The sequence below is a fragment of the Physella acuta genome, unplaced genomic scaffold (genome assembly GCF_028476545.2).
Source record: "Physella acuta isolate Inbredline_101_S28 unplaced genomic scaffold, ASM2847654v3 ptg000063l, whole genome shotgun sequence".
NCBI lineage: Eukaryota > Metazoa > Mollusca > Gastropoda > Physidae > Physella > Physella acuta.
Genome location: NW_026731583.1, coordinates 107,503 through 251,681, shown reverse-complemented (window position 1 = coordinate 251,681; position 144,179 = coordinate 107,503). Strand labels below are relative to the sequence as shown.

The 144,179-nt window shown below is 35.6% G+C and overlaps 19 protein-coding genes and 1 long non-coding RNA gene across 21 annotated transcripts; 7 read left to right on the top strand and 13 right to left on the bottom strand.

Moving 5' to 3' along the window:
• The first annotated feature begins 2,300 nt into the window (after positions 1–2,300).
• Positions 2,301–3,350, top strand: LOC131950453 (type-1 angiotensin II receptor B-like). Its single transcript, XM_059312622.1, has one exon. It carries the CDS (start codon positions 2,301–2,303, stop codon positions 3,348–3,350), a length of 1,050 nt encoding a protein of 349 aa, XP_059168605.1.
• Positions 3,351–5,566: 2,216 nt separating this feature from the next.
• LOC131949726 (interferon alpha-inducible protein 27-like protein 2B) lies at positions 5,567–6,850 on the top strand. Its single transcript, XM_059311596.1, has 2 exons — positions 5,567–5,772; positions 6,480–6,850. Exons 1-2 carry the CDS (start codon positions 5,679–5,681, stop codon positions 6,656–6,658), a joined length of 273 nt encoding a protein of 90 aa, XP_059167579.1. The 5' UTR covers positions 5,567–5,678; the 3' UTR covers positions 6,659–6,850.
• Positions 6,851–16,598: 9,748 nt separating this feature from the next.
• On the top strand, positions 16,599–18,650 carry LOC131950449 (uncharacterized). Its single transcript, XM_059312607.1, has 5 exons — positions 16,599–16,644; positions 16,753–16,899; positions 17,165–17,382; positions 17,519–17,584; positions 18,644–18,650. The coding sequence occupies exons 1-5, from the start codon at positions 16,624–16,626 to the stop codon at positions 18,648–18,650; spliced, it is 459 nt and encodes a 152-aa protein (XP_059168590.1). The 5' UTR covers positions 16,599–16,623.
• Positions 18,651–20,202: 1,552 nt separating this feature from the next.
• On the bottom strand, positions 20,203–23,359 carry LOC131950942 (uncharacterized). The gene is made up of 3 exons (XM_059313157.1): positions 23,277–23,359; positions 22,419–22,497; positions 20,203–21,372 (listed from the first exon to the last, which is right to left on the bottom strand). The coding sequence occupies exons 2-3, from the start codon at positions 22,480–22,482 to the stop codon at positions 20,450–20,452; spliced, it is 987 nt and encodes a 328-aa protein (XP_059169140.1). The 5' UTR covers positions 22,483–22,497; positions 23,277–23,359; the 3' UTR covers positions 20,203–20,449.
• Positions 23,360–24,693: 1,334 nt separating this feature from the next.
• LOC131950444 (FMRFamide receptor-like) lies at positions 24,694–25,710 on the bottom strand. Its single transcript, XM_059312593.1, has one exon. It carries the CDS (start codon positions 25,708–25,710, stop codon positions 24,694–24,696), a length of 1,017 nt encoding a protein of 338 aa, XP_059168576.1.
• A 2,893-nt stretch (positions 25,711–28,603) lies between these two features.
• Positions 28,604–31,004, top strand: LOC131949751 (uncharacterized). 2 transcript variants are annotated; one of them, XR_009388194.1, is made up of 3 exons: positions 28,604–28,707; positions 29,266–29,328; positions 30,526–31,004. It is a non-coding gene; the product is annotated as an uncharacterized LOC131949751 (long non-coding RNA). The 2 variants fall into 2 exon arrangements; XR_009388195.1 differs by having other exon boundaries at positions 28,627–28,695.
• Positions 31,005–41,595: 10,591 nt separating this feature from the next.
• On the top strand, positions 41,596–43,845 carry LOC131950434 (uncharacterized). The gene is made up of 3 exons (XM_059312581.1): positions 41,596–41,805; positions 42,618–42,774; positions 43,160–43,845. The coding sequence occupies exons 1-3, from the start codon at positions 41,596–41,598 to the stop codon at positions 43,843–43,845; spliced, it is 1,053 nt and encodes a 350-aa protein (XP_059168564.1).
• A 6,172-nt stretch (positions 43,846–50,017) lies between these two features.
• On the top strand, positions 50,018–51,046 carry LOC131950427 (uncharacterized). The gene has a single exon (XM_059312569.1). It carries the CDS (start codon positions 50,018–50,020, stop codon positions 51,044–51,046), a length of 1,029 nt encoding a protein of 342 aa, XP_059168552.1.
• Positions 51,047–57,481: 6,435 nt separating this feature from the next.
• On the bottom strand, positions 57,482–58,561 carry LOC131950416 (neuropeptides capa receptor-like). Its single transcript, XM_059312558.1, has one exon. The coding sequence runs from the start codon at positions 58,559–58,561 to the stop codon at positions 57,482–57,484; it is 1,080 nt and encodes a 359-aa protein (XP_059168541.1).
• A 6,714-nt stretch (positions 58,562–65,275) lies between these two features.
• Positions 65,276–66,316, bottom strand: LOC131950411 (neuropeptides capa receptor-like). The gene has a single exon (XM_059312546.1). It carries the CDS (start codon positions 66,314–66,316, stop codon positions 65,276–65,278), a length of 1,041 nt encoding a protein of 346 aa, XP_059168529.1.
• Positions 66,317–69,780: 3,464 nt separating this feature from the next.
• On the bottom strand, positions 69,781–70,542 carry LOC131950404 (uncharacterized). The gene has a single exon (XM_059312532.1). The coding sequence runs from the start codon at positions 70,540–70,542 to the stop codon at positions 69,781–69,783; it is 762 nt and encodes a 253-aa protein (XP_059168515.1).
• Positions 70,543–73,412: 2,870 nt separating this feature from the next.
• LOC131950399 (uncharacterized) lies at positions 73,413–74,426 on the bottom strand. The gene has a single exon (XM_059312519.1). The coding sequence runs from the start codon at positions 74,424–74,426 to the stop codon at positions 73,413–73,415; it is 1,014 nt and encodes a 337-aa protein (XP_059168502.1).
• Positions 74,427–77,922: 3,496 nt separating this feature from the next.
• On the bottom strand, positions 77,923–82,396 carry LOC131950391 (ficolin-2-like). Its single transcript, XM_059312506.1, has 2 exons — positions 82,377–82,396; positions 77,923–78,524 (listed from the first exon to the last, which is right to left on the bottom strand). The coding sequence occupies exons 1-2, from the start codon at positions 82,393–82,395 to the stop codon at positions 77,923–77,925; spliced, it is 621 nt and encodes a 206-aa protein (XP_059168489.1). The 5' UTR covers position 82,396.
• Positions 82,397–90,252: 7,856 nt separating this feature from the next.
• LOC131950382 (ficolin-2-like) lies at positions 90,253–90,633 on the bottom strand. Its single transcript, XM_059312493.1, has one exon. The coding sequence runs from the start codon at positions 90,631–90,633 to the stop codon at positions 90,253–90,255; it is 381 nt and encodes a 126-aa protein (XP_059168476.1).
• A 7,119-nt stretch (positions 90,634–97,752) lies between these two features.
• LOC131950374 (galanin receptor 2b-like) lies at positions 97,753–98,838 on the top strand. The gene has a single exon (XM_059312481.1). It carries the CDS (start codon positions 97,753–97,755, stop codon positions 98,836–98,838), a length of 1,086 nt encoding a protein of 361 aa, XP_059168464.1.
• A 3,632-nt stretch (positions 98,839–102,470) lies between these two features.
• Positions 102,471–103,535, bottom strand: LOC131950365 (FMRFamide receptor-like). The gene has a single exon (XM_059312470.1). The coding sequence runs from the start codon at positions 103,533–103,535 to the stop codon at positions 102,471–102,473; it is 1,065 nt and encodes a 354-aa protein (XP_059168453.1).
• Positions 103,536–111,168: 7,633 nt separating this feature from the next.
• On the bottom strand, positions 111,169–112,188 carry LOC131950354 (uncharacterized). Its single transcript, XM_059312459.1, has 2 exons — positions 111,978–112,188; positions 111,169–111,479 (listed from the first exon to the last, which is right to left on the bottom strand). The coding sequence occupies exons 1-2, from the start codon at positions 112,186–112,188 to the stop codon at positions 111,169–111,171; spliced, it is 522 nt and encodes a 173-aa protein (XP_059168442.1).
• A 2,887-nt stretch (positions 112,189–115,075) lies between these two features.
• Positions 115,076–116,143, bottom strand: LOC131950342 (putative G-protein coupled receptor frpr-1). Its single transcript, XM_059312448.1, has one exon. It carries the CDS (start codon positions 116,141–116,143, stop codon positions 115,076–115,078), a length of 1,068 nt encoding a protein of 355 aa, XP_059168431.1.
• A 3,219-nt stretch (positions 116,144–119,362) lies between these two features.
• Positions 119,363–120,436, bottom strand: LOC131950331 (FMRFamide receptor-like). The gene has a single exon (XM_059312438.1). The coding sequence runs from the start codon at positions 120,434–120,436 to the stop codon at positions 119,363–119,365; it is 1,074 nt and encodes a 357-aa protein (XP_059168421.1).
• A 3,330-nt stretch (positions 120,437–123,766) lies between these two features.
• LOC131950320 (uncharacterized) lies at positions 123,767–129,435 on the bottom strand. The gene is made up of 4 exons (XM_059312430.1): positions 129,175–129,435; positions 128,414–128,667; positions 124,577–124,823; positions 123,767–124,105 (listed from the first exon to the last, which is right to left on the bottom strand). The coding sequence occupies exons 1-4, from the start codon at positions 129,433–129,435 to the stop codon at positions 123,767–123,769; spliced, it is 1,101 nt and encodes a 366-aa protein (XP_059168413.1).
• Between the last annotated feature and the right edge of the window lie 14,744 nt (positions 129,436–144,179).

The window sequence follows — 144,179 nt, the reverse complement described above, 5'->3', positions numbered from 1 at the left end:
TTAAAAATTATTTTGTTTTAAAATTATGATACTTATTTTCGCTTTACGTACACTGTTTCCCAGATTTCAAACAGATTTTTCTGAAAATCGTCATAATTTTGACTGACAGTATTATCTATACCCTGAACATAGGTAGACGCATTTAGATTTAGATGGAAAAATAAAATTATGAAAGCATTGTTAAGCGCAAAATTAATAACTAACGTTACAGTTTTTTAAAAATAAGAATGGTTTTGTTTTAGTTCCAACTACTGGTGTTGTTGTTTTGAATGTTTACACCAAATTTAAAGTTAATTCACTAATGGTTAAAAAATTTGTTTACAAAAGAGTAACTAATATATACGGTTACAATGTTTTAGCAGAAATAACGCTGATGAATCATAATTACTACTGTAAAAGTTTGACAGCTGTATGACTAATAGTTTTTTAGGCGATTTTTTTTGTTACTCTCCCTTAGTCTGGGGTGATACTGTGCAGTTAAACCATTTTTATGGCACACCGCTAGTGTCTTTTATTAAACCATTATTATGGCACACCGCTGGAATCTGTTTTTAAACAATTATTATGATACACCGCTGGCGTCTTTCATTAAACCATTATTATGGCACATAGCTGGCGTCTTTCATTTTAACTAAACAATTATTATGGCACACCGCTAGTGTCTTTTATTAAACCATTATTATGGCACACCACTGGCGTCTTTTATAAAACAATTACAAGCCTCGCTTACGGTGCATAAGGTTCAGAAGCGTTAACAGCACGACAAAACGTTTTCTAATTGCCAACGTACATAGCCTATAGACGGAACAAAAATCAAGCTTTGACCTATAACCCCCTATTAATCTGTCTGAAATGTGCTACGTTGAGTGGTGGGGTGGGATCCATTCAGGCTAAAACCTACTGTCTTTACTAGGACTCTGTTCCAGTGTTTCTTCCAGACTTTTTTATCCGGGGGGGGGGGGGGGGGGGGCGGGGTGCACTCGATATTTTCGGGGAGGCGGTCAACATTTTTCGGGGGGCGGACACTAGTAAAAGTGTATGTTTACAATATAAATTCCATCTCGTTCGGGGGGCGGGGGGGGGGGGGGGGGCGAAGAGATGCCTGGAAGACACTCTGCTCTGTTCTGTACCCGAATTTACCTTTTGAATTGAAAATAGTTTATGTAAACAATGCTTTAACAGGAGACGTTTCTTACAGAAGAAACTGGATTGGAAACAACAACGTATTAAAGTAATGTAAACATTATTTAGATTTGCCTAAAATGCTCCATTTTTTGCTTAGTCTAAATAGAATAAACATCGACCTACCATGGTCAGATAAATCATTGTATGAACATCAATCCTATATAGAGAAATTATATATAGAAAAATATTTATACTTAACCAATGATGTGTGTGTTCGGTATCTAAACCCCAAATAAAATAAATTCAAATTAAAAATGCATATGTGGGTACACTATGGATTTTTTTTTTTCAAAACAGAAAAGATAATTAATAGATTGTCATTTTAGTTGACACGACAAGGCTAGATGATTTTACTTGAATAGGCAAAACAAAAGCTAAATAGTTGTTAGACTTAGTAGAAAATGAAATTAAATGTCGTTGGATACACTGGCGATGAAAAATCAACAAATCGTAATTAAACTACTATTCTAATTGGGTGTGTACTTATTAGCTTATTGAGATGTAATTTGATGATTAGAAAAATCAATTTTTAAACCAACGTAATGGTATGTATACTATTGACAGACTTAATATATCTACATTGAGGTAAATTGACGGCTATAGTTAGGTAAAACTAGCAACTGTCTACTACTCAAATTACCGCTGATTATTTACATTTTTAACAATCGGTTTTATAATTAGTTTTTTTAAAGAGGTGATAATTTAATTAGTGTAATTATTCTGCAATTTTAGGAAAATTTTAATAAGCTATTAATAAGTTTTAATTGCCCGTAATTTTAATTTTTTTTTTTAAATTGATGCGAAAACTGTACAGCTACACGTTGAGTAGAATATAATTCAAATTATACACGAGAAAATCATACATAAAATGTTCCAGGTAATGAACCTTAAATATGTAAAAATATAAACTTTTTTGGACATCTTCAGAAAAAAAAAATTCAAAGTAGTTAACGCAGTTATTTTAAAAAAAAATTGTTTGTCTTTAAAAAAATGTTAGTTTATCGATTGGACCATCGCACCTAAAAACACCAGACGCGTCTATCAGAGCAGTGTTTCTCCATCAACTTCCAGTTTTCCTGTACCTACACAGCTGGTAGATAAAAAGACGGAATAACATGACGTCAGCCACTGCCAACACCAGTTATGTCCAGGTCCCCACCCCCACAGGACTGCTACATCCGGTGCTGTTAGACTTCTTCCTGGCATTCAACCTCGCAATCTGTTCTGAGATTTTAGGAATATTCGGCATCATCTCCAACATCATCAACATCATCATCTTCACCAAACAAGGATTTGACGACACCGTTAACATCACTCTGGTTGCCATGGCGATCAGCAACATCGGGGCGTTGGTCACTCTACAGGTTTTTAACATTATGGTCAACCCGTGGTTTATGAAAGCTGATTTGTCTTTCATCGCTACAGACATAGCCTCATTCGTCTCCTTCTACCCCCACAACTACTTCATCCGTGTGTGTGGGTTCATCACGGCCTTCGCCAGTCTAGAAAGGTGTCTGTGTGTGGTGTTTCCCTTCACGTTTAAACGCTTCATCACCAAACACGTCGTCCTTGGCTTCAACATCTCCATATATTTTATTTCAATATTAAATGTTTTCCCTGTCTACTACATGGCTTACCTCGACTGGAGATTTGTAGTTACCTTAAATAAAACACTGTTAGGCGTCAACTTCAGGAGTAACCCTGACAGTGTGTTTGGAATTTCGTATTTTATCACCGACCTATTCGTGCCGTATTTTACTTTTTTCGTCATTATCACATGTACTTTGATAACTGGAATAAAACTAAAAGGAAGTGCCAAATGGAAAAAGTCGGCTACAAGGATAGCCAATATACATACAAGAGACGTTAGTAAAAAAGAAACAAAGATTGTCCGAATGCTTTCAACTGTCTCCGCTATATTTGTCGTTTGTTTAATCCCGCAGTCGGCCATCTTGACAGCCGTTGGGTTAGTCCGTGGCCTGAGTATCCGAGGCACGTATTTCGATGTGGCTCTGTTAATCTACAGCATAGCTTTCGTCATGGAGACCTTCAACTCAAGCATCAACATTTTTATCTATTACAACATGAGCACGAAATACAAAACAACGTTCTTGGAAACAATAAAAACAGTCAAGCTGAAATGGGCATACAGCGATCAGATTTAATTAATTTTTTTTATGTTGGCTACTAATTAACATAATATTTAACGTTACTAGATCGTTAAAGCTCAATAAAATAAAGCAATACACAATTTAATATCGATGTAGACTTGCATTATTTTTTTTTAGTTTACTTAACATGTACAATCTTAATCTTACATAAACTGCATACAATCCGAGATTAAGTAATCTTAAGGTGACATCAAAAGGCAAGTAGGCTATTGGTCAAATAACATGTATCGAAAGTAGTGCAAATCGTATTAGATTGTCGGCTGACAATCAGTAATTTACCGAATAAATTATTCTGATCAACCATTGTGGACTTAACAAAACAACACATTTCCTTTAACAATGAAGGTCATGGTGACACTACAATGACCTCTGCAGAGCCTCTCCATCCGGTTCTAAGCCCCCATTATTTTTGTTACTATTTTTAACGTATGCCTTCTCTACTACTATGTTGCCAAACCTAGGCTGGCGGTTTGTTGTGACTTAAATTAAACACTCATAGGCGTCAATTAAAATAAATAACACTGACAGCGTCTTCTATAGCAAACAATTATTGGCCGGCCATTTCACTTAGTCACTTTTTGCTACCAGAGGTTGTTTCAGACGACATCTATTCAGGTCAGCCGCACCAACCCCCCCCCCTTCACAATATTGGGGTGACGCAAAATCGAAATATCTTTCAATTTACTGTTTTAAAAAAGTTCTATACATTTAAAATAATTAAAACGTAAGGTTGGAAGGTGGTACCGTAATGGGATTGCAAGATAGTTGGAAGGGTTGAGGTACCCTGAACCCGTGACACCTTTTCTAGTGACGCCACTGAATATACATGGTTTTATATTACAGGCTCAAGCATGACTTTATATTACAACCACCAAACACAAAGAGCGATGTTTAAAGAAACACAAACCTGTTAGTCTCAGTTTTCAATAAAGCCAATATACCTAAAACCTGTCTCGTATTTGTGTGTGTAATTTAAAAAATAATTTGCTGTACAACAACTAGATACTTTTGACATGTAGGAGCTCGTAGTAGATGTAAATTATTTATTTAATACACCGCTGGGGTACTATTGTGTGATAACTAATATTGATCAACGTTTTTCTACACAGAGTAGTTCAATATAAAAAAAAAATCCCTACTGTACTATTACATAACAACTTATGGTGATCGTTTTGTATTAAAAAAAGAGTAGTTTGATATATTTTTTCGCGCCTGATGTAACTTTTTTTCTTATTTATCTTTAATCTATAATTAGTTTTTTTCGATACTTTAATGTTTTTATAGTGTACTAGCCGTACCGGCCAGTCCCTGCACTGGCATTTGAGGTAAAATTTATTTGTAAAGGGCGCGACGTATGTGCTAATTCAGCATCACATACCGTGCGCTGCCCGCTGTAAATATTATCCTTGCCCCGAACTCTTCCGCTAGTGCATGACTATGCTCATCATTCGACATAAAGGACTCTTGTAGATTTACATTAGTAACTATTTCTTTTCACTCTAAAGATGTGAACATATTATACAGGATTTTTACAAAGAATGAGCTCCATATCTGAAAAAAAAGAAAGATTATAAGTCGGGAATAGAGAGAGAGAGAGAGAGAGAGAGAGAGAGAGAGAGAGAGAGTTGGGTATGAGCACCAATAAGGGGAGGGGGGGGGACGGATAATTCAGTTGTCCGTCTTAGTGTACAAAAAATGTCAGTTTGATCATAGTGGTGGTGATACAATTTTACCTGATGTCGGAACATGTACATGATATGATAGGTGAATGCTTTTTATTGCATTTTTTTCTGGGTGGGTGTGGGTATGTGTGTGGGTATGTGTGTGTGTGTGTGTGTGTGCGTGCGTGTGTGTGTGTGTGTGCGTGCGTGTGTGTGTGTGTGCGTGCGTGTGTGTGTGTGTGTGAGGGAGAACAACATCGGAAACTACAGTAAGTCTTTACATGCAGTGTTGGGCCTAATCGATAAAGACCTCAGTCCCGTAGCCTTTCAGTAGAGCCACTTTACATTCTCACGTTTTGTTTTAGTTTTATTTTTAGATTTCTGGAAACGGCGCTGTTAAAAGAGTACACTAGAAGTCATTTTGGTAAGCAGGTAATAGCGCCACGTCGGTGTTTACCAGAGGTGCCACGTCACAACAAGAAAAACAATTAAGCCGTTCTGATTGGTCGAGCGATGATTTCCTAACGTGGTCAGATATATAAGTCGTGCTGTGTACCGTCGTTAGGGCACACAGCTAGCAAACGTTTGCTAGAAAGGAAATAGAGCTCATAACATCAGGCAACGAACTAAGACAGTGTTGAAAGAAAAGACCAAACATAACATGGTACTGACGGAAGCAGCAGCTGCTGCTGCGGCTATGGCTGCTGTTGGGTTTGGTGTGCCAGCTCTTTTACCTATTATTGGTTTCACAGCAGGTGAGTTTGTCGTAATCGGTGATTACATAGTTAGTGATGTTGTTAGTGCTAGTTGTTGATGCTGTTATTTTATATGTTTTTGCTGTTCTCAGTGCTGGTGTTTGCGTTCATTAGGTTTATGTTGTTTTTGGTATGGTGTTTGCGCCGTTCTTGTGTGATGTTAATGATGCTGTTGTTTGTGGATGTGTTGGTGAAGTCATTCTGCTGTTTTAAGCTTTTGTGGTTACTTTAGTCTCCGAGAGTCTTGCAGTTTCATATCTAAAGTAGTAACGTTTCCCTTCCAAACCTGACGGTCTATGGGGTAAATGAAGTAGAGTACACCTGTTTCTGTGACCTCGGCATTTGAAGGAATAGTGTGTTCGGCACAATGCCCAGCCGCCTTAACTTTCCCTATCGTGAGTTAGGTACCCATCAGAGCTGGGTGGACTCAGGGACATTCTATTGACTTGAACCCTGTTTCGAACTCCTACATATTCATATTTTCTTCGTTCTTAATTGTAAAGTTGGACGGGATTTCCCCCAACACAATTAAGTTAGATAGCCGTTGATTCCAATTTCATTCTGCTCTTCTTTCTGGATTTGCTTTCATAGCCTTTATCGACCAAAGAACATTTTCATTGAATTTTCAACAATTTATTTTTTAAATCCAACACAGACTGTATTGTCTTTACCAGCAGACAAACAGAGTATATTTTTTTATATTACAGCTGGAATTAAAGCAGGCTCTATCGCAGCTGGTGCTATGGCATTCGTGTACACTCACGGCTTTGTCGGACTAACGGCTTTAAGTGCTGCACAGTCTGCTGGAGCTGTAGGAGCCGTAGGAGCAGGAACACTGGCAGCTACAGGAGCTGCGACATTTGCAGCTATTGTTGCCCTGTTTTAACCAGCACATATTCCAGACATCAATATGAGCTGTTTGATAAAATAACACTTTTTTAAACAACTCTTTTTTACCTGTGATATTCAAATAATTTTAAATTGCATCAACATTTTTTTTTAAATTTTTGAATTATTCTTAGAGTTAAAGTGTAAAATTTTGTTTTTACTTTTCTTATCAGACAGTTAATGATAACTTTATGATTAATGATTAAACAAACAAATTTATGATTAATATTTTATTGTTGATCTTTTAATACATGTTTTGTTTTGTTGTTGGAATTATTTTATTTAAAACAAAAAAAATGGGTTAATCAGTGACCTCCCGTGAAAATAGTTGCATGATTTGTTTAATGTTTTTATCATCATCATCTCAATCTTCTCACTTGAACCTACAAGTCAAATTTTCAAGGAATCAAATAATACAATTCCTCTAGCAATAAAATATCACATTTCTTGTCACTTTTTTGGGGAAACACATCAAAATAAAGAATGTGACATTTATTAGACACTTTACTCTTAGGTGGTAACCAGTAGCAAAAGCCTGCTCCACGCCCTCCCCACCCCCAACACCAATACACCCTGTGAACCCTCCCCCCCCCGAAGTAAGTCTATCACCCACCCCGAACGAAATTGATTTTATAAAGAAAATATGTACTTCTACCAGTTCCACCATACCCACCTCCACCGAAAAAATGTTAGACCCCCGGAAATATAAAGTGCCCATCCCCCCCCCCCCTTAGAGTAAAAAAGTAAAAAGTTGAAAGAAACACTGCCAATGTGCTTGACCTCATTTGTTGAACAACCATTTTGTATTGCCGCTCAGTGCCATGAGTGTGTAACACAAAGCAAAATTGATTAAATAGTTACTTAAACACAAATTAAATAATCGATAAATACATTTTGACTGGCCTTATTTGAATATATATAGGCGGCCGTGAAAAATCTCGACATTGTGTATAAACATTTTTTTATCTGGTGCAAAATATGGTTAGAACAAACTATTTGATGTTTTAATAATTTCGGAAAATGAACACAATTAAAAATAAAATAAGCCAGTAACAAATATTTGTTTTTTTTAATATACGCTCAGAGATCCGACCAGAATTATTAAAAAAAAAATTATGTACTAAATCAGGGGTCTCCAAACTTTTCAGTCCGAGGGCCGCATTAACTATAAAATTTCAGTTCGAGGGCCAATGTCTTCCAGGCATGTCTTTGATTTTTGTGGGCAAAGTTCCTCAGCTATCTTCAACAAATGTTTTTTCCGTGGACAAAAAGATCTCCGCGGGCCGGATGAGAGGACCTCGCGGCCCGCGGGCCGTAGTTTGGAGACCCCTGTACTAAATCATTAAAAAAATAAGACTACATATTATATATAGTACAAATATTACAAATCTAAAACATTTTATAATTTATAATTTATTTTTTAAAATTTGGAAGGTGGAGGTGGGGGTGGGGGTGGGAATGCAAATTAGGCTGATTGAATCACAAACATTAATAAGTGCTAGGTCAAGGTAAGGTAAAATTAATCAACTTACAATTTACACAAGACTTTGTAAAAAATAAACCGGGAGTGATCTCCCCTAAACTTTCTCGAATATTCTTATACTAGCCATTGGTACCAGTTTCACGTAAATTATAGGCCTATATATTTAAAAATGTTGTAATTGTTTGATAAAAATAATTTATGAAATAGTTATTGGTCAAAATGCAATGTGCTTTACAACACGCTGAACGATATTAGTGACAAAGCAAAGAAAAACTAATTAGCTAAAAATCCTACACACTTAACATAACACAGCCACACACTGATTCAGTGTTTCTTCTAGACTTTTTTCTCCGGGGGGGGGGGGGGTGTAAACTTTCTTCGGGGGAAGGGGGGGGGGGGCGGACACTGTTAAAAGTATATATTTTCTATATAAATTTCATTTCGCTCCGAAGAGATGCCTGGAAGAAACTGCACTGATTAAGTGATTTAAATGATTCCGTTAAAAATCTGGCTATATGTTGTTTTTAAGTAGTTTGTATTAGTTTGACAGGTAAAATTGTATATATTTCATAGCGTACGTTTTGATGAGTAGATCTATAGATCTAGATCTAAATCACATTTCAATGAAGTTGTTTCTTTCTTTATAGTCTAAAATCGGAAGATTCACATTAAAAAAAAAAATAAAGTTTGACTTGGTGTGTCTCGTGCCCGCACAACCTGCGTGGTATTAAGTACACTATCATCTATAAGTTTCGGCCGGAAAAATCGAATTGTATACATTTCATAGCGTACGTAGATCTTAATCAAATTTGAATGAAATAGTTCATTTCTTTTTATTCTAAACACGGCAGATGACGTCATTAGTTAATGTATAAGCATTAGTGACGTCTCAGTTTTATGCGGTATTTTTCACAACTATAAACGCTTTTCTTGTAGCATAATTATAACTGTTTTTCTACATTCGAATACGCCTTTATTTTTTATTTTTCTTCTTTAAATAAAATGTTGGTTATACATTTAAAACATCTAACATATTATTTTCAACAAACGTCCGTATCAAGTTCTTCATATATCGCTGCATTCTGACGTGATATCCGGCGAAAATGTTTTGCGGACAGACAGAGAGAGAGAAGTGTGCACATGGGCTATTATATATTAGGATAAAACAACAGGGTATGGGAACTCGGGATATAGTTATGATTTTTAATCCATTTTAAATACTTAAACTTTTTAAAGTAGAATAGAATCGCATAGAAAAAGGAATTGCGCGCCATCGAACGCCAAAATAAAATGTGCATAATAGTCGAAATATTATTAGTACTTAATAAATTTATATGCGTTTTTTTTGAGAAATCGGAAATAGTGTAAATTACTACTTCGGGTCAACGGAAATAACTCAGAATTCGACAGAAGGTAGAGATTTAGATCTTTTACTTACGTGTGAAATTTCATTTATCTATCTGAAATAGTTCTCAAGTTATATGCTTTTGAAAAATTCAAAGTGAAAAAAGTACCAGTTGCGGTTATCGGAAAGCGCTCAAAAGTTGATACGGATCAACGATTTTAATAAAACACTTATATATGAAATGTCATTAACCTAGCTGTAACGGTACTCAAGTTATCGTGTTTCTACACACACACAAAGACACACAGACACACAGACAGACACACAGACATACGGACAAGATTGCAAAATTATGTTTTTCCGTATCAGTGAGGTGTAAAACGACGAGATTTGTAAAAATCTTAATTTTTTTTGCACGATTACAAGACTTTCTCTATACTTCGTATATACGATAAAGTAAAAATATGCAAATGTCTGACGACCACTTTTTAAAACATATCTCTTTTACCCTAAGCCACATACCAGCTGGTATTAGCACGGACTTGCCCCTTTAAAGTGTGACATTATTTATGGACGACACACACACACAACACGCACATACACACATACACACATACACACTCTAAACACACACATACACACATACATACTCGCGTGACGTACACTTATCTTCATCTCTCAAAATGAAATCCGTTCCTTTATCTCGAGTTTATCGCTCACCTAATTTCACCGACCTGATTTACTGCATTCCATGACGTCATCTTTCGGTTTCCGTGGAACCGTTGAAAACGAAACTACTTGACTAGTTTCCAGGTAGCGAGGGCACGTAGCAGCTGGATGCAGGGTATTTAAATGCGCGCTGGCTGTAAATTATCGACCCTGGCGTGTCTGGTGTGTTGCGTGAGGTAATAACACTGAATAACAGGTCAGCAGGTTTCAGTCTTTGGTAAGTAGAAGATCTGGTTTTACGTACATTGTAATTTGGTTATTATAAATGTGATTGTTATACTGTTGATTATTATACTAATACGTATATATATACATATAAATATAAATATAAATATATATATATATATATATATATATATATATATATAAATAAATAAATAAATAAATAAATAAATATACATATATATATATATATATATATATATATATATATATATATATATATATATATATATATATATATATATACTTTCATTTGTATTTACAGAAACGTGAACAATGGATTTGTTAAAGTTGGCGGTCCCAGCTGTCGCAGCTACAGCTGGTACTGTTTTAGCCGTTGGTGTAGGTGTGCCAACAGTGTTACCTGCTGTAGGATTTGCAGCCGGTAAGTGTTGCTAGCTGAATGTATCATGTAGTGTTAGGTTATATCTTCTTATTGCTTTAAAACTGTTCAATATATCCAACTTTTTACCCTGTAGGCCTACATTTGTATATCGAAGCTATAAAAATAGACTAAAGCTTGTAGCCATATAGTAAAGCCATAATATTCTATTTTGTATCCTGTAGCCATAGCACTCAGAGGCGTAGCGAGGGGGTGGGGCGGGGGTGCGGTCCGCACCGGGTGACACCATTTAGGGGGGTGACACCAAGTCAAAAATATAACAAAATATATAGAGAAAAAGGATAATTCCACTTAATTGATTAATTCGAGTGTTTAATAGTCTTTTAAGCGGAGCAAATCGAAAGTTTCAGGGGGGGGGGGGGGGAAATGAGGGGGTTTAAGGGGGGGGTGCAAATCGAAATGCTACGCCACTAATAGCTCTCATTATGTATACATTAGCCATGGCTCTCATTGTGTATACATCAGCCATAGCTTTAGGAAGTCATTTAAATATTAGCCTTTAGACAATGCAGCTAGTAGTCATAGAACCAATGACTAAGCTTTACGCTACTGCATATGTTGGGATAGTGTGGTCAGCACTACATCCAGCCGCCTTCACTTTCTCTAACGTCAGCTAGGTACCCATCACAGCTGGGTGGACTCAGGGACGTTCTACGTACTTGAACATGGATTCGAACTAGATACTTTCGGGTTAGCAATCGTAAGTTCTACCATTCGACTACTCCGCCTCATATAAAAATATATCGTAGAACAAAAAGTAAAATAAATAAGTAGTCTAATATTTTTTTTTACAGGTGGTATCAAAGCTGGTTCACTGGCAGCAAGCGCCATGTCTTTTGTCTACACACACGGTTTCTTCGGGTTGTCGGTCCTGAGTGCTGCTCAGTCAGTGGGAGCTGTGGGAGCCGTGGGAGCCGGAGCACTGGCCAAAACAGGAGCTGTTGTGTTTGCTTCTGTCAGTGTCCTGAGAACATTCTTCTAACGGTCGTTTGATCTTCATCGAGCATTTTGTTGATTGCTAGACATTTTTTCTTCTACTGTTAAAATAAAAAAAAAAGAACTTTTCAATGATATACACATCATATTTAAGAGAGTAAATTTTGAAAATTATAATAAGGTACATGTTTTTGTTAAAAGTTATAATCTACATTTAATGATGAAATTAAAAAGAAGATAACTCATATCTGTTTCTGTCGTCCATGTGTATTCAATATATATATATATATATATATATATATATATATATATATATATATATATATATATATATATATATCTATATCTATCTATATATATATATATATATATATATATAGAGAGAGAGAGAGAGAGAGAGAGAGATGTATAAAGAGATATATATAAAGAGATTGATAATTAAATCAGTTATCTGCAAATCTTTATCGATCCGCCTGCAACAAAAGCAATATTATCTTTCACAATCACTCTTTCCTTATCGATCCATTGTTAAAACACAGATATCGTCTGAACCGTTCACTTATCTGTGGATTGTTATCCTTGTTATCTGAATCCTAGTATTTATGGTAATGTGTTCATGTTCTAATCCCCACACTGTTGTTTATAGTATAGTAACGGGTAATACTACTAAATACATTGTATAAAGATTAGTAATTTAATATTAGCAGTTTAGTTGGGTGTATGACTTGATCTAAAAAAAATCAAGATGTGGTCTGGAAAGGTGTAGCAAAATAACGGATAAAACTGAATACAGTGTATAAACATTACCAGTGTAAAGGTTTTGTTGGGTGTATGACGCCATCTATAACAGTTTAAGATGCGGTCAAAGAAAGTAACACACTAGGGTTAATGAGGGAGGGGTTAGGACTTTTGAGGAGAGGATAGGGGGGAGGCGGATGTGTCAGCCATGCATTTCACAATTAGTATTAGTATACAATTAAAGTACTTTAAATACTTTATTTAAAGTTTTGGCTTATGGTTATTGCAAAGACCATTGTTCGATGAAGGTAAAATTAACGCGGACTTGTTAGAATTACCTGTACTAAATATAGTTGACAAATTTATCGGATGATCAGTATAAGCTCACGGAGAGCTGTAGCTAAATAACATTATGTAGCTCATATTATATTTTGTGATGAATAAACATTGGTTGTTTCCCATTAACCAAGGGAGGCCACTCACATAATAGTTATCCACAGAAATAATTTGTTGATAAGCATTAAAATATGCCTTCATTTTACGGCACGGGTTAAGATTACCTAGAGATATAATTAACAGTTATAGTAAACTAAAGTTCTTTTATGTATTTAGTTCATTAATGACATTTTTGTGCACATTGCGTTACTGCGACGACCAATAATTCATTTTTTAAAAAAAATATTTATATTTGTCATGCTACTTACTTTATCAATCACAAGAGACCAGGGGTCGGCAACCTTTTGAGACAAAAGAGCCAAAAGTTACAATTTACAACATTACCCGGTTTTTAAAGAGCCACTAACATTTTTATGTCAATAGTATATTTGTTTAGGATTTTATATATATATATATAAATATATATATATATATAAACCTAAACAAATATATTATATTTGTAATTTTAAATAAATAGCTATAAACAATGAAATAATCTCATTTGAATTTGTGTTGAGAGGATCTACTATGTAAGTCAGAGCAGTGGCGTAGCGAGGTCGGGTGTCACCCGGTGCGGCACTTAATGGTGTCACCCCCCACCCCCCACCCCCCAGAGGTATAGAGACCCTTCCCAGGGGCAAACTTTCAAATTTTCGATTTTGCACCCCCCCCTTCAAACTTTCGATTTGCACCCCCCCCCCTCAAGTTGTCGATTTGCATCCCCCCTCAAACTTTCGATTTGCACCCCCCCTTCGAGTTTTTCTCTCTATATTTTGCTATTTTTTGCCTTGGTGTCAACCCCCTAAATGGTGTCACCCGGTACGGTCCGCCCCCCCCCCCCCCCTCGCTACGCCCCTGAGTCAGAGTACTTGCATTTGTTTTGAATTTCTCAAATCTCTCAGTGAAAACATTCTTCATTTTGTTTATTTTAATGCTGAAGTGATTGAGTAGTAGCATTGGTTTCATAACGATATTTTTTCAGATTTTTCGTAATTTAGTAATTTATCGCTCACCATGTATTCAACAAAAAAGTATTTTTTTTCGAAACAAATCACTTCTTCAAGCAAGACATAGTCCGGGTTTTCCTTTCAGTTTTACACTAATTATTAGCTGGTTTAGTTTCTTTGTGATATCCACTATGAAGATACATGTTTCAATTCGGAATGGACAATGTAATAGGAAGTACATTGAGATTGGGAGTAACTAAATATTATAATACAATAGTGAATGTTTATTGTTTATATCTATTGTTATATCGTTTATTACCGAGTTTTGCTGACCAATATTTTTTATGAGTTTTGAAAATAAAATAAAATAATTATTAATATTTGTGCATGGAGTTGAAGAGCCGCAACTGGACACCAAAAGAGCCGCATGCGGCTCGCGAGCCGCAGGTTGCCGACCCCTGCAAGAGACGGTTAACAGTGTTAAATCCGATCCTTCGGTCAATCATTACAGACAAAAAGAGCCAAAAGATACTGTTTTCTAAATTTCCCAGGTGGAAAGCATGGAATTGTTTGCTACGTGTCTGTCCCAATCACGGATGTCGCGTATTATCAAAGTTCACTGATGAGTTTTTATATTGTTTAAACTTTTTTTGCGTTTCCTTACAGTATAATATTTGTGATGAGTTAATGAAATAATAATATAATTATTAATAATTGTACGTGGATCGCGAGTCGCAGGTTGCCGACCCTCGTCCCGGGTACATTGACCCCTTTTTTTACCTGCGACCAAAATGTTTTTAGCGTAATATACAAACACGTGACGGTGTGGTGGAATGGTAGAGCGTTCTCTGCTAGTCCGAAAGTCTTAAGGTTCAGATCTGTGTTTGGAATCTGAATAGCCTCTGTCTCTGTGTATACTCAGTTCAGATAAGAACCTCAATCAAATTTTAAGGAAACCAATGGGTCTGGTCATAGTGTTGACCACCATATTCCGTCATACGCCGAAGACATTGAAACAGATTAACTCTACTTCATCTGCACATTGTGTCTTGGGCACGAACTGGCAAAGATGTAGTTGAGGATGATGATGATGATGATGATGATGATGACGATGACGATGACGATGATGATGATGATGGTGATGATGATGATGGTGATGATGATGATGGTGATGATGATGATGATGGTGATGATGATGATGGTGATGATGAGGATGTTGATGATGGTGATGATGATGATGTTGATGATGGTGAGGATGATGATGATGGTGATGATGATGATGGTAATGATGATGATGGTAATGATGATGGTGATGATGATGATGGTGATGATGATGATAGTGATGATGATGACGATGATGATGATGATGATGATGATGATGATGATGATCTTGCTTAAGTGATCAAAAGCTAGAAGTGAAGGGTTGGCTGACGAACCGAGGATTTTCTATTTTATATGTCGGGTATGAAATGATTTTATTTCGCATTTAGGCATTGACATTAAGAGAATGCTAAAAGTTGTGTATTTCTACATTAGACATCTAGAATAAAAAAAATTATTGAGCACATCTTATTGTAAAAAAATTATATTTCGCAATTCATAACACACCATCCTACTGAATATAATTATTTAAACATATACAAATTCAAAAAGACATTACTTGAAATTCCCGTAACAGTTGTGTTAGCGATGCCAAGATATCATAATTACAAAATAAATGAGTAATTAAATTTTTATTTAATGAATTGTTTAGGCAGAACATGAATAATGATGATTAGAAAACACTGACGACATCAAGCATGCATAGGCGTGACCTGTAATCAGGGTTCTTGGTTAATGTGGGTGGTTAATTGGTTTATTGGGTAGTTAAATTAACCTATTTCACTTGGTAAGACGCTGAATAGAGAGCGCATATACTAATTCTACCGTCAATATTACAATGTAAAATTATAAGCGTATATTTTTTGATGTCTCTTTTTAAAATTTTGGAATATTTTGTAAAAAAAATGATCTGAATACATGTCATATGAAAAGTTGACATTTAGACATGACTATTTAAATTATGCTATATATGTTATACATATGTACTCTGATGGGTACCTAGCTCACGTTAGGGAAAGTAGTGCTGACCACACTATCTCTTCATATGCTGAGGTCACAGAAACAAGTGAACTCTACTTCACTTGCCCCATAGACCGTCAGGTTTGAAAGGGAATCTTTACTTTTTACTTTATGTTATATATATATATATATATATATATATATATATATATATATATATATATATATATATATATATATATATATATATATATATATATATATCCTTCTGTTTATTTTATATATATGAACTGTGTAACTAAAGTTTATCCTGTGAAGCCCGCTGAGTAACAAAGTTCTGTAGCTAAACATCTCCACCCACCCAACTTACTTTTGATGAGCTCTCATTAGATTAGCCCATACAAGCACCGCTGCCCATGAGCTTGCTCCCACAGATCTTCGCGTGGGCTTCCATTGTCTACACACTTTTCTTTATATTTAGATTCTGTAATATTTGCAGACGCACGTCGCTAAATTTGAGAGACGCCACGGCAGTATATTATCTTCAATGCATCGCATTTACATATATTAAGCGTAAGAAGTTCTAAATAAGGAACAGTTTCGCTATCCGGCTTGGTGTTACCTGTTGTTGTCCCTAAACAAAATATTGTTTAAAGAGCGTCTTATGAGGAAAAATATTTTTTGGGTAGGTTTATTTCGCTTACATTTTCAAAAGCTGATTGTCAAATGTTTTAAGCGTAACATTTAGCATATGATATATTATCTAAAGTCACTGATATCTTTATTTTCTTAGGTAAAAGATTTTGATCAACGACCAACCATGTACAAGCTGTTGGTGATGTTTCTTCTATCGGCCTTGACCTACGCTGACCTCTTCTCCGACCTGGATCAAGACGAAGATGGCGGCATAACCTACTACGAATTCAGGGACTTTTCAAAGGTGTTAAGTTAACTGCGTGTAGACTTTCATTTTGGTTAAACCTGGACAATATATATATATATATATATATATATATATATATATATATATATATATATATATATATATATATATATTGGGAAAAGTTAACTTAAAATACATTAACCTTTCTATAAAGTTTTGTTCCTCCGAAGCTTCAAAATATTAGTCTAGTAAGTCAAATAAAGAAAAAAAATAAGCTCCATCATATTTCGTAAGAGAATTTTATTTATTCCACGTATCCCAGCCGTACGCCAAGGTTATATCCTACTCCCTGGGACTGGAAGAATTCAAGACAATGTTCAATGAGAAGAAAGATCCCAAGTCCTCATTCCCAGCCGAGTCAACCTTTGAGAAACTGGACACCAATATGGACCTGGTTCTAGACTTGAAGGACCTCGATGCGATTTTTTATGTCGTAGACAGAGACCACAACAGTAAAGTGGACGTACAGGAATTCAATGCGTGAGCGGTTTTGTATGTCTGTCTTGCTAACAACTTGGATATTATCATAGATGTAATTGTATGTTATATGAATCGTATTTATAAAACTAAATGCTTGCTGTTATGTCTTTGACGGTGTAAGGTTTATTTCTTTTAGATTTACCTCATACTTTATTACGAAGGAAGAAACACCAAGTGAAGGCGGGAAAAAAGAGTCCATAAGGTGAGTTGTTTTATTTACCTTTCTTTCTATTCACTTGTATATCATCTTAAGGGTAAAACTATTTGCACACGAAGACGTCTTTTACGCTTTTAGCCAACTATTTGTCGGTATGACTCAGTTGGTAAATATTCCAGCTTACCATTTAAAGCAGCTTTATATATATATATATATATATATATATATATATATATATATATATATATATATATATATATATATATATATATATATATATATATATATATATATATATACATAAATATATATACTGTGTGTGCATGTAGGCCAACATTATTACATATATATAATTAAATAAATAAATAAATACACACACACATATACATACATACATACATATATATATACATATATATATATATATATATATATATATATATATATATATATATATATGTATATATATATATATATATATATATATATATATATATATATATATATAAAAGAAATATATATATATAAGAAATATATATATATATATATATATATATATATATATATATAAGAAATATATATAAGAAATATATACAAGAAATTGTTTCTTATTTTAGCATTTTTGGAAGCTTGAAAACAAAATATCTGCCAAAGACTCAAGCATACGGTTCCAACCCCCTGCAAACACTGGTTGATGCCCTGCAGTTTCCAGTAAAAAGTTAAACACATCCTAACAACGTTCAAGAATAAAAATTATATAAAAGGTTCTGAGTTATTAAATATATTTGCAAATGTTGAGCTGCTAAAAAAATTATATCCACCATATGCGTGTTGCGATGCGACAAGCGTGCTCCAGCAATGTGGGCTAGATTATATTGTATATGAGCGTCTGTTGTTTCTATTCACACATACGACTGTCGTAGTTAGATGACAATGTGAATTAAATACTTTAAAAATAGAATAGAATAATAATAAAACAAAAGTGAAAGAATAGTGAAACAGAATAGATACACAGACCTTTTTGTTTATCTCGTACCGAAATTTAAAAAAAAAAGGAAAAGAAACAACACATTTATAATGCTATAAGAACTATTCATCTTACAGAATCTGATCACAACATAGTTTTTGATCTGACTTATTGTAAATTGTAACTATAACATTTTTAATTTACATATTAAAAAAACGTGATATAATAGGATATAATTGCATGTATGTGACAATTATATGATCTTTCTTATAAAAAAGAAAATACAATGTGTTATTCTATTGAGGAAATTTGATTCCTAACAAAATATAATTAAGTTTTATATGCATGAAAGTAAGGATGTAGAAGAACATAGATACGATTAACTTCATATAATATAGTCAATCAACGACAATAAAATACAACACTAATTCAATCAAAAATAACTATTATATCAACAAATAGACCAAATGTACTGACTATCAGGACTAAACTTATACAAAATAGTTTGTATTACTGTTAACGATGATGATATAACACATTATAAAGTGTCATTGTTTTATGGCACGGCGGTAGAGTGCTAGACTTCTTACCCGAAAATCTCAAGTTCAAATCCGGGTACAAGTCAGTAAAACGTCCCAGAGTCCTCCAGCTCTGATGGGTACCTAAATTCCAGCTAGGGAAATTAAAAGCGGCTACAAATAGTGCTTACTACACCATCATTTCATATGTCAAAGTATCTGAGACAGATGAATTATACTTTATTAGCCCCATGCGTCTTGGACATGAACATGAAAAGAAGATGATCATGAATTTTTGTTTACGATCTAAAGAAAATTCAGGTAAACTGGTCTAGTCTACCTCTAGACCACTGTAGTTCAATGCTATTTAGTTAGCTTCATATATCAATCTTATTCTACCTCTCGACCAGTCCATATTTAGTTAGCTCTATACATCGCCCTAGTCTACCTCTAGACCAGTCCATATTTAGTTAGCTCCATACATCGCCCTAGTCTACCTCTAGACCAGTCCATATTTAGTTAGCTCCATACATCGCCCTAGTCTACCTCTAGACCACTGTAGTCCATATTTAGTTAGCTCCATACATCGCCCTAGTCTACCTCTAGACCAGTCCATATTTAGTTAGCTCCATACATCGCCCTAGTCTACCTCTAGACCAGTCCATATTTAGTTAGCTCCATACATCGCCCTAGTCTACCTCTAGACCAGTCCATATTTAGTTAGCTCCATACATCGCCCTAGTCTACCTCTAGACCAGTCCATATTTAGTTAGCTCCATACATCGCCCTAGTCTACCTCTAGACCAGTCCATATTTAGTTAGCTCCATACATCGCCCTAGTCTACCTCTAGACCAGTCCATATTTAGTTAGCTCCATACATCGCCCTAGTCTACCTCTAGACCAGTCCATATTTAGTTAGCTCCATACATCGCCCTAGTCTACCTCTAGACCAGTCCATATTTAGTTAGCTCCATACATCCGCCCTAGTCTACCTCTAGACCAGTCCATATTTAGTTAGCCCCATACATCGCACTAGTCTACCTCTAGACCAGTCCATATTTAGTTAGCTCAGTACATCGCCCTAGTCTACCTCTAGACCAGTCCATATTTAGTTAGCTCCATACATCGCACTAGTCTACCTCTAGACCAGTTCATATTTAGTTAGCTCAGTACATCGCCCTAGTCTACCTCTAGACCAGTCCATATTTAGTTAGCTCCATACATCGCCCTAGTCTACCTCTAGACCAGTCCATATTTAGTTAGCTCCATACATCGCCCTAGTCTACCTCTAGACCAGTCCATATTTAGTTAGCTCCATACATCGCCCTAGTCTACCTCTAGACCAGTCCATATTTAGTTAGCTCCATACATCGCCCTAGTCTACCTCTAGACCAGTCCATATTTAGTTAGCTCCATACATCGCCCTAGTCTACCTCTAGACCACTGTAGTTTAATCCCGTGGGATTGGTGCCACTGTGTGGATGATCCGCTACCTTATACCCCAGTCTGTAGACCAACGCCCCACTACTACCTGCGCATGTGCTGTTGGTATACGTATACCTGGTGATGTTTTTAGACACCTCTTGCCTGTCTACCCAGTGACCAACCGACACCTTTTTAACATTACCGTGAGGATGCGACACTATGATGACTATATTCGCTTCATCATTGCGGTCTTTGTATTTTTTCCAGACACTAGACCAAAGATCTTCAAAACGGTCCAACATAATTTGTAACTTTTCACCGACTTCTAGGTCGTGGGTTGCACAAAAAAACATGCAGTTGTCCCTGTTAGAATACGACCCGGCCAACTCGAACCCGTAGATGTTAACCACGGGGGTTTGAACACTATCATACCATAATCGACACTTTGACCTGCTCGCCTCCTCACCATCATACACAACGTGCCTGGCTGTGAGTACCACCGCCTCCCACCACACTTTCTCGGGCGTATCAGACTTGAGACATTTAGGACAAGGACACGTCCTGTAGGTCCTCTCCGGTACATCCATGTCCTCTGCGTACTTGACCACATCCCACACCTTCCCCGTCCCCACTAGCAAGGCCTTCTTTCCCCTGTTCTTGTACCCCGGGTATTCAGCACTAGTACCACTGATGAATTGTGGTCTATCTGGACTGACGTATGATATCGATATCCTCACGGTTAAATCAGACAGAAGTTTGGTGAAATTGACAAGGTCGTTGTCTTGGTAACCATAAGGGAAGTGGCGAGGGCTTAAATCCTTGACTAAAATATACTTGTCGTGTGGTTTGTTACATTTTGACGTCGGGTCGTGTTTTTCCGTTTCATCTAGATCTTCAGGACATTCTAGAACTTCGTGAGTTCCTGTAGAACGAGGTTTAAACAGTAGTTTAACTTATATACAAACAACATTACTAGAAGATACTAGCTTAAACCTGGTTATATTTACTATTGCTAGAGGATACTAGCTTAAACCTAGTTATATTTACTATTGCTAGAGGATACTAGCTTAAACCTAGTTATATCATTTGCTAGATAATACTAGCTTAAACCTAGTTATATTTACTATTGCTAGATGATACTAGCTTAATAAAAACCTAGTTATATCACTTGCTTGATAATACTAGCTTAAACCTAGTTATATTTACTATTGCGAGATGATACTACTTTAACACAGATACCAAATTCATTACCAGATAACACACACGCACTTCAAGCTTCAGATAACACCACGTCCATTAGATAATAACGATGATAATACTGCCATCGTATAATACAGGGGTCTCCAAACTTTTCAGACCGAGGGCCACATTAACTATCAAATTTCAGTTTGGGGGCCAGTTTCTTCCAGGCATGTCTTTGATTTCTTTGGGCAAAGTTCCTCAACCATCACCAGCAAACTATTTTTCCTTAGACAAAAAGATCTCCGCGGGCCGGATGAGAGGACTTCGCGGGCCGCATTCGGCCCGCGGGCCGTAGTTTGGAGACCCCTGGTATAATAATACCTCCAGCAAAGAGTACAATATTAAGTTCATATATCACATTATGTGATACGTAGAGATTCTTCCAAGAGGCGGAGCCCCAGAAGAAAATCTGCCATCCCCCGAACTAGATGGAATTTATATAGTAAACATATACTTTTACTAGTATCCGCCACCCCCCCCCCCCCCCGGATTATGTAGACCCCCCTCCCCCCGAAAAAATCAACTGCGCCCGCGGAAAAAAATAGTCTGGAAGAAGCACTGGTGATACTATCACCATCATATAATACCTTTATAGTGCCCACTTCCGTAGAAACCATTCGAGACTATTTTCTTTAACCGATAAAAGTACCCGATCAAAACATACTGGAATCTAAACAAAGTGTAAATCGTAATGCTGAATATGTCTTTGTTGGTTTCCATAGTTACCGTTAAAATGGTGCGACAGATCATCATTGTGAACTTCATAACTCTTGTCATCTACAGTCGCCATTTTGAATTATTTAATCTATGGGATAATATTAACTAATTAATTATAAAATGTCAATATAAGCAGCTACACAATTGGTACCTAGAATACACGTTTTTATCACAGCCATGATGGATTTTAAAAAATTAAGACGTAATTTCATAAGGTGTATAACAAGACATATAAAACAGACACGTGAGTATAACAAGACATATAAGTGACACATGTGTATAACAAGACATATTACAAACATTATAACAACACATATGAGAGACACATGTGTATAATAAGACATGTTAGAAACAATATAACGAGACATATGAGAGACATATGTGTATAACAAAACTTGCGATAGGCATTATGTATAACAAAATTTGAGATAAGCATTATGTATAACAAAACTTGCGATAGGCATTATGTATAACAAAATTTGAGATAAGCATTATGTATAACAAAACTTGCGATAGGCATTGTGTATAACAAAACTTGCGATAGGCATTGTGTATAACAAAACTTTTGATAGGCATTGTGTATAACAAAACTTATGAAAGGTTTATATGACAAACATATGAATAACGCGTGGTGTGACATACGCAAGCTTATAACGATACATGACAGACCTATGCCTACAATAAGACTTAAGACACCATTACGTGTCTGTAACAAGACGTAAACTAATGCATATAATTTAAAACACCTACCCAGTCAATACCCTTTTAAACTATCTTGAACTAAAGAAAAGCAAATTGTTGGTGCTAAGAACAACGAATCACGCACACACAAACAATGTACAGCTAGATTAAAAAGAACCAACACACCATTCCTTGTTTGGGTATCAGAGAATAACGTCCACGGTTTGAACCCTAACGTATGATAGCAGCTTGATGACACTAGTGTGTTGACCATAGCCTAACATATTATAGCAGGTTCATTACTTTAGTGGCAGACCATAGCCTTATCACGACCTAAACATTTTATCTTTTGAAGTGTACCAGATATTATTTATCTGAATACTGATATAGCTTCGACTAAAGATTTTGTAGTGGTGTGTTTGATAAACGGCTCTAGGTGTTGTGTTTGATATTGACATTTTTATGGTGTATTTAATACATAAACTTGTAGTAATATGTTTGATACATCACATTGTTGTTATATAGATATGATAAATGACATTTTAGTTGCATGTTTGATACTTGACTTTGCAGTTGTATGATACACAACCTTGTTATTGTATGTTTTATGTTTGACTGTGTGGATCTATGTTACATGACCTAATACGTGTGTGTCAGACACACGACCCAATAGTTTTGTTGATGACAACCAACTTGTTAACAAATCAGCCAAAACTTGACTCAACTATTCTTTTGTCTAACAAATGACGTACATTTTGTCTTAATACAAATATCATTCAACACTATCGTATTAATTATACAGTTTTGAAATGTTCAAGGGGGACTGCAGTTCATTTGTCAGTTTCAGTATACACAGCATTGCTTTGATACCAATTACGATCTTAAGCTTGTTTAAACGTGTTAAACGTGACCGAGTAGTAGAGCTTATGATTTCTAACCCGAAATCCTCGAGTTCAATTCACGTGTCTGAATGTGTAGGACTACTTTAAGTTCACCATACTCTGATAGGTACCTGACTCAAGTCAGTGACACAAAGACGGCTGTGCTTAGTGCTGACCACATTATCTCTCTATTTGATGAGGTTATTTAAATCTCCTTCATTTTCCCTAAGTGTCTTGGGAAAAGTTAATGTTGATTATAAAACTCTTAACGACGTATTTGCAGGTAAACAATGTACGAATGTTTTTCTAGACGTTCTAATCGAGTTAAAGTAGACGATGATTTTGATAGTGGTGTTGATAGTTTCTGTTACAAAAAAACACTAGTAACATACGTGGGTTATGAGTAAACTAACATATTGGGGTAACACTCCATTTTAGCGTAGTTTGTTGCCCGTTTGATATTCCTTTCCAGTTGACTGACAAATTTTAAAACTAATTTTATTTGCAATTTACTAAGTTTTACTACCTTTTGTTTTAATTTTACTAACTTTTACTATCTTTTTTTTACATTCTACTAACTTTTAATATCTTTTATTTTTAAATCCACTAGCTTTTAGTATTTTTTATTTTTACATTCTACTAACTTTTACTATCGTTTATTTAAATTTTACTAAATTTACTATCTTTTATTTAAATTTTACTAATTCTACTAAATTTTGCCATTATTTCTTCAATCCAAACAACTCCAGGAAAGTATTTCTGAACCTGCTGCTCATCTTAAAATAGACGATGATGTTGACGCTAGAGTTAATGGTTTCCGCCACAAAAGACACACAGTAACAGATGAAAGCAACGTCAAAATATTGTCCCGACACACTTAGCTCCTGGACCAGACCAACGGCTGTCAAGATGGCCGACTGTGGGATCAAGCAGACGACAAATATAACGGACACCGTAATTAACATGACAACGACTTTCCTCTCTTTGTTTGAGATTTCAGCCTTTGGCTTTCCCGAGGCGCCGGTTGCTGTTTTTCTCCAAGCGGCTTTCGTTTTTAGTTTTATCCCTGTGATTGTCGTACAGGTGATGATGATGAAAAATGTAAAATACGGAACGAATAAATCTGTGATGAAATAAGATACGGAAAAAACACGCTGTGCGTTTTTCGAGAATGCAACGCCGAGGTAAGTTTTGTTGAGTTTGGATGGAAATTTCCATTGGAAATAGCCCGTGTACATGATAGGAAAAATGTTGAAAATCGTCACAAAAAAGACAAGTACGTTGAATGTAAAAGAAACATTTCTGGTGATGATTTGTTTAACGTGTAAGGGTTTGACCACACAAAGACATCGCTCGAACGCCGCGAAAGCTGTGATGAACCCGGTGACCCGGATGAAGTAGTTGTGGGGGTAGAAGGAAATGACCCGGTTGACCTCTATGACCAGGAAGTTGACGTCAAGAGACAGGAAGAACGGGTTGACCATGACGTTAAACAGCTGTAGAGTGACCAGCGCACCGATGTCACTGACAGCTAGGGCTGTCAGCGTGATGTTGACGGTGTCGTCGAATCCTTGTTTGATGAAGATGATGATGGTGATGATGTTGCCTATGATTCCTAGAGTCCCTACGATCTCACCAAAGACTAAGGAGCACGCTATCATGACAGCACCCACTACACTGGGGTCAACCACTGGCACCGTGGAGGCAGGTCTTTCAGTAGAGCTGGCTGGGACTTCCATCCTGGTTTAAATGTAACAACAAATTCAAGAAACTAAAAAGACATTGTAGTCTAAAACTCAAAACACTACAACTGTTAACCTGAAGGTCTTAAGTTCGGATCCCAGGTCGAGTATGTAGGACGTCCCTGAATCCAGCCAGCTAGTAAGGACACCTGGCTAGCTTTAGGTTAACTAAGACGGATGGCAATCGTGCTGGCCACATTATTTCCCAGTGTGCTGATGTAACTGAATCAGATGAACTCTACTTCACCTACACCAAGTGCATTTTGCATGGACGGGAAAAAAATTGGTACGATCTCAAAACGCGCCCTATTTCAACATTTTAGAAAATCCAAAACGGTTTTTATACCCGACACTCTGACACAAAGACATAGACACGTTGTCAAAAATTGTAAAACAGACTATTACTGAATGGTGATTTTACGAACTGAAATAACGATAACCACTGAAAAGATTTCGTATTTAGTTAACTACATCAGTTAATCCTAGTCTGTAATTATAAGTTTAAATTCCATTAGTCTCTAAAATATGTAACAAAGCCAACAGACGTAAAGATTACTATGCTTTTAACATCTAATCTCCTAAATTCTATTTGCTCAAGATTATTCAACCTGATATAATTATTTACTTTCATCCATTTATTCTTCTCCATTTTCGTTATTAACAATGCAGTTAGTCAACCTTACACCACCTTGTCCGGGTTTAACACAATTAGTAACTCCATTAGGAACTTAACGTTTCTCAGTTTCAGTACATGGAAACCTATCAATCTAAATCTGTATGAACTAGATACATTAAGTCGTTTCATAATTTTCGATCTATATTTGCTTTAGAGTGCTCTTGAGAACCTTAACTGAACCAATCTCTGTTATTGATTTTCATATTAAAATCTGTGAATACGCTAATGATATAACCTACATCAAGAATGTAGGCCTACTTTAATAAGCAGAAAAACTAATGGTTTAAAGATTTTGTCGATACAAGAAACGCTTCGATTTTTAGCAATGTTAACAGCTTTCCATTACAATTTAATAAGATTATGCTAAGTGGATTGTTAATCTTTTCACAGATAAAGTAGACTCCATAATTATGACATATATATTTCTGGTCCCCATCATATGAAGTGATAGTGTGGTAGGTAATATGCCTAACTTCACCGACGTATGTTAGGTACCCATTAGAGCTGGGTGAACTCTGGGACGTGTTAAAGTCACATGATCTATCTGTGATCCGAACTCGAGACTTTGGGGCTGTTATAATTTTTATAGAAGACACGGGCTGACAACCAACGCTCTACCACTCTACCTAGCCTTCATGTGTCTTCTTTATATTGATCAAATCTTTAAATCTTTACTAGTAATTGTATCCGATTAAATCACTAAAGGATTGAAGCTTAAAAATGTATTCGGCTTTTGTGCAGACTGTACACTTTTAAGCATATTAAATGTGTTTATATATATATATATATATATATATATATATATATATATATATATATATATATATATATATATATATATATATATATATATATATATATATATATACATTTATTTTATATATAGACTGTGTAAACCAATATTAACTATAAAAACTTAGTTAAAAGCAATATATATATATATATATATATATATATATATATATATATATATATATATATATATATACATATAAAACAACTTGTAAGATGTGTCAATGTGATGTGTTATGTTTTTAAAAAAAACATGAACATGCAGTCAGCGAACCACTTTATTGTATTTAAATAAAGCAATTATTGATTGACATATTGATTCTTTTAATGAATCTAGTTGATCTCTTTACTTGATAATGCTAACGTTTTACAGTAATTTTTAGATACCGCTTATTGAGTCAAATGATAATGACTTTGGAAATGGTAAATTAGTCGCCTATGGCATTATGTAATTGCACGATTTGGAATTTAATTGCAATTAAAAGATAATTACATAGAAAAAAATAAAGCTATTTAAATGAACGTTTATTTTGAGGTAAAAAATAATACGATGTTTAAATAAAGTTTATTACTTGTTAATTACAATTTTCAAAAAAAGAAGAAAAAACAAAAAAAAAAACAAGAACAATAATATGTCATGATTTTAATTTAAGACATACATAAAATATAATGTATGTTGATTGTTGGTTTCTAATCGCTATTTCTAGGATGGTTATCTGTTAATGCTAATTCTAGAGTCATCTTTTGAACATCCATTTTCTCAGTTAAATAAAATATAAGACAGTTTAAGATAGATGTAATAATAAGAACTGTAATGAATACATATATTCTAGTAATAAGAGTTAACCAACGATGAGTAGCCTATGAATTTATACCTGCACGCCTAAATGTATTGTATTTACATACACACACACACACACAACCACACACAACCACACACACACACACACACACATATATATATATATATATATATATATATATATATATATATATATATATATATATATACATATATATATATATATATATATATATATATATATATATATATATATATATATATATGAAACTATAATAATAAATATATTGTACTAGTATATTGTTTTTACCCAAGTAAAGCATTGAAGATTTTATTTTCATGTTTAGCCAACCTTTACTTAGAACACTACTGCAAGTTTTATAACCCACGTCTAAGATTGTTTATTTCTTTTGTTTGTTGGGAAAATCAATTAATCAATAACATACAGGACAAACACATTTTACAAGCGTTACACAGTTTTGTTATCAAATGATAAGCTGCGTCATAAAAAAATCTTATAAAGTCGACTAGAAGAAAGCGGAAGATGATGAAATGGTAAGTTGATCGAATGTGTTGTTTGAAATCAATGTAGAAATGTCTTAAACAGCTGCTGGGTATAACGTTACTATAATTGTTGTGTGTAGTGAGATTTAAGTCGTTTCACTTTCTGTTTGCCCACTTGATACGTACCAAGTCCTAGACAGACAAGGGGGTAATACTAACGGTAAATTATATATATATATATATATATATATATATATATATATATATATATATATACATATAAATAGATATAAACATATATGCATTATATATATATATATCTATATACATCTATCTATATATATATCTATATATCTAAATATCTCTCTCTCTCTCTCTCTCTCTCTCTCTCTCTCTCTCTCTCTCTCTCTCTCTCTCTCTCTCTCTCTCTCTATATATATATATATATATATATATATATATATATTCATTTAAATACACATAGACATAATGCATATATGTTTATATCTATTTATATGTATATATATATATATATATATAATATAATTATGTATATATATTTATATATCTATATATCTATATATCTATCTATCTATCTATATATATATATATATATATATATATATATATATATATATATATATATATATATATATATATCTATATATATATATATATATATATATAGATATATAGATATATAGATATATAGATATATAAATATATATACATATGCTTATTACGTGATATTATTTATTTCTATTTACTTTCACATCAGCCAACATGGTGAAACATCTCCTAATGTGTGTTATTGCTGTTACATTTTTCTTCTATGTTATCTGTAAGTAGGCTACATTATGCCAATACAAGTTTCTGATTATTATAAACAATAGACGTTAAAATAGTTACATGCAGTTGTGAATTAAGGGGTAGTCCATAAATGACGTCACACTCGTAGGGGGGAGGGGGGGTCCGTAATTTTGTGACGGCATGTGATGAGGGTAGGGGGGGGGGTTCAGATGGTGGGACGTCACATTTTTGCATTAACAAAAAGTAAAGTTGGAAAACGAATTTTAGCCTTTATTTCGCGTTTTAGAAAACAGTTTTCATAAATTGTAATAGGAATTGATTAAAATACTCTATGTTGAGAGATTTCAGACAAGATTTTGAAAATATATTGATTTTTTAAGAAAAATTTAACAGCAATTTTGAGGGGGGGGGGGGGTTGTAGGCTGAGGTGTAACGTCCTTTCAGGGGGGGGGGGGGGTCTGGCTTTTTGTGACGACGTGTGACGGAGGCGAGGGGGGAGGTAAAAATCGTCAAAAACATCGTCACGTCATTTATGGATGACCCCTAAAGTTAATTTGTGTTTCGAAGAGTCGTTAAACATGATTTATAACCATTGTTAAAGGAGCGAAGTTTGAATGACAACTTATTATTGGAAAAGTGTTATTGGAAAGCAGGCGTTATGGAAGAATTTAGTCAAACACTTAATTTGATGTTCTTTATTTAGTATTTACTCAAATATAACCCGGTTAATCTTTAAATAAAAGGTTGGCAGAACTTGATTTTAATTTGGTGCACTTCGTTTATCACCATATAAAGACTTACAATATTTGCAAAATACATTTATTATATTTGATTTTTATGATGTCATTCTCATGATATATTTTACATAAAATTTTCGTTTTGTGTCACTTCATGTGTATGTTGTTTGAAGTTACTAAATCGCTTCACACACATGTTAAATAGTATTAAGGATTGTGTCCTATGTAGATAACACATATACATACGGTTGAACGCTCTGACTAACGTTAAAAAACTAATGTGGCTGGGCATTCCGCTGACCACATTATCCTCTGTATGATGAGGATGGTAAAACAGATGGACTCTTCTTCAACTGCCCCATGTGTCTTTGGCTCGAACTGGGAAAGTTGATATTATATGGTGGTATGGTGGGTAAAAATGACAAACATATTTTTTTTTTTACGACTGAGTTTTCCCAATGTTTTGACAGTCTTTGTTTTAATTAAACCAGGTTCCGGCCTATCAGAGACAGACCCCTGCAGTAAAACCTGCTTTTTTATTCTATCCCCCGTATGTGGCAGCGACGGTCAGACCTACAGGAACCAGTGTAGCCTGGAAATAGAAGCCTGCAGGCATCCTGAGTTAAACATCACGGCAGTTAAGATGGGAATCTGCTAGTTGTCAGGTGGTCTGAATGTGTATAAATAGAGGAAGTGGCTTTGTTATTTACGTCATATAGATCTAGTTCTCATAATTTGTGAATGTGTATAGAGTAATCAGCTTCTTTATATACTGAATATAGATCTAGTTCTCAGAATGTTAAATTTGTTTACATGAAGAAGGTAGCTTTGTTAGTTACAGCAGGATATTATTGTTTATCATTTGTTATATCCCCAAGCTTGCATCAATCTACAAATTAGTGATTCCATACTTTAAAAAATTATATCAATTCGCATTTGGTTTTTTTTTTTACTTTTTTTAAAAAGTACATCATGATTTTGTTGGTAATTAATTTTTGATATACTAATAGCATAGATTAATGATAATTATCTTAATTGAATCGTAAATAAAACAAATATCAGATGATTTGTTACTTCTGTATTCTTGTTTTACTGTACTTCACATTTTAAAAAGTTCTATTTTTATTATTTTCAAGTACATCGCTACTTTTTGTGTCACGGGTAAAGTCGTGATGTGGTGAGGGCAGGGTGAGAATTTTTAGTGTTCGAGTGAAAACTTCTTTCCCTTCATGCTCAGTTGTTTGTTGGACGCGATTTTTCTCAAACATATTAAGCATTACGTGTCAACAGGTTATGTGTCATATGAGCACTTGATTTATGCCTGCTTTTCTTTTAGAATTTGCTTCCATAGCCTTTATCTATCCAATAACAAACTAGAAGACATCAGTTGCTTGATGTTGAAGATGTCTCTCCTAAAAGGGTTGCTGTTCCCAGCTAACGAGCCTCATCTGTCCGGGGATTTGAACTCGGGACATTTGAGTTACCAATCCAACAATGTCGACCCTGTCATGATGGCCAAATTTGTGTTTTCGGTGCTTTTCTGTTGACACTTTTATATTTTCCAAATAACATTGACTTTTATTACTTAATGATAACAATTAGACGAAAATGAATGCATTGTTAAGTATGTATATTACTCCTAACATATAATACGCCTAACATACTCCTTGTTTAGATATTTAACGATTACACCTACCTATCCATGGATTCCAAAGCTTATTTATTTTTTTTTGAAAATAAAATAAACTTTGATATAAAAAAGAAATTCAACATTTCCACAGCGCATGAATTATTTTATAATGATTTTTTTAAACAAAATTACAGCTTCAAGACAAATATTTAAAATCATTTTAGTGTCTTCACTCTCTTAAAATAAATTATATTCTAACAACACAATAAAAGACTGAAACAAAACTTGGACGAATACAATTGTGAAAAAAAAAATCAATAAGCGCAACAAATGTAAGGTGGTCGTCGATTTAATGTCTTCCTCACAGGCTGGCTTAGCATGTGTGAGAGGGGTTGTGTGGTATTTGTGTGGAGGAGAGGTTTGTGTTGTATATGTGTGTAGAGGAGAGGGTTGTGTGTGTGTGGAGGAGAGGGTTGTGTGTGTGTGGAGGAGAGGGTTGTGTGTGTGTGGAGGAGAGGGTTGTGTGTGTGTAGAGGAGAGGGTTGTGTGTGTGTAGAGAAGAGGGTTGTGTGTGTGTAGGAGAGGGTTGTGTGTGTGTGGAGAAGAGGGTTGTGTGTGTGTGGAGGAGAGGGTTGTGTGTGTGTGGAGGAGAGGGTTGTGTGTGTGGAGGAGAGGGTTGTGTGTGTGTGGAGGAGAGGGTTGTGTGTGTGTGGAGGAGAGGGTTGTGTGTGTGGAGGAGAGGGTTGTGTGTGTGGAGGAGAGGGTTGTGTGTGTGGAGGAGAGGGTTGTGTGTGTGGAGGAGAGGGTTGTGTGTGTGGAGGAGAGGGTTGTGTGTGTGTGGAGGAGAGCGTTGTGTGTGTGGAGGAGAGGGTTGTGTGTGTGGAGGAGAGGGTTGTGTGTGTGTGGAGGAGAGGGTTGTGTGTGTGTGGAGGAGAGGGTTGTGTGTGTGGAGGAGAGGGTTGTGTGTGAGGAGGAGAGGGTTGTGTGTGTGGAGGAGAGGGTTGTGTGTGTGGAGGAGAGGGTTGTGTGTGTGGAGGAGAGGGTTGTGTGTGTGGAGGAGAAGGTTGTGTGTGTGGAGGAGAGGGTTGTGTGTGTGTGGAGGAGAGGGTTGTGTGTGTATGTAGGAGAGGGTTGTGTGTGTGTGTGGAGAAGAAGGTTGTGTTTGTGTGGAGGAGAGGGTTGTGTGTGTGGAGGAGAGGGTTGTGTGTGTGGAGGAGAGGGTTGTGTGTGTAGAGGAGAGGGTTGTATGTATGGAGGAGAGGGTTGTGTGTGCGGAGGAGAGGGTTGTGTGTGTGGAGGAGAGGGTTGTGTGTGTGTGTGGAGGTGAGGGTTGTGTGTGTGTGGAGGAGAGGGTTGTGTGTGTGTGGAGGAGAGGGTTGTGTGTGTGTGGAGGAGAGGGTTGTTTGTGTGTGTGGAGGAGAGGGTTGTGTGTGTGTGGAGGAGAGGGTTGTGTGTGTGGAGGAGAAGGTTGTGTGTGTGTGGAGGAGAGGGTTGTGTGTGTGGAGGAGAGGGTTGTGTGTGTGGAGGAGAGGGTTGTGTGTGTGGAGGAGAGGGTTGTGTGTGTGTGGAGGAGAGGGTTGTGTGTGTGGAGGAGAGGGTTGTGTGTGTGGAGGAGATGGTTGTGTGTGTGGAGGAGAGGGTTGTGTGTGTGGAGGAGAGAGTTGTGTGTGTGTATAGGTGAGGTTTGTGTGTGGAGGAGAGGGTTGTGTGTGTGTGGAGGAGAGGGTTGTGTGTGTATGTAGGAGAGGGTTGTGTGTGTGTGTGGAGAAGAAGGTTGTGTTTGTGTGGAGGAGAGGGTTGTGTGTGTGGAGGAGAGGGCTGTGTGTGTGGAGGAGAGGGTTGTGTGTGTGGAGGAGAGGGTTGTGTGTGTAGAGGAGAGGGTTGTATGTATGGAGGAGAGGGTTGTGTGTGCGGAGGAGAGGGTTGTGTGTGTGGAGGAGAGGGTTGTGTGTGTGTGGAGGTGAGGGTTGTGTGTGTGTGGAGGAGAGGGTTGTGTGTGTGTGGAGGAGAGGGTTGTGTGTGTGTAGAGGAGAGGGTTGTGTGTGTGTAGAGAAGAGGGTTGTGTGTGTGTAGGAGAGGGTTGTGTGTGTGTGGAGAAGAGGGTTGTGTGTGTGTGGAGGAGAGGGTTGTGTGTGTGTGGAGGAGAGGGTTGTGTGTGTGGAGGAGAGGGTTGTGTGTGTGTGGAGGAGAGGGTTGTGTGTGTGTGGAGGAGAGGGTTGTGTGTGTGGAGGAGAGGGTTGTGTGTGTGGAGGAGAGGGTTGTGTGTGTGGAGGAGAGGGTTGTGTGTGTGGAGGAGAGGGTTGTGTGTGTGGAGGAGAGGGTTGTGTGTGTGTGGAGGAGAGCGTTGTGTGTGTGGAGGAGAGGGTTGTGTGTGTGGAGGAGAGGGTTGTGTGTGTGTGGAGGAGAGGGTTGTGTGTGTGTGGAGGAGAGGGTTGTGTGTGTGGAGGAGAGGGTTGTGTGTGAGGAGGAGAGGGTTGTGTGTGTGGAGGAGAGGGTTGTGTGTGTGGAGGAGAGGGTTGTGTGTGTGGAGGAGAGGGTTGTGTGTGTGGAGGAGAAGGTTGTGTGTGTGGAGGAGAGGGTTGTGTGTGTGTGGAGGAGAGGGTTGTGTGTGTATGTAGGAGAGGGTTGTGTGTGTGTGTGGAGAAGAAGGTTGTGTTTGTGTGGAGGAGAGGGTTGTGTGTGTGGAGGAGAGGGTTGTGTGTGTGGAGGAGAGGGTTGTGTGTGTAGAGGAGAGGGTTGTATGTATGGAGGAGAGGGTTGTGTGTGCGGAGGAGAGGGTTGTGTGTGTGGAGGAGAGGGTTGTGTGTGTGTGTGGAGGTGAGGGTTGTGTGTGTGTGGAGGAGAGGGTTGTGTGTGTGTGGAGGAGAGGGTTGTGTGTGTGTGGAGGAGAGGGTTGTTTGTGTGTGTGGAGGAGAGGGTTGTGTGTGTGTGGAGGAGAGGGTTGTGTGTGTGGAGGAGAAGGTTGTGTGTGTGTGGAGGAGAGGGTTGTGTGTGTGGAGGAGAGGGTTGTGTGTGTGGAGGAGAGGGTTGTGTGTGTGGAGGAGAGGGTTGTGTGTGTGTGGAGGAGAGGGTTGTGTGTGTGGAGGAGAGGGTTGTGTGTGTGGAGGAGATGGTTGTGTGTGTGGAGGAGAGGGTTGTGTGAGTGGAGGAGAGAGTTGTGTGTGTGTATAGGTGAGGTTTGTGTGTGGAGGAGAGGGTTGTGTGTGTGTGGAGGAGAGGGTTGTGTGTGTATGTAGGAGAGGGTTGTGTGTGTGTGTGGAGAAGAAGGTTGTGTTTGTGTGGAGGAGAGGGTTGTGTGTGTGGAGGAGAGGGCTGTGTGTGGAGGAGAGGGTTGTGTGTGTGGAGGAGAGGGTTGTGTGTGTAGAGGAGAGGGTTGTATGTATGGAGGAGAGGGTTGTGTGTGCGGAGGAGAGGGTTGTGTGTGTGGAGGAGAGGGTTGTGTGTGTGTGGAGGTGAGGGTTGTGTGTGTGTGGAGGAGAGGGTTGTGTGTGTGTGGAGGAGAGGGTTGTGTGTGTGTGGAGGAGAGGGTTGTTTGTGTGTGTGGAGGAGAGGGTTGTGTGTGTGTGGAGGAGAGGGTTGTGTGTGTGGAGGAGAAGGTTGTGTGTGTGTGGAGGAGAGGGTTGTGTGTGTGGAGGAGAGGGTTGTGTGTGTGGAGGAGAGGGTTGTGTGTGTGGAGGAGAGGGTTGTGTGTGTGTGGAGGAGAGGGTTGTGTGTGTGGAGGAGAGGGTTGTGTGTGTGGAGGAGATGGTTGTGTGTGTGGAGGAGAGGGTTGTGTGTGTGGAGGAGAGAGTTGTGTGTGTGTGGAGGTGAGGTTTGTGTGTGTGGAGGAGAGGGTTGTGTGTGAGGAGGAGAGGGTTGTGTGTGTGGAGGAGAGGGTTGTGTGTGTGGAGGAGAGGGTTGTGTGTGTGGAGGAGAGGGTTGTGTGTGTGGAGGAGAGGGTTGTGTGTGTGGAGGAGAGGGTTGTGTGTGTGTGGAGGAGAGGGTTGTGTGTGTATGTAGGAGAGGGTTGTGTGTGTGTGGAGAAGAGGGTTGTGTTTGTGTGGAGGAGAGGGTTGTGTGTGTGGAGGAGAGGGTTGTGTGTGTGGAGGAGAGGGTTGTGTGTGTAGAGGAGAGGGTTGTATGTGTGGAGGAGAGAGTTGTGTGTGTGGAGGAGAGGGTTGTGTGTGTGGAGGAGAGGGTTGTGTGTGTGTGTGGAGGAGAGGGTTGTGTGTGTGTGGAGGAGAGGGTTGTGTGTGTGTAGAAGAGAGGGTTGTGTGTGAGGAGGAGAGGGTTGTGTGTGTGGAGGAGAGGGTTGTGTGTGTGGAGGAGAGGGTTGTGTGTGTGGAGGTGAGTGTTGTGTGGTATCTGTGTGTGGAGGATAGGGTTGTGTGTGTGGAGGAGAGGGTTGTGTGTGTGGAGGTGAGGGTTGTGTGGTATCTGTCTGTGGAGGAGAGGGTTGTGTGTGTGGAGGAGAGGGTTGTGTGTGTGGAGGAGAGGGTTGGGTGTGTGGAGGAGAGGGTTGTGTGTGTGGAGGAGAGGGTTGTGTGTGTGTGTGGAGGAGAGGGTTGTGTGTGTGGAGGACAGGGTTGTGTGTGTGTGGATTAGAGGGTTGTATGTGTGGAGGAGAGAGTTGTGTGTGTGGAGGAGAGGGTTGTGTGTGTGGAGGAGAGGGTTGTGTGTGTGTGTGGAGGAGAGGGTTGTGTGTGTGTGGAGGAGAGGGTTGTGTGTGTGTAGAAGAGAGGGTTGTGTGTGAGGAGGAGAGGGTTGTGTGTGTGGAGGAGAGGGTTGTGTGTGTGGAGGAGAGGGTTGTGTGTGTGGAGGTGAGTGTTGTGTGGTATCTGTGTGTGGAGGATAGGGTTGTGTGTGTGGAGGAGAGGGTTGTGTGTGTGGAGGTGAGGGTTGTGTGGTATCTGTCTGTGGAGGAGAGGGTTGTGTGTGTGGAGGAGAGGGTTGTGTGTGTGGAGGAGAGGGTTGGGTGTGTGGAGGAGAGGGTTGTGTGTGTGGAGGAGAGGGTTGTGTGTGTGTGTGGAGGAGAGGGTTGTGTGTGTGGAGGACAGGGTTGTGTGTGTGTGGATTAGAGGGTTGTGTGTGTGGAGGAGAGGGTTGTGTGTGTGTAGGAGAGGGTTGTGTGTGTGGAGGAGAGGGTTGTGTGTGTGTGGATGAGAGGGTTGTGTGTGTGTGGAGGAGAGGGTTGTGTGTGTGGAGGAGAGGGTTGTGTGTGTGGAGGAGAGGGTTGTGTGTGTGAAGGAGAGGGTTGTGTGTGTGGAGGAGAGGGTTGTGTGTGTGTGTGTGGAGGAGAGGGTTGTGTGTGTGTGGAGGAGAGGGTTGTGTGTGTGTGGAGGAGAGGGTTGTGTGTGTGTGGAGGAGAGGGTTGTTTGTGTGTGTGGAGGAGAGGGTTGTGTGTGTGTGGAGGAGAGGGTTGTGTGTGAGGAGGAGAGGGTTGTGTGTGTGTGTGGAGAAGAGGGTTGTGTGTGTGTAGGAGAGGGTTGTGTGTGTGTGTGGAAAAGAGGGTTGTGTGTGTGTAGGAGAGGGTTGTGTGGTATCTGTGTTTGGAGGAGAGATTTGAGTGTGTGTAGAGGAGAGGGTTGTTCATCTACCACGCACTAAATCACACAACCGACACGCAACACATTTAAAAATACATTCACACAAATTCTCAACAACAAACACACAGTCACATACACTTTGAAACACACACACATTCTCAACCACACACACACAATTTCAACCACACGCAGACGTACTGAACCACTCACACACACTGAACCACATGTACACAAAATTTCAACCACTCACACACACTCAACCACACTTACACTGTATATGCAGGCGATCCAATCTTGGGACTTTAGCTTAGCTATTGTTGACTCTAACGAGAGACCAAGCTGTTCTATGTTCATGGATTGAAATACAAGCATTTTTGTCATCGTGGAAAGGCGTCGCCTAGAGGTAGAGTGCTAGACTGCTAATCTGAAAGTCTCAAGTTTGAATCCGGGTTTAAATCGGTGGAACATCTCTTAGTCCATCCAGCTCTGATGGATACCTAGGAAAAGTAAAGGCGGCTGGGAAACGTAGACATACACAATGTATAAAAAACAATATTGTTAGGATTTTTTAGAATACAATTAGAATATTTAGAACAGTGGCGGAACTAGAAAAAAAGGGCCACCCCGCAAAAATATTTTTTAGGCCCCCCCCCCCATATATATATATATATATATATATATATATATATATATATATATATATATATATATATATATATATATATATATATATATATATATATATATATATATATATATATATATATATATATATATATATATAAACACAAAATACGAAAATAGAATACTCATTGCTGGCCTGTTCGGGTTTGGAAAAAAATGTTTTTTTTTTAAATATAACAAAATACAACATCATGTCATGTGTGTAAATGCATCAGTGTGTTTTGCGAAAATGAGTTTTATTTAACTGTGCTAAAAGACCTCTTAGCGACTAGTCGGTCAAAAGAATATAAACCGTGAAAGCTTTGTATAAGTAATGGTGTTTCGTGTTATGTTTATTTTTTGTTTTGTTTTGTTTTTAAATTATTCATTTTAAATACATTTCCTTTTTATACAATCTTTTTCTTTTGTAAGTACTTTTTAAAAAAAATTATTAAGAGAAGTAATTGCTTTTTAATTTGTTTAGTACAAATCTACTAAAAGGAGCTTATGAGCACCACTATTTGAATATTTAAAAAAGGGAAATAAGTCATGGAAGTCTGCTTATCTTTGATAAGTTTGATTGTAGGAGAAAGAAGACTCGGCTTTCACAGTGGTTTAAAAACAAAGGGAAAAAGAATATACAAGAGCGTGGGGCGGTGTCTATAGAATAAAGATAATCCAATTGCAGCTACGGTATTCTTTTTAAAAAAACAACCATGAATTCAAAAATGCAAGTAAATTATTTTTTTTAACTATAAAAAAAATTATGGTCGGCTGTGGGCCCCTAAATGGCGTGGCCCCCCCCGCATTGCGGGGTCTGGCGGCACTGTAGTTCCGCCCCTGATTTAGAATATCATTCAAATATTTATAATACCATTAGCTAATTAAAACAATATTAATGAAGGTATTTTGTTTTATGCTAGCCCATACCAGGCTGACATTATAAAGCTTACTAATTTAAAAAAAATTAATTACTCTTTAGACCTGCCTATCAATTGGGGAAGATGAAGTAGAGTTTATATATTTCATGACCTCGGCCTATGAAGAAATAATGTGGTCAGCACAATGCCCAGCCGCGTTTACTCTCCCTAGCGTGAGTTAGGTATCCCATCACAGCCGGTTGGACTAGGGGCGTTCTACTGGGATGGTATCGGATTCCACCTCGAGACTTTCATGTTAGTAGCCTAGCAACAATACATACGTAAATCATGTTAATTTTTTTAATGAATACTTTTTGGCTTTCAGAGAAGTGACGATTTAGAAGAAACGTTAATGTACATGACTATAACCGTGGATGATGTTGCTTGCGGAAACTTTCCATCTATATCTCAAACAACGAGATTAATAATTTATGTAGGAGCAGCACATTTGATTGCTTCCCATCACAATAGTGTACACAGATTAAGCAACGTTAGCGGCAGATAAAGTTGAGTTAAAAAACAACTAGCAATTTTAAAAAAGTCTTAATACAAATAGAACTATTAATTTAAATATGTATATTTCTATACTGTTGAAGTCGATTTTACTGATAACAAACACAATATCACAGTGTAGCAGTATTTTTATTTTCCAAGTCAAACACATATCCCACACTCACTTGAACAAATGTGTGTTTACATTATTCGAAACAACGTCAAATTTGTTTCTGATTCCTCAAAGAATAATTCATTTTGCGAATTAGTTAACCGTATGCAAAAATTTTACCACTTTTAAAGTTAATTTTTTACAATAAAATACACTGTTTGTAAGCGACGAAATTTAGCGGGAACAATGAAGCCGACTCAAACACAAGGAAATGTGTTAACGTTTTAAGAAATCACATTTCAATAACATAACAGTGTCTCGTCTAGTTTTAAAACGTAAGGGGAATTACTCATGTTAAATACATTTTTATTAATCTCTCTTCGATTATCTTCGCTTAGATAAGTTAAATACGGCTTTTTTAAGTTATTGTTGTTTATTATCGACACTAACAGACCAAAGTATACACACACACACGCACGCACGCACAGACACACACAGACACACACAGACACAGACAGACACAGACAGACACAGACAGACACACACAGACACACATAGACACACGCATACACACACGCATACACACACATACACACACACATACACACACACACATACTTTAGGGTTAGCAGTACCAAACCCATCCCACATACCTCCATACATTGTATTGAACGCAGTCTATTTTTGTGAGCTACATTTTTTTTAAACATCACGCTCTAACTATTACCCTTATAATCGTTTTAATTTTAAGGCTGCAAATAAATTTACTTTCATTTCTATTTTAGATTCTAAAATGTTGCTTCTGTTGTTTATTATTTTGAGCAATTTACATTTTTCGTTTGTTGTTATAATTTCTTTTAATAATTATATTTTGTTTTATCTTTTGTGACTTCAAAAGAGTGAATTATTGACATAGACATAAAACAATGAAAGGAGAGAGAAATTGGACATTCCCCTCATTATTGAAATTATCTTGACATTATTTTAGCATAAAGATGATGACGCCATTGTTGAATAGAACACAGAGTCAAATTTTTGCACATTTTTAAAAAGTGATGAAAATTATGTAATTTTGTTGACGTTAAATTTTCATTCATCTGTTTTTAGCATAAAGACACTGAACTTTTTTATAACACTTAAGGTGTTGTATTTTCATGGATTTACATTTTTTTTTCTGTAGAAACTATTTATGTTTTATATTATTTAGTGAATTTTGTTTTCTCTAAAATAATAAATACTTTTCAATAAACAAGATTTTAAAATGAAATACGTGCATCTAAAATATTTACCTATATAAATAAGATATTTTTGTTTCATTTTGTTCTTTAAAACACAGCAGTGGCATAGAAGATTTATTGGCGCGATCTATTCAAAAAACATAAACAAGTAAACAAATGTCTACAAACAGGTATCTCTCTATCTCTTTCTCTCTCTCTAAATATATATATATATATATATATATATATATATATATATATATATATATATATATATATATATATATATATATATATATACATATGTACATAAAGTGTGTGGTGTGAGTGTGTACATATATTATTATAATGTTATCTTAACCAAAAAAATAAAAAGCAATACTTAAGTTGAGTTGTAAAGTGCAATAATAGTTCACTTATCGAAAGTAACCGTTCATGGGGTAAGTGTAGAAATAGTGTGGTCATCACAATGCCCAGCAACCTTTGGTACGCTCCCTTCACTTGAACCCATATTCGAACTCGAGACTTGGGGGTTACCAGTGTAACGCTCTACCACTAGGCCACGTGGAACAGATAACGCGTTGTGCAGATTTTAAAATGTATCTTTTTGTATTTGATATTGTATTCAAGAATTGTATTTTCGTGAGTCTAACTTAACAGTTCTAATTCTAGTTGCGCTGTGGTGTGTTTTACGTAGCTTTTTCTAGCACTATGCAAAATCATCATAAGGTGATTGGTATTTCTTTAATCCAGTAATATCAGTTTTTCTTTATTAATGTATGTTACCCATTTTTGTCCGTAAAAATAGCCGTATACACAAAGCTAACTACAATTGAAATCAAAGTAACTTTACGCGAGTAAGCAACACTACTGATAACAGCAGATTCACTAACTAATCAAAGCTAGTTTGCAACAAACTTAATTTCTGAAACACACAACGAATATATGATCTTATCTTTTAACTCAAGGACAACAATGTTCACCTTCCAAGCTACCGCTACAATGACTACAGCAAGTGCTACCACTACTGCACTGGCTGCAGCTAGTGTGATCACAGCACCGCTAGCTTCAGCTAGAGCGCAGCCAGCAGTGATTCTCAGCAAAGAGTTCAAACACATCTTCGCATTAGTTGTGTTTATCATTGGCGTCTTGCTGGTCAGCGTTTTCGGGATTTTCTTCAACAGCCTCAACCTTCTGGTCTACTTTAAGCAGGTACATTTCCTTGGGTTTTCATATGGCGTTTTATTATTTGTTTTAAAAAAAAAGCGCGTTAGTTCGTTTTATTTAATAGCATTAACACAATTTTAAGTTAGCAACAAATTTTTGGTCCTGGTATTTTAAATATGTAGCTCAGTTTCCTCGGCAAAATTTGTCTAGAGTTTTCCTAATTTACATTTTTTTATTATTTTCAAAGCACATACTAGCATTTTTGTTGTTATATTTAATGTCTTTATTTCCTAACTATTTCCTAACATTTTACCAATGTAACTCTTAAAAATAATCATAAAGCTTCTCCAATCTCTATCTTATTGTACATGATCATTTTTTGGGTCCCCTACAATGAGCATGAAGACGAAATAAGCAAGCTAATACATGGAATTAAAGTGGAGCTTGTTAGTTAGGAAAGTACTTCGACTTCAATGTTGAAATGCAAATAAACACGTCTTGAAGGGAACAAATTCTTCTCTTTGTTTAAGCGACAGCTACCCATTGCAAATTATTTCTATACTATTATTCATTCTTTACTGCTTTTGATTACAATGTCTGTATTACATTAGTGATTTCCCTGCCTTTATTACATAATAATTACATCAACTTCTGTATTCCATGACACAATGTTTACCTTACATAATTATTACATCAAATTCTGTATTCCATGACACAATGTTTCCCTTATATAGTAATTACATCAACATCTTTATTCCATGACGCAATGTTTCCCTTACATAAATATTACATCAACTTCTGTATTCCATGACACAATGACTTCCTTACACCAACCAATCCCTTTGTCGTCCACCCAGGGTTTTAAGGATACGGTAAACATCAGTTTTTTCGCCATCTCTCTGGCTGACCTGATGTCCCTGATACCCCTGGTGTGGTCAATAGCCTTCAGCACCTGCCGTTACCTGCCCTGGTACATACCTGTGGAGAACTCCCAGGTCAACTTTGTCGTCACAGGTAAGTTGGACATTTTTTCTCCTAAGGGAAGTGCAGTTTTTGGCGTCGTTTACGGTTTGTAACTTAAGTGTTTTGATATACGATAATCGATTGAACAGTGTCGAATAATACAGTTGTGTGTTATGTTAAGCTATAATCTATTGATAATACAGTTGCTTAAAGAGGAATGGGTACCCTGAAAAAGCTGCACAACCCAAATTTGGTGGAAAAAAGCGGAAATGCATACTCATTATTTTATCAGTATTATGTGCTAGTATTTCGTGGAAATATGTTTTATCATACCATTTTAGTGCACAATATTCCCCATATGTACTCTGCTAATCACGTGATCTTATGTATATTCCTCCCCACCTGTACTCCACTAACTATGTTATATCCTGTCCAGTGTTCCCGAGCCAAATCTTCTCGCGCATCTCACGGTGGATCAAGGTACTCATCAACCTCGAGCGATGCGCGTGCATCATCCAACCTCTCAAGGTCAAGCGCTACTTCACCGCTCGCGTCACCACTGTCGTCATCGTCACCATCTACCTCAGCTACGTCATCGAGATCCCCCTCTTCTACGTCTGCACTGACGTCAGGAACGTTTTCTACGAGCCTCTCAACATGACGATACTCAGCATATTCTACATCAGTAACTGTTACCATAGCAACAACGACGCTTTGGTTATCCACACTGGTAGCATAATCTGCCCATGTTTTCTAGATATAGTATGCACTATTATAATCAGCCATCACCTTCAAGTCTTGTCAAAAAAACGTAAAAAGTTCTTGAATGTTCGAAAAAATGACACCAGCGAGACAAAAGACGTAAGATTAATTAAAATGTTGATTATAATTAACGTGATTTTTATCTTCACGGCCATGCCTATCGCGTTTGTATACGCCTCCGTGTTTTTTGAGCGGCTGTTTTACTACGAGGGCTGGCTGGGTACCGTGTACTACATCATCAGTGAATCCTCCGTGTTCTTGGACGAGGTGGGCGTGTCCGTCAACATCTTCATATACTACAACATGAGTGCCAAGTTTAAAGCCACCTACCTGAAACTCTTTCACCCCAAGAAACAATAGGTCATAGGTCATACGGCATTGATTTGTTGTTAAGTCTGACTTTTAGAAAATTGCGTTGACAACTAATTTCAATACATATGCATAAATATAAAGGCAATGTTTTAGGTTTGAATTTACAACTATAAGTAAGTTTTGCCTTTAATTTAAGAAACAATTTAAGAAACATTATCTTTAATAAAACAAGGTTTTAGGTTTTACTTTATAACTAGTAGACTAGTAGGTTTTTTTAAGTTGAGTATTTATATCTTAAAATAAAATATTAAGAGTGATAAGAGTATGGTTAATTTTGTCTCATACAAAATAGTAATGTGCTGTTGTTTTATTGTATACTTTGAATTACAAGGTCAGTAAACATAAAATAAATAATATAGTACAACTTTAAATAGTATTTAAATAAAAATATAAAAAATATACTGGAACTTAGCTCTGTGTAGCTTTAGAAATCACTGTAACAGTCTGTCTGCCCCAGTACAAAAGTGTCTTCGTCTGTCTCATTTCATGCTGTCTGTCGGTGTCTACATCGAGACATGAAACAGAACGACAGCTTCCCGCGAATACCACAGCAGTGGCGTAGCTAGGATTTTTGGGCCCCTATGCGAAAATTATTATTGGGCCCTCAATCTGTAAATTGTGTGTTTTATTCGTCCATAGTTGTGTATTTATACGGTATTATTATGTAGTACCCTGTAGCGTAAAATATCTTTGATTTTATATCACTTTTATAAAAAAACAACAAATTAACTGTAAGTCTGTAACCTTTAAGTAACCTAACACAGTAGCTTCACAAGGCGGGAGCCTCACAATTTAGGCGCGACACCATGACGAAAACTCGTAAAATCTACTGTCAAACCTATTTTTAATACAGTTTAAATAATAAAATATTAAGGAGAGGGGGGTAACACTCCACCGGAAATGCAAAATTGTTAGACGGGATGGGGGTGACATTCACTAAACGCACCACGTGATATCGAACCTTGTGACGCCACTAACCAAATACATATTTTAAAAAGTAGCTCATGATTTATTTTTATTTGTTTTTTTTCCTTTCTTATAAGTTTGCAAAGTGATTAATATGTTCCTTGAAGTTCATTTTAGCTGTTTCTGTATGTTCGATAATTATGATGGCCAAGTTACTGACCCAAAGGGCATATCTACAACTTGTTTCATTACATCATAATAATGGAGAGACTTGGGGCGCCCAACCATATATTACTGCCGAGGCGGCTGGAGGACACCCCTTATTTTCTTGTGCAAACTAGGTTTCTCTTGACTGCTTAGTTTACTGTGCTTTGTCCTTAGCTGAGGAGTCAAAAGTTCACATTGTGGCCGCCCATGGACAGAAATAGAAACGACCTTGGGAGAAGTGTCTCTGCAGTACACATTCTGATCCATCATTCCAAAACTTTCCATGACATAAAATTGACCTTTGGCAAAGAGGTCACGCTACCTTGAAAAATCCGCCAGTCCGGTTGAGTGGGGGGAAGTGTGTGTGTTTGTGTGTGTGGGGGGGGGGGGGGGTGAGGTGTGTATCTCTTTCTACCATTCAGGTTGTGCACTTTTAAAAACCTGGGAAACAGAAGACTGTTCTAATGTTAATTTACTTGAGGGCTGATTGAGTGATGTTTAGCTTGAGACTGTCGATATTAATTATGCATCTAGTTTATTTGCTTCTTCTGTAGTTCAAATGTTAATTTCCTGTAAAAGTAGGATGTCAATATTGTGTTTATTTATTATGTTTTTTATATAATGTGTTTGTCCCTAGCCCCCCTGATGTTCAATGTTGCCAGAGTTAGCATGAATTATTTGGGGTTTTCTTTCGAACATCTGTTTCTGGAGGGCTGGATGGTGGTGGTCTTTTAACGCCAAACTTTCCAGCCGCTGGTTTGCTATCCCGTTGGGCACTGGTCACGACCCTTTGAGGTGGCTTTACTGTAGGTAATTGATTTTTACTTGAACTGATTGCTTGACTATATGACAGTTGACCTGATACCTTTGTTGCTGATATACTTTGTGAGCTTTTAATTTTCTTCGGAAAAATACATCAAACGGCTATTCCTGCCTAAGTTTGGCATGGCAGGACATGCACCAAAAACTCTAGAGATTTTCATAGAAGAGGGTTTTTCTTTAGCTACACTCACAGCTGACGAACTAAAAAGAGAGCTATGTATGTTATGTAGCCTATCACCAGCTGAATTTGAGGGTCTGTATAGCTATGGGACACTGCGTAAATGGTATGTCACCATTAGATCAAAGGAACTATATGAGAAAATGCACCTAAAAGAATTTCACAGAGATTTGCCACCTGGGGTAACATCCAGATACAAAGTGCAGAGAATATCAATAACCCACGCCGATAAATCTGGGCAAAGGGGCATGCTGAAATGGCTGCCTTCCAAGACAAGCGACGATGATATAATGGCGATTCTGAAATCTATAAGCAGTCAGGACTCAACACCAACATTTAAGAGAATGGACCAATCAAATGCGGTCCAATTCACCATCTCTCTGGAGAAAGAAGATGTGGAGAGTGTGCCACACTATATTATACTTACAAATGAGGCCAACGAGGAGAGCAGAGTCCTTATAATCCTTAATGGGAGGAGGGTGCAATGTTGCCACTGCAACACAGACAGGCACCTGCCTAAAATGTGTGAGCATTTGAGGACTCGCGCTCTTGACGGCGTCCAGCTAGTAGATGGACAGTACAGGGCAATTGAGCCTTGGTATGCAAATGATAAAGAATAAGTTAGGGAGCATCTAAGTAACAATAGAAATTTTTTAAAGCATTGGGACAGTTATGATGTTGACGGAGAAAGACAAAATGAAATGCTTAGAGAAGCAAGGCATAGAGAGGTAGAAGATGCCTTTGGAGTAGATGGCCAAACTGAAGCACATCATACTACTGCAGCATCACAGCAAGTTAACGAAAGCGTAACAGAAACCACCATAGAGGCCGAAGCCATGGAGACAATAGCGATCAGAAATTCCATAGTACCAGGGTCTCAAAAAGATGGGAATCAAGAAAATTTGGAGGCTGTCGACAAAACAATAAATGACATTCTTCAAGATAACACTAGTTCAGTAAACATAACGAAACCGCTTGTTTTTATATAACTAAAATAGCAAATTTGTAATTTGCTATCGCTTCAATTTCATTATATGATGTACAAAAGCTTTTCATTTGTAAACATTTTACATTTTCAAATCTAATACTGCCATATTCTACTAATTATATTGTGAAATTTAATAACAGCAGGGTTAAATTATTAGATGGTCACAAAATATTCCTTTAACTGTTAAAATATATGTATACTGGTAATTGATTAAAAACCAAACCATTATTTTGTATTGCAGACTTCAAGTTTTATTCTATTTATCGATTTTAAGAACCCGTTTTTGGTTGTGTCCCTTGGTTGTTTTAATTATTACGAAATGGAAGTAAATAGCTCATTTTTACTTTCTCGTATATACGAAGTATAGAGAAAGTATTGTAATCGTGCACAAAAATCACTTGAAATTTTAACAATTTTCACCTTATTACACCTCAGTCCTTCATCACATCCGAAGTATAGAGGACTTATTTTAACCGGGCAAAAATTATCAATCCAGATTTATCAAAATTAAGAGGTTTTATTCGTAATCCAGTCTGAAAAACTGGGCTTTGCAATTCTGTCCGTATGTCTGTGTGTCTGTCTGTCTGACTGTCTGTCTGTCCGTGTGTAAACACGATAACTTGAGTACCGTTAGAAATTTCATATATAAGTATTTTATCAAAATCGTAGATCCGTATCAACTTTTGAGCGATTTCCGATAACCGGAAGTGGTATTTTTTCTACTTTGAATTTTTCAAAAGCCTATAACTTGAGTACTATTTCAGATAGATAAATGAAATTTAACGTGTAAGTAAAAGATCTAATTCTCTACCTTCTGTTAAATTTTGAGTAATTTCCATTGACCGGAAGTAGTAATTTACGCTACTTCCGATTTCTCAAAAAACTAATGTAAATTTTTAAAGTACTAATAATATTGCGCACTATTATGCACTTTTTTATTAGGCATTAACTTGGTGTGCAATTCTTTTGTCTACTAGATTTTATTCTATTTTTAAAACTTTAAGTATTCAAAATGGATTAAAAATCATGTCTATAGCCCGAGTTCCCATCCCCTGTTGTTTTATATAAGAATATTCGAGAAAGTTTAGGGGAGATCACTCCCGGTTTATTTTAATTGATTACGAAATCCAATTTTTAACACCACAGAATATGTTTTAATGACTATTAAAATTACGGTTTCCAGAAACTTTTACTCACAGAAAATACTCGCGCAGAAATTGCACCTATAGAAAGAAATGCAATCAGAAAATGCGAAACGAGTAAATAGCGACCTGAGAAAAAAGAGAAATTTCAGCTCAGAGATTGAACAAACATAAAAATACAGTCGCTCATATGTGTGTGATTTCGGAGAAAAAACTGTACCATTACCGACATAGGTTTTGTGGGTTAGATTGTGTCCAAATATTAAATTACCTCAAATAGAAAACCCCATAGCGGTGTGACGTGTTTTTTTTTTTTTTTTTTTTTTTTTTTTTTTAAGTTTGAAAACTTGAAGAGCCGATCATCATGATATTGCCTATTCGGAAACATTTCTTTAAAATATGTTTTTATGCTTTGGTTTTGTACTGACTGATGATTTGTACTTTAATAAACGCATTTTTGTGTTTCATTTTTTAAAAAACTTAAATTACAAAATTAATAACAAAATCTCTAAAAAAAATTGCTTCACTCATTTTGCACTTTATTGATAATTTTTTTTTGTAAAACAAAATATAATAAGGAATAATTAAGAAATACAAATTAAACAAAGCAGTACAATCAACACGTCACCAAATTACAATTTATTGATAAACTTAATCGCTCGAGTTACTCAAATAACACATAACATCCTTACAATAAATTACTTCAAATAGATCTAGCAAGCTTTTGTGTATTGTCCGTTAACGTGTGAGTGTTTTCATCTTACAACCTTTTATGTGTACCTCATTCTTTCATCCCTCTATATTTTACCGTCAGAACCTAGGTGTCTTTCCACGCTTGTTTGTTTACAAGAACTCTCTAACACTCTGAACACTCTTTAACACTTTGAACACTCTTTAACACTGCTGGAATCAAATCTAATTGCTACACGCGTGATATCTATTAAATGTAGCCTACTTTGTAAATTATCAGCGTTAATCAACCATAACATAGGAACCTAATGCAATACAATATTTTTATATCATCGTTTTTGTAAGGTTATTTGGCTATGTTTGTTAACGCTTTCAATTATTTACTCACGATAAAACACAAAAAAACGTCTTTACTTTGTGTTAAGTAAAGTCATCACTGATCTATTTTTTTCCTTACCGTGTATTGATCAAATAATTTTCTTTTTAATTGCCTTTTTTCCAACCATTTAATTTTCAGAAGATCAATGTTTTAATTATTTTAAACTGTGTGCTAACAAGACTTAGTAGCGCCTGGCAATGAGGGGTAAATATGAATCCATTATGGCAACGACTGTAACAATCTATAGAATATATTTTGTGTCTTGGTGTGAAAATATTTTAATTGTCACGCATTTCGTGTTAGTACATTTACTCCGACTCCAAAACAAAAAGACAATGATTAATTCTTAGCTAAATTATTAATTATACATAACAAATCTAATATGTAATTATTCACCTCACTTCTTTGAGACTGACATATTTTTAAAACAAAGGGTTCTACTTTTAATGAACCAGTCGGCTAATTATTATTTAAATATAATTTATTTTACAGATTTTGTTTTTAATTTTTAAATCCCACTTTTAATTTTTGAAATGGATTTCAAAATCGTACTGGAGTTAGTTTTTAAAACTGATGTCTATTTATTTAAATATCATTAATGAATAGTGTATTGGTAACTAAAATGAACTTCGGTTTCCACATTATTCTCTTAGTTGTAAAACAAAAAGATATCTAATATATAGTTTTTTAAACACGGTTTAGCATGGAGAGTCACTATCTTGATATAGTATACTTATTCGTATAGACATTTTTTTTTGTTTTTAAATATAAACTTGATAAACGTATGTTGTTTATTTTCTATCCATGCCGAACCAAGTGAAAGATAGGTATTAAAGTAAAATCGAATTATGGCATTTAACATCACGGACATAACCACGTCTGAAGAACTTCCCGTAGTAGGGCTGCTACCTCCCTTAGTCCTCAACACCGTCATGGGGTTGTGTGCCCTTGTCAACGAGGGTTTTGGAATTCTGGGTATCGTGGCCAACATTGTTAACATTCTCGTATTCTACAGACAAGGCTATGACGACAGTGTTAACATTACGTTAACAGCGCTTGCTGTCAGTGACATCGGGGCCCTAGTGACCCTACAGATCACCAATGTCATGGTCAACCCGTGGTTTTTAACCCTTGACCTCTCCTTCAACCAGGTGGACTTTGTCTCGCTGGTCAGCTTCTACCCCCACAACTACTTCATCCGGGTGTGTGGGTTCATCACGGCCTTCGCCTCGTTCGAGAGATGTCTGTGCGTGGTGGTGCCGCTCAAGGTCAAACAGATCATAACTAAACGCGTTTCCATAGCAACTAACATTTTCATTTTTCTGTTTCTCTGTCTGGATCTAGTCCCTGTTTATTATTTAACCTACTTCGCGTGGACGTTCATCCCAGAGTTAAACATCACCAAGCTGATAGGAATAGATCGGGAAAACCCGTACAATGTGTATGGGATTTCGTACTATTTCACCGACCTTTTCGTACCATATTTCTCCTTCTTTGTGATCATAGTGTGTAACGTGATTGTCGCCATACAACTCAACAGAAGAGCCGCTTGGAAAAGATCTGTGACCGGCAACAAAGTCAAACCAGGAGAAGTTGTCTCCAACAAAGAGAAAAAACTTGTCCTAATGCTGACTGTTGTTGCTACCATTTTCATCGTCTGCCTGATTCCCCAGTCAGCTGTACTGACCACGGTCAGTTTGGTGCCAGAGATCAGCATGTACGGCGAGTATTTCGACGTGGCACTCTTGTGTTACAACATTTCTAACTTCACGGAGACCGTGAGCTCTAGCGTCAACCTGCTGGTCTACTACAAGATGAGCACTAGGTACAGGGACACGATACACACTTATTTCGATAAGAACGTGAGAAAACAATAGACTTTATACAAGTATAATATTTTTTATTCGTAAATATATAGGCCTACTTATTGGAATTATTAAATAATTAATTCGAATATACAAACTGTGTTCATATTCTAGAAAATGTCTTATAAGATTATTTGCAAACTATAAATGTAGAGGAACTTCAAAAATATATTTAAAAAATTCTTTTTCCGAGAAATTACAACTAGCAAATGACGTGTTTTAATTGTTAACTTTTTTATACCAAACTAGATAAATTATGGTATGTTTAGTTACAAATGATTTATGTCAAACAACATTCATACATTAAAATTTTACGACAAATCAAACATAAAACAATTAAATAAACCTTTATGTTCAATTATGACACTGACATTTCTTCTGACGTTTATTTTTAAACACATCAAACATAGTCTGTTAATCAGTTTTCATTAATATTAAACAATTTGTAACGTATTATCGAATAAGTGGCCTTTTCACACATGCTTGTGGATAAAAAAGTAATATAAACCCTTGTTAAGATAAACATTAAGCATACAACATTCTACGTTCAAGCAAAACTCAATATTCTCCAATTCATATCGTACTGCTTTGAATCTCTTTACCAATTAGTCATTATTAGTACTAGGTATTGACATTCCGTATATTTTCCATTCACCCAATGATGCGATCACCAGACTAAACATTATATAGTATGTTACGCCTTTGTTTACTAGTATGATCTAGAGTACTAAACAGTAAGAAAACATCCCTATATCTAGTTGCTGTTTTATTGTCCAAATGTTCATAAACAGTGTTTCTTTCGTGTATATACTCGGAGCAGGACCTACCCCCCCCCCTCACCCACCCCTTCCACCCTCAGAAGAAATAAAAACAATATTACATTTTTATAAAAAAAACATAAGATTTTAACTATTCTCTCCCCTTTCCCTGGAAAGTTTCAAATACTTTCCTTCACAAGTTTCAAGTACCCCCACCGAGTAAAAAAAAAATTCAGAAAGAAACCGTGTACGTTCCTTTCTATGACGTGAAATAAACGGCTAGATGGTCAGCAGATTACCCAGCGAGTCAGCAATTATCAGAGCTTGGTTGGCTCAGGAATGCCCTCATGGACGTCTATCGCTGATCCGAACTCTAGACCTTAGTACTAGCTGTCTCACGCACTACCATCCAGTGTTTCTTCCAGACTCTTTTCTCCGGGGGGGCACTTGAAATCTTCGGGGGGGCGGTAAACTTTCTTCGGGGGGGCGGACACTGTTAAAAGTATATATTTTCTATATAAATTATATAAATTTCATTTCGTTCGGGGGGGCGGTAAAAATTTTTCGGGGGGGCGAAGCCCCCCCGAAAAGATGCCTGGAAGAAACTCTGCTACCATCTAACCACGCTACAATACCCAGATGTATGCAAAAAAAAATTAATTGCGTTGTTACTTATACATTACGATTGATGTCTGTCTTTATTTTGAGCTTTGAGTATTTCGTGTATAATAAAATCTAGAAATCAAATATCATATTGTTTTTTTTTGTTTCGTTTGTTAAAATGCTTGTATTTAAGAAAACCGAGCTGCATTATAAAATCATTGTTTTAAAGTTGAAAACAGTTATTTGACAACAATTTTTTAATGGGTTTTGGTTTACAAGGCTGTGGTACAGTGGCGTAGCTACCGTAAAGCTAGCGTAAGCAAGGCATAGGGTCCCAAGGGAAATAGGGTCCCTTTTCCCTCTTTAAATTTTTAAAAACTTTTACATTGGAATGTTAGTATTTGTATTATAAAAATAATTTTAAAAAGAAAACGGAAATCCAGTTTCTTTTCTACTGTAGAAGTAATTTAAAAAATCCCCAAAAAGGCCCCCCAAACCTTTCTTACTGGGGAGGGGGGGGGGGTTGTACAAATCCATCCATGATTACAATGAATTACAATTGAGCCAATTTAAAAAAAAATAAAAGCCTTGGACAGTGTTTTTACAGCGATCTCAGTCGAAAATGTGTCAATGTTTCTCTAGCTTTAACCTTAATCACAATGTGTTTGTTGATCTAATGTATCTCTAATCATCACTATGCCGCTAATAAAGGTTTGTGTTTGTCTGTCTCCCTGTCCTTTATGCCTTAATACAAAAATGATCCAATCGCCAAGAAACATTGGGAAGTCGTTTAATATAATTCAAACCTCTACTGACCCCTATCACAACCCCACACATAAGAAGCAGTGTCTCCCTCCCCCCCCCTCGAAGAGAAGCCAGAAAGAAACTCTAACTCGTGCAAAGTTTTCTGCATTATAATTTTTTTCTATTTAGTTCGGAGAGCGGCCCCTTGACAGTAAGGCGGTTCTGTTTGCCACCCAGAGTTTCCCAGCGGCTTTCTTAGCACCTGGGGTCAGTTAATTGGGTGTCCTGCACAATTAAGTAAACCATCTCAATTAAATGAAAGTAGGCCTACATGTCAGAAGGAAGTATTACTATTGTAAATTTGTATCAGTACTCAAGGGCTGATACTGAAAATCGTAATACTAAAGCGACCATTGAAAGGTAAACTGACGCTGTAAATTACATGTATGAGGCAAAAAAAAAGTTTTAAATTTGTAAAAATATTTTTAAATATAAAAAAAATCGCCTTCAGCAAAGAAAGGCCAACTTATACTTCATAACCCAAACTTTTTTGTGGTGTCAACTATGTGTTTAAACTATTAACATGATACTTTGCCTATGCACATACTTTTTTTGACATTTTTTTTAGATTTGAATATATTAATTAATTAAAAAAGAACTAAAAAAAAAGAAAACAAAAGTATTAAAAATTACTGGCGTAGATGTAGTAGCTGGGATATATTTTTCTTTATGTTTTACCTGAACTCTCTCTTTTCAGCAATCATACACTCATGTCATGTACACCATTCTGATTTCAGTAGTCACCCCCAAATCATGTACACCATTCTAATTTCAGCAGTCACCCCCATGTCATGTACACCATTCTGATTTCAGCAGTCACCCCCATGTCATGTACACCATTCTAATTTCAGCAGTCACCCCCATGTCATGTACACCATTCTAATTTCAGCAGTCACCCCCATGTCATGTACACCATTCTAATATCAGCAGTCACCCCCATGTCATGTACACCATTCTAATTTCAGCAGTCACCCCCATGTCATGTACACCATTCTAATATCAGCAGTCACCCCCATGTCATGTACACCATTCTAATTTCAGCAGTCACCCCCATGTCATGTACACCATTCTGATGTCAGTAGTCACCCCATGTCATGTAAACCTTACCGATCCTTGATCCTAATCAAACTAACATCATTTTGTACATTCAGATGGCCCACACATTTCTCCGCCCCCGCCCCCCCCTCCACCTTTTTCAGGTTTTCATACCCCACTCTCTCCCCTCCAGACTTGTAATCTGTTTTTTTCAGAAATGGAGCTCATACTTTGCAAAAAATACACATCTTTGAGTGAAAGAAATAGCACTCAATGTAAATCTACAAGAGTCATCATATGTAGAATGATGGGCATAGTCATGCATCAGTGGAAGAATTCGGGACAAGTATAACATACACTACAATATGACATGACTGGGCCATATAAAAATAGTTATACATGCTTTCAATCAAGAGCATTTTTCTATCTACTGTTTTCTAGGGAGAAAGTTTGATAGATTTCACCTTAATGTTTTAAACTAAAGATAAATAAAGATTATGTAATATAAAGATATATTATTTTTAAATTTAATATTAAATTTGGATTGTTATTTTTCCGTCTGAAAATCAAATCAACAAGGGACGCAACCCAACAATTTGATACTAGAAATCAAAGAAAATAAATAATGATAAAGTACTAACGCATATTTTAGACTTTTTGATTTCAATACGCACGAATAATAAACAGTTGTAAACGTTAATGCGTGTAATCTTTAGATATAATCAATTTTTAATGTATCTTTAAATATAATTTGAGATACGAAACTATTAGCTGATTAAAATACTTAATTTGTAGAATTGAGGAAGCTGACAAATGAAATTGATGTTTTTGTTTCAAAGTAAACTGTTAAACTTTTACTTATTCGAACTCATGATACTAGTAACTAAACCAGGGGGTCGGCAACCTGCGGCTCGCGAGCCGTATGGGGCTCTTTTAATGTCAGGACGCGGCTCGCCAGTTCCATAATGATTTTATTATTTTATTTTCATAATTCATAAAAAAATTATACAGTAATAAAACAACGTTAAACAAGATAAAATAAATTTTGGAGTAGGGCGTATATACAGCTAGCAGTTACTAGGGTAGTATTCTAGGCCCAGCCCAACAACAACTGTGATGTGGCCATTCCCGTGGCAGTAGTTCCATGCTTTGCATTACCGAAGTGCACATTTGTACTCGAATATTTTCAATTTTATTTATTTTAATTTATCCAGAAGGCATTTTCTTATGTGTCAGTGTGCATTAATTTGCTAGAGTGACATGGTTTTTTAGTGATTAGCGTCTAAATTGGGAAGAAATAGTGCTATATTTATATTTAATTTGATTTTGTTATCCTAGCAGAGCTAGTTAAATACTTAATTATGTTTTGTGCGAAACTCGCGTATGTTTTTATATGAATAAAATATTATTTCATGATTAAACCCATGTATTTTAAATGCATTGACCCAATCCTAATAAAATGCCATAATATTGAAAACAAAATGGCTCTTTAAAAACTGGGAGATTTTGTAAATTGTATCTTTCGGCTCTTCCGTCTCAAAAGGTTGCCGACTTCTGTACTAGACTTATACTAGACGATCCATGTTGTTAAAGGGTAGCTGTCTGTAGTTGAATAGTGTTTCTAAATAAATATCTTCTCTTAACTCATTAATTACTCATTGAGTTTTACTCCGTATATAAAACATGAGCTTTAGACTGTTAACACGTTGAAGATGTGGTAGGTCTTTAAGGCGCCTACCACGAAGGTAAAACATAAGTAAAGACTATGACCTTTTGTTTTAAAGATTTATAAACGACTTATCTAGTTTAAGTATACAGTCTTATATCTTATATATACAGTATACAGTCTTACCATTGCTCTCTGTTCTACTTCAAGCTCATCACATTTTTTAAATATGGGTTTGAGAAGATCAATTAAACTGAAAAAGTCTAAAAAATTCGATCATTCTGCATATTATGTACTATCAACTTCCTAAGTGAATTCGGTTTAACGTTTCAGTTGAGATATCGTAGGATTTTATTGGCACCACATCCAATAATCTGGCAAGTTACTTTTAATAGTAGAAAAAAAAATATAATTTTAGAAGCCAAAGTTTACTAATAAGACTCCACAATTGAATTATAATTGTATATCTTTTATATTTCTGATTCCATACGTAATACTGACTTTTCATAAAGATATAGACTAATTTCTGGGGACATTTTACAAACACTTATGCATATTTGCGTTGGTTCTAGTGTAAGTTAACTTGAAGCTACGAGCAGGCGTCGCTAGGCGGGGGCGGGGGTGCGGACCGCACCGGGTAACACAATTAAGGGGTGACACCAGGACAAAAAAATCGCGAGATACGTAGAATAAATATGTATTTGCCAGTTCAATAAATGGTTAACTAGAGATAAATTTTAAAATGTATTTTAAGTAGGCCAACATAATGACCTTCCAGACAAGAGGGGAAGGGGTGAGACCATGACGTAAACATGCAAAATATAAATAAAACAATGCTACACCCAGCTGTATTGACAACCGACTGTAGATTAACATAATTTGTATTAAATGTGAACACTTTAAAGCTGTTACCGCGGACGAGAATAGGGGGGGGGGGGGGGGGGTCGACACCAACTGCAAAATTTATAGAGAAAAAAAGGGGGGGGGGTGATATCATGTGGTTCCGCATCGGGTAACACCCGACATAGCGACGCCACTGGCTACTAGACAGGTATGTGGTAACAATGCTTACAGAGAAATTACATTGTGACTAAGCTATTTAAAATTATATTTCGCTGAAATTTGAGAATATTAGTAAACTATTTGTAATAAACTATAAATATAATGCATGCGTGAATTAACAATTAAAATTAAAAGTAAACTATTTATGTTGAAGACACACATAATAAACGTTTAATATTTAAATCAAAACTACAGTATCAAAGATATAAAAGTCTATCGGGTTTATGCGATAAACGTATCTAAACTTGGTATTTTATTTGTAAAATCTACAGAACGATACATAAAGTTCAATATTTCTACATTTAAAAAAACAAAACAAACTATGGTTTAGTTTGTAATACAGCTTAAAAAGTATTTCATTAATGGTTTTTTTTAGCTGCGAAAATATTTTAGATACAATTCTTTCTATTCTTACTTTCTGTTCTAAAAATGCTTGAAAACTACAATGGAACGTGTTTCTGTACTTGCTACATCACGTGACCCAAATAGTGAGTACATTATTTGGGTTTCTATGTCTGATTATTGCACACTTTTAGAAGAGTAATTATTTCTACTCTTGAGACCAGCCTTAATTTCTGCTCTAAAAACACCACCAAAACTAGCATGGAACGTGTTCCTGTAGCGGCTGCTCATCTTGTAATAAATGATGAGGTTGACGCTGGAGGTGATAGTCTCGGTGAAGTTGGAGATGAACGTACACAACAAGGCCACGTCGAAGTAGTTGCCTAAGATGCTCAACTCTGGGACGAAGCTGATGGTTGTGAGAACCGCTGACTGGGGGATCAGGCACACGATGAACACAACAGCCACCAGTTGAAGCATCAGAACCAGCTTCTTCTCTTTACTTGGGAACGATTCACTTGTAGCTTTTGACGTTGTTGCTATTGAACTTCTCCATAAGGCTCTTCTGTTGAGTTGTATTCCGATTATTATATTGCAAAGTATGATGACGAAGAATGAGAAATAGGGAATAAATAGATCGGTAAAGTAATAGGAGATACCGAATACAATATAAGGGTCCATTTTATTCATTCCTATTAAGATTGTTTTGTTAAATATTGGCATAAATGTCCATCCTAAGTACGTGACGTAATAGATTGGAACCAAATTCAGACAGAGAAACAGAAATATGAAGATGTTGGTTGCTATGGAAACGCGTTTAGTTATGATCTGCTTGACCTTGAGTGGCACCACCACACACAGACATCTCTCGAACGAGGCGAAGGCCGTGATGAACCCACACACACGGATGAAGTAGTTGTGGGGGTAGAAGCTGACCAGCTCCACAAAAGTGATGACGTAGACGTCAATATCCAGCGTCATGAACCACGGGTTGATCATGATGTTAAATATCTGCAATGTTAACAACGACCCGATATCGCTGACAGCCAGCGCTGTTAACGTAATGTTAACACTGTCGTCGTAGCCTTGCCTGTAGAACACCAGAATGTTAACAATGTTGGCCACGATACCCAGAATTCCTAGAGCCTCGTTGACAACAGCGCACAACCCCATGACCACCTGCAGGACTACAGGCGGCAGTAAGCCTGCCACAGGGAGGTCTCCTGACTTAAGTAATACAGTCAAGTTACTGGCCATTGGTGTATAGTGTTCTTTGACTGATTCTAGAACTAGCAGGATTTATCATTGCAGTCTGACTAATTTTATTAAAAAAGAATATAACATTTATGTAGCAATAAAAATAGACCTCTATATTATTTACAATATTTACTTCCTGTATATTCATGCAAATTGTGAAGCTTTAGGTTAAAGTCAACCGTGAAATATAATTCTCTTTTTTCCCAGATGTTAAGAAAAACAGATGTGTTCCATGACCCGAAGTTACTTACATTTTGTAATAAGATTTTTCATTGAATTTTTTAATTGTCGTTTTTAATTAAAAAAAATAAATAGAAATAATCGATCGATACTAAATTATAGCGAAATTTTCAAAACCGAACGGAAATTTAAAATTGCAGATGTTTTTAAAAATAAAATCTTTCTTTACTTATTTGCGAATATTTAACAATTTAAATTGAAGGGTATGCGTTAATTAAGAAAATTACACCTATGCCTTCGTAAACGCAACGAAAATCGATAGCTAATTATACACGACTGACAGAACGTGCCACAGAGAAACATTAGGCTTCCTTTCATTAATTACGTTTTCTACTTACTCATTATACATATACGAAGTATCGACCCGCTTTGTAGCTGTTAAAAATGAAAATCTTTTTGTGGATAAAGAAAAAAAAACGTCATTTATAAGCCATGACCGAGATACATCTAGTAGGCCTATATGTTCTAGAAATGTATCACATAAAATCACTCATTTAAAGTGTACTATTGTAATGTTGTTTGAAGCTTATGTACTATTAATTGAAAACCATTTGATGTGTCATCTGACAGCCTGATAAACATTGATATATCTGGAGTGTTTTAGCAAAGATGATACTTATATAGGCCTACATTTTTAGCGCAATTTCCATACTGGGGGATTGCGATTATTAACTCGTCACTTCTGGATGGATGTGTGTCCGCAGCGTGTCCGCAGCTTTAAGTCGTATCTCCTCCTCAACGAAGCAATATTGAGGACTAGTTCCAAAAGCAAATATGTTAAGCAAGTTCCGAGGATGAACTTGGGCCCAAAAAAATCCCGGAATTCCTTCCTGGATTTCCCGGAAAAGCCAAAATACCTCGAAAAAAATACAGTTTTTAGCCCATATCTCGGCAACCAGACCACTTGAAACATTTACCAATCGAGTCCTGCCATAATTTAGAACAATATTGCCGAAGAAAGTTTCCAAAAATATCCTTTCGTTCGGTCACAAATTATTTTTTTTGAAATTACATAAACATTTACAAACCGATCGTTCTCCTAGTTTATATATATTTTAGAATAAATATAACAAAAAAATTCTTATTTTAATATAAATGTATCCGAACGGTATAATATTAACGTTATCTCTTGCTAGAATATAGGTTTTAAAATGTAATTTCCTTATCACCTAGGGCAGGGGTCTCCAAACTACGGCCCGCGGGCCGGATGCGGCCCGCGAGGTCCTCTCATCCGGCCCGCAGAGATCTTTTTGTCCACGGAAAAAACGTTTGTTGGTGATGGCTGAGGAACTTTGCCCAGAAAAATCAAAGACAAGCCGGGAAGAAACTGGCCCCCGAACTGAAATTTGATAGTTAATGCGGCCCTCGGACTGAAAAGTTTGGAGACCCCTGACCTAGGGGTACGCTGCAAGATAGTGTGCAGAGTTGAAATATTAAAAAAAACACCTTGAAAATTTTAAGTTTCTACAAGCATTTGAATTATTTTATTGATGTGTATATCAATTATGTCGTTAAGCCATGCAATTGTAGAAATAATTCTATCAGATGAATCACTTTAAATAATACTACACGTGTTTAGTTATGAGTCACATAAAATAAATTATTTTAAACCTTAAAAAATTGTGTTTTTTCTTTTAGTAAATGAATATAATTACAAACGTTACAAAGCAATAACTAGTTACATTTGAAATACCCTATATTATTTCTAACTATATTATTTCTAACTGTGTTTTTTCATTGTTACTGATATTAACCTAACTGTTGTGTTTTTTCATTGTTACTGATATTAACCTAACTGTTGTGTTTTTTCATTGTTACTGATATTAACCTCACTGTTGTGTTTTTTCATTGTTACTGATATTAACCTAACTGTTGTGTTTTTTCATTGTTACTGATATTAACCTCACTGTTGTGTTTTTTCATTGTTACTGATATTAACCTTACTGTTGTGTGTTTTCATTGTTACTGATATTAACCTTACTGTTGTGTGTTTTAATTGTTACTGATATTAACCTAACTGTTGTGTGTTTTCATTGTTATTGATATTAACCTAACTGTTGTGTTTTTTCGTTGTTACTAAAATTAACCTCACTGTTGTGTTTTTTCATTGTTACTGATATTAACCTTACTGTTGTGTGTTTTCATTGTTACTGATATTAACCTAACTGTTGTGTGTTTTCATTGTTATTGATATTAACCTAACTGTTGTGTTTTTTCGTTGTTACTAAAATTAACCTCACTGTTGTGTTTTTTCATTGTTACTGATATTAACCTTACTGTTGTGTGTTTTCATTGTTACTGATATTAACCTAACTGTAGTGTGTTTTCATTGTTACTGATATTAACCTAACTGTAGTGTGTTTTCATTGTCACTGGTATTATCCTAACTGTTGTGTGTTTTCATTGTTACTGATATTAACATAACTGTTGTGTGTTTTCATTGTTACTGATATTAACCTAGCTGTTATGCGTTTTCATTGTTACTGATATTAACCGAACCGTTGTGTGTTTTTATTGTTACTGATATTGATCCAATTTTTGTGCGTTTTTTAAAGATATTTAACTCTACTGTTGTGGGTTTTTATTTTTGTAGATTTTTCTTTACTGTAATTAGTTTTCACTTAGGCATATTTTCGTTTTTACATATATTAAACATACTACTGTATGTTTTCGTTTTTACATATATTAAAACTGCCGTTTTATGTTTTGATTTTTACATATATTAAACCTGCCGTTTTATGTTTTCATGTTTACATACATTCTTCCTTGACCATTGTGCTATAGGTTGTCATCTAGTCATTATTCTTATTAATCAGGACACGAGCATAAAAAGTTGTGTTTCTACATCTAGTCATAGCTTCCGTTCCAGCACCGTTGATTACAATAGTAGCTGTTTCATTATCGTGCACATATCAAATCAGACTTTTTTTTTCCCAAACCCAAGGTTTCTTTCAGATATTTGTTTTCCAGGAAGGGGTGGGGTGAGACTTGAAAGTGTGTTGAGCATTGTAATATTTGGATGATGTGCGTAATCTATATAGGTTGATTGCCCAGTGAGTAGGAAATCTATATGTAGTTTCTTAATGGTAGAGAACTTCACGGTCTTGTTAGTATTAATATTTCATATATCTCTGGTACATTACTTTTTTCAAACTAATAATCTTTACTGACCTATACAGTTTTCTGTACTGCCGTTATTAAACGGCCGTTAAACAAAACACTAGACGCATAGAAGGGTAGGTTGGTATCAGTGTTTCTTCCAGACTTTTTTCTTCGGGGGGGGGGGGGGGGCACTTGAAACTTTCGGGGGGGGGGGGGGGGGGGCGGACGCTGTTAAAAGTATATATTTTCTATATAAATTTCATTTCATTCGGGGGGGGGGGGGCGGTAGACTTTCTTCCCTCCCCCCCCCCCCCGAAGAGATGCCTGGAAGAAACTCTGGTTGGTATATATTAAAGATAATTTTGGTCTTTAGCACGTCCTACATTGGTTAAGGTGACATCAGTAGGGCTCAAAAGCGTCTACACTCTAGATGTCACCAGAACTCAGATGTTACCATCATGGTTAAAAATTGGAATACACTCTAGATGTCACCAGTACTTGGTTAAAACTTGGTTAAACATTGTCTACACTTCTGGATGTCACCAGTGCTCAGATGTTGTCAGCATTGATGTTACCATCATGGTTAAAACATTGTCTTTATTCTAGCCAGCTGTTTTCGTTTTTGAAAAAAAACATGTATACATTTTAGTTGTCATTGGTGTTAAAAATGTCTAAGTTTTTGTTGTTAACAATGTTTAAAAATTACCTACATTCTGCTTGTCGTCACTGATCAAATTTGTAGTTGGCACCAGGGTTAAAAGATGTGTAGGTTTTTGTTTTCAATAGGTTTTAAAAATGTGTTCGTTTTTGTTTTCAACAGTTTTAAAAAATTGTGTCTAGGTTTTTGTTTTCAACGGGTTTTTAAAATGTGTAGGTTTTTGTTTTCAACAGGGTTTAAAACTTTTCTAGTCTTTTGTTTTCAATAGGGTTCAAAAAGTGTCTACAATCTACTTGTCCTTAGTACCCAATCATTGTCTGCATTAAAGTCATCATCTGGGCTAAAATTTGTCTTTATACGACTTGTAATCAGGGTTCAACAAATGGCAACATTCTAGTTGTCGTCGTGTTCAACAATTGGAAACATTCTAGTTGTCATCAGTGTTCAAACGTCGTCTACATTCCAACATTTAATAGAGTTCAGAAAGTTTACCTGAACATCTTATATTTTTATCGAATTATTTTGATAATTAATTTTACCTCAATAAATAAAAAAATATTTTTTTTAAACAGTACCAATAGGTATCTGTCTCCTAGATTCTAACAAGGTTAAATTGTTTAAACAGATGGATATAGTGTCAGATCTTTTGCTTACTATCTGATAGAGCCTATGTGCAAACATATCAGATACACTGTTTAAGATTGAACGTCGATCATAGTTCAATTCGACTATTAAAAAGGAACACTGACTGAAAATTATTCTTTGTAAACTTCTCTTACCAAAGTACGAGAGCTCATTTATATTTTAATACCGAAGATCAACTAGAATTACTGTCAACGTTAAAACACTTTCTATGTCTGTATTATTGGATTTAGTAGCAACTCATTTTTCTATCAACTACATTCTACAAACATACATCAATTTCAAAAACAATATTGCAAAAAGAGTTTCTTCCAGAGGCGAGCACCGAAGAAAGTCTACTGCCCCCGAACGAAATGGAATGTATATAGAAAACATATACTTTTACCAGTGTCCGCCCCCCCCCCCCACCCCCTCCCCCCCCCATTAAAAAGCAGGAGTAAAAATAAAATTCACACTATAAAATCTTGATCTTATAAATTTTATTTCTCTCCGTTATAATCACAGCATCTTTGCAATTTAAACATTTGATTTAAATACATTTGTGTTTCTAAAAAAGTAAAAAAATAAAGCACAAATTATGTTCTTCAGTAACTTCAGACTAAACAACTAGTAAAAAAAATGTTTTCAGCATATCCCTATTAAAACAAACTGAATTACTATAGAAAATGGGGATTGTGAGGTCAAACCATAGAACTTTCGATTGACAACTGATACGTCTCGAGCTCACCCAGCTCTGATGGGTACATGACTCACGTTAGGTCAATAAAATCCGACTGAGGATAGCTCTAACCACACTATCACTTCATTTGCCAAAATAACATGTGAACTCTACTTCACCTGAACCCTGGATCGCAAGGTTTGAAAGGGCACTTTACAGAAAAGTATAAGTATGTAGGTTGCATTAAATTAATCTACAATGATATAGCGTGCACCTGTTTCTGTTATATGGGCGTGTGAGGCGTAGTGATGTCATTTTTAGCACAATTTCCATTCTGGAGAATTGCGTTTATTAACCCGTCATTTCTGGATGTATGAATGTATGAATGAATGGATGGATGGATGGATGGATGTGTGTCCGCAGCTTTAAGTCGTATCTCCTCCTCAACGAAGCAATATCGATGACTAGTTCCAAAAGCAAGTATGTTAAGCAAGTTACGAGGATGAACATAGGCCATAAAAATTACGGGTTTCTTTCATGGAATTCCAGGAAAAGCCAAAAAACCTCGAACAAATGCAGTTTTTGGCCTATATCTCGGCAACCAGACCACTTAGCGACTTGAAACATTTACCAATCGATTCCTGCCATAATTTAGAACAATATTGCCGAAGAAAGTTTTCAAAAATATCCTTTCGTTCGGTCACAAAATTTTTTTTTGAATTAATTAAAATTTGGACCGAATTAGTAAGCATATTTATCCAACCACACCACACGCGTCATCACGTTCAATAGCTGCGCCATCACGTTCAATAGCTGCGCCATCACGTTCAATGGCTGCGTCATCACATTCAGTAGGCGCGCAATGGTTTTTAGTCATGTAACTCTATTGTAAATAAAACATGTAAAATACTGAAAAAAAAATTAATAAAAAACGTTTTAATAACTAACCAATGGTTTTACTAACCCTGCTCTTGATTTACGCTACGACAGAGCTATTTTTAGATAACATAGGGAAATTGCGCTTAAATGTCACTTTTTAATTAACTTGTTTTGTTTCACCTACGTCAATCTGTGCCAGGCCCTACATATTTAGATTTTATAATTTGCGTCTTCCTACCTTTAGAGGAATGGCGACCTATTCCGGCGATTGGAACGATTTATCAAAATTTGTTAGCGCCATTCCGCCTATTTATGTTTTAGCAATTTATGTTTGTGTACCCCCCCCCCCCCCCTCAAAATTTTAAAAGTTTGGTGCTACATTTTACCAGTCGCTGTTCCAGAACACGAGTTATTTTAGTGCCATAGAATTGATGTAGTAAAACATTTAAATCAGTGCGTACAGCTTTGTAGAGTTTTATATGTATACGATTGTATTAGATTCGTCGCCCAGGTTGCCGCCCCACCCGCCATCCCCCTAGTTACGCCATTGCATACCTGTACGTTTATTTGTACTAAACCAGGCGTGAAGCGTTTCTCTGTACCTGGTGCTCATGACGTAATAGACGACAATGTTTACACTGGAGCTTAAGGACTCCGTGAAGTTGGAGATGTTAAAACACAATAGAGCCACGTCGAAGTATCTGCCATAGATACTTAGATCACACACAAACGCGATGGTGGTGAGTACAGCCGATTGTGGAATCAAGCACACGATGAAAATTGCCGAGACCACACTTAGCATCATCACTAGTTTCATCTCTTTCCTGGAGAAAGGATTTTCCTTTTCTTTCTGGTTCGTAGCAGACATTTTCCAAGCGGCCCGTTTTTTTAACTGTATCCCTATGATAAAGTTACACATGATTATCACGAAGAAGGAGAGGTGCGGTATAAATAGATCTGTGACGTAATAGGAAATTCCAAACACGTTGTACGGGTTTTCCCGATCTAGTCCTATCAGTTTAGTTTTATTCAATTCAGGTATGAACACCCAATCTAAATATGACACGTAGTAAATCGGGACTAAATTTAGACAAAGAATGAGAAATATGAAGATGTTGGTTGCTATGGAAACGCGTTTAGTTATAATCTGTTTGACCTTGAGTGGCGCCACCACACACAGACATCTCTCGAACGAGGCGAAGGCCGTGATGAACCCACACACACGGATGAAGTAGTTGTGGGGGTAGAAGCTGACCAGCTCTTCAAAATTAATGACCGACACGTCAAGGTCAAGGTTCATTAGCCAGGGGTTGACCATGAGATTACACACCTGTAAAGTTAACAACGCCCCGATATCGCTGACAGCCAGCGCTGTTAACGTAATGTTAACACTGTCGTCATAGCCTTGTCTGTAGAACACGAGAATGTTAACAATGTTGGCCACGATACCCAGAATTCCTAGAGCCTCGTTGACAAGGGCACACAACCCAATAGCGATGTCAAGAACTAGAGGCTGTAGCAGACCTGTCCATTGTTCATCTTGCGAGATTACCAAATCTGTGAAGTTTCCCGCCATAGTTCCAAAACTTACTCGGTCATATCTCTATGCTGAGTCGGTGTGGTCGGACGGTAGAGCTAATAGTTGTTAAACCGAAAAGATTGAGTTCGAACCCCCAGGCAGTATTAGCTCGGATAGAAAACTCCTAAATCAAACAAATGCAAACTTGATCTTTGTTAGAGGCAAATTTTGAAAGAAAAGCAGGATGAAATCGGAGTCAACGGCCTATTAGCAGTATAATGTTGACATGTAATACTTGATTGTGTTGGAGAAATCCTTCAAAAATTAAAATTAAGATAAAATGTAAGATAACTCTGTATAACTTATCTTTACACCTTACACCTTTTGTTGTATTAACACTAAAAAATATTTGCCATTTTAAATGTAATACTAGGTTACTCTGTCAACTTGAAAATACAAATTCTTTGCTAAAAAGTAAGTCTAATATGTAGAGTTATGTTATTAAAATAAACTATGACATATTTTTTGTTTTCTAAATTTTAATGGAAGTGTCAACACGATTTGCTCGCACACGGTGGAAATTACACATCGATAATTTCATCAATTAAAAGATATAACGTGTTTCTTATTCGTTAGTGAAACAATTATCTGTAAAAAAATACATAGAAAATTTAATTACGTTTGGAAAATTCTATACTTTTATTTTAACAATATTTGATAGTTACTAATGTTGCATGTGAATTGGTGAATCATAATTACCCTTTGGCTGCATACTCATCCCGGAATTCTAATTAAAATATAACTTTTTAATTAAATAAATAGTCTCTGTTTACACAATGACGTCATTCGTGAAAGTTGTGAACAGTAATTTTCAATCTGTATTTTTAAACCGAAGGTTTAAAAGGAAAGTGTTTACGTAATTATAATGATGAAATATTCTAAAATAACAATGAAATCTAAATATTTAATGTTGATTCTTAATTAATTAAATGCGCAGCCAAAAGTGGTTCCTAATCAAGACAATGGTTTATAAAGATAGTTCTAACCGTTATCTTTTCAATGACGTTACAACAATGTCTCAAACGTCACATGGTGTTACTATGTTAGCACACAATGAATTTAAACATACCTATTTGCTTATGTTTAGTCATAATGTGTTTGAAGGGTTAGAGAAAACGCCTCTAAGAACCCATTTAATAAAAGCATTTGCAATATTATAAGAATTACCTTTTATGTGTGACAAAATTGTCTAGTTTTTGTTTTGATCAGGTTTAAAAAATCGTCTAGGTTTTTATTTTCAACTGGTTTAATAAACAATTGTCTAGGTTTTTGTTTTCAACAGGGTTCAAAAATTGTCTAGGTTTTTGTTTTCAACAGAGTTCAAAAACTGTCTAAGTTTTTGTTTTCAACAGGTTCAAAACATTGTCTAGATTTTTGTTTTCAACAGGGTTCAAAAACTGTCTAGGTATTTGTTTTCAACTGGTTTCAAAAAATCGTCTAGGTTTTTTGCTTTCAACTGGTTTGAAAAAATGTCTAGGTTTTTATTTTCAACAGGGTTCAAAAACTGTCTAAGTTTTTGTTTTCAACAGGTTCAAAACATTGTCTAGATTTTTGTTTTCAACAGGGTTCAAAAACTGTCTAGGTTTTTGTTTTCAACAGAGTTAAAAAACTGTCTAAGTTTTTGTTTTCAACAGGTTAAAAAAAATTTAATAGGTTTTTGTTTTCAACAGAGTTCAAAAACTGTCTAAGTTTTTGTTTTCAACAGGTTAAAAAAAGTTGTATAGGTTATTGTTTTCAACAGGGTTAAAAAACTGTCTAGGTTTTTGTTTTCAGCAGCGTTCAAAAACTATCTAGGTATTTGTTTTCAACTGGTTTCAAAAAATCGTCTAGGTTTTTTGCTTTCAACTGGTTTGAAAAAATGTCTAGGTTTTTATTTTCAACAGGGTTCAAAAACTGTCTAAGTTTTTGTTTTCAACAGGTTCAAAACATTGTCTAGATTTTTGTTTTCAACAGGGTTCAAAAACTGTCTAAGTTTTTGTTTTTAACAGGGTTCAAATATTGTCTAGGTTTTTGTTTTCAACTGGTTTAAAAAAAAATTGTATAGGTTTTGTTTTCAACAGAGCTCAAAAACTGTATAAAATCTACTTGTCTTCAGTACCCAAATATTGTCTACTTTAAAATTATAATCAGGCTAAAAATGGTCTTTATACTACTAATCATATTTCGACAAATTACAACATTCTATTTGTCATCAGAGCTCAACAATTGGCGACATTCTAGTTGTCATCATGGTCTAAACGTTGTCTGCCTTTTACATTTTAATAAGGTTCAGAAAGTTTACTTTAACATCTGTTTATAAAATCGAACTTTCTACTAATTAATTTTAGCTCAATAAATAAAAACACTTACCTTTTTAAAACTCTAGCAATAGGTATCTGCCTGCTAGATTCTATAAGTTGCAATAGTTTAAATTGAAGGTTATACCGTCATATCTCTTGTTTACTATTTTGTAGACACTATATATAAATGGAAGATTATTAAATACACTGATTAAAAATGAACGTCGAAAAAAGTTAAATACGACTCATTTATATTTTAATACCGAAGATCAACTAGCTTTGCTGTAACGTTAAAATATCTTCAGTGTCGGTATTATTGAATTTAGTAGCAACTCAATTTTCTCTCAATTATATTCTACAAACATAGATGAACCTTAAAAAACCATGTTGTAAACATGTACGTTGTATTAATATGGATGCCAACATATTATATTAGTTCTGCTTCACAACAATAGGTAAGTCAACGAACCAGGAGTCTAAATAAACTACACAATATAAAAACCTTGATAATATTAGTTTTATTTTTTCTCCGTTACAATCACAGACACTTTGCAATTTAAATTCTTGTGTTTACAAAAGATGCACACTTGTTTTGAATAAGTTTTGCGCTTCTAAAAAACAATTTCATGTTCGATAAAAAGCTCCCCCCCCCCCCCAAGTTGAAAAGTTTGGTTGTGCTTTTACCAGTTACTATCCCTAGACTGTTTTTATTTCAGTGCCACCAATCAATGTAGAAAACACTTTACTCAGTGTGTGTTAAGCTTTGTAGATATTAAAGTTCTTGTTTGACAGTCCAAAATTCAATACTTCAACGTAACGTAAGCTTTTAGTTGTTTTTTCTACCCCTATGGCGCCCTCCAGGGTCGTCGCCCAAGTTGCCGCCCCACCCCCCCCCCCCCTCGCACTATTTATGCCACTGCCTACCCGTACGTTTATTTGTACTAAACCAGGCGTGAAGCGTTTCTCTGTACCTGGTGCTCATGACGTAATATACGACAATGTTAACACTGGAGCTTAAGGATTCCGTGAAATTGGAGATGTTAAAACACAACAGAGCCACGTCGAAGTATTTTCCATAGATACTTAGATCACACACGAACGGTATGGTGGTGAGTACAGCCGATTGTGGTATCAGGCACACGATGAATATTGCCGACACCACACTCAGCATCATCACTAGTTTCATCTCTTTCCTGGAGCAAGGATTTTCCTTTTCTTTCTGGTTCGTAGCAGACATTTTCCAAGCGGCCCGGTTTTCAACTGAAAACCTATGATAACGTTACACATGATTATCACGAAGAAGGAGAGGTATGGTATAAATAGATCCGTGACGTAATAGGAAATTCCAAATACGTTGTACGGGTTTTCCCGATTTAGTCCTATCAGTTTAGTTTTATTCAATTCAGGTATGAACACCCAATCTAAATATGACACGTAGTAGATAGGGACTAAATTTAGACAAAGAATGAGAAAAATGAAGATGTTGGTTGCTATGGAAACGCGTTTAGTTATGATCTGCTTCACCTTGAGCGGCACCACCACACACAGACATCTCTCGAACGAGGCGAAGGCCGTGATGAACCCACACACCCGGATGAAGTAGTTGTGGGGGTAGAAGCTGACCAGCTCTTCAAAATTAATTACCGACACGTCAAGGTCAAGGTTCATTATCCAGGGGTTGACCATGAGATTACAAACCTGTAAAGTTAACAACGCCCCGATATCGCTGACAGCCAGCGCTGTTAACGTAATGTTAACACTGTCGTCATAGCCTTGTCTGTAGAACACGAGAATGTTAACAATGTTGGCCACGATACCCAGAATTCCTAGAGCCTCATTGACAAGGGCACACAACCCAATAGCGATGTCAAGAACTAGAGGCTGTAGCAGACCTGTCCATTGTTCATCTCGCGAGATTATCAAATCTGTAAAGTTTCCCGCCATAGTTCCAAAACTTACTCGGTCATATCTCTATGCTGAGTCGGTGTGGTCGGACGGTAGCGCTAATGGTTGTTAAACCGAAAAGATTGAGTTCAAACCCCCGGACAGTGTTGCCCTCGGAGCGAAAACTCGTAAATCAAACAAATGCAACCTTGAAGTTTGTTCTTTGTGAGAAGCAAACTTTGCAAGGAAAAGCAGGTTGAAATCGGAGTCAACGGCCTATATGGCACTAAAGAATTTGACAAGTAATATTTGATTGTGTTGGATGAAATCCCTTCCAAAATTAAAATCAAGATTGAAAAAGAAGTTATCTCTGCATAAATTGTCTTTAGACCCTTTGTTATATTAACACTAGAAAATATTTGCCATTGAAAATGTTATACTAGGTTACTGTGTCAACTGGAAAATACAAGTTCTTTGCTGTAAAGTAAGTCTAATATGTAGTTATCTAATTTAAATAACTATGATAGATTTTTTATGTTTTCTAAATTTTAATTAAAGTGTCAACACGATTTGCTCGTGCACGGTGGAACTTACACATCGTTAATTTCATCAATTAAAAGATATAACGTGTTTCTTATTCGTTAGTGAAACAATTATCTCTAAACAAAATAAGTAGAAAATGTAATGACTTTTAGAAAATTTTATCCTTTGGTTTTTTTAACGATGTTTGATTCCATGTGATATGGTAAATAATAATTTCCCCATTGGCTGAATACTTATCTCGGAATTCTAATTAAAATATAACTTTTTAAATTAAATAAATGGTCTCTGTTTACAATATGACGTCTTTTGTTAACATTATGAACAGTAATTTTCAATATGTATTTTCAAACCAAAGTTTTAAATGAATTCTGTTTACGTAATTATAATGATGAAATATTCGAAAATAACATTGAAATCGAGATCCATATATTTAATGTTGATTCGTAATTAATTAATTGCGCAGTCACATGTAGTTACAAATCAAGACAATGATTTATAAAGTTGGTTCTGACTGTAATATTTTCCATGAAATAGGACGTTACAACAATTTCTCAAACGTCACATTGTCATTTTGTTACTATGTTAGCACACAATGCAAATAAACATATATATTCTTGCATGTCTTTAGGCATAAGTTGTGTGAATGACTCAAAACAAAATAACTCTTATCACTCATTTAATAAAATACGCATTTGTAACTTTATAAGAATTACGTGTTATTGTGCAGCATAAAATGTAAAAAAAAAAAAACCGTTAGATAATTAGCAACAATTGTTTTTTTTTTTACTTTCACTAACAAAACTGAAGAATATTCTTGTTATTTTCTTAATTTAATTTCATATAAGAGCTTAAATAAAAATATTAAGATTTTGTGTGTTTGTTTTTCCTAACTTGTTGATTGGAAAATTTCAAATGTAGTTAGTCGGTCGTTCTAAAACAACTAGAAGTAATACTTATATTCTTTTTTATACAAAATAAATTCAAGAAACATTATTTAACAATTATAAAGTGTTTAGTTTAATAATGACATACATATTTTGTATACCATTCTTTTTTAAACAGTATTTATATTTTAAATTCGATATAGGCTTTCACTGCTGTTCATTTTGATATGGTAATTTCGTGAAAAAATGTACCCGTTGAAAAAACGACACATCCAGACTTAAAATCCATTGGCTCACAAAGATGATGATCTGTAAAATTTAACAAAAACCCAAAATTCGCTGATAGCCAGTACTGTTAAGGTTGTGTTAAATGGGCGTCTGTAGAATTTTAACAATGTCAATTCTAAACTTTAAAAGTCTAATCCGTGAATGAATGCAACATAGTTCTCTAGGGTGATTGTTCATATTTATCTTGAACTACCATTTCTTCCCCAATTCTCTAAATTATTCTTTTCCCCATTCTGCTCACTAAAAATCTCTGCTGTAATTGTGTGTCTGTATACCTGGTCATCTCACTTCATTGTGTTATATTGCATTTCACTCTTACAGTGTCAACTTTAGCTGGCTTTACTTAGTGTATAACTGCCAGTCTTCAATTGAGATAAATCATTTTATGTTAAGCTTAAAAACGTAATTTATACTTTTAGTATAGTTATAGGTTTAAATCACAGTTGCGAGTGTATTGGCCCGCTACACATCAAACTGAAATAACCGTCGGCCAACTTGCTGTATATAAAAAAAAATGTTACAGAGTTTAAACAACCTGAGTATATATCGTGCCATTTGTTTTCTGTAACATTAGAGGAGTGAAAAGTTTTTTCACATCCATGTTATTGCATGGCTTGACCTGGATGGTGTTACACATAATGTGTATTGTGTCTACGGGCTAGCTTCGACAAGATTCAAACTGTTTCCTTCTGTCGACAAGACTAACAGTGGTTTTAACTTATAGCTGTTGACTAGGTAAACTGCAAGTTGAAGTAGAGATCCCCCAGAGAAAATGGAAATGGATTGGCCCCCAAACCCAGGAAGCCTGTATCCAGCATAACAAGACAAGCCCTCACCTGGAACCCACAAGGAGGAGAGGCAGACCAAGAAAGACCTGGAGACGTGACCTGGAAGAAGACACCAAGAAGATTGGATACACCTGGGGACAGTTGGAGAGACTAGCCCTGGACAGAGACGCCTGGAAAGCTCTTGTCAGCGGCCTATGTCCCAGGAGAGACGACATGCAAACCTAACCTAACCTAACTGACTATGTTCAGAGTGTTTCTTGCTCGTAACATTTACTACGCCAAGATATGTTTCATCCTCTAGCCGTTGACTATGTTGTGTGTTTCTTGCCTGTAGCTTTCAACAAAGCTAAGAGTTGTTTTAACCTTTATCTATTGACGAGGTTTAAACTACATTGACTAGATTTCTCTAACGAGTATCCAGATATTTCTACTTGTCTGGCGCCATCAGACCGTGCAAGGTCTCCCTGTACCGGCTGCTCATCTTGTAGTAGACCAGAACATTCGCGCTGGAACTCACGGTCTCCATGACGTAACAGATGGAGTAGCAGACGAGCGAGACGTCAAAGTACGGCTCGTGCACGCCTATCCCTGGCACGAAGGTCAAGGCTGTCAAGATGGCGGACTGGGGGACGAGGCACGCGATGAACATACAGGAGACAGCCGACAGCATCAGAACAAGTTTCGTGTCTTTCCTCGTCATCCCAGTGGTGGTGTGGTGTTTGACGCTCGTGACGTCCTTCCTCCACGCCGCCCTCCGCTTCAGTGTAAGAACTGTCAGGGAGGTGCAGGTGATGATGACGAAAAATGTGAAATACGGTGCGAATAAATCTGTGATGAAGTAAGACACGCTAAAGATAGGATTCGGGTCTTCCCGGAAAGTCATTCCTAAAAGGGTTTTGTTTACATCGGGGTAAAACGCCCAATCAAGAAAAGCTACAAAATAAATCGGAAAAACATCCAAAAGAGTTACTATAAATATCGCAATGTTTATGATTAACGTGGCTTTATTTGTAAATAAACGTTTCACTTTTAAAGGTAGCAACACACAGCAGCATCTCTCCAGCGCTGAAAACGCTGTTATAAACCCACATACACGTATAAAATAGTTATGCGGGTAAAAAGCGGAAATTCCCGCTAAATCAATAGCCACAACGGGAAGTTCCGCACGCAGAAACCAAGGATTAACCATCAGATTGTAGGCTTGTAGCGTGATCAGCGCGCCAATGTCGCTGAGCGCTAGCGCAGTTAGCGTGACATTGACGCTGTCGTCGTAGCCCTGTTTGCTGAAGATGATGATGTTGAGAAGGTTGGCAGCGAGGCCAAATATGCCGACAACCTCTCCCCAGAATAAGTTGAGGATGAGGAAAAAATCTAAGACCTGTATAGGTACCAGCCCCGTACTATCTATAACATTCGATAGCTCTTCAGTAGAGGTGTCCATGGTTGATACAAAGCCTGCCTACCTCATTACACTTATATTATACTATGTAAATAATGTAATAATGTTTCTTAAAGAAGATAAACCAAACAAGATTATTGAAGAGAGAGTGTTATTATTTCTGATAATAAAATTCATATTGACAAAAATAACCTATGCAACATAAATTTGTATTTTATTATATAGGCCTACTAGGTTTTACTTTGCCATTCTATTTTTAAATGCTACAGGATTAAAAAAGACATTTTTCTTTCTTTAAATGAGAAATGCAATAATATTGATTTTCTTTATACAACCAAACTACCATCCCCACCACCTCATCCCCACCTTAATATAATCACCACCACGCCCCCCTCCTCCCCCCGCACACACACACACACACACACCAAAAAACCACGCACACCAAGACAGTCTCTCATCCCCAGTCTAGCAAGCAGAGGAAATCAATACATAATTTATGTTTATTGTATGTCTCCGTCTATCAAGGCTCAATAATTATGTTTTTTTTTTTTGTATTCTAGGTTTAATAAACGTTATTTAAAATATGTTTGGTTTAGACAAGTGAAATTATTGTCTTAAAAAAATCAGTATTTGCAGACAGCAACAACGTAAATGAAAACTTACTGCTGAATAATATATGTTTCTCCATTGAAATGACACATGGCAATTAAATACTACATTTATTATAAAAAACAATTTAATACTTTACCAATAACATCCCATTTTTTTTAATGTACAATAATCTTTTCTAAGTTTTAGTCAAATTAAAAATTGACTATTTGGACATGTGTACTTTCTTTTTTAAATTGATGAGGATTTAAAAAAAAAGAAAAGGGTAATACACAAATGAAGCAACCTCCTTTTAAATAGTCCACCACCTTTATTTTAAGGCTGTCGGTATAATAAAGCTACAAGACACACACACACACACACACACACACATATATATATATATATATATATGTATATATATATATATATATATATATATATATATATATATATATATATATATATATATATATATACATATATATATATATATATATATATATATATATATATATATATATATATATATATATATATATATATATATATATATATATATATATATTATATTATATTTCCCTTGGCTTTCAATCGTATAGCACATTTTTCTATTAATGGAGATCGGGTCTTATTTAGCACCACAGCGATTTCAGTTGCTTGCTGTCTTTTTTTCCTTGTTCAAATTTATTGCAAAAAAGATACATTTCTACTATTGATAAACAAATAGCTCGTATTAAAATGAATACAACGATTTTCTAGTTGTTTCCAATAGATAATCTCATCGACTGAATGACAAACGTTCGACTTTGTACATTTTTATGTATGAATATGTCTCTTCTTCTTCGTTCTTAATTTTAGTGTTGGATGGGATTTACCTCCAACACAATTAAGGATACGTGTCAACTGGTTATGCGCCATTGAGGCCATTGACTCAGATTTCAGCCTGCTTTTCTTTTTGGATTTGCTTCCATTGCCTTTGTCCAACCTAGAACAAACTACAAGGCAGCAGTTGTTTGTTTTTGGAGTTGTCTCTCCTAGAAGAATGGCTGTCTCCAGCGTCATCTGCCCAAGGGTTCGAACTCGAGACTTATAGGTTTAGCAACCATGAGCTTTACCGACTCGACCACGAATATGTCTGTTAGCCTAATAGAAACAAAATATAAATCCTTGAATTAAAAAATGTATGTGCTTGTTACTTCCCTTATTATTGTGCTTATTTTATTAAAGGGGATGAACATGTGTCAACAGTCTGCTTGAACTGTATTTTGTGATTCCAAACAATTTTTTTTCAAAACGGTCTGTTTCTTTTATCACACAGAAAAGCTTATAACATGTTTCAATGAAGTTCTGTCCGCATCCGATAAAGAATTGATTTTTAAGTGAAAATCTGGATTTAAACTAAACAGAAAGCTGCTAGCTAAATCAGACACTAAATTTCTACATCAGAGAAAGTATAACCTCATTAAACAATTTCATGTTTCTGTTGATCCAATTTCGACTTAACTCGCCTCTGGCCTATGTATATTAAATATAATAAATACACAAACTGTCATTTTCTTTCAATTTGATAAACATAACATTAAAATGTATGTATCTTGTATAAATAATTTTTTAATGGTTGAATCTACTGAAAGTTTTAAGACTCTAATGGGTACTTTGAATAAGTAACATTTCAGTCGTTATGACAATTTACTGACTACAAATCCCTTCGTATTTCGAGGTCAAAACAAGAGTTTATTTGAAGCCTGAAAAATGATTATTTTACCAGTTACATAAAGTAGCACACATACACCCACTCTCAAGTAAACATCTGTGATAGTTGAAGTGTTTACTACCCCATTGTAGTTTCGTGTTTTCATGACCTTGTTGTGTTGTAACACAGTATAGTAACTAAAGCATTGTTACATTTTTATTTCAGAAAACGGTGGTAGCCAAGATGGTAACTCAATACTGAAGAAATCGGTGGTGTTCTTTTTTTTAAGATGGTAACTCAATACTGAAGAAATCGGTGGTGTTCTTTATTTTAAGATGGTAACTCAATGCTGAAGAAATCGGTAATGTTCTTTATTTTAAGATGGTAACTCAATACTGAAGAATATGTGGTGTTCTTTATTTTAAGATGGTAACCCAATACTGAAGAAATCGGTGGTGTTCTTTATTTTAAGATGGTAACTCAATGCTGAAGAAATCGGTGGTGTTCTTTATTTTAAGATGGTAACTCAATACTGAAGAATATGTGGTGTTCTTTATTTTAAGATGGTAACCCAATACTGAAAAAATCGGTGGTGTTCTTTATTTTAAGATGGTAACTCAATGCTGAAGAAATAGGTGGTGTTCTTTATTTTAAGATGGTAACTCAATACTAAAGAAATCGGTGGTGTTCTTTATTTTAATTAATTTACCAGAGACGGTATATTATGAATCAATCAAACACACACACACACACAAATAATAGACAATATTCGGAGACAACATCAATAGACTCGAACTTCAATTTTTCGGAAAATTCAAATTATACATCGCTGCCCCATAAGTTTGTATTTTATTGCTTTACTAGACTATAATTTTAAACACGTTAAAAGATAATAATAAAACCTTCTAGAATAAAGATGGTAAAAACAGTAGACTGAAGCTTCAGGTATTTGCTACACAACTTTAATATCGTAAACGACAAAGACTTGTTACAGAAGAAGAACACGAATACATTTAAACGAAAACAGTGTATCAATCGAAACAATCATCTACAAAAATTAATTTCCTACTCCAAAATTGTATAAGAAAAATCAATTCTGTTGTGTTAAAAATATTTCGTACTATTTAATAGAATGTTTAATTTTGTGTATGGCTTAAAAAGGATAGGCACCACGGATTGAATTTTTTAATTTAACACATTTCTGGGTGTTTAATAATTAAAACAAAATCATGTAAAGATAAAATAAATTAAGCTTTAAAAAGTATATCTAAATTTCATCTCACTGAACGATGCGTTGTACCTGGGTAGCCAGTTGATACCCATAACGCTGACAGCCCACAGACCGTTCAGGTTAGAGCTGTAACAAGATTTGTACCACCACGCCCCGTGCTGGACGACAGCACAGTTTTGGTTGTACATGTCATTGTCCCGGTCATACGTTGTGAACTTCATACCATTGTGGTCTGCTAGACTGTCCGTGGCATTTCCTGTATAGCCATTAACATATAGCCTGTAGCCGTCTGCCTCGCTAGAGATATTAAAGCTGGAATACTTGGCGAAATATTTTGTTCCGTTGAAAATCAAATCCACTCTCAGTTGTGTTTGACGTACGGAAGAAAACAAATAAAGATTTTCGTTGCCCAGGTAAAAATTACCTGAACTGAAATCACCAAACCCATATTTGTATTCCGTCCAGTTCCTGTAAAAATCTACAGTCCCAGAAACACGTCTTTGGAAAATGGTCCATCCTCCGCCGTCTGTTTCTTTGTCACACATGACCTGAAGTCCAGAGGTTAGGGTCACCAAAGGTCGGGGGTCACTACTTTTCACTCCATAACAAGGATCAAATGTGTCTGCTGAATTAAATTTTAACACAAATCATTTTTTAAACCACACAATAAATAAAGAAACGTGTATATATATATATATATATATATATATATATATATATATATATAGTGAGTAATCCATACACATGTATGTCAAAATCATAGCCGCTATACATAAAAATAAAAGGTGTACATGAACATCGCTGAATCTTTTTATTTCCTGTAGTATCACAACAATACAGCAGCGTAGCTACCGAAAAGCTATCGTATGCAAGGCAGCGAGCCCCAAGCCAAATTGATTCCATTTTTCTTTTTTTGAAAAAGTTAGAACTTATACATTGTGATTTTAATTTTTGTTTTATATAAATAATTTCAAAAACAAAAAAAAATAATAATATTTTTGCTCTGCTATTGAGAATATTTTAATTTTGGACCCCAAATAATAATAGATGTATAGATGGATGTGACCGAACGGGGCCCAGTTCGCTGCATAGTCCCATCCGTATTAGTAAAACTTCAGGTATTCTCTGGCATACCATTGAGTTAGGCTATAAATAAAAGCTGGACGCCTCTTGACGCTCACACCTTGTGACACCGAACATGTTTGTGTGTGGTCGTGGTAATGTTATGTAATGATAAACTGTACCTTGATTTTTGCTCGTCTGTACAATCCGGCACTGGTAGATGTATTTGCATCGTCACAAACCTCAACTGACCGGAGATTCCCTACTACACCCCCCCCCCGCCACACACAAAGTGACCCAACCCAATGGTGCACAGAAGTAGAATAAAAGTGGGAGACTCGAGTTTCCCATGTGGGATCCACTGATTGAGTGTCCTACACAGGGGGTCAGTGGTTCAAATTGATTCATCTGTCAAACTACAACAGGGACGGCCTCGGGAGGTCAAATGATCTGGCTCCCTAATGAGCACTACGGTATCTACATTCGTTTTAATGAGTACCCTACCATTGTGACACGGTGGGCTACATTTGATGACAAAACCAAACAAAGGAAAGTGTAGTGGAACCGAGAGCGCCCCGCTAAGTCCCTGACATTAAACTACACTATGAGAAAATTTTACATATTTTTGTGTTTGGTTAGTTGCGTCACTAGGATGTGTTTAAACCCTCTCTTTGTATAATTTACTATTTGAAGGGGATTAAAAACATTGCTTTGACATTAAATGTTAAGTTTTTTAGCACGTTCCTAAAATGTGTCACCCCATGCGGTCCTCACCCCCACCTCCGCCTTTGTGTCGCTACTGTGTTTGGTTACATATATTATTATGTTACAGGCTTACGATTGTTTTGCTCTTTTAAGTTATATAAAGTCAAATTTATTTTATTTTACGGGGTACTATATAATAGTACATTATAAATGCCAAATCAGGAAGTATAAAATATACAGATTATTTTTATTAATTACCCTCCCCCCCCTAAAAGTGTTATAGCATAGTCGTTTATCAGCGCCCCCTGTTGTTGTTCACATATGTTCCTTTTAGTACGGCGATGAGTGAACAGTGTTGTTTTCAATAACGATTGCATTTTATGATTTCGAAAGCGAATAATTAGTTTGATTTTTTCATCGCGTTTTATGGAAATTTCCGGTACTTCATTCTTATCAATGCTATGATAATCTACTTTTTAATCTCTAAAATAAAAGCATGGGCCAAGCAAACTCATGTGTTTGTCAAGAGCCTTCAACTCGTAATACAATATAATTATAGTTAAACATCTATTGATTTAAAAAAAAAAGTTTGATTTGTCAAGGTAAATGGTTTTTGCAACACATCTCGATAGAGATCGTAATCCTATTTTGTTTTGATTGATTTAATGTTATGACGGAGCACCTCTCAAAAAAAGTTCTTCATACGAGGGTTTAAGGCATATATTTCCTTGAACAGTTAACTCGTAAAATTAACAAAGTAGTTTTGGAGAATGTTGATAATCAGTGTGGGGCTTATTAATGAAACTAGAGAAAACCTTAACGCTAGAGAAAACTCTCCCTTGAAACTTTTGAGAAGCGTTCTGTGAGACAAGCCATGAGCCTAGTAAATCAAACACAATTTAACACGTTTTTACTTAATTCGCAACGTCCGTTTATCTAATTTTCACTTTAATTCGATGTTTATTTAGTTATTAAAATAGATTTAAAGTTTACTATATTGAATACAATGAGTGGAGATAACTAGCTATACGAGATCACCCGATAAGTCTGCTCAGCTATGGTTTAATTAAGTTTTTACAATCGTAGTGTTCAGTTAGTAAAGACTATTAAAGGGCAGATAAGAGAATATTTAAACGATTCAGAACTCGCAATATCTTTATAAGCCTGCTCTCATCTTTGAACTATTGTCACCGAAGTTTACATTTAAATATCGCGAGCTAGCTAGGGAGGTTGAAACCGAATACTTTTAATCGCTATAAGTAAATTGATTAGTAAACTATAAATAAGTTGAAAGTAAAGAATAAAAAAATATTATACAAAAACATAAAGGCTTTGGTCGCTAAAACATTGAACAGATCTCATGAGTTGTTATTTTTTTTTAGAGCAAATACAGTATTTTTTAAAATACTCCCTTTTTTGTAATTTTAAAATGTCTCTATCCAACTTTGTTTATAGCAACACAGTTAATATCGAAAACTTAAAAATAATTTAGGTTAATATTTGCCGAAAGATCTAAATGGAGATTCACAATATATCAAAGCCATTATGAATGCCAACAAAACAAAAAAAATGAAACCTCTCTGAAAAGTACTACTTAATAAGTAGTTTCAAATTAAAACACGTTTCTGACAATACATTTAAAATGAGTATCTGAAAAAATCTGCTATAGATAAAATTGTTGATCTACATTAGAGTCCGAACGTGAAGCAAATGTCAATATTTCTTACATGTTTCCAAAAATCCATATGTTACATCAAAATCTCATTAAACGGTAATTTTAAACTAGTGAACCTAATCATGAGAAATTAAATAAGCTACACTTGTAAATGGGAATTTACCCAGGCTACAATGTCTTGTGGTTTCGTTGTAGATGTAGCTATAGCACGTTTTGTTGGAACTCAAGCAAAGTAAAGCGCAGGACAAAAGGCTGACTTGGTCAAACTCTACATCGATGGGTAGCATGGTCACGTTTGTGTCGGCAACAACTTTATACTCGTTTTGTTTTATCGAGTCATTTGACTGAGCTATAGGATAATAAATGTATATGCAATTTTCTGTAGGTGTAAAAAAAATATTTTAACAAGCTAACATTTATAAATATTTAATAGAGTCAGAGGTGTAGAGAGGGGGGGGGGGCGGGGGGAGGGTGCGGACCGCACCGGGCGACACCATTTAGGGGGTGACACCAAGGCAAAAAATAGCAAAATATATAGAGAAAAACTTGAGGGGGGGGGGGGCAAATCGAAAGTTTGAGAGGGGGGTGCAAATCGAAAGAAATCGAAAATTTGAAAGTTTGTCCCCGGGAAGGGTCGCTACGCCTCTGGGGGTTGACACCATTAAGTGCCGCACCGGGTGACACCCGACCTCGCTACGCCACTGAATAGAGTAATTGTGTTTATAATGTTTAACTCTTTTTTTAAAAAAATCAGTAAATCTTGTGTGGGACTTGTAATCTTAAAATTTTTAAAAACCTTTTTTTTTTCTTTAATTTTCAACAAAAAAACGGAAATGTAATGGTCAGAATGTGGACATGTATGTTAGTATGTTATGATTGAGTGGACATGTATGATTATATGTGGTCATTATCTGGACATGTGCGCTTATAGGTGGTCATTATATGGCTACAGTTAAACGTTTATAAGAGATGACTTGAGTTATTGATTTCATTTTCAAAGCTTTAAGAGACACACATAAGACATAGACAACTAACCTTGCCTGACGATGCACATTATGATTATAACACTTTGAGTCCACATAGTGAAGTGCTACTGTGAAATTTACTCGTATACATATACCTGTACCCAAGATTTTTTTTTCAACTGTTCGTGGTATTTCAGATACATGAAAAAGAATTATTACTAGTTAGAATTTAGGTTAAATATATCATTATTGTTGTGCAATATTAATGAACAAACACATCTATATATAAATAGGCTTATATAGGCATATATATATATATATCATATAATTAATTTTCTTTTTTTTTTTTGTCAACTTTGTTAGTGTACTTAACAACCCCATAGACCCTTGAATAGGTTCCCTTTCTCTTAAACGAAAACGAGAAAAAAAACTCACGATATGAATCCACATTCTCTGCCAGGGGGGAGGGGTAATTTCTGACAGCAAGTGACCTCTGCCTTATATAATTAATGTATTAAAAAAACTAATTATTTGAAGTCATCGCATGAAACTTCCAATAATGTCGTAGACCTTAACACCGAGTGTGTCGGAAAAAAATCGTTACAGTTGTATAACTAACTTGTGACTGTATTATCTTTATAAAATCATATCCCACAAATTTTCGAAAAAAAACCAACCGATTCGAATTCTCAATAAGTCTATTACGGTACTTCTGCTGTGCACATTTGTCTAACCTAAGCGATTAACCCCTTTTCTAGTTAAGAATATACTTAGTCTAAAATGTAGTCATGTGTTGCTATATATAGAAGCCTCAACATTGAGGCAAATCTTTGAACCTTTTGAATTTAATTTATAAAATGTTATTTAAAGGATTTTATACTTACCTGAAGCGATAGAAAATTGGCGCTTCTTATTTTTAGAATAATAATTTCGATAATGTAAAATTAAATATTCTTTAAAATAAATCCGGGAGATATCTCCCCTAAACTTTCTCGAATATTCTAATATAAAAAACAGGGGATAGGAACTCGGGATATAGACATGAATTTTAATCCATTTTAAATACTTACACTTTGTAAAATAAAAAAAAAATTTCGTAAAAAAAAAAGAATTGCACACATGTGAACGCCAAATAAAATATGCATAATAGTGCGGAATATTATTAGTTCTTTTTAAATTTGCATTCGTTTTTTTTGAGAAATCGGAAATAGCGTAAATTAGTACTTCCGGTCAACGGAAATTACTCAAAATTTGACGGATGGTAGGGAATTAGATTTTTTACTTACAGGTGAAATTTCATTTATCTATATGAAATAATAATAAAGTTATAGGCTTTTGAAAAATTCAAAGTAAAAAAAGTACCAAATCCGATTATCGGAAATCGCTCAAAAGTTGATAAAATACTTATATATGAAATTTCATCAACCTAGCTGTAACGGTACTCAGGTTATTGTGTTTACAGACACACAGAAACACATACACAGAATTTCAAAGTCCAGTTTTTCCGACTCGATAACGCATAAAACGCCAAAATGTTTATATATTTGTATTTATAATTTTTGCCCGAATAAATAAGTCCTCTATACTTCGGATGTGATGAAGGACTGAGGTGTAAAACGGTGAAAACTGTCAAAATTTCATGTTTTTTTGTGCACGATTACAAGACTTTCACTGTACTTCGTATATACGAGAAAGTAAAAAAGGATACAAGTTTCATTAAAGCGACATATACTATACCGTCCTTTTTACTTCATTGTCAAAAAATATACACGCTTATTTTCACTGTGTCTTAAAATGGAACTTACTAGTTATAATATTTGAATCTAACACTGATCGCGAGTTACATTATTTTATAAATTTATATAATCAATTACAAAACATTGTAATAACTTTTGTAACCTTGAATATCGTTTGTATTGTAGAAAGAAAAGACTTCTGTTGATCGCTCGCTGTACGCCTCGTTGGTTTTGTTAACACTTGAACAGACTTATACGGTTGACGGTTAATGGATGTATTCGTGTGCTAAACAAACTGTTCATTATTGGGTTATACAGTACGAGTTGAAGACCCGTGCTTTGTTAGGGCAGATTAAACTTAAATGGGCTTTTTATTTTCTTTTATGTGTGTGTGGGGGGGGGGGGGGGTGGAAACAAGGTATACAATAATATTATATTCACACTATAGAGGAGGGAATAACAGAAGGGGAAACAATACACCGTATACATGAACCACAAAACAAACAAAATCGCACATCATCCGTCACATGCACCAACCCATGCCGGCACTAAAATAACTGAACCCGATACACAGTAATCATGTCAAAATGTTTCCTGAAACAATGAGCACCTTAATATGAATACAACGGAAACATACATTAGGTTACACTACGTATTGCAGTAAGTCGTATGGAACAAACACATTGATCAATGAAGAAATCAATACATTTCCCGCTTACATATTTTACTTGCTAACCGTATGTACATATTTTTCTTAAATCTCCTAAATAAAACACATGTATAGAATGTGAGGAGATAGAGTTCTGACGTGTACACTAGGAGGGTCCAAAGAAAAGCAAAATCAATCAATAATTTAAAAATCTCCTGATCCGAAATTAAGTAGCCCACGTGATCAAAGACCTTAACGGCGGACATAATAAGTTGAAGTCTAATAACCTACGTGCAATATTATAGACAAAGAGGTAATCGTTCAGGTTTAATGAAATGACGGTGAAAAATTCTCGGAGGTGGCAATTCATTTACTAGAGCCGTATTTACATTTTTTTAAACATTTAGCAAGATGATAAGGATATGTTTAAATGACTTCAAAGTCAAAGTTTTAGTGGTAACATTATACAAATTAAAAATAGATAACTATATTTCTGCATTTAAAGGATCATCAACAATATCAAAGTGAGATATTAAATTAGTTTTTTTTTTTTTTTTTTTTTTTCAAATTAATTACTCACACTAAACTATTTGAATAGAAATAACAAAAAAAAATCCCTTTTTACTTTTAATTCATAAGACATTTTTAATGAAGAGTGTCCCAATCTCACTAAAATTGGAAATTTTACCGTATAATTTTAAGGTACCCATTTTCCAGTAATAAAGTTAATTTCTAAGGAAGCCAAACAACCTTACCTCGATAAAACTTGATATACTGGACCTTAATAGTACAGAATCTAAAAGTCTGGTGAAAATGATTCGTTCAGTCGTGTGCTGGCAGCATCACCACGACTTTCTAAGTTAGGGCAGGCGATCGTAAGGTCAACTGTGATGTGGTTACACGAAACACAAGATGTGATATCTAACACAAGATGTGACATCAAACACAAGATGTGACATCAAACACAAGATTTGACATCAAACACAAGATGTGACATCAAACACAAGATGTGACATCAAACACAAGATGTGACATCTAACACAAGATGTGACATCAAACACAAGATGTGACATCAAACACAAGATGTGACATCAAACACAAATGTGAAATCAAACACAAGATGTGACATCAAACACAAGATGTGACATCAAACACAAGATGTGACATCAAACACAAGATGTGACATCAAACACAAATGTGAAATCAAACACAAGATGTGACATCAAACACAAGATGTGACATCAAACACAAGATGTGAAATCTAACACAAGATGTGACATCAAACACAAGATGTGACATCAAACACAAGATTTGACATCAAACACAAGATGTGACATCAAACACAAGATGTGACATCAAACACAAGATGTGACATCAAACACAAGATGTGACATCAAACACAAGATGTGACATCAAACACAAGATGTGACATCAAACACAAGATGTGACATCAAACACAAGATGTGACATCAAACACAAGATGTGACATCAAACACAAGATGTGACATCAAACACAAGATGTGACATCAAACACAAGATGTGACATCAAACACAAATGTGAAATCAAACACAAATGTGAAATCAAACACAAGATGTGACATCAAACACAAGATGTGACATCAAACAAAAGACCTGACATCCAACACACGATGTGACATCAAACAAAAGACCTGACATCCAAAACGAGAGACAGCAAATATGTTGTTCTAACTTCCAACCTGTTGTTGTAAGCTTAGCTCCCTCCCTGACCAAAAATGTTCAAATCGATTTATAAAGCTGAATGGTATGTTGTTGTTGTAAACTATGTCGGCCGTTACAATCTTATGTTATATTCCAATAACACTTTGAAATATAACGTTATTGATATTTTATTCATTAAATGTGTAGCCTATAAGGCAATGCATGGCAATGTACACGATCAATACATCAGAGAAAACAATAGCTGCACTGAAGTTAACTGTTAACAATTCAGCACGACGTCATAAAAATTAATTCGTTTCAAAACACTGCATAACAGAGATCAATAACCGGTCTGGTATTGTTATTTAACCACAGTGTAATTTAATCAGCTGCGTCAAGGAGCTATTACAAAAGTTCTGTGCTCTCTTGGTTGAGTCTCTTGAGGTTGTTTTATTTTGTAATCTTATATTGTGGTCTGATGTTGTGGTCTGATGTTGTGGTCTGATGTTGTGGTCTCATATTGTGGTCTCATGTTGTGGTCTCATATTGTGGTCTCATGTTGTGGTCTCATAGTGTGGTCTCATGTTGTGGTCCCATGTTGTGGTCTCATGTTGTGGTCTCATGTTGTGGTCTCATAGTGTGGTCTCATGTTGTGGTCTCATGTTGTGGTCTCATGTTGTGGTCTCATAGTGTGGTCTCATGTTGTGGTCTCATGCTGTGGTCTCATGTTGTGGTCTCATGTTGTGGCCTCATGTTGTGGTCTCATGTTGTGGTCTGATGTTGTGGTCTCATGTTGTGGTCTCATGTTGTGGTCTCATGTTGTGGTCTCATAGTGTGGTCTCATGTTGTGGTCTCATGTTGTGGTCTCATGTTGTGGTCTCATGTTGTGGTCTCATAGTGTGGTCTCATGTTGTGGTCTCATGTTGTGGTCTCATGTTGTGGTCTCATGTTGTGGTCTCATGTTGTGGTCTCATAGTGTGGTCTCATGTTGTGGTCTCATGTTGTGGTCTTATGTTGTGGTCTCATGTTGTGGTCTCATGTTGTGGTCTCATGTTGTGGTCTCATGTTGTGGTCTCATGTTGTGGTCTTATAGTATGGTCTCATGTTGTGGTCTCATGTTGTGGTCTCATGTTGTGGTCTCATGTTGTGGTCTCATGTTGTGGTCTCATGTTGTGGTCTCATATTGTGGTCTCATATTGTAATCTCATGTTATGGTCTCATGTTGTGGTCTCATGTTGTGGTCTCATGTTGTGGTCTCATGTTGTGGTCTCATGTTGTGGTCTCATAGTGTGGTCTCATGTTGTGGTCTCATGTTGTGGTCTTATGTTGTGGTCTCATGTTGTGGTCTCATGTTGTGGTCTCATGTTGTGGTCTCATGTTGTGGTCTCATGTTGTGGTCTTATAGTATGGTCTCATGTTGTGGTCTCATGTTGTGGTCTCATGTTGTGGTCTCATGTTGTGGTCTCATGTTGTGGTCTCATGTTGTGGTCTCATATTGTGGTCTCATATTGTAATCTCATGTTATGGTCTCATGTTGTGGTCTCATGTTGTGGTCTCATGTTGTGGTCTCATGTTGTGGTCTTATAGTATGGTCTCATGTTGTGGTCTCATGTTGTGGTCTCATGTTGTGGTCTCATGTTGTGGTCTCATGTTGTGGTCTCATGTTGTGGTCTCATATTGTGGTCTCATATTGTAATCTCATGTTATGGTCTCATGTTGTGGTCTCATGTTGTGGTCTCATGTTGTGGTCTCATGTTGTGGTCTCATATTGTGGTCTCATATTGTAATCTCATGTTGTGGTCTCATGTTGTGGTCTCATGTTGTGGTCTCATGTTGTGGTCTCATGTTGTGGTCTCATGTTGTGGTCTCATGTTGTGGTCTCATGTTGTGGTCTCATGTTATGGTCTCATGCTGTGGTCTCATGTTGTGGTCTCATGTTGTGGTCTCATGTTGTTGTCTCATATTGTGGTCTCATATTGTAATCTCATGTTGTGGTCTCATGTTGTGATATTATGTAGGGTATTTTTAGACACTTGACCTTGTTTTCTAAAGCTGAGCTTCTTAAATGTGAATAAAGATGTAACTATCAGTTACAATACGGACGATGGTTTCGTTGAAAAAAAAAACTTGTTTTAAATTGCATACTATAATATTAACAAAGAGGCACACGACATTCAATTATAAAAAAATTTGAATTATTCGGGCATTTGTCGAATTGGGCAAGTGTCCATTCGGGCAAACGGCATTTGGACAAGTGAGTTTCCGCAATTTGTCGTAGAGCCCCTCAAAACATAATCCTATAAATCCCAGATCCATAAAAACATCACCAAATATCAATCCCACTTCCCCAAACCATCATCTATTTGTTCTGAAAGTTGAGCTTTACTTTACTTTTTTATATTCGCTGTTGTACTACATAAAATGTAAATTTACCAGTAAACAAGTAATGGATACATATTCCAAATTTAATAAAAAGCAAAAATATCCACAATCTAGTTGGTAGTCAAATATAAAAAATGCAATTCTAATATAGATAGTTGGCATAAAATGTGGTAAAAACATACTACACACAAAATATTTCAACAACATGATTTTTTAGTATAGAAATAAAAACTATCTTAAATATCTATTAACCTGGTCATATTTGTACATTTACAACCAGATAAACAGAAGGAAAACAACTATGTGAATTGGGTTTAAATGTTTATTTTCTGTCTACATCTGCATTTATTCTATCAAAAATACTTACCACTCACATCTTTTAGTGCATTTTAAATTAAATGTTTATTAAAATAATCAATATGCTGCTTCCTATAAAGAAGTTCCAGTTTAGTATTGATCTATCAGTCCCTACACAGTATTTATATAGCATTTAATATTTATTTTCTTTCTTTTTCTTTATAAAAAATCCTACCATTTTAAAACATTTCTTTTAAAGTCTGTAGAGCAACTGTATAATTGAATTTGTATTAAATGACAATAACAAAGAAAACTACGTACATAAAATTAACATTAAACGTCCTTATGTTACATACACATAATTCTCTGTTTAGAAACGTTTTGATTCAACACTATGATGTGTTACTATCTTCAGAGCAGAGCACTAACAATTATATATGTCCTCGGTCAATCACATACTACAACACTAACGAGTTGTTCCAATCAACCTTCACTTCAGCATACCATTACCCTAGATCAATCATCCCTTCCCCCGTATGTTTCTTCATTCCCCCTATTAATCCCCCCCCCCCTTCGCCGTATCAGTTTCCCTTTAGTATCAAGCTGTAATATATAATTAAATAACACTCAACGTTTTCTTGAAAAACAGTATGGCCTCGTCATATAAATTGATGGTGTGGTCAGCCGCGTTTACTTTCACCAACGTGAGTTAAGTACACATCTGAGCTCGGTTGACTCAGGACGTATTGCTGAATTTAAAGAAATGAATAAATAAATAAACAAAACACTGATTTGATATCGAGATTTTTAGATTAGCAGTCTACAGCTCTACCACTAGGCCACGCCGCCTTATTAGTGTACATTAAGCATTTCTAAACTTCATTTCAAAAATGATGAATTTTCAAATACCAGATGATGGCAACTGAGTCTCTTGTACCCCATAAGCCATTGAGGTTAGATCGCTGGCAAATGCTATACCATCAGGCCCCGTGGCACAGATGAGCAAAGTTACGTTCGTCTATGTCAGGGGTCTCCAAACTACGGCCCGCGGGCCGGATGCGGCCCGCGAAGTCATCTCATCAGGCGCGTGGTGATCTTTTTGTCCAAGGAAAAATCGTTTGTTGGTGATGGCTGAGGAACTTTGCTCAGAAAAATCAAAGACATGCCTGGAAGAAACTGGCCCCCGAACTGAAATTTGATAGTTAATACGGCCCTCGGACAGAAAAGTTTGGAGACCCCTGGTCTATGTCATTGTCCCGATCAAATGTAGAATACATAAAACCGCTGTGTTCAGATAAACCGTCCCCAGCATTTCCCGTGTAGCCGTCTGTCTCGCTTGAAATGTTGAAGCTGGAACACTTGGCGAAATAATTCTGTCCATTGAAGGTCATATCCACTCTCAGTTCTGTTTTGTTTTTAGACGTTAAGAGATAAATGTTCTCATTACCCTGGTAAAAATTACCTGAACTGAAATCACCAAACCCATTTTTGTATTCCGCCCAACTCCGATAAAAATCTACAGTCCCAGAAACACGTCTTTGGAAAATGGTCCATCCTCCACCGTCTGTCACTGTGTCACACATGACCTGAAGTCCAGAGTTTAGGGTCACGACAGGCCGGGGGTCACAGCTATCTAGTCCTAAGTCAGTTTAATGAATACACAATTTATGTTGTCATGTTTTTATTACGTTTCAATCAATGTGCGAAGTTGACGGAAATTATTCGAGGGTCACCAAACAACAAATGTACACAATAAATATGTACACATATAGTATATGTGTTTGCAACATACATGTTAACTTAAACTAAAAATAAACCGGGAGTGATCTCCCCTAAACTTTCTCGAATATTCTAAAATAAAACTCAGGACATGGACAATTGCACACCAAGTGAACGCCTAATAAAATGTGCTTAAAAGGGCGGGATATTATATTATAAATTTACATGCGTTTTTTAGAAATCGGAAATAGCGTAAATTAGTACTTTCGGTCAACAGAAATTACTCAATATTTGACAGAAGGTAGAGAATTAGATCTTTTACTGACATGTGAAATTTCATTTATCTATCTGAAATAGTACTCGTTATAGGCTTTCTAAAAATTCAAAGTAGAAAAAGTACCTCTTCCGATTATCGGAAATCGCTCAAAAGTTGATCAGGATATACGATTTTGATAAAATACTTATATATGAAATTTCATCAACCTAGCTGTAACGGTACTCAAGTTATCGTGTTTACACCACACAGACAGACAGACACACACACAGACAGACACACAGACATACGGACAAGATTGCAAAATTATGTTTTTCCGTATCAGTGAGGTGTAAAACGTCGAGATTTGTAGAAATCTCGATTTTTTTTTTGCACGAGTACAATACTTTCTTTATACTTCGTATATACGAGAAAGTAAAAATATGTTAAGTGTATTATGTTGCGTATGTACGCTATACGGGTTTAGAAAAATATGTTAAGTGTATTATGTTGGGAATATGTAGCAGGAGGGCGTGGCCTAGCGGTAGAGCGTTAGACTAATAACCCAAGAGTCTCGTGTTCGAAACCGGGCTCAAAGAAATTTCTTCATCGATACTCTATAATAAAATTACCGCCTAATTAATGTGTCTAATCTAAAAAGTGGTTTTCTTGCAATTTCTTTAATGCAATTCTTCGGGTAGTGGCTAAGCGCGACACCAGTGTTTCATTCAGACTTTTTCCTCCCCGGAGGGGGGATCTTTTTCTAATCTAAAAAGTGTTTAGCGTGCAGTTTTTTTTTCAATCATCTCTTCCGGTAGGGGCGAAGCCCCGCCCAGATTCTTCCTTTAGTTTGTATGATCTACAAATGCGACCAGTGTTTCTTTCAGACTTTTTCCTCCGCGGAGAGGGGTGGGGTACTTGAAATTTTCGGGGGCGGGGGTAGAATTTTCTGGGAGGGGGCGGACACTGGAAAAAGTATATAATTATATTTCTTTGAATGGGACGGTAGACATGTTTTGTTGGAATGTGTGTGGGGGGGGGGGGGGGGGCAAGCCCCCTCATCCCCAGTAGAGTTGCCTGAAAGAAACTCTAAAAGCGACTTTTGTCATGAATGAGATTAGGTGCATGGTTTATTGATATGCCTATGACTATATTTTGTATAAATTAAAGTACCGAGAAAATAGACAGCACTATCAACGGGCCATTTTTCTCGTGTTAAAATATGTTGCATGTTAACCACTTGTTTATTTAATGTCAGATGCTTTTTATTCACTTGTAATTTTAACATTTACATTATTACACATGTAAATTTACACGATTGCTTATAATTGTAATGAGATGTTAATGTCACGTACTTACCACTTCTGTTGTTGGTGGTGGGGATGGGTGAGTGTTATAAATAGGACGGGTTGTCTTGCTATACTTGTTAGAAAACGTTCTAGACACATTAGGGTGGTTAACCTCGGGGAAAGGGTTGTAGTTGATATGTGGTAATGCGCCATTCTATATCCCAATACTAATTATAAAGCATTTGCTTAGTTGGCTTTTGTTTATATTTGGTTTTAATTGCTTTTTGCCATTTAGCAAACTGTTAAATCAAACTGCTCAACTACACAAAACACCCACACAATGTTTCTCTTCACACAGTTGTAATATCCATAGTCGTTTGTAATGAATTCCTAATAACTGTCATGAAAGATATATAATTATGTAATAAAGTAATTACGCCTGTCCAAACTTGCAATTTCAGTGTGTCTCGTAAAAAATTAATAGTCGTAAATCTTTGACTTAAACCTTGCACCTATTTTCACGCCACATAACATTCGAACTTATTTTGTAGATAACACAGCCTAATGCTAGACCCTACATCTATAACCAAGATATAATTCATACTTTGGCCATTAAAAGGTAATCATACTGACCAAAAGCACATTTTTAAACCGACATTGAACCTGCTTTTTATTTGACTTTGTTATTAGACAGTTCACGTTACACATTTAGTCGATTCAATTAGACTTTCAATTACAAGCGCTGAACATTATAGTAACCTATATTGAAATAAAACGTTTCTTTTTATGAATGTTACTTTCTCGTATATACGAATATAGAGAAAGTCTTGTAAACGTGCAAAAACAAAATCGAGATTTTTGCAAATCTCCACGTTTTAGGGCTCCATGAGTCGGAAAAAACATCATCAGACCACACCATCAGACCACACCATCAGACCACACCATCAGACCACACCATCAGACCACACCATCAGACCACACCATCAGACCACACCATCAGACCACACCATCAGACCACACCATCAGACCCACCATCAGACCACACCATCAGATTACAACATCATCAGACCACACCATCAGACCACACCATCAGACCACACCACCAGACCACACCATCATTCCACACCATCAGACCAAACCATCAGACCACACCATCAGACCACACCATCAGACCACACCATCAAATAACACCATCAGACCACACCATCTAATAACACAATCAGACCACACCATCAGACCACACCATCAGACCACACCATCAGACCACACCATCAGACCACACCATCAGACCACACCATCAGACCACACCATCAGACCACACCATCAGACCACACCATCAGACCACACCATCAGACCACACCATCAGACCACACCATCAGACCACACCATCAGACCCACCATCAGACCACACCATCAGATTACAACACCATCAGACCACACCATCAGACCACACCCTCAGACCACACCATCAGACCACACCATCAGACCTCATCATCAGACCACAGTAATTATACAGTTCCTCGTGAATCAAGTTTTATCAATAAACTATCTACAGATATGGGATCTAGATGTAACAATCACACAATTCCACAGTTATTGGATTTATATGTAACAATCACACAATCTTTAGTACTCGATCTAAATGTAACAATCATACAATCAACAAGTCGACTGAACTGCTCCATGTACTATACAATGTCAATTGTAGGTACACATATAACGTAGCTCAGATCTATAAATAAAATAAGGCGGTGAAAAATTGACTTGAGCTTTTTACTAAATGAGATGGCAAGTTGAACAACAAACTACATAAACTGGAAATGAACACTCATTACTACATACAATATTAATTTTAGCGGCTAACTAGATAAACTAAAAATTAAAAGTATTAACTACTTGAAATAGAACATTGAAATGGTGATCCTTATGGATGATTTGACCGAGGGGTCAAATGGTAGAGCGTTCGACTGCTAACCCGAAAGTCTCAAGCTCGGGTCCAGTGCTGTAGTTTGCTGGAAGTCACTGAGTTCAAACACATTAGATGGGTACCTGACTCACGGTATGGAAAGTAACGGCGGCTGGGCATAGTGCTGACCACACTATCCCTACACAGAAAAAGTGACACGCTATTTCACATGCCTCATGGACTTTAAAGTTCAACAGGCGATTTTTACTTCTCCTCTCTAGGTTAGATTTTAGTACTCTCCTATTCCGTTAAGTTGTAATGAAAATAAACAGAGGCTTGCGGATCTAAGGGGAAACTGGTCGGGTTTATTACAAGCTTTTATGTAACTTGCTTCCTCTGTCTGGATCGAAACAAGAGGGCAAAATTTCAAGCACTTCTAACCGATCAATTTCTCTGGAATTCGGCACGTGGGCCAAGACTCGATGAGAATGCAATATGACATTAAATCAAACGTAATTGGATGACTAATTAATTATTTTTTAAAATTATTACACTTTTCTGAAACTAGTAGGATGTCTTGTCCCTATGGGACCGCAAATGTTACTACAAGCTTTTATTTAGTTCGCTAGACGCGAGATTTAGACGCTATCGCCCGAACTGTCTGGTGAGATGTGTTCACGCCGAATGTTTACAATCGTAGAGCCGGTCGAATCGGTAAAGACTAATACTGACAGATAATAACGTTTTTTAAACTAAGGTGAGACAAGAAAATTAAGAAATTGCTGTCGTCTCTGAAATATGCTTTCACAGGGCAGATAATCGTCTTTTAGATGTTGCGAGCTAATGAAGGTGTTTTAAAGCAAATAGTTTTAGTCATGTCGACTTCATAAATTAGGAATCACCAAAAAGTAAAAAAAAAAAATAAAAAAAATATATAAAAAAAAACTTTTATCAACAAGATATTATGTAATAATGCACTAAAAAGTAGAAAATAAATGGATTCCCTTAAATATATATTAATACGCTACTATTTAAATAATTATAAAGAAAAGCGTGGGTCGCTATATTATATATTGAATACCTTTACTAATATTAGGAAGATACACACGCTTTCTTTATGGTTATTTTAAATAGTTGTGTATTATTATATATTTAAAGAAAATCATTTACGTTCTACTTTATAGTACACAAAAGCTTGTTACTACGAAGGTTTTTATTTGTTTTATTGGTAATATGGTTACGTGATTAGATTTAATGTTTAACATATTTAGTTTTAAAAGTGAGTTTTAAACATTAATATAATAAATTAAATGAATAGCTTTGGTAAATATAGATTATGTATAGATGTGTTGAAAAAATTTAGTCTGTTTCCATTTGAAAATAACTACAAAAAACAGATCCCGATAAAACCAGAAGTACAACATGCCGTAAAATTATGTGTTAGAAATGAAATCATGGTACATATGAGGAGATTGCGTGGACAGCACTGATTTGAGCCCGGTTTCGAACTCGAGACTCTCATGTTAGTAGTCTAACGCTCTACCGCTAGGCCACGCCGTCCTGCTACATGTTCACAACATAATACACTTAACATATTTTTCTAAATCCATATAGCGCATATACCCAACATAATACATTTGACATATTTTCCTAAACTCGTATAGCGCATTTACCCAACATAATACACTTAACATTTTTTTACTTTCTCGTATATACGAAGTATATAGATAGTATTGTACTCGTGCAAAAAATCGAGATTTCTACAAATCTCGACGTTTTACACCTCACTGTTACGGAAAAACATAATTTTGCAATCTTGTCCGTTTGTCTGTGTTTCTGTTTTGATGAAATTTCATATACAAGTATTTTATCAAAATCGTAGACCCTGATCAACTTTTGAGCGATTTCCGATAACCGGAAGTGGTACTTTTTCTACTTCGAATTTGTAAACGCCTATAACTTGAGTACTATTTCAGATAGATAAAGGAAATTTCACAAGTAAGTAAAAGATCTAATTCTCTACCTTCTTTCAAATTTTGAGTAATTTCCGTTGACCGGAACTACTAATTTACGCTATTTCCGATTTCTCAAAAAACGCACGTAAATTTATAAAGTACTAATAATATCCCGCCCTATTATGCACATTTTATTAAGCGTTCACTTGGTGTGCAATTCTTTTTTTTTTTACGAGATTCCATTCTATTATAAAAAGTTTAAGTAATTAAAAATGGATTACAAATTAATATTGTCTATGTCCTGAGTTGCCATCCCTCGTAGTTTTATATTGGAATATTCGAGAAAGTTTAGGGGAGATCACTCCCGGTTTATTTCCAAATCCGTATAGCGCATATGCCAAACACCACATTTATCTAGTTGGGCAACAGACAGCTCAGTGAGGCGAGCATCACTTGTAAACTAAATCTCTACAGGAGGATCTCAAGTGAAAATCATATATGTACTGCATCGTTTACTGCACTGATAAACACACTAGATGTTTTGTATGACACAATTATGCCCGCACACTTACACTCGCACACACACTAACCACACAAGTACACACATACACAGATAAGGCTTGTATGCCCTTTAATTATTCGAAGTTAAAAATATTTTCTATTTTGTGTCATAAAATATTTTAAATAGATTTTTGTTTTGAAAATTATAGCTGCATAATTATTTTAATTAGTTTTTGTTTGTAGTCAAATTCTTTGTTCTCACAAATTACTTTAGAATTTTTTTTATATTATTTACTACACTATATCTGACATAAAAACTAATTACCAATAATTTGTAATTAGTAGATTTTTGTTATGCTGATTCGGAGAAGAAAACTTGGACAGAATAAGAAAATAAAAGTTGGTTAACTTTAATTATAGTGGATAACTAGTCAATTAGTCAATTAGAAATAATTAGATAACATTAATAATAGATACAAGTATCATTAAAATTCTGCACTAACACGTCAGACAAAAAACTTTCTTTTGTCTGTCAATAAGTCGATAGCAATTTTTTTTTAAACCAGACCAGTGGCTTTGTGGTAACATTTACAGATGCTGTTAAAAATAGGTAGGCTTATACAACGGCTTTGTGTAAATATTTACGGTTGTTGTTTGTTAAAAAAAAACTAATTATGATCTCACAAAATGAACAAATTGTAACAGAGGGACTTGTTTTTAGAAGAAAACCACAGATAGTTACTCTGTTTGTTTTAGAAACTGCTCAGTTTTATTTCATCTTATTATTCTTAGTTTAGTTTTAATACAAATATAGTTACTACATTAAAGTATCATTTATATTATACGGTGTAGAAATGTTCACTATCAAAACACAATCCCAATGATCAATAGCAGTGATATATTTATTTATTTACTTACTTTAAATATTTATATTTTCCTGGTCTTAACTCTTCGAATAATGTTTTACATTTTAATCGTAATTTACACTAACATATTTTAGTTATCATTTTACAAAGCTAAAAAAAAATATATATAGCCACCCTCTGTTAAAGAAATTATGTTTCCATTATTTAGCTATTATGCCTTTGATAAATGCAACAAGACATCCTCAGTGTGACATCAAATATCTGCCAGTGTCATACACTGATATGGAAACTACTCAAACTACAGTGGTTTTAATTAATGAGGAAGAAGGCTACTCACTAATTAACCCAAAGGTCGTGGAGTTTTTAATGACTTTTAATCTTCTAATTTGTGCCGAGGTGATCGGGCTGCTGGGCATTTTAGCGAACTTCATCACCATCAGCGTGTTCGCTAAACAAGGCTACGACGACAGTGTGAACATCACGCTAACAGCGCTGGCTGTCAGCGACATCGGGTCACTGGTCACGCTACAGATCTACAACGTGCTGATGAGTCCCTGGTTGAGCCAGCTAGATCTGCCGTTCGTCCAGGTAGATTTGGTTTCCCTTGCGTCATTCTACCCCCACAACTACTTCGTGCGGGTTGGAGGATTCATCACGGCATTCGCGTCCTTTGAGAGATGCCTGTGTGTTCTGATTCCTCTCAAAGTTAAACGCGTCATCACGAAAAAAGTCTCCGTCTACGTCAATCTTCTAATTTTCCTGATAATGCTTCTAGACTTAGTCCCTGCTTACTACGTCGTTTACCTAGATTGGATCTACGTCCCCGAATTAAACAGAACCTTACTCATGGCTGCTTTTCACGAAGATCCAAACGTAGTATTTGATTACTCTTACATCGTTACAGACTTATTCATTCCTTACATTACCTTCGGCATCATCATCGTCTGCACGTGTGTTGTTGTCGTTAAACTAAAGTCCCGAGCGATGTGGCGGAGTTCCGTCTCTGTAGTCAAAGACAAGACGATCCCAGGCAAGGAGAAGAAGCTGGTCCTGATGCTGGTGGTCGTGTCCGTCATCTTCACCGTCTGCCTCATGCCGCAGTCGGCCATCTTGACGGCCGTGGGGCTGGTGGATGAGTTGGGTGTACGGGGCCGTAATTTTGACGTGGCGTTGGTCTGTTATTCTATCGCCTACCTGTTTGAATCGGTCAGTTCGAGCATAAACCTGATCGTGTATTACCGCATGAGTACTAAGTTCAGGTACACATTGTTTGATATTTTCAAACGGCCTCACAAATAATACCTTCATATTACCACTGATTACGAAGTTCACTTAAGCGTTGCTAGACATTTTAAAAAGGGTTCACAAATAATGTGTTTATATTCAACCGGAAGTTGACTAAAAAGACACACGTTTTTTACATAGATACGCTCCGCAATAAACAAATTAATGAACAAGTCTAGGTAAAAACATATCAACAAAATGAAAGGATGTTTCTCATAGCAACCATTTAACAAAACAAGAGCATAGACTGAAAGAACTAGCTGTTAAATGGTCATGGCACTATTTACAGCACCAACTTTCAAAATTAACTTCATAACGTTAGGGAAATTGCAACTGAATGTCATAATCGACCAGTGGCGTCGCTACGTCGGGTGTCATCCGGAGCGGCAACTCATGCTGTCCACCCCCCCCCCCCCACCCTCCATTCCATATTTTCAGAATCGTTAACTTGTACTTAAATGACTTTTATACTTTTATTGATCATTACCTAAACTGACAAAAAACATTTTTTCTTCTATATATTTTAAAATAATTTTTGTCTTGGTTTCACCCCCCCCCCTTAAATGGTGACCCCCGGTGCGGTCCGCAGCACCCCTTCCCCCGGGCTCCAGCCTCGAGTCGCCTCTGTAATTAACCTAGTACAAAACAAAGTCAAGACATTTTTAAAAGTGTGTTATCTGTTGGTAAAAACTGCTCCATCGTTTGGTTAATCCTACACTAGCTAGTGGCTACACATATATTAATTGCATGCTAACCCCGCACTAACTCAGACTAACCCGACACCAACTATTGGCTAACCCAACACCAACTGCTGATAATTCATCTTTATACTATAGTTTTTCTATTTTGCCCCGTTTTTTATTTCGGGGGAGGGAGGGGGGGGGGGGGCGATAGACGTGCGTGACCCAAAGAGATGTCTGGAAAAAAAACAACCTATGTTAACTAGGCCTACTTGCAATACTTAATCTCAACTAATATTGTTTTACCAAAACAAAGGGCAGCAATTCATTATCTATGATTTAATAAATACATTTGCATAGTTATCTCCACTTAAAAAATTCTACCTCGAATAACCAAGTAAAACACAAAGCAAATCCTATCGGAAAAATCGCTACAAGTGTTTACAAAATACATGCATTTAATTAGACGAATTTCTTCTGTTGTATATGAGTATGTGTTTATTGTTAAAGTTTAGGAGAACATTACAGAGAATTGCATGTTTTGTCGTTATATAACAGTTACGTTTAACCACATACGAGGAACGTATTGATATAGACAAAAATTGTTTACTTAGATGTCTTAAATAACAAGCTAACAAATGCTAAAACTATCCTAATTAAAATTAGAATATTTGACCATGACCTCCACTCATCTTATACTCGCACTAGTTCTTCATCAAGGTCACCTTTGGTTAGGTCATCTCTATCCTGGGTATCGCTGGTAACGTGCTCAACGTCGTGGTGTTTGTCAGGCAGGGGTTCAAGGACACGGTCAACATAACCTTGGTAGCTCTAGCGGTCAGTGACCTCGGGCGCTGGTCAGTCTCCAAGTCTTCAACGTCCTGGTCAACCCCTGGTTAAACTGTGAGGACATCTACTTCTGGTCAACCCCTGGTTAAACTGTGAGGACATCGACTTCTGGTCAACCCCTGGTTAAACTGTGAGGTCATCGACTTCTGGTCAACCCCTGGTTAAACTGTGAGGACATCGACTTCTGGTCAACCCCTGGTTAAACTGTGAGGACATCTACTTCTGGTCAACCCCTGGTTAAACTGTGAGGTCATCGACTTCTGGTCAACCCCTGGTTAAACTGTGAGGACATCGACTTCTGGTCAACCTCTGGTTAAACTGTGAGGACATCGACTTCTGGTCAACCCCTGGTTAAACGGTGAGGACATAGACTTCTGGTCAACCCCTGGTTAAACGGTGAGGACATCGACTTCTGGTCAACCCCTGGTTAAACTGTGAGGACATCGACTTCTGGTCAACCCCGGGTTAAACTGTGAGGACATCGACTTCTGGTCAACCCCTGGTTAAACTGTGAGGACATCGACTTCTGGTCAACCCCTGGTTAAACTGTGAGGACATCGACTTCTGGTCAACCCCTGGTTAAACGGTGAGGACATCGACTTCTGGTCAACCCCTGGTTAAACTGTGAGGACATCGACTTCTGGTCAACCCCTGGTTAAACTGTGAGGACATCGACTTCTGGTCAACACCTGGTTAAACTGTCAGGACATCGACTTCTGGTCAACCCCTGGTTAAACTGTGAGAACATCGACTTCTGGTCAACCCCTGGTTAAACTGTGAGGACATCGACTTCTGGTCAACCCCTGGTTAGGACATCATGTGAGAACATCGACTTCTGATCAGCCCTGGTTAAACTGCGAGAACATCGACTCCTCCCCTATAGACATATCTGGGTGTGGTTGGTTCAACCTACTTGTGTTCTAAGCTTCTAAGCGGTAGAGCACTAGGCTGCTAACCTGAAAGTCTCCAGTTCGAATCAGGGTTTAGGTCAGTAGAACTTCTCGAGTCCACCAAGCTCTGTTGGGTACCTAACTCATGTTAGGGAAAATAAAGGCGGCTGGGTAAAGTACTGATCACATTTTTACTTCATATGCCGAGGTAAAAAAACGTATGAACTTTATTTCATCTGCCCAATGGAGCGCTAGGCCTAAAGTGGATTCTTTATTTTTTTTTTACACACTACTTTATCAAAGTCTGTGGATTTACCACCCCATTCACCACATTTGAAACATGTCTGTAATTAGCTCTGCACTAATTGAATACCTACGTCACAAGCATGTGGTTTCCTTGGTTTCAGTATTAAAACCTACAAAAGTGCTTTTTCAACATGTTTCCCTACTAAAACAGAACTCACCGCTTCATAAACGAACAATAATACAACACATTCTTCAATTTGTTCTTCGTAACAGATTATGCTTTTAATATTTTATATTATACTATCGATTTTATGACACAATACCAATACAATCTCAAGTACCGAGTCATTTTGGCTTTTAAGCTTCTTTGGTTGTGATAAAAAGTATTGCAACACAGAAAAGTATTGATAATAAAATTCAGTTGAAAAAATATTATACCCAGTGACTTGTTTTTCGTCCTTCACCTTCTACCTCTTCACGTAAGATTATTGTCATCGGTATTGTCTTCAGTAACAAATTTTCAATAGCATTGTATCCATTATTCACAATTTAAAAATCAGATGGATTGTTATTGGGTTTTTTTAAACTACTTGGCTTGAGAATTTGTTAAGTTTACAAATGACTTTATGTTAAAACAGTATAATTATTTGTCATGTATTGTTTTTTTTTTTGGGCAATAGACACAAGTTACATTTTTCGATACTGTTGTAAAAAATATCATGTTTGCATATTTCATAATGAAATAATTTTGTGTTTTGGTTATATTGTAATATAAATGGTACACAATATCATATGTTTAAACAGCACTTGTGTTTTGTTAAAGCAAAATAAACTTGAAACATTATTTTAACAAGTAACATATAGGCATGTAATGTTTCCATCCAAGACAGTAAACGAAAATTTAAATCGATAATCCAATTCTAAATATCCACAAAGTGACATAAAGCGACTAACACATGAGAACTAACGCTTGTTGGTAAATTTAGTGAGTAATACAAATACTCTGAAGCACCTTCCTGTATTTACTGCTCATCTTGTAGTAGACCAGGATGTTGACGCTAGAACACACGGCCTCCATCAGGTATGAGATACTGTAGCACAACAACGACACGTCAAAGTAATTTCCTCCGTGCATCAACCCTGACACCTGACTGACAGCTGTCAGGATTGCTGACTGAGGAATGAGGCAGACGATGAAGATGACAGAGACGACAGTCAACATCAGGACAACTTTTTTCTCTTTGTTAGACACGAACTTCTCTTTGTTTGAAGGTTTCTGAGAGACCGATTGTATCCATTTTGATCTTGAATTAAGTTTTAGGCCGATGGTGATGTTATTAAAAATTATCACAAAAAAAGTAAAATACGGAAGGAAAAGATCCGTCACAAAATAGGAAATACCAAAAATATTGTACGGATTTTCTCGAACTGATGCAGCAATAATCGTCTTATTCAACCCTGGAACAAACATCCAATCTAGATAAACAACGTAATAAATAGGAAACAGATCCAATAGCATGATGATAAATATAAGCACGTTGACAGTAACTGAAAATCTTTTGGTGACAATTTGTTTGACTTTAAGGGGCACCAAAACACACAGACATCTCTCACACGACGCGAAGGCTGTGATCAACCCACACACACGGATGAAATAATTGTGTGGGTAAAACCCCAACAGCGAAGCGAAGTCTATTGCCACGATTGGTAAACTCGCCTTCGTAAACCACGGGTTGACCATGACATTGACCATCAACACAGTGACCAACGCCCCGATATCACTGACAGCCAGAGCAGTTAAAGTTATATTGACGCTGTCCTCATAGCCCTGCTTGCAAAAGACGATGATGTTGATGATGTTTCCGGAGATTCCCAAAATTCCGATGATGTTCCCACAGATCAAAAGGTTAAAGGTCAGGAAAAAGTCCAGTACTATAGGGCTGACGTAGACTGATACACCTACTAGTGCTGTAGTTGTATCATTAACTGAATACATCGATATAGTTAGCGTTTGGTTTAGCTGCTCTATGAAGTTTTCAGTAGGCATTATCTAATTATCAACAGCACAACACAATTTATATATAGTACAGTTTGGCTTAAAATTTTATAACCTCATCATGAAATAAAGATTCTCCATCGATGATCTGCTAGAATTTCATATTTAGTTTTTAGACTTGGAAAGAAACAGTATTACGAAATATGTATCAGTTAGATGTTTAATGTAAAATATGTGGTCAAACGTATAATACAAATAAACTTTCAAAACACAAACGTTTATAAAGAAACTTGTGAAAGAAATAGCACTAAGACCTATGTTTAATTAAAAGTTTCCCGCGTTAATTGTATATGTATTTTTTTCAAATTATAGACACTGTCTATTTATTTAAAATGTTGACAAAGACACAGACGTTAAATTTGTTTAGAGGTAATGTCATAACGAGGTTTAATTTTTAAATAAACAATTAGCTACCATACAGAAGTTATAATTATAATTAAAATACTATCCTGCTTAGTCATAAAATAAAATAAAAAATTGTGTTTACATCCAAGATCTACATTTTCTACTTTCATTATAGTATATTAATTTTTTTTTCTTTGTGCGCTTAATGGGGAAATTATTTTAGAAATAAGTATAGTAGTTAGTGTATGTAGTAAACATAACGAGATTGATTTTTACCTATGATACTTATAATTGCACATTAAAGATGACGCGTTGCTAGAAAGAATGGATGGAGTAAATAGAGTTGACTGTACAACTGATTAATTCTATATTTAACTTGTGGTTGGTGTGATTATAATTTATTACGTTCGTGAGCTTATTTCACCATATTTTGTTAGCAACATGAACAATCCATTCAGATAATATTCTATCGCGTGTTTTTATATCTTTCAAATTACATTGGTTTTATACATTAAGAAACAAACTCCTATCTTATTAAAAAAATCGTTTCATTTGAAAAAATTATATTCTCTTTTAATTATATTAAAAGTAAAAGTAAAGCTCCCACCTCCAACCCTGACAGTATATAAGGCAAGTGAAGTAGAGTTCACCTGTTTATGTGACCTCGTCACGTGCCCAGCCGCCTTTATTTTGGTTAGGTACATATCAGGGCTGGGTTGACTGAACTTGAGACTTATGGGTTAGCAGTCTAACTCTCTACCGCTAGGTCATTGCGTACCCTTTGTGTGCTAAATATATGGATATTAGCAGTGTACTGAATAATATGGCTCGAGAATAGATATTTCAGAGACATGTTGAACGATACAAACACAGAATCGCAAGATTTACCATATTACACAGAAGATGGCTAGGTTGTGAGGAAGTTCTGAGCAGAGTATTTATGTTAAGAAAGGAAATAGTTGACTTACTGGAAAAAAAGGCAAGCCAAAGCCATTAATGTCTGATGAAGAGTGAGTATAGAAATTGGCCTCTCCTTTATACATAAATAGTCATTTAAATTTTTTGAAGCTAAAACAGCGAGAGAGGGAAGTCTAGTTTCTGATCTATACATCCACCTAAAGGCCTTCAGGTCCAAACTTGTGTCATGTATTTGTAACACGTACAAGCCAACAACTTGGCACACTCTTAGTGCAAGTTCTTTACGAATGAAGCAACCAGAGTTCCCCACGTCATTTGCATGCGACACATCAAAGAGCTCAAGCTACAGTTTCAGTAGCGGTTTTCTGACTTGGATTCAAAGGCAGAAGAAGTGAGACTGTTTCAAAAACCCATTTAAAGCAAATGTGGCCAGTTGCAAAGATGAACTGCTGATGGAGGTCATTAGATACACAGTCACAGAAGGGCGGGTATTTTTTCATAAGTTTTTGCACAAGGAAGACTTTTCTAATATTAAAACTTTTGCATCAAAGTAACATTCACATTTTGGGACAACATACCTGTGTTAACAAAAAATTTCAAGAATGAAATACGTGAAGAATAATTTGAGAGCAAATTTGGACTTCAAGTGTTGTCAACCCACGAAAGTATTTCTTTCAGATTTTTTTTCTCGGGGCGAGGAACTTGAAATGTGTATATATTTTAATACGAGAAAAATGGCCCGTTGAGGAAGGATACAACGGGCGCTAGGCTGATAGTGCTGTCTCTTTTCTCTAAACTAAAACCAACCCACCCCCCCCCACACACCACCACCCACATCCCCATCCCCCAACACACACCACCCCCCACACCCCACCCCCACCCCCCAAAAAAACATGTCTACCGTCCCATTCAACGAAATATAATTATATACTTTTTCCAGTGTCCGCCCCCTCCCCGAAAATTCTACCCCGCCCCCGAAAATTTCAAGTACCCCCCACCCCTCTCCGGGTAGGAAAAAGTCTGAAAGAAACACTGGTCGCATTTGTGTAACATACAAACTAAAGGAAGAATCTGGGCGGGGCTTCGCCCCTACCGGAAGAGAGGAAAAAGTCTGAAAGAAACACTGGTGGCGCGCTTAGCCACTACGCGAAGAATTGCATTAAAGAAATTGCAAGAAAACCACTTTTTAGATTAGACACATTAATTAGGCGGTAATTTTATTATAGAGTATCGATGAAGAAATTTCTTTTGAGTTAGGGAGGGGGGGGGGGCTCAGACGTTCTTACGCTTGGGTGGGGCTTCGCCCCTACCCGAAGAATTGTATGAAAGAAACTCTTCACGCAAACCACTTAGATTAGACAAAATTGCCTTTTTATTCAATGTTTACTCGAGAATCAATGACGTCATATTACTGTGTGCACTCTCCAGCTTGAGATTATTTTCTACTCTGTGCTAAATGTGGCGACGTCATACTTCGTTTTTCGAATTACTATGCAGGTTTTTAATTTGCTTGTGTTTTCTTTAGAGCGTTCTTGACAGATAGAGCGTTCTTGTCATTAATACTAATAGTTTCGCTGTCTGTGTATCTATCTATCTGACAAGGGTGGGTTGGTTTTAGTTTAGAGAAAAGAGACAGCACTATCATCCTAGCGCCCGTTGTACCCTTCCTCAACGGGCCATTTTTCTCGTGTTTTCTCTAGAGCGTTCTTGTCATTAATACTAATAGTTTCGCTGTCTGTGTATCTATCTATCTGACAAGGGTGGGTTGGTTTTAGTTTAGAGAAAAGAGACAGCACTATCAGCCTAGCGCCCGTTGTACCCTTCCTCAACGGGCCATTTTTCTCGTGTTTTCTCTAGAGCGTTCTTGTCAGATACACAGACAGCGAAACTATTAGTATTAATGAATTACATTTTGTTAGGGGGGAGGGAAGGTGGTAGACGTTATTCGGGGGGGGGGGGGAGGGAGGCTCCATAACACCGAAGAGATGCCTTGAAGAAACTCCGGCACACGAACTGATATTTGATAGTTAATGCGGCCCTCGGGCTGAAAAGTTTGGAGACCCTTGGTGTAAACAATGGACAAAGGGGAGCAATCTAGAATAGTAGGTATCATGGTGAAAATATATTATTTGCCTTAGCCTTTCGAGTGCTAAATTTTTAAAAATATCGGAGTTGTTATCTCAGATGTATTAAAATCAGTGGCGTAGGCAGGGGGGAAGGGTTAGGGGCGGGTCATAACCCCCCCCCCATAGACCCCTTGGATATATATATAAAGTATGAGGGAAGAGTGCAAATCGAAAGTTTGAGGGGGGGGGGGGGTGCAAATCGAAAGTTTGGAGGGGGGGGGGGTGCAAATCGAAAGTTTGGATGGGGAGGTGCTAATAAAAAAATTGAGGGGGGGGGGGGTGCAAATCGAAAGTTTGTCCCCGGGTAAAAATTGGAACCCCCCCCCCCCCTTGAGACGATCCTGGCTACGCCTCTGATTAAAACATATCAATTAGAACATTTTTTTACAATCCTAATATATAAAAGTCCCTGTGCGCACTTCTCTCTCTCTGTCCGCAAAATATTTTCGCCGGATATCACATCATAATCTGCAGCAATTTATGAAGAACTTGATACGGACTTAGGTTGAAAATAATATGGTAGATGTTTTAAATGTATAAACACAATTTTACTTAAAGAAGAAAAATAAAAAATAAAGGCATATTCAAATGTAGAAAAACAATTTTAATTATGCAACCGGAAAAAATGTTGGGACAAGAACGCATTTAATAATGACGTCACTTAATGTTTATACTAGAGAAAGAGCACGGAACTAATGACGTCATCTTCCGATTTTAGAATATAAAGAAAGGAACCATTTCATTCAACTTTGATTTAGAACTGGGTCTACGTACTCTATGAAATCTAGATCTATACAATACAATGTTCTCGGCCTAAACTTATAACATTTAATTTATCTATTTTGATTCTAGATCTAGAATTTAGATCTAGACTAGATCTAGATTCTAGATCTAGATCTACGCAAAACCTAGACGCAGACGCTAGATCTAGATTCTAGATCTAGATTTAGACTGTATCTACTCTAGAATCTATTCCAATAATAAATGTCTGTATTAAACAATTCAGGCCTTAATTATTTTATAGAAATATTTGTTTGTTTAGCTATAGAATTGGCTAATTTAGGATAAAATTTTTTGAAAGAATATTAAAAATATATAGGCCTATAATTCACGTGTAACGGGTACCGATGGCTAGTTAACACATAGACGCTGATACTATGAATATCCATTAATATTAAAAAAATATAACCCGCTTAAATAAATTTAGCCTTTAATAATTGTGGTACCGAAATTTCAATTTTACAAGTTAAATGTGTACATTAACATAGCTGTGTATACTATATTATAATAAACAGAGTTTGCTTCTACTAAAACATAACTCAACATATAGCACTTATATTTTTCTTAATTCAGTAATAAAATAATTTTTGCATTTAAATTAAGTGTCTATTCAGGGTCTATTTTAAACCCCACAGTTTTAAACTAAATTCTAAATTCGTGTTGTTGTTCTAGTCAATACTGGTAAAAATGATTCTGAAATTGATGTCCGTGTCGTTGTTGACGGCAAGCTTACAGAAGGCGGATCCAGCCGAAGCAGAAAACTTTTTGTCTTTTATTTTCTTGAAGAAAGGCTTTTACACGAATTTAAATGTTATGTTTTATGTTGATATTTTTTTTCGTTTTAGAGAAATAAATGCAATAAAAAAAACCTCTCAGTTACCAAAAGCCGTCCGAAAGTTTATACAATTATTCTATGATCAGTAGCTAATACACAATGTCAACATTCGTCCACCTAACCGAATCGGTGCTCACGTTATCGGTATTTTAGAAGCTAGAAAAAGTGTGAATTACCACTTACTTATATTGGAGTTCACTCAAAAATTATTAGTAATTACATATTAGATCTTTACTTTGATATGAAATTTAGTTCATCTTCCTAATTGTAACTTTTCTGAAGTTATCATTTTCAGATGAAACCAAAGAAATGTAATCCTTGCGGTTGTCGAAAAACGTTTAAAAGTTTATAGACAAACGTGAATACAAGACATTTTTTTCGTGTGGAATTTGTCATCCACGTAACTTAAATCGTACTCAAAGTATTGGATTTCGAGAAACCGAAAGTAATTACAAATTCGTAATTGTTAATCGGTCATTAGTTAACATAATTACAAACTGAATAAAATAATTATATATGAAGTTTCGTCAACCTAATTTAATAGGTACTCAAATAATCGTGTTTACATACAGACAAACAGACACATTGCTAAACATTTTCCTACTCATGTGTAAAATATCCAGATGAGTCAAAATCTCTTTTAGATTTTTTGCAGGAATACAACACACCCAATTCGCCACCTATAAGAGCAAGTAAAAAAATCATTTTAGCTGTCTGCTTAATTAAGCTTAATAAAGTCTAGTGTTATTTCTTTGGAACAGAGAGACAAGTCGCGATACATTTGAGAAGGGAACTGTATTCGTGGTCAGAATTTCGTTTAAGTTATAAAAAGCTATCAAAGCGTTAAGTATAACCTACATCGACAATTGGACTAGACTTTTATCAATTCCAAAATGTGTTTATAGAGCTTCAGTCGCGAGAATAAAATAAACATATGAGCTCGGTATATAGGAAAAACGGCAAAGCTAAAACAAATAAGAGGACGGCGTGGCCTAGAAGTTGAACGCTTGAATACTAACCCCACGGTCTTGAGTTTGAATCCGGGTTCAAGTTGGTAGATCGTCCCTGAGTCTATCCAACTCTGATGGGTACCTAACTCATGTTAGGAAAAGTAAAGGCGGCTGGGCATAGTGCTGACAACAGTATTCATTCAATGCCAAAGTCACAGATACAGGTAAACTTTACTCCACTTGCCATAAAGATTTTAGTTTCGAAAAAGGGAACTTTACTAAAAATAATAATCCGAGAAATCAGTCGGCAACGTCTCATTTAGACGACATGCTACCACAGACCTGTAATTGAGGACATCAAAAATGTAGTAGGCAGCAGCGACAGTAGTTTTCACGGGCAGTATATATTTTACCAGTGTAATATTCTATTACTACATGCTACTTATACCTTCTATAGTTAATGTTGCCAAATAAATGTTACTGATAGAGAAGCTAGTTCTATCGAAAAAAAATTGACAGCCCCACAAAAAGGCTGACAACTCTTTTTATTTTATATTTTAGTTTTTCGAGCATGATGTCGTAGTTTTAATTGTATACTTACAAGTTTACATAGTAAGTACTAAAACCTCTTTATTTTCTGATAAAAATGTAGAATAAAAATGTGTCCTTAAGTACACATCTCAAGAATAGAAAAACAGAAAAGATAATTTGAAAAAGAAGGCGATACCTAGCATGTTGATGTTATCAATTGTGCTTCTCAATTTAAAATACATAAGTTTCATCATAATTACATACTTTGCCAAAACCTCGAAAGAGACTTGCCCGAATGCCATTCGCTAGAAGACCATAATACACATCTCTCCAAATAAAACAAATGCCCAAATGGACGCTTGATCAAATAGTGAACTGACGTTCATGGATCAGCAATAAAATGAACCATAAAACTGTTTTCAATAGAGTAAATTGAATTTTGGCTATACTTTTCATTAATTAGTAAAATATAGACGACTTCAAATAATTTTTTTCTGAAATATCAATGGTCTATAACTAGATGACAGCATACACATATAGCCCAAAGGAGTTTGATAAAATGGGACAGGTGACTCAGTAACCAAAATACCTGACAATACAAGATTCATATCTCACAACAGTATAACAAGGGCTTAATGTAAAATAAGGGCTAAGTAGGTATTAGCCTATGGCGACACGGGCAAAGGGAAAATCATCCGTTAATCCAGACCTGGATTGACCGAACTTTGAATTGTGAATTGAATATTGTTAATTTATTTAAAAAGTGAACATAAAGGATAAATACAATTTAAAAAAGCATTTGTATGTTTAAAAAAATATCACTTCTTTTTTTTTTGCGAATTTTATTGTTCTTTATTATTCTAATTTTATTGTAACTGATATTGCATCAAACATTAAATGCTATTTAAATTTCCAGAACAAAGAAAACATTAAATAATTTAATGTTGAAAATTGATTATTTTCTGAAAACTTAAAACAACCTTAAATGCATTTCCTCTGCTTCCCTTCATCGTATTCATTTAGGGCCCCTGATAAGTAAAGGTCTCAGTCACACCCTTCGGCTGGACTCGTGGGCGGATGTCTGTTTGCATGCATTTAATCCCAGAAGATGCGTTATAACACCATAAAAATGGACTGCACTATGAGGCATCACTTTTAAACCAAATGCTCTGTAGTGATTTTCTATACCTGCTGCTCATCTTGTAGTAGACCAGGATGTTGACGCTAGAACACACGGCCTCCATCAGGTAGGAGATGCTGTAACACAATAACGCCACGTCGAAATAAACACCACGGACGGCAAGCCCAGGGACCTGACTGACAGCTGTCAGAATTGCTGATTGAGGAATGAGACAGACGATGAATATAACTGAGACGACAGTCAACATCAGGACAACTTTTTTCTCTTTGTTGGATAAATATGTGTTCTTGGTTTCTTTTTTCTGAGAAACTGATTCAATCCATTTTGATCTCGAATTAAGTTTGATGCAGATTGTTACGTTGCAAAAAATGATCACGAAAAATGTAAAATACGGAACAAAAAGATCTGTAACAAAATAGGAAATACCGAAAACATTATACAGGTCTTCTCGAAAGGAGGCCGCGATTACTGTTTTATTCAACCATGGAACAAACATCCAATCGAGATAAACAACGTAATACACAGGTAACATATCCAATAGCATGATGATAAATATAAACACGTTGACGAGAAAAGAAAATCTTTTGGTGACAATTTGTTTGACTTTAAGGGGCACCAAAACACACAGACATCTCTCACACGACGCGAAGGCTGTAATCAACCCACACACACGGATGAAATAATTGTGTGGGTAAAAACCAATCATCGAAGATACATCTATTGGAATAAGCGGCAAATTCGCCTTTTCAAATGCAGGATTGATCATAACGTTAAATATTATTAAAGTTATCAACGCCCCGATATCACTGACAGCCAAAGCAGTTAAAGTTATATTGACGCTGTCCTCATAGCCCTGCTTGTTGAAGACGATGATGTTGATAATATTTCCCGAGATTCCCAATAGAGCAATGATGTTTCCACAGACCAACATGTTGAAAGTCAAGAAAAAGTCCAGAACTATAGGACTGATATTGACTGACGCACTTACTTGTGCTGCTGTGGTTACCTCTTCTGACATTGTAGTCACGTTTTGAATGCCCTGCATGTTGAAACTATGCTCAACCATAGCTATTAAAAGCTCTCTTAAATACACTAGTGCTTACGATTTTAATAAGAAAATAACATACACAAAACTTTAAATCTAATTAAAAGTTCTAAATTTCTAACATGTTCTGAGAACGCACAAAAATATACATTGATACCGCAGTAAATATATAACGTTGTGGTATATTAATTATATTGTTATACTGAAGATATAGTTCCTAATTACTTAGATTCACATTTGCGAACAACAAATTTTAATATCAGAAGGAATGTACATCATTAAAATTGAAATAAAATTGAAATAAAGGAAAGTTTTTAATTCAATATTAGTAATTATTTTTAATTCTTACAACACCTAATAAACTAGGTAGTATTTCAACCTTGTTGTTGACTTTTTTAATTAACACGAACAAAATATTTGAACAGAGACCAATTATTTTGATTAACACGTAGCGTTATAATGTATAATGTCTGCTTTACTCACACTTCGATTAATTCAATTAAAATATCACCCCTTTTCTCATCTCCGATTATCCTTTATCTTTTAAATTAAGTTCAAATAATGTAGACATTGTTTTTATTCTTTCCGCACAATACATTAGACACATGGATTTTTTACGCCTGTGTTTATTTTCTTTGTTGTTCACGTTATAACTTTTAGTAACTCATCATACAATATTAAAAAAAAAGAGTGATATCTCAAGAATAGAAGAATCTTTTAAATATCATAAAACATTCGTGCTTATTTTTCAGGGTAAAAACAAGGGTGGGATTATGAAGAAACCGTCGATCCAGGATTTATTTTAATTATTTAAGAATCAATTTATGGCGGTAACGTTATAGTGAACGGGTTCAAATATTTTTTTCCAGCTTAAAGCTAACACACATACATTTGTTGGGGCCTGTATAAAAGAAGGATAGAAATTGCAAGTGTGTAACTATTTAAGTTTGGATAACACTTTTGTTGTGGCAGTTTATATTTATAATAAGAAATAAAATATAAAATGCAACAGTTCCTTGGAATTATAATCCCTTTATTTAACCAAACGCTCTCGTACTCTCGCAGTTTATATCAGAGTCAATAAATAATTCATTTATTTTGTAGCCCCAAGGAAATGAATGGTGATCCTTCGGCCAACACAAAGGATTTTAAGATACAATTGTGTCACATTTTTATGTCCTCGGCAATTTTACTGTATTTTATATAACAATGCCTCAGTCTGCCCTGCCCGTTCTTTGAAGTGCCCCATCCCATGCCGCCTGTACCTTCTCGCCCCTTTCCATTCATGACCGTGATTCGATTGAATATTTTAAATATTTCTGTAACGAAAATGAGCTACAGAACTTGTATGCATTATTATTGTTACACAGGACTTGTGCGATGAATGTTTTAATAAAGAAAGTTTTAATTGTACAATTACATAATTTTCTTGACGTTTGAAATAATCAAGCAATACAGTATAAGAAATATTTTACATGGAATAATAACAACAGTTTACTAAACTTGTGTACATGCAGGGATAGCTTAATCAGACGGTCAATGGCGTGATTCTGTTACCTAACAGAACACTTCAGAAAAATTGTAGATACCTATTACCTACCATTTATCTGAATTAATCTGTTAGTTTTATTTGTACCAAATGTCAGACAAGCGTACCTGTCATGCGTTGCCGATTTCTCAGAAGAAGAATAATATATTTTTCTTTAAATGTCTTAAAAGTTTATAGAATTCTCAAGATAATTTAGTGGAACAAGCAACTCAGTTACAGTAGCGTAGCGAGGGGGGGGGGGGCATATGTCACCGGGCGCCGACCTAAGGGGTCGCCAAAATGGGTTGGAAAAATAAATTGAAAGGTTGAGGGGGTGCAAATCGAAAGTTTGCAAATGGAAATCTCGACGGGGGGGGGGATGTGCAAATCGAAAGTTTGAGGGAGGGGGGGGTGCAAATCGTAATTATGTAATTGCCCGTGTTTCTGGTTTTTAAATCATATTTTTCTTTAATAGTCGATTTTATTACACACGGCCATTCGCCCTGATAAGATTCTAAGGAAGATAAATAGAATTAGTTTTTCTAACCTCAGAGATGGACATTTGTCAGGCAAATGTTATAAAAATGTTTAAACTGATCTAAATGTGATCTCCATGGTCAGGCCTGTGGTGTATCATACAGCTAATTTTGTAATGAATAGGAAAAACTGATTTCAATAAATAAAACGAAGAAGTGGCTGTCAGTCAGCAATGTCTCACTTCCCCTATGACAGATCAAGTTACTAGGTTTTTAAATATTGTTATATAATTGAGCCACAAATTTTTAGAAATAGAAAAGAAGATAAATATGTATATTTTCACAATCTCGTCCAAAATAAAAATACCAAATTGGTAACTATTTTTTAAAACAAATTTTTAATCATATTACTGAACAAGCAAGCAATATTTAACACTAATATAAAAACTGTTGTGTATCATTAAATTACATTTTTTTCATACTCAGTTAGATTGTAGTTAATAGAATGTTGTTTTTTAAATTCTAGAAGAGTACAATTTTTATAGACAATATCACGATACTAGAATAGTTATACATTTCTTCACTAAAAAAACTCTTAGTTAAACTAAAAAAAACTTGTGTTATTACAAACGGTAAACTTGTTACATAAGTAATATGCCGAGGTCACAGAAACAAGTGAACTCTATTTCACTTGCCCCATAGACCGTCAGGTTTGAAAAGGGATCTTATTTTTTTTTTTACAACCAATCATTAAATCAATTTGAAAATTATAACTTTATATATGAAATACAATAGGCAAATACAAAAGATAAATCAAGAGTTGAAAAAAAAATATCTCCTTCAAATTTTTATCATTTTAGTAATAGCATTTAAAAAACCTACACAGTGTCTTCCTGTATTTACTGCTCATCTTGTAGTAGACCAGGATGTTGACGCTAGAGCACACGGCCTCCATCAGGTAAGAGATACTGTAACACAACATAGACACGTCAAAATACCGACCCCCACTACCCAGATCCTGTACCTGGATGAGTGCTGTCAGTATTGCTGACTGAGGAATGAGGCAGACGATGAAAATAACAGAGACGACGATCAACATTAGAACAACACGTTTCTCTCTATTCGACACGGCGTTGTCTTTTTTGTTATTCGTGTGAGACACAGAATTCAACCATTGGGACCGTGCGTTCAACTTTAACCCAATAATAACATTGGATAAAATAATAACAAAAAACGTAAAATATGGAACAAAAATTTCTGTAACGAAATATGTATATCTTAATATAGCAAACGGATTTTGTCGATAGTTAGACGCAATAAGTGACTTATTTTGATTAGGAATAAATGTCCAATCTAGATAAACAACGTAATACACAGGGAATAAATCCAATAGCATAACAATAAAAATAAACACGTTGACTAGAAGAGAAAATCTTTTGGTGACAATTTGTTTGACTTTAAGGGGCACCAAAACACACAGACATCTCTCACACGACGCGAAGGCCGTGATGAACCCACACACACGGATGAAATAATTGTGTGGGTAAAAGGCCAGCATCGTTGCAACGTCTATATGAACAATAGAAACATCGACGTTTAGAAACCACGGATTAATCATGACAATGACCATCAACACAAACACCAACGCCCCGATATCACTGACAGCCAGAGCAGTTAAAGTTATATTGACGCTGTCCTCATAGCCCTGCTTGTAAAAGACGATGATGTTGATGATGTTTCCTGAGATTCCCAATAACCCCACGATGTTCCCGCATATCAATAGGTTAAAGGTCAAGAAGAAATCGAGAACTATTGGACTGATATACACTGAAGCACCAGCTGTGTTTGTTGATGTCACATTCCCTGAGACAGTTGTAGCTGATCCGTTATCATATCCTTGCTGTATTATGCTCTCTGAAGACATCGTGAGAAAACAATACGACAACAGCTCATTGTATTATTTAAAGGGAGTAAACTCTTTGTAGAGTCTTAATTCCTTGAAAATCTTTAATTATAGAGAGTTAACACTACACTAGTAATTAAACAAGCAACAAATTTAGTTGCGGTTATTAAATTTGATAGCCATGTATTTACCGTCTATGGGATAAGAAAAGTGACTATCCAGATTAAAATGAGGCAGTCTTTAACGTTTTAAAATAATGCTTTAATCTAACAAAATTTCAGGTTGCTTGAACTTTTTAACTGTAATTTCCATTCTGCACATAGTTGATTTTACCAAACTACAGTTTAGAGATGTTTTCGTAGGAATTATAATTTCCAAAAAGTAAAATAAAAACTACACAAAAACCAAATCAATAAATGTAATTGTGTTTTCTAGATAATATTTTTTTTTATAACTCGTGAATTTAAAACTTAAAAAAAACTGCATAACTTTAATTAATATTTAGAACGTTTTAATTTAATAGTTGAACAACATGGTATTTGTGTTTTTCTTTATTTCTAAAGGTTATAATATTCAGAAAGAAACAGACAATATCAAAAAAATCAAAGGTGAAACACCAATAAAATAGTAGAATACAATCTAAAACCCATGTTAGATTTGTAGCTGCAGTGTCTTAGTGTGGTGTCAAGAGTAATACATGATGAATCTATAAACGCTATATTCATTAGATTCGGTAAATTATTCATGAAAATAAGTAGTTTGTCTGGTGATAAAATAGCTGCTAAGATGTTAAAATTAATCAGATTTTTATTTTTTTTCTTAAACAGATATTATATAATGAACAGATTTAAAAAAAATAAAGTTATTAAATCACTCATTAATTTATGTCAGAATTCAGTAAAAGAAATTATAAGAGGAATCGTATTTTTTTTTATTTTTAGAAATAAATGTTTGTAGAAAAATAACTTGTTATGATTATTTAGAAAAAATGATTGTTTGATAAATATCATTGGCAGTCAAAAGCAGGCACACTAACAAGAACTGTTCTACAAGCACTATTTGAACAAAAACGTGTATAATTTAGTCATTAAAAATTTGTTTTAAAACTGAGTTATCCTGCATCTAACAGAAGTGAAAACGATAACTTGAGTACTGTTACAGCTATGTTGATGAAATTTCATATACAAATTATATATATAAAATAAGCGATTTCCGGTAACAGCAAGTTGAACTTATTCTACTTTTTGGTTTTTCAAAAGAGTATAACTTGAGTACTGTTTAAGATATATGAAAGAAATTTTACATATAAGTAAAGTATTTAATTTTCTGCTATCTGTTAAATTTTGAGTCCATTGAACGCAAGTATTAATTTACGCTATTTCGGATTTCTCAAAAAAAAAAACGAATATGAATTTACAAATTTTACTCATATTCCTCACTATTATATACAGATTGTTTGCCGTTCATTTGTCGCGCAATTCTTTTTTCTTCGAGATTCTATTCTATTTTGAAATGTTTACGTAATTAAAAAATAGATTAAATGTCATGCTTATATCCCATAGTGTTATATAAGTATATTCGAGAAATTTTAGGGGACATCACTCCCGCTTTAAGTGAACTCTACTTCACTTGCCCCATAGACCGTCAGGTTTGAAAGGGAATCTTTACTTTACTTCTCCCGCTTTAATTAAATTTCTTTATATTTCCAACATTCAAATTGGAGTTCAATAACTTGTTCTCAATTTGATGCAAATATTTGAATATTTGCAACTTTTATTTAATAATATTATACATTGCTTATGAATTGTTTTATTCTTCAAATAAAATGCATCTTGCTAATAATTAATAAATAGCATTTCAGGATTGCATTTTAAAAATATGGTGTTACAGACATTTTACTCTATTTTGGCATGTTGTACATTTGTGTACACATATCATAATTTGCATAATACTTGACCTATGGAGATGAAATTTTGTATACGATGTTAGGACAGCTACTATATCATTTTCCATACATGGGATTATTTTTTGGACAAAAAACCTGAGGTCGTGTCGGAAAGTGAAAAAATGTTACTGGCCTGCGTGGAAAAGTAGGAAAAGTGAATACAGTTTGGTGACAAATAGAAAAATTCCAGTAGATAGAAGAGCATTGACGAAAATTAAGCAGAAGTAGCAAAACATTACATTTTAAAATTTACATTAAATTATAATCAGTGAAGTTTAAGTTCCGTTAACTTTATGAATAAATTCTAGAGTTAAGAGAAAAACGAGTAAGTTAATTAAGCTGACCAAAATAGCTTACCGTTAATAAAAAGGAAATGAACGAAGTGAAACACCTTCCCGTATGTTTAAGGTAAGTACAGTAAATAAAATCAGTCTATTTTTTGTATTATTCTTTAGAATTCTATAAAACAATATTTATCATTTATAAATAAATACACGTACTTTATTAAAATTACATGTGCAATAATCCTTGGTTTGTATTTTGGGGGTTGGAACGGATTAACTTCTTTCAATTAATTTCTAAGGTGCAAATTGCTTAGAGATACGAGGAATTTTTCATACGAGCAATGTTTCGGAACGAATTAATCACGTGTCTCGGAGTACCCTGTATCAGAAGTAAATATTAAAGAACAAAGTCTTATTTTTTTTTTAATCACATGTTTAAATTATTACATACATCATAACACTCTTTTAATGTCCAAAAAAAACAAACCCCAACAGAACAACAACGATATATATAGTTTACGTATGAAATATAGATGAAATCGAAGATTAAAACAATGAAAAAATAATATTCTAAGCAGTGGTCTCCAAACTTTTCAGCCCAAGAGCCGCATTAACTATCAAATATCAGTTCTGGGGCCAGAGTTTCTTCAAGGCATCTCTTTGGGGTGGCAACCCCCCTCCCGAAATAAGGTTTGTATAGTAGTATATATAAATTTCAAGTGTGAGAGGTGGAACAGCTGTCCGAGACTCATTCATTGCAATTAAAAAATGGCGAAACTTGCTTGCATTTTTCGCTATTTGAGTCACAATGTATTCACCAATGTATACAAAACGACGGGCAACGGTATTTGCTCTCAAATCTATATTTTCAAATTGTTTTGAAATTTTTGAGCAAAGTTCCTCAGCCACCTCTAACAAACATTTATTCCGTGGACAAAAAGATTGCCGCGGGCTAGATGAGAATTAGGCCCGTGGGCCGTAGTTTGGAGACCCCTGTTCTAATGGAAATCGTTAATGAGAATCGTTTATTATACACATGCCATGTATTGTATTTCTATATCTGCTGCTCATCTTGTAGTAGACCAGAATGTTGACGCTAGAACACACGGCCTCCATCAGATAGGAGATGCTGTAACAGACTAACGCCACGTCAAAATAAACACCACGGACAGCCAGTTCTGATAACTGACTGACAGCAGTTAGGATTGCTGACTGAGGAATGAGGCAGACGATGAAAATGACAGAGACAACAGTCAACATCAGGACAACTTTTTTCTCTTTGTTAGACACGAACTTCTCTTTGTTAGAAGGTTTTTGAGATACTGATTGTATCCATTTAGATCTTAAATTAAGTTTTAGGCCAATGGTGATGTTACTAAAAATTATCACGAAAAATGTAAAATATGGAGCAAAAAGATCCGTCACTATATAAGAAATACCAAAAACAGCATGGAGGTTTTTACGAAACGAAGCTGCAACGACTGTTTTATTCAGCCCTGGAACAAACATCCAATCTAGATAAACTACGTAATACACAGGAAACAGATCCAATAGCATGATGATAAATATAAGCACGTTGACTAAAACAGAAACTTTTTTGGTGACAATTTGTTTGACTTTAAGGGGCACCAAAACACACAGACATCTCTCACACGACGCGAAGGCTGTGATCAACCCACACACACGGATGAAATAATTGTGAGGGTAAAACCCCGCCATTGAAGCGACATCAACCGGAATCATTGGTAAATTCGCTTTTTCGAACACAGGATTTATCATAACGTTAAATATTATTAGAGTTATCAACGCCCCGATATCACTGACAGCCAGAGCAGTTAAAGTTATATTGACGCTGTCCTCATAGCCCTGCTTGTTAAAGACGATGATGTTGATGATGTTTCCGCAGATGCCCAAAACTCCAATGATGTTTCCACAGACCAACATGTTGAAAGTCAAGAAAAAGTCACGAACTACAAGGCTGACATACAGACCTACTGACGCACTTACTACTGCTGTTGTTGTCACCTCTGTTGTCAATGTGGTCAAGTTTTGAACACCCTGTATGTTGAAGCTAGCCTCAGCCATGGTGATATATAAGGCTCTTAAATACAAAGATATTTACTTATAGGAAAACTAACGTTATACAGTAAATGTTTTTGAACGTTCTCAACCTCTTAATATGTTTTTATAGTGCATGTAATGTATATTAGCATTAAATAAATATAAATCGTAGTTGTATATTTACTAAAGATATGGTTTTGAAATATTAAGTATTTCAATAAAATAATTTCATTCTAAATATTATCAGTTGTAGCTAAAGAAAAATATATTTAACAAATAGTATATATATTTCATAGAAAGTGTGTAATTACAAATTCGATTCTAGCAACACCTAGTATAGCACACATTGTTTCACTATTGAGGACGTGTTAAAATAACTTACGGGCACCAATTATTTTAATTAAAAAACGTAGCTGACTAATTTCACAGCACAATGTCTGTATTCAACTGACGGATAACTTCAATTATAATATCCCTACATTCCCAGTACCGATGTTCTATCTATGAACTTTTGAAGTAGGTTGAATATAATATGTCCTCTTTGATATTGTTTTTTTTTTGCCTTTCCCTCAAAATTATTACTTAAGTTGATTTTTAATTATTGCGGTATTCATTTTTCCCAAGTTTCTCTTCTTACAGTTTAGTATCAAATAATATACTTTTTTTTAAAAATAACGTTCCTTTATGTCTTTGAAATCGATGAAAGGTTTAATTAACTTTTTCGCTTATGTTTTACGGAGATAAAATGACAGTGTGATTATAAAAAAAAACAACGTTGACTTAACTTTTCTTTTTAAATGATGGTACGATCAATAACCACGGCAACATGAATGTAAGTGGATTCTCGTCCAGTTAATTATTGTTCTTCCAGTTAAAGTTAGCAAGTATACCACTGTCTGGAATTCTTTTTTTAAAAAAGGACGGCAATTACAAGTATAAAATAACTTTGGATACCAACTGAACAACACAGATGTAGGATTTTTTGTTAATACAGAAAGAAAATCTAAAATAAGACATGAATACCTATCTTCAAATATTTTTTTTAAAACCCAACATTTTTTTACTCACTATTTAATTTTTAAAAAATATCAATCTATCAATCATTCATCTTATAATCATGAGTGAAGGATTTGGGATCTTATAGACACCATACAATTTTTTTTTTGTTGTTTTTTTTTTTTTAATAATGTTATGCCATGTTTTTTTCCTTATTCTGCTGTTTCACGTAATTATTCAAAAAATAACCAAGCTTATTTATTTTTGTTCACCATCCAGTGTTGTTTATATCTGCCTCGCCTTCTCTCCACTTATACCAAGCCAAGCACGAACGTTTAAAACAGGCCACGCCATGCATGGCAATAAAACATTAAGGATTACTATTTCTGAACACAACTTTTAACTGTTAAGCAGATATTCAATTAAATTCTACCAATCACTTGTTACACTATTACAAATCTTTCTTTAGTCACTACGTATATTCTCGAAAACTCCTCGAAGTTCTGTCTCCTACGTCATGTTGTACTAGTCGCATCATACTCACACCACACATTCTATTAAATAGATAAAACAACAACAAACACTCTCAGACTTTACTGCCTACGGTCAATGGGAACCTTAAAACACTCTTATTAAATGCATTACTCTGTCCTGGGGTGTCCTTAGTCTAGTCAAATACAAATCTATATAATGGCAAATTCAATTCCAGTTTCAATGCCTTGACAATAATCTACAGATACGCAAAGGTACCCATCACATTTGTGATTCTTACAATGACCTGTTCCAAAGATAATACACGTACGTAAAATTACTTTTATTGGTGACAATTATTAAACTAATTATTTTGAAATATTTGTTAAAATCTACAGAGCTTAGATGAATTATTATAACACAAAATTTTTGGAATGAGCCCTCCGATTTTATTGATTCGTGATAGAATATAATGGCATGGATGCGTTCTTTAGAAGCTGGGTGTCCTTTAGCAAAAAAATTATTGAGCACGGTCCTAATACGAAATTTTCGCTACGTAGTCTTTCACGTGAATTTGTTAAATTACTTGGTTTATATCATTCATAATAAACAGGGGACTTCTTCGAGTTAACGTCACAATTGTATTATTTGCACCATACATCGCAGACAACAAGTGTAGTCTCCAGCTCTGTCTTAATAAACTGATTACACACGTACAAATCAGTACGGTACACTATGAAAATACAAGGGACGTAACAATGATATATATAATACAATGGAAGCAACAATAACTAACAAGACGAAACATTACTTGATTAACAACTACACAGATAAACTACACATATCATTCGAAACATTACAACACAGTATTATATGTATTGATCTGTTTTTTGAGCAATCGTAAATAGCGTAAATAACTACTTCCGTTCAAACGGAAATCACACAAAATTTGAAAGATGGTAGAGGATTAGATCTTTTACTTACATGTGAAATTTCAATTATCTTTCTGAAATAGTACTCAAGTTATAGGCTTTTGAAAAATTCAAAGTAGAAAAAGAACCTATTCCGGTTATTGGTTCCCATCCCCTGTTGTTTTATATAAGAATATTCGAGAAAGGTAAGGGGAGATCACTCCCGGTTTTGTTTTTTTTTTGCAAGATTACAAGACTTTCTCTATACCTCGAATATACGAGAAAGTAAAAAAAAATTCTGTGTGAAAGCTTAACTCCGAAGTTCAGGTCTTTGGTCTATAATATAGCCAACTGCGAAAATACCGTAAAAAACGTATTACATAAATTAGTATCTTGATTATATCATAGATAACGCAGTGACTATTAGTTTGTTAGCAATGTCTGACTTGCCTTGATGATTTGAAATGTTATCCAATTTCGTCTTGCTTTTACATCCTTACATACAATGTGCTAAGAAAAGTAAAATAAAGAAATCAATGTGCATTCTCAGTTGCAAAGTAAAATACAAATACATTAACATTACAATTCAAATACATTACTTGCATACTTTCTTCAATGGTTATATCAATTATTCGTCTTATGTGCATGATCTATAAAATAGACGACCCACGGTCATAGAGACTACACATTATTTTACTTACTTACAATTCTTACATGTAAAATATGTTTTTTTTACACTAGCATTGTATTAGAGTACTAAAGCTCCAGTTTTATAGTTAACACCTTGTTAGTAAAATCGCTCAAACATTATTTATTTTTATTTATATTTATAAAAGACTATCGGTAGGCATACAAATGCACATATAAAAAGAATTAATAAACCAATACAAAATTAGCAACATCGTTTACAAAATATAATCTACACTGCTGCTATTGAAAGTAATAAAATTAATGTTTCTTGCAGATTTTATTAAAGTTAGCTATAACATTGTAAAAAATGTTCACTAATAGTGTTCCTGTATTTACTGCTCATCTTGTAGTAGACCAGGATGTTGACGCTAGAACACACGGCCTCCATCAGGTAGGAGATGCTGTAACACACCATAGCCAGGTCGAAGTACCGACCCCCAGCACTTAGATCTGGCACCTGGATAAGTGCTGTCAGTATTGCTGACTGGGGAATGAGGCAGACAATGAAGATAACAGAGACGACGATCAACATGAGGACAACACGTTTCTCTTTATTCGACACGATGTTATCTTTCTTGATTTCCTTGCGAGACACAGAATTTATCCACTCAGCTCGTGCGTTTAACTTTAACCCAATAATAACATTAGATAAAATTATAACAAAAAACGTAAAATATGGAACAAAAACATCGGTAACAAAATAAGAAATTCCGAATACATTGTACGGATTTTGACGATAATTCGAAGCAATTAGTGATTTATTTAACTTAGGAACAAAACTCCAATCTAGATAAACAACGTAATAAACAGGAAACATATCCAATAGCATAACAAGAAATATAAAAACGTTGACTAATACAGAAAATCTTTTGGTTACAATTTGTTTGACTTTAAGGGGCACCAAAACACACAGACATCTCTCACACGACGCGATGGCTGTGATCAACCCACATACACGGATGAAATAATTGTGTGGGTAAAAACCTATCATTGAAGCTACGTCTAATTGCACAACTGAAACGTCAGCCTTCAGAAACCAAGGATTCATCATTGCATTGACCATTAACACGGTGACCAACGCCCCGATATCACTGACAGCCAGAGCAGTTAAAGTTATATTGACGCTGTCCTCATAGCCCTGCTTGTAAAAGACGATGATGTTGATGATGTTTCCGGAGATTCCCAAAACCCCAATGATGTTTCCACATATCAATAGGTTAAAGGTCAGGAAGAACTCCAGAGCGACTGGACTGACGTAGAGTGAAGCACCGAACTGAGTTTGTAAAGTCACATTTACAGACATAGCTGTAGATGTTATGTTATGGTATCTCTGCTGTGTGATACTAACACAAGATATTATGATAAGATTATGACCTACATGGTGAATTTTTATAATGCTGCGAAATATTAGTAAATACATAGTAGAATCAATTGATACTTGGTTGTCTAGTTCCCCTATAGTTGTAGAAAATATACGTAAATTATGTTATTAAACAACCAACAAATATATTTTCGATGATTCTAAAGTGGTAATTATTTTGGCCTATTTACTTTTCGTATGATCAGTACCGAGGTAATCTTGATTGATCGGGACTTTCTGTTACTATTTTAAAAGTATGCTTTGTGTTTAGATAATTTTCGTCCATTTTAAAATTTAAAAAAAGTGTAATTTTATAACATCAATATTTTATCGCTTGTAACAAAACCTACATTTAGAGATGTAGTCTCATAATAATTACATTCTTGACAGCGGTACACAGAAAACATGAAAGAAACCCTAAATCAATCATTTTAATTGAGGCAATCATCTTTACTGCTCTGTTAAATGATAATTCAAGAAAAAAATTGAAGGGATTGTTTCACAATAGTTAGTAATTATAAAGTCAAATAATTCTATAGATGATGAACACATTTACGTTTATATTACTTACTTATAGTTTAGCAAAAGAAGCAATCGAAATTAAATAAAGTTCACAGTAATGCTCAACATTAGAACACAATCTACTATTTTGTTGGTGTTTTTTTTTCTCATTTAATATATTAGTCTCGAGAGTAATGTAGTACACCGTCCCTGAGTCCACCCATCTCTGGTGGGTACCTAACTCATGCTAGGGAAAGTGAAGGCGGCTGGGCATAGTGCTGACAACAGTATCCCTTTATATGCTGAGTTCACAGAATCAAGTGAACTCTACTTCACGTTACTACTTTACTAACATCTAAAAAGTTTTTGGTACACTACTTTTTTGTATACATATATTATGTTAAGAAAATACTGTAATTATTATTGATGAAGCTCTTGTAAGTAATAGTATGTTGATATAATTTACTACAGATATTATAATACAAACATATATTAAAAAACAAAATTTTCTAGTTACACCAAGTTTGATGTGAAAATGGAAGTTAGTAAATACTATACGATAAGTAATTTAATGGTCAGAAGTAGAATATATTTTAAAAATATATAATTTCACATACCTATAAGGGAAATTTTGAATGTGATCATCTGCGCTGGCCATGGATGAATATTTTTTTTTACGAAACAAGTAGAACACATGACAAAGTCAAACTAAACCAAAGAAAATTTAACATTGATATTTAAAACAAAATATTTGCTAACCCGTCGCGAATTAAAGAAAATTCAAGGAGACACTGTAGGAAACTTACCTTGGACTCGACTGATTCAATTAAACAATTTTAAAACCATGAGAAGTGTTGTAAACAAAATTGGATTATAATAAAACGGTAGTGATCTCCCCTAAACTTTCTCGAATATTTTTATATAAAATAACAGGGGATGGGAACTCGGGCTATAGACATGATTTTTAATCCATTTTAAATACTTAAAGTTTTAAAAATAGAATAAAATCTCGTAGACAAATTAATTGCACACCAAGTGAACGCAAATAAAAAAAAGCGCATAATAGTGCGCAATATTATTAGTACTTTTAAAATTTACATTAGTTTTTTGAGAAATCGGAAGTAGCGTAAATTACTACTTCCAGTCAACGGAAATTACTCAAAATTTAACAGAAGGTAGAGAATTAGATCTTTTACTTACATGTGAAATTTCATTTATCTATCTGAAACAGTACTCAAGTTATAGGCTTTTAAAAAATTCAAAGTAGGAAAAGTACCACTTCCGGTTATCGGAAATCGCTCAAAAGTTGATACGGATCTACGATTTTGATAAAATACTTATATATGAAATTTCATCAACCTAGCTGTAACGGTACTCGAGTTATCGTGTTTACACACGGACAGACACACACACGGACAGACACACACACACACAGACATACGGACAAGATTGCAAAATTATGTTTTTCCGTATCAGTGAGGTGTAAAACGTCGAGATTTGTAAAAATCTCGATTTTTTTTTTTTTGCACGATTACAATACTTTCTCTATACTACGTATATACGAGAAAGTAAAAACGTAATTGTTTGGGTTTTGTAGGGCTTTGTAAAAGAGTGGATGTATTTGATGTCTCTAGTATTTCAGTACCATATACACAATTTTTAAAAGGGCAAAAGCAGTTTTTAAAACTTATTTGTGTTTTTATAGAAACCACGTAACTATTTTTGAAAATAATTCTTTTTTAAAACTTTTTTAACCGACAACATTTTAAGTACAAATGAACATAAAATAAATTTATGAAATGATTTTCATACAGCCATTAAAGTTTATCTTACTTGAGAGAAATCTCAAGTAAACATTATGGCTTGATGAAAATAAATAGAATCGTAGCCTTAGGTGAACAAAAATATATTTCAAGTTCCCTGTACTGTATTTGTACAGAATCGTAGCCTTAGGTGAACAAAAATATATTTCAAGTTCCCTGTACTGTATTTGTGTGGTTAAAACATAAAATTATAGTAAATTATTCTTGTTACGGCTGCGCTACCCCCACCCCCCTCGAACAAAAACTAATGTATATTGAAAAAATATATTTTTACCAGTGTCTCTCGCCCCCCCCCCCCCCCCCCCCACCCCCTGGAAATTTTAGTCCGCCCTATCCCTCCCTGAAAATTATAAGTGCCCCCCGCCCTGGAGAAATAAGTCTTGAAGAAAGGCCGGACAGTTTTATTATTGATTTTAAATATTATTATTTGTTCAGGAGTATCTATTGTTTTATTTACGGTCTCTATTATACAATCATTTTATTACCCTTACAAACGCGAAAGGAATTTATTTTATTTTTATTTTTTTTCACCATAGAGAAACGTAAAGCATCTTCAATTCAACTGAGATAAAGAGAGAGTGTTTACAGAGCTGGATTACAACTAGATTTAAAACAACGCTACATGTAAGGCTTCCTAGAGATATGTTAACTTACCAACAACAGAGCGTTCGATTTCGCTTTGATACTATTTCATCAAACAATGAATCATATGGAAATCTTAATATGTGTGGGTGAAAGAAGTGGTTTAAAAGTAAAATAGGGAAAATTCAAACAAAGTGTGTAAGTTTAAACATTGCTAGGCTGTTACTGAAAGATTGTATAAGAACTCATTTGTTTCGTTCGACAAACATTAGTCTTCCTGTACCTACTGCTCATGTTTAGAAATGATTTATGTATACCTACTAAATTATAGAATCGATTTTAAATGCATATAAAACTACATTTGCAAAACAGCTAATGTATAAACATACTTTTTGTTACTTCTGTTAGTGTAAGATTATTGACTTAATCATTTATTTCTCAAGACGAACAGTATTTGTAATGTTTTCCTGTATCTGCTGCCCATGGTTAGAAATGGTGTATGTAAACAAAATTATAGAATCCATATATAATGAATAAAAAACTACATTGGCCAAAAAGGCTAATATATAAATAGACACATTTATTACTTTTGTTGGTGCAAGATTATTGATTGTCTGATTATTATTTATTTCTCTGGACTAACATTATTTGTAATGTCTTCCTATACCTGCTGCTCATCTTGTAGTAGACGATGATGTTGACGCTAGAACTGACAGTCTCCATCAGATACGAGATGCTGTAACACACCATAGCCAGGTCAAAGTTCATGCCACCAACCATCAAACTGGACACTTGACCGACAGCCGTCAGTGTCGATGACTGAGGAATGAGGCAGACGATGAAGATGACGGAGACGACAATCAACATCAGGACAACTTTTTTCTCTTTGTTAGAAACAGCTGTGTCTAGTTTAGGAGTTATCTGAACAGAGTTGATCCACTTTGATCTGGTGTTAAGCTTTATACCAATGACTACATTACAGACTATAATAATAAAAAACGTGAAATAAGGAATAAAGAGATCAGTTACAAAATAAGAAACGCCAAAAATATTATACGGGTTTTCCCGGAACAACGCTCCTATAATAGACCTATTTAAATTGGGAACAAACATCCAATCTAAGTAAACAACGTAATATACGGGTAATAAATCCAAACTCATTACTAGAAAAATTAGAACATTGATAACAAACGAGATTCGCGTTGTTACAATTTGTTTTACTTTTAGGGGCACCAAAACACACAGACATCTCTCACACGACGCGAAGGCTGTGATGAACCCACACACACGGATGAAATAATTGTGAGGGTAAAATGCTAGCATGAAAGGCAAATCGATTTGCGAAAACGGAATGTCTGCATGTAGAAACCAAGGATTGGACATGACGTTAAACATCAACACAGTGACCAACGCCCCGATATCACTGACCGCCAGAGCAGTTAAAGTTATATTGACGCTGTCCTCATAGCCCTGCTTTTTAAAGACTATGATGTTGATGATGTTTCCGACAATTCCAAAAAGAGCAATGATGTTTCCACAGATCAACAGGTTAAATGTCAAGAAAAAGTCCAAAACTAAAGAAGGTACAACGATTATAACTTGGTCGTGTTTAACTACTGTTTCATCCCTAGCTTCATCTTTGTAGGACGTGTTCTGCAATTCTCCTAACATGCTAAATTCTTCAGACATCGTAAAACAAATTATTTTTCTTCTAGGTTATAAAACCTACTAGATTTATTAAACTTTTGTCAGCTAGTTAAAATATAAATAACTGGAGAGATATTTCAATTTTTTTAATCTTACAGTAAACACAGCTTAAATTAAATGCTTGCATTATGTTAGTTTCACGGTTAAAATGTTACTTGAAAATATAGACGAATGTATTATACTTAATACACATTCGGTTATTTCTTATATTTTTAGAAATTTAATGAGTATCTCTAATTGACTAATCTAATTTCTCACTTTATTTACAATGATAATATTTTATTAAACATTTCATATTTTAAAACAGAAAATTTTACTTTATTAACGGATCTTGATAATTTCTTTTAATTACTCATATACCAGTTATTATAGTACATCGATTTTAATCATCCCTCAATTTAGTAAAAAGATATACAGCACCTCGATGTATAATTATAAATAATTTAAATAATGATTAAATAATTATCAAGACTGATACATTGTTGATAATGCGAGTTATATGAAGGTAAAATTAGCAGTCTTGTTAAAACGAAATTCTTTTTTTTAAATTTAAAATTAGAATCAAACGTAAACTTGCGTATACTATACATTACCCAGTGTTCCGCTAATTAGTTGTTGATACAAAATTACTTTTAATAAGACAATATTTACTAATTAGTTGGTTTCTAGACATTAAAAGTATGTAGTTGTTATTTGCGTATTTAAAAACGTTTAAAATCAGATTTTTCTTTTGAGAATATAATAATTAAATAATGATAACACAAACGGTTGTATTAATATTCTTTTGACTTGATATTCTGAAAACTTATTATCTGTCATATTATTATAGTTGATGGAACGATAACACAAGACTTTTGTGTATTGACGACTCAGAAATGTGTCTAAGGTTGGTCATTGGTTTATCAGATATAGCGATTTATGTGAAGTTAATCAGAGATTTGCATGATATAGTTATCTTTTCGAGGTTAATTAGAATGTCATTAGCGATAGTAACTTGTGGCATTTTACTTCCATCTAGAATGATGATGATTGTAGAGATAAATAGTAAGATATCCGTTATATGTTCATTTCAGATCTCTTGTAGATCCTTCAGTTGGTTAAGTTGTAGTTAACTATTGTATAGATGACAAGCAGCAACAACACAGAAAGCGCTAGATACCAATTGAGCGATGTGCGACTACATTTTTCGCTACTTCTGGGCTAACAAGTCTCTAATGAAAGCAAGTTATTATGTTAAAGTCATTAAATCGCCAATGCGAAAAGAGCATTAATATATATTCAATGCACTTCACCAGTTGATGCGAGGAAAAAAAACAACAGCAAAAAGCTACAGTTTCAATAGCCTGTATTCGTTAAATCATCGTAGGTATCGTGATTTAATTAATTACACATTATATACATAATGAATAAAAAAAAAGTTTCCTGTTAGATTTGGTGATTCACTTTGCCCAACCGCCTCTACTTTCCATAACGTGAGTTAGTTGACAATCAAGGTGGACTCATAACGTTTTCGTTACCCCGGATTCGAACTCGAGACATTCGTACCTCTAGGCCACGCTGTCCGCATACACCGAGTTATTTTTCATGCAAACATTCTTTTACTAACTTATATCTTGCATACGCCTAAGTTGGCAGGACTTTCTGCTATCACAAATAGGTCAATTGTAACACGATAAAATAATACTCAGTACACACATTATTACACATATTAAAACCTTTTCTTATCCGAGCCCTTTATAACTAACTCTCAGTATATTCTAAACATAAAAACATACTATTTACATTTGTTAAATAAATATTTATTTATATATCTTTATAAGATCATTGAAATTGTTCATGTATTTAAATACGTTAATTTCAATCTATTTAGCAATACGTTTTTTTTTGTTACTGGTAACGTCCCTTGTATTACACATTAAAATGGTTATATCCCTTGAGTGTGTAGTCTGTGTGTGTACTTCCGTCAGCGACTGAGTACAAGGAGCTTACACGTTGGGCAGAGACTGTTCTCTGCAAGCTTAAAATAATGATGTTAAGTAAACTTCATGGCGTCTAATGTTGTGTCCTGAGTACAACTATTTAAGTAATGCAACACAGTGGCAACGTATAAGGTAACTCAGTAAGTTATGTGAAGAGCACCTGTTTATTTTATCAGTGACTTTTTGAAATTACACTGTGAAGTTGATCTCAAGCTAAAAATCTGCGCATGCGCAGCCATGGGTATAAAACATTTCATTTTTTAACTACCTAGATTTAGTTCTTTATTAACATTATTTTATATTATAGATCGTTAGTGATTAGATTTCCATCAACATTATTTTATAGTTTTACAACATTATACTCGTTGGTGCTTACTTAGCATTGTAGTTTTTAGTAGGCCTATATTGAACAGTTTATTTCAAGAGCTTGTGTGTATCTGTAGTTTCTTTCATGTAAAATGGAATGGTATCTGTTAACTTCATTTCCCGCTTTACTCTTAACTATTCCATAAATCAAGGGTAGGATTTGTTGTAAATATGTAACGATTTTTTTTTTATCGGCATATCGAAAAATATAAATTCACTGCACAAAATTGATGGTAGTTATCTAAGAGCAAGACACAAGTAGTTGTGAAACAATTTATAAACAAACGTAACCATCCCATTGGTATGTTTTGCTTATTTTACACATAATGTTCAAATTATAACATAGTTTAAAATATGTTGATAGTGGTCAACATATTTTATGAATACTTTTTCTGACTTTGATTTTTTTTTTTTTTAATAGGCCCAGAATTAAACATGAGATATGCAAGAAATTAAAATGTGCAATAGAAAATGCAGCGAAGTAGAACAAGGGAGAGAAGAAGAGCTGCAACAGCTCAGTGTTCGAACGAACGTCACTTTACAGGAAAAAGTTTTATAGAAAACCTGTCATTGACCAGGATATTTGGAACAAAAAGATGGGAATTAAAACAAGATGTGTATTATCACCAACTACAGTTAGTACACTAATTTATCATTACTTCATTAAATCATAAAAAGGATAGAGCATATTTCACGATCTCACATTTAAGAGCGTAATGATGTACACTATTAACATTATTGAAAGGTCGAAATTTCTACAGTAGAGCTACTTTATTTACACCAATTATATTGTCAGTACGTTCTAAAATTATTTCATAGCTGTATAATACTCATAGACAACGACTTAAGTAGGATATATGATGGTGGTGCATATAGCCCCTTACATATTGAAGCTGAACATCTACATTTTTTATATTTTAAAAGTGTTGTACTTAATTGCAGGCAAAGTCATCTCTAACATGTTCAACACTGAATGATGACCAATTCTGCAAGGCGTAGAGATCTTAAAGTGCAGGACAAAGGTTTGCAGGCAGAATATGGTATGGATGGCCAAGCTGGACTACAGTTTGTGTTTCTACAAACAACGAATATGAGGGAGGCGTTTCGGGAATTCCCTGAATTTTTTTGATTCACCTTAATGCCTGAACAATCGGATCATAGCAACGGTATGTTCAGGGTGTACTAGAGTTTTTGTTTCTCTAACACAAATATGAGGGAGGCGTTTCGGGACTTCCCTGAACATATTTTAATTGATTCGACTAATTGACTGAACAATCAGGCTAGACCTATAATGTCTTTTCTGATAGTTGATGACAGTGGTATGCCATTGATGACAGGCTATGCTGTGTTAGCCAATTAGTCAGCACGAATATATAATATTGTTCTCAAAATTAAAAGCCACTGTTATGCAGATAAGACATCAATATTGATGGTTGATAAAGATCTGAGGTGACTTGTTATGGGGAGAGACTTCCCATGCTGTGTTTTCAGCTCTCTGACCACGTTAAACAGCTTTCAAACAGGCAGTGTCAGAACTGTCATGTTCATCTAACAAGTAGGTGCAAGATATGTTCGTTTTGGAGAAGCTTTGACTTGTAGTCGTAGGAGGAGTATGGCCAGAACAAGATTGTGTTGTCTTTAAACGATTACTGTATCTTTGTATTTTTAAGGTGTTGGGACGGCATGGCCACCCATTGGGTAAATTTCAAAAGGAGAGACAATTTTCATTACAGAGAAACCAACACAAACAACAAAAACACATCACACCCTTATATGTATTGGCTATTTCTAGAACTGTTAGGCTACACTATGTACTGTTAAGACCTATAAAACTGGCGACATTGTTTTTTTTTTTACTTACAATTTAGTACATACAAAAATGTAAATGCATTTTATTCTTAACCCTGGCCTACCCTGAAGTCACATTACTTCAGTTTGTTTTAAACTTGGACTTGAGTTGATCAGTGTTGATCTTGTTAGATACTGGTAGTTTATCAATTTCAACTTTTTATTAATGCTTTTCATGTTCTTTTCAATGTCATATTATGATTATTGGTCATTTTTAGATGCAACGTTTAGGTACTCATTATTTAAATTTCACTGTGATAATTCCAAGGTTAGTTAAGTTAGGGACATGTAGACTATAGGTATGTAGATTGCTAGCACTGTTGAAAGTTTTAGAATCCCTGAATTGGTTCTTTTTTCTAGCACTGTAGAAAGTGTGGTTGAAGTTGGTATTGATAGTAGTAGTATCCATGAAGTGATAAAAGATAGTTTTGAAATTTCTGGATACTTCGGTTGATGAAGTTGAGATGATAGTTGGTGATTTAAATCCAGCCCATGTTAATAGTGTTGGTGAGATTGTAGTTGGTTGACATTAACGGTAGTTTAGCAGTTAAAGTTTCCCTTTTCAAACATGACAGTCAATAGGGCAAGTGAAGTAGAGTTTACTTGTTTCTGTGACCTCGGCATATGAAGAGATAGTGTGGTCAGCACTATCCCCAGCCGCCTTTACTTTCCCAACGTGAGTTAGGTACCTATCAGAGTTGGGTGGACTCAGGGAAGGTCTACTGACTTGAACACGGTTTCTAACTCGAGACTTACGGGTTAGCAGTCCAGCACTCTACCGCTAGACCACTCCGTCCCCTTTAGCAGTTAAGCCCCCATTAAAAATTGCGAAACGGGACGGCGTGTCCTAGCGGTAGATTGCTAGACTGCTAACTTGAAAGTCTCGAGTTCGAATCAGGGTACAAGTCAGTCCTTGTGTGCATCCAGTTCTCATAGGTAACTAACTCACTTTAGGACAACAAAGGCCGAGGTCTGTGAAGCAGATGAGCTCTACTCCATCTGCCCCCTTCTGCCTTTGGCACAAAGTTGGAATAGAATATTATGAAAAGCTGCAAACAGAGGTACGTTGGAAGGTTACAGTTTGAGTGCTGTAGGTTTGCCAAGGAATGTTAAAGTATTGACAGATAGATGTTATATATGTAGGTGAGGAGTATCCAGATACGGGGTTGACCGAAGATAACTTGACATTGTGGGTTGGATGTGATTCTTGTGTTAATTGGTTGCACAGTGTTTGTTCAAGTGAAGTAGTGTTGTTATATGTTGTTTTTGTGATTGAGAAAAAACTTAGTTTTAATTGTATATATTTACTTTCCATGTAGTTTTTGTTTGAAATAGTAATATTAATATTATGGTGTTTAGTATGCTCCATCATTGTTTTAAATTGGTTCTTATGATTTTGTTTTATATTGTGGACTTTGCCTATGGGTTTTCTAGAACTAGCATAGCTTAATTTGAAATTATCATTTATCTTGTTTCTTACCTTGCATGGTATATTTTCCAACGTGTGCGTTTTGATTTTTTATTTAATTCCTTTCGACTTAATAAACAGATTATGGAGACATGCTGCCAATATGCAACCAAAATTAAAGAATGCAAAAATGATGCAGACTCTATGTATTTTTTTATATTTTACTTTGTTATTAACGAAAAAAAAAATAAAAGTAAAAGAAGAAGTTCTTTAGTTTTATTTTTCAGAAAAGTTTTGCTAATCTCACTTTCACATTGTAACTGGTGCTTATCTAAAACTTCTGGCAATACACACAAAATGGTTTGGCGAATCCTTAAAGTTTTAAAAAATAAATAAACCGATTGTGTTAGAAATACAATGGCTCTCGTAAAGTTTAATTTCACCTTAAATCTAGGAAAACGTGGGTAATTCCAATTCATCCAATAAAGTTTCAAATGTATTAATCCACATGTGTACCATGATTTGTGAATAAAATCCCATAAGCGGGAGCATCAAGATATTTTCAGAGTAAGACTCCAAGACACAAGGAGCAGTTGAAGTGGAGCTCATCAGATTTTATTAAATCTACAGACTATGGCATAGTTCCGTCGTTCTACGTACTCGTGCCCGGTATCAGAGCTCGAGACTTTCGGGGTTGTAGTCGTGTGCTCTACCGTCACATGTCAAATAGCTATGTGTACATAATACTAAACATATATCGACATTTAATGGGTTAATGTATAGCAATTGCATTATCACACATTATTGACTATGTCAAATCGCTTCTGCCAACTTCTCAATGAGGTAATATGGACGACTTGTTCTGTAATTGTTATAATAGATATGTCAAACGGCCGTAAAAAGCGTCCGTTTCGCCCGCTTCGCCCAAGTGTAGTAGCTTTTCACTTCATTGTTTATATAATAAAAAGGGCTCGTACAGTAATAAGCTTGGAATAATTAAAAGGAAATTTGAAGCCCTCTATCTCTGCGTAATTTTTATGGTTGTTTACATTTCACAGTATATCTCATTAACCTAAAATAGCAATATAAACAGAAAGTGATATTACAACGCCAAAGGTAGACAAAAGGTACAGAATATAGTCCAAGTAAAGACAGAACAGTCAGAACCCAACGGGATCCGAACCTACCATTCCACACGGCACCAAATCGCCTCGCCTTCCATGCATCAAGTCAGACGTGTAACCACTTCTGCCAATCAGCTCTACAATAAAATACTTAAAAAAAACTTTTTAAAAAACCACGTTTTTCTTGTGGACTAAAAAGTAGAAAATAACTATTTACATACATTTGATGACAAAAAACGTGGGTACGTTCACCATCAAATTTCCCGACCCATCTGCCCGACCCACGTTTTTTGTCATCAAATGTATGTAAATAGTTATTTTCTACTTTTTAGTCCACAAGAAAAACGTGGTTTTTTAAAAAGTTTTTTTTTAAGTATTTTATTTTCTCCTTTTTAGTCCGTTGCTACACATGAAAAACGTGGTTTTTAAAAAAGTTTTTTATATAGTTTATTTTCTACTTTATCTAATGACTTGATTAAGTATGAATTGACTAAGTGTTTATAAATACACGGACTAAAAAAATCTTGAGCGACCAGGATTCGAACCTGGGTTGTCGCGGCCACAACGCGAAGTACTAACCACTATACGATCACGGCCAGCGCGCTCACATCGATTGGGGCCGAAGTAACTGTGTCAACAAGCCTCCAGTCTTGTCGGTATCTTTAGAAATCATGTCCTCAATTTTATGGTCCTTTGGGCGTAATTAAATTAAGCTAATTACGGTCTCTAATTGCTAGTTTTTATGATTGCATCTGAAATTGTTAGGCGAAAGTAACCTGCATGCCAAATTTCAGATCTATAGAGCAATCAGAAGTGGGCTAATTTTCGATGTCAATTTTAACAACAAACACATCCACGCGAAGCTGAGTTAATAAAAACGTGTTAAAAAAATAGAGCTTTCATGGCAGCCCGCGTCTTCTGTGCACAAGCTGTGATAGTGGTCTGCCATGAAAGCTCTATTGGGCAGATGAAGTAGAGTTTATGATATCGATATATGGAGGGATAATGTGGCCAGCACTACGCCCAACCACATCGTGAGGCAGGTATCCATCAGAGCTGGGTGGACTCAGGGACGTTCCACTGACTAAAACCAGAATTCGAATTGAAAACGTTGGTGTCAGCTGTCTACAACTAGGCCACGCCGTCCAATGAAAATCCCTTGGGTTAGGTTTATGTTCATATAAAAAATAAACTAAGATATACGATCCCACGTAGCAGGTTAAAAGCAACATAGATTGAAATCACTGTGTCAATTGGACCTAAACTGGAAATGTCTTGATGTTGTAGTCAATTCTGGCATCACGATTCAATATGTTGAACCTGGATTCGCACTCGATACTTTCGGGTTACCAGTCTGCAAATCATCTCATGTCACTTTAATGTAATTGGGCATGCAATCTTAAAAAAAAAGGCGGAAGCTATATGTTAAAGACGGGGTAAACAAACTACTGACGACGTGGTTTTGAAGTGGAGCGTTAGACCATCAATCGAAAGTCTTGAGTTTGAATCCAAGTTTAAGTCAGTAGATCGTCCCTGAGTCCATTTTAAAGGGCATATTAAATTCGTTTAAATAACACTGTGTGTAATGTCTTCCTATACCTGCTGCTCATCTTGTAGTACACGATGATGTTGACGCTAGAACTGACTGTCTCCATCAGGTACGATATGCTGTAACACACCATAGCCAGGTCAAAGTTCATGCCACCGATGATCAAACTGGACACTTGACCGACAGCCGTCAGTGTCGACGACTGAGGAATGAGGCAGACGATGAAGATGACGGAGACGACAATCAACATCAGGACAACTTTTTTCTCTTTGTTAGAAACAGCTGTGTCTAATTTAGGAGTTATCTGAACAGAGTTGATCCACTTTGATCTTGTGTTAAGCTTTATACCAATGACTACATTACAGACTATAATAATAAAAAACGTAAAATATGGTATAAAGAGATCAGTCACAAAATAAGAAATACCAAAAATATTATACGGATTTTCCCGGAACAACGCTCCTATAATAGACCTATTTAAATTGGGAACAAACATCCACTCTAAGTAAACAACGTAATACACGGGTAACAAGTCTAAAACCATCACACTAAAGATAATCACGTTAATAATTAATGAGATTCGCGTTGTTACAATTTGTTTGACTTTAAGGGGCACCAAAACACACAGACATCTCTCACACGACGCGAAAGCTGTGATCAACCCACACACACGGATGAAGTAGTTGTGTGGGTAGAAAGCTACAAAAAAAGAGACATCAATTTGTGATATGGGCAGATCAGTCTTCAGAAACCAGGGGTTTTCCATCACATTAAACATCAACACAGTGACCAACGCCCCGATATCACTGACAGCCAGAGCAGTTAAAGTTATATTGACGCTGTCCTCATAGCCCTGCTTGTAAAAGACGATGATGTTGATGATGTTTCCGGAGATTCCCAATAGAGCAATGATATTTCCACAGATCAACAGGTTAAAAGTCAAGAAAAAGTCTAGTAGTATTGACGGTATGAAAATGGACACTTGCTCGCGTTCAGTTGTTCGTTCAGCCATAACTTCTCCTGTGTATGATATGTTCTTACAATTTTGCATTGTGCTGATTTCCCCAAGCATTTTAACACCATTTGGTTTATTTGCAAAATTTTTAGCATAAAGTGAAGTTGTTCTTGCAGTTGACAAGATGAAGTAAAGAAAGGGGAATTAAAATCAGTGATATTGAAGTGGTTCACAATCTTATATTTATTTATTATATAGCAGAGCCTGTTAAATGTAAAAAGAAAATTATTAACATTTAAATTTCTTTCATGAGTGAGTAGAACTTACTACTAATAATTTTGTAATTTTTTTAACAATGTTTATTTATCAAAATTGAGTCATCACAAAACAAACGATTTTTCTTTCTTAAGGATAACTGATAATTATTTTAATTATTTGAAAATTATATATTCCCTATACAAACTGATATACCTCGTATACTTAATTGTATGAAAGGTATACGGTAACGTAGGATTAGATAGTAAGTTGAAATGAAATTTAAATTTAAGGCTTTGTACAGTTGTGTAGGGTAATTGTTTTTAATGATCCTAACTATAGGAATGACTTGTCTATTTTAAGATCAATGCACGTATGCTTTAATTAGCTGAAGTAAACGCGTGATTGTTAAGTATCAACTTAGTGTGGAAAAGTTTCCTTATAATTCCTTGTTAGTTTAAATATTTTGAATTAGAATACATTGTATGTATCAACTATAGAATGATTTTTATCAACTTACAAGTATGGTTGTACAATAGATTTTCTTGACCATATCTCTAAAACAAAATAGTTTCTGAAATAAATAATACCTTATACAGTGTACTGGTTAGTTTGCACCAGTCATGACCTAGAGATTTGTTAGACATCAGTCAAAGATCGGAGAAGTATAGGGACATTTGTCCTCTCGAGCTGATGGAGGGTATAATTGTTTTTATAATAGACATATTTTTACCATAGCACATAGTTTTTCGTGTCATGTCAGTGCTTGTATTAATTTAAAGAAAAAAAATGTTTTGAATTGTGAATTCATCGTATACACACTGTGTCTTATTAGTAATATCGGGATGCCTATTTTACGTTAAATTTAAATACTGTGTATATATGCATACACTTACACATTTTTAACCATATAACATCATATTTCATATTTATCTATATATAAAGCAATGTATGTGGGATCTTCGACAAATTCCCGAAAGATACTTGCCCGAATGCCGTTTGCCCGAAGGCCGATTTCCCGAATGGACACTTGCCCGAATGCGACAAATGCCCGAATGGATACTTGTCCGAATGCGACAAATGCCCTTATGGACACTTGCCCGAATGCGACAAATGCACGAATGGACACTTGCCCGAATGCGACAAATGCCCGAATGGACACTTGCCCAAATGCGACAAATGCCCGAATGGACACTTGCCCGAATGCAACAAATGCCCGAATGCCACTTGCCCGAATGCCGTTTGCCCGAAAAATGTTAACATTATATATTACCAAACAGTCATTCGTAATCAATTTAAATTAAAAATTGTGATTAAAAAAATACACATCTTAACAAAAATACAGGGAAAAGAATTACTATAATATATCAACAGGCAGACAATCTTAATTCATTTGAATTTGCTATATAAAAAATGTACAAATATATTTTCTTTTCTAAGAAACAAGACCAAAAAAAAACATTTTCTTTCATCTTAGATTTTTAAATGAATCTTAGTTTCTTTATTAAGTTATTGCTTTGTTAAAGGTTATCGCTTTGTCTAAACAAAGTGCATTAAATGGAGCTAAAAAATAATAGGCTTTCTTTAGTTTTTAAATTCGCCGCCTAGACTTCGCCTCTATCCTTTGTAAAATGATCACCACACAAGTTAAGCATAACAAGATAAACAAACAATCGCGCCTCTGTTCAATGTAGCGTGACGCCGCACCGCCTACACCTTGTCATTAGAGCTGTATAACCACCGCAATACGTCGGCTAAACTAGGTGTTCAAAACTTTCATCACAAGAATGTTAAGACATCACCGCCAACATCACCATTGATTTATTGAATTATAAAGAATTATTTTTTTACAGCAATATCTAAGTCTAAAAAAAAAAAGCTAAATTTTAAAAATAGAAACAAATTTGTTTTTAACGCTTAGAATTGTGTTGTTTATCAAAATTTCAAACTTGAATTGATTAAGAATGTGTATTTGGAAATGTAATTTTTTTATTTAATATTTGCATTTTTCGGGAAAACGGTCTTCGGGCAAGTGGCATTCGGGCATTTGTCGCATTCGGGCAAGTGTCCATTCGGGAAATCGGCCTTAGGCAAACGGCATTCGGACAAGTGACTTTCGGGAAAACGTCCGGCCCCCATTTATGTGGGTGTGTGTGTGTGTGTCTTTTATGCATTACTACACCTCTCCTTACCTCGTCGTCAAACTTTGGGAAATATTGAGAATATTCCTGAAGAGGTTTCTGCGAAAAAGAATTTCAAATTCGCAGGGGTGGCGCCACGGCAGTGCGCAATTCGTTTTTCTCAAATTACGGTATACAGAAATAAAAGTAGATTGCAGTTTCCCAACGTTTATCCTATACCCATCAAACTTTTGGGAGTTGATTAAAACACTCCATGTAAGGTTTCGTTTCTGTTAAAAATATTTTTTTAATTTTGCAAGGTTAGCGCCCCGGGGAGGGAGCGCTTGAATTTTCTCTACATACGATAAATTAAAAAAAATGAAAGTCAGATGCGGTTCGACACGGTTTATCAGAGTGCCATAAAACTTTAGGAAGTTGATGAATATTCGCGAGGCGGTTGTTTCTGGGGTGGGGGGATGGATTAATTTCGTAAGCGCGGCACCCGGCAGGATGCAATTTGACGCCCTGGTCTTTCCCCTGAGCGCTATGCGACTACGTTCGTTATAAATAGTGTGATAGACAATGAATAAGATGAGCGTTACAGTCGCTCATTAAATTAAATCAGGCGTGTCCACCGGTGCCACGGTAGGATGCGATTTGGCTGCGAACATAACTTTCAATTTCGGCCCCCAAAGGCTCAAATGGGCCGCTGAGTGCCCTGTAATACATTTTTAAATAATCACATAAAAAACCACAATATTTGATATTTTACTGGGTTGTTTCCTTTTGTCCGTAAAAAAATCGTAACAGTTTCGTAACTTTGGGAATAATGCCTTTAGCATCTCTTTTTAGACGATCCAATCAGAAAATGAGATCGAGCATCTAATAATACACTATTAGTAATGCTAAAAAATTGCATCAGTCAAACTGATGTTTAACATGTCAAAAACAATTTTCTACGTGTTAAAGAAAAGACCCTGTTGATTTGTGTCACAGTAGCGAATGACGCAATCTGCATCATTGTTTCAGGATGCTATGTGGCTCTCTGGGTTATACTGTGAGCACAATGGCGCCTATGTTATTTTTAAGGATCTGGGGGTCGTACGCGGCGCCTCTGAAGTAGTGTAATCGGTGGACTCCCGAGAGCGCCCCTCTACGTCCCTGACACATGGGCAATCACCCGCATATTTCGGTGAGTGATTAACCGTACACTCAATGTTTTAATGCGGTAGTGTAGGTAAACCTGTGTCCCGATATTTATGATCTAAGTGCAGGCATTATTTACATTTAAATAAGTTGTTTTAGAAAAGAAGGTCACGCTTCTTAGAATATATAATTGGTAACTCATTGATGAACCCCTTCTTATATATTTCGTCAGATTTTCTAACCCAGACGGGTACGCTAGAATTATATAAAAAATATTATCTTCACAAAATAAGTTTTACAATATTAACATGTATTTTAAAATATATGGGTAAAACTAAAATATGCTTTGTTTTAATGAAAATATATTTAGTGTTATTTCTTTTTATTGTTCCAACTTTACCCACAGTGATTATTTTAAAGGGAGTTTTTAAAAAAATGTTTATACGTAATCAGCGGTATGTACATAATTAACTAATAATTATATTATCATTGTGACGTGATCGTCTAAAACGATAATGTAGGCTCTAAGAAGAGAGAAAGTGGCATCCCCTTAAAAGTGCTAGATAGGACAAGTGTGTGAACGCTAGGGACGAGGAGGAATGTTGTGGGGTGGGAACACGGTGTCATTTCTTGTGTTGAAAAAATGACATGTGAATTGAACGTATTCTGTTCGATGATTGTGTTCTACTTGATCTTGTGGTGAAAATGACATGTGAATATTCTGTTCCTTCTACTTGATCTTGGCACCCCTGGCGCAATGAGTCTACAGAGCCAAGTGCAACAAGCATTATTTTTCTAGCCACCAACATGTGTAGGAGATGTTACAAGTGTTAAATCTTTGTATTTGAGAAATCAAGTTTATTTATTCATTTATTTACGGTGCTTTATAAAGCTTATAACTTTATAGTTTTTAAAAAATACTTATTCCATTATGGCCGTTTTTTTATAAATCCAGATCAGAGACCCTTCGTCACGTTTTTAGTTATAAGTGTTAGCGTGATAAATAAAAACGTGTTTGTAGAAAACGTTTTGTTGACTTTTTTGGTATTTTTTCTATAACAAGGTGAACAACTCAATGTCAACATCCTAAATCAACGACAAATTATTTCCTGGATGATTTAATTAAGTAAAAAATGTATTGGTAGGAAGCGGTGACAACTGATGTAAAAGCAAAATAGTTTGCACATTTTGAGGACCAATTGCAATTTGCAAGCAAAAATCAATAGGAATAAAGTAAGCATGAGCTAAACATAAAAACATGCATGTGCCTAGTTAAATAAACTAGTTAGTAGGAAAGTAACAATGCTAGTTAAATTTTACTTTTTAACCTAGTAGTCAATAGAGCAGATGAAGTAGAGTCCACGTGTTTCAATACCTGTGTCATAAAACATGATGTTGTTGTCAGTTCTACTCCCAACAGCTTTTGCTTTCCTTAACGTAAGTCAGCTGGGTGAGCTAGCTTTACAAGTTCAATTCTAATATTATATGTATATTAGCTAGTAAATAACATATAAGTTACATTATTTGGGGGATCGAGACAACACGTTCTTATTCATTTGATATTGTTAGGCTCTCAGTTGTGTAATCTTTCAGTTGATTTGACCCAATCGAAATCTTGAACTGTTTATTAAACTACACTTCGTTTTTAGATAAGTTGTTCGTAACCTGGGTAAGATCGAACCTCAGGGGTTCGGTGAGTCAGTCGTAGAAGTTCGGCGGTGGTTAACACACACCCAAATAATATGATTCGTGATCAGATTGCGTAAGTGTGGGCGATAAACCTTTTGAAGGGTTCAGTTGATGCGCATATGAGACTGGTGGGTTCGGTTTTTACATATGTAGAACTGGTGGGGTTCAGTACCTCCAGAAAAAAACTGGTGGGGTTCGTTACCTCCATTACGTCAAGAACCGCTAATTTGAAGCTTATCCTGTGGCTGATTACGATGCTGATGTTAACGTTGATGGTATGGAAATAA

Excerpts from the sequence above, each read along its gene's own strand:
- LOC131950942 (XM_059313157.1), bottom strand. The coding sequence starts at position 22,482 with ATGGCGACTGTAGATGACAAGAGTTATGAAGTTCACAATGATGATCTG. Across the intron at positions 21,373-22,418 it reads TCTGTCGCACCATTTTAACG|GAACTCACGAAGTTCTAGAA; the intron begins GTAACTATGGAA and ends CTCGTTCTACAG.
- LOC131950427 (XM_059312569.1), top strand. The coding sequence starts at position 50,018 with ATGGCATTTAACATCACGGACATAACCACGTCTGAAGAACTTCCCGTA.
- LOC131950416 (XM_059312558.1), bottom strand. The coding sequence starts at position 58,561 with ATGGCCAGTAACTTGACTGTATTACTTAAGTCAGGAGACCTCCCTGTG.
- LOC131950374 (XM_059312481.1), top strand. The coding sequence starts at position 97,753 with ATGCCTTTGATAAATGCAACAAGACATCCTCAGTGTGACATCAAATAT.
- LOC131950453 (XM_059312622.1), top strand. The coding sequence starts at position 2,301 with ATGACGTCAGCCACTGCCAACACCAGTTATGTCCAGGTCCCCACCCCC.
- LOC131950434 (XM_059312581.1), top strand. The coding sequence starts at position 41,596 with ATGACTACAGCAAGTGCTACCACTACTGCACTGGCTGCAGCTAGTGTG. Across the intron at positions 41,806-42,617 it reads TTCTGGTCTACTTTAAGCAG|GGTTTTAAGGATACGGTAAA; the intron begins GTACATTTCCTT and ends TCGTCCACCCAG. Across the intron at positions 42,775-43,159 it reads GGTCAACTTTGTCGTCACAG|TGTTCCCGAGCCAAATCTTC; the intron begins GTAAGTTGGACA and ends TATCCTGTCCAG.
- LOC131949726 (XM_059311596.1), top strand. The coding sequence starts at position 5,679 with ATGGTACTGACGGAAGCAGCAGCTGCTGCTGCGGCTATGGCTGCTGTT. Across the intron at positions 5,773-6,479 it reads TATTATTGGTTTCACAGCAG|CTGGAATTAAAGCAGGCTCT; the intron begins GTGAGTTTGTCG and ends TTTATATTACAG.
- LOC131950449 (XM_059312607.1), top strand. The coding sequence starts at position 16,624 with ATGAGGAAAAATATTTTTTGG. Across the intron at positions 16,645-16,752 it reads TGAGGAAAAATATTTTTTGG|GTAAAAGATTTTGATCAACG; the intron begins GTAGGTTTATTT and ends TTATTTTCTTAG. Across the intron at positions 17,383-17,518 it reads GACGTACAGGAATTCAATGC|ATTTACCTCATACTTTATTA; the intron begins GTGAGCGGTTTT and ends TATTTCTTTTAG.
- LOC131950331 (XM_059312438.1), bottom strand. The coding sequence starts at position 120,436 with ATGGCTGAGGCTAGCTTCAACATACAGGGTGTTCAAAACTTGACCACA.
- LOC131950354 (XM_059312459.1), bottom strand. The coding sequence starts at position 112,188 with ATGTCAGAAGAGGTAACCACAGCAGCACAAGTAAGTGCGTCAGTCAAT. Across the intron at positions 111,480-111,977 it reads TTTAACTGCTTTGGCTGTCA|TTTCTCAGAAAAAAGAAACC; the intron begins GTGATATCGGGG and ends GGATTGAATCAG.
- LOC131950365 (XM_059312470.1), bottom strand. The coding sequence starts at position 103,535 with ATGCCTACTGAAAACTTCATAGAGCAGCTAAACCAAACGCTAACTATA.
- LOC131950404 (XM_059312532.1), bottom strand. The coding sequence starts at position 70,542 with ATGGCGGGAAACTTTACAGATTTGATAATCTCGCGAGATGAACAATGG.
- LOC131950399 (XM_059312519.1), bottom strand. The coding sequence starts at position 74,426 with ATGGACACCTCTACTGAAGAGCTATCGAATGTTATAGATAGTACGGGG.
- LOC131950411 (XM_059312546.1), bottom strand. The coding sequence starts at position 66,316 with ATGGCGGGAAACTTCACAGATTTGGTAATCTCGCAAGATGAACAATGG.
- LOC131950382 (XM_059312493.1), bottom strand. The coding sequence starts at position 90,633 with ATGTGTGACACAGTGACAGACGGTGGAGGATGGACCATTTTCCAAAGA.
- LOC131950444 (XM_059312593.1), bottom strand. The coding sequence starts at position 25,710 with ATGGAAGTCCCAGCCAGCTCTACTGAAAGACCTGCCTCCACGGTGCCA.
- LOC131950320 (XM_059312430.1), bottom strand. The coding sequence starts at position 129,435 with ATGTCTGAAGAATTTAGCATGTTAGGAGAATTGCAGAACACGTCCTAC. Across the intron at positions 128,668-129,174 it reads TAACTTTAACTGCTCTGGCG|ATAACTCCTAAACTAGACAC; the intron begins GTCAGTGATATC and ends AACTCTGTTCAG. Across the intron at positions 124,824-128,413 it reads TACTACAAGATGAGCAGCAG|TATCACACAGCAGAGATACC; the intron begins GTATAGGAAGAC and ends ATCTTGTGTTAG.
- LOC131950342 (XM_059312448.1), bottom strand. The coding sequence starts at position 116,143 with ATGTCTTCAGAGAGCATAATACAGCAAGGATATGATAACGGATCAGCT.